At 43.7% G+C, this 144,179-nt stretch overlaps 3 protein-coding genes across 6 annotated transcripts; 1 reads left to right on the forward strand and 2 right to left on the reverse strand.

Moving 5' to 3' along the window:
* Positions 1–658: 658 nt before the first annotated feature.
* Positions 659–54,923, reverse strand: LOC102696132 (polycystin-1-like protein 1). Its single transcript, XM_069190823.1, has 59 exons — positions 54,725–54,923; positions 50,618–50,741; positions 46,911–47,036; positions 46,537–46,620; positions 46,027–46,208; positions 45,285–45,443; positions 44,768–45,075; positions 44,462–44,548; positions 43,000–44,185; positions 41,360–41,479; positions 40,761–40,929; positions 39,873–40,112; positions 38,804–38,936; positions 38,249–38,452; positions 37,228–37,409; positions 36,458–36,661; positions 36,008–36,355; positions 35,497–35,657; positions 34,280–34,732; positions 33,422–33,487; positions 32,618–32,779; positions 32,163–32,240; positions 31,815–31,957; positions 30,972–31,092; positions 30,238–30,361; positions 29,126–29,318; positions 27,722–27,778; positions 26,625–26,843; positions 23,600–23,824; positions 22,874–22,987; positions 22,612–22,763; positions 21,974–22,074; positions 21,673–21,868; positions 20,887–20,970; positions 20,218–20,425; positions 19,552–19,658; positions 18,697–18,913; positions 17,792–17,965; positions 16,672–16,848; positions 16,140–16,212; positions 15,899–16,002; positions 14,841–14,994; positions 13,524–13,659; positions 12,825–12,909; positions 12,211–12,396; positions 11,466–11,584; positions 10,469–10,579; positions 9,537–9,660; positions 9,033–9,116; positions 7,883–8,013; positions 7,378–7,612; positions 6,894–6,998; positions 6,022–6,162; positions 5,506–5,775; positions 4,850–5,080; positions 4,174–4,335; positions 3,033–3,230; positions 1,863–2,002; positions 659–1,319 (listed from the first exon to the last, which is right to left on the reverse strand). The coding sequence occupies exons 1-59, from the start codon at positions 54,807–54,809 to the stop codon at positions 848–850; spliced, it is 10,734 nt and encodes a 3,577-aa protein (XP_069046924.1). The 5' UTR covers positions 54,810–54,923; the 3' UTR covers positions 659–847.
* A 431-nt stretch (positions 54,924–55,354) lies between these two features.
* hus1 (HUS1 checkpoint clamp component) lies at positions 55,355–62,040 on the reverse strand. Of its 3 annotated transcripts, none has more exons than XM_069190867.1 (8): positions 61,882–62,040; positions 61,413–61,540; positions 60,679–60,855; positions 59,518–59,625; positions 59,175–59,249; positions 58,166–58,265; positions 57,713–57,841; positions 55,355–56,013 (listed from the first exon to the last, which is right to left on the reverse strand). In XM_069190867.1, exons 1-8 carry the CDS (start codon positions 61,931–61,933, stop codon positions 55,931–55,933), a joined length of 852 nt encoding a protein of 283 aa, XP_069046968.1. In that variant the 5' UTR covers positions 61,934–62,040; the 3' UTR covers positions 55,355–55,930. The 3 variants fall into 3 exon arrangements, with proteins under 3 accessions (XP_069046968.1, XP_069046970.1, XP_069046969.1); XM_069190869.1 differs by having other exon boundaries at positions 62,015–62,033; XM_069190868.1 differs by lacking the exon at positions 59,175–59,249.
* A 9,589-nt stretch (positions 62,041–71,629) lies between these two features.
* On the forward strand, positions 71,630–96,680 carry LOC102690947 (receptor activity-modifying protein 3). Of its 2 annotated transcripts, none has more exons than XM_006634476.3 (4): positions 71,630–72,271; positions 86,834–86,863; positions 87,785–87,944; positions 95,344–96,680. In XM_006634476.3, exons 1-4 carry the CDS (start codon positions 72,220–72,222, stop codon positions 95,597–95,599), a joined length of 498 nt encoding a protein of 165 aa, XP_006634539.3. In that variant the 5' UTR covers positions 71,630–72,219; the 3' UTR covers positions 95,600–96,680. The 2 variants fall into 2 exon arrangements, with proteins under 2 accessions (XP_006634539.3, XP_015210437.2); XM_015354951.2 differs by lacking the exon at positions 71,630–72,271 and adding an exon at positions 85,249–85,293.
* The last annotated feature ends 47,499 nt before the right edge of the window (positions 96,681–144,179 follow it).

A 144,179-nucleotide genomic window follows, 5' to 3' on the forward strand; every position in this document is an offset into this window, starting at 1 on the left:
AAACAACTTCCCACTTTCAGACTGGTTTAGAGCACGCTCAGAGAGTGCCGTCCGGGCACAGGCAGTCTGATGAGTGGGGTGAGCAGGGCCGGCCTTGAGCCTTTCCCGGGACTGAGGGTCCCTACAGCCCCCATTGGGCACTTTCAGATAAAAAATAATGGGCGACTCTTAATTTTGTGATAAAATATAGTTTAATTGTTATAAAACGTTTGTTTTCGGTGCTTTTACAATTATCTTGAAAGCAGAGGAGACATTTCTATCGTGTATTCCAGAACTGTTCAGTGTGGAATAGACCTCAGCACCTGCAGCACGTCCGCAGAGCAGTGCGTTCTGCACACGCAGCCTGATACTTGTACGTGAACACATACAGATCACGTGTTTTCAATAACAGGTACCTCCAGGACAGTTGCACAGTAGTAAATTCATCAACAATAGTAGCAGTCAGCTTAGGGGATGTGAAACTGAAACCTTTGGTGAATTACTGTATTTCCAACAATCAGTGGAATATCACAAAGCTGCTGATGCTTTGTAAAAGCATCATGACACATCGAGTTAAAATTTGTTCTAGTGTTCCTTAACGTAAAAGAATGAACGTACTCAGATATTATGGTTTATTACGTTGCCGTGGGGTACTTACTCAGCATATTTAAGCCACACATTCTATTGCCTTTTTATTCTGTATTTCTGTAACACACAGATTGTTTCGCAGTGCTTGTCCATTCCCAGTCCATTCCCTCTATTGCTCCAGTGCTCCCAGACTGCCTCTCCACTGGGACCTGGCCTGGTCGCCCTCTGACTCGTGAGCCTGCCCCTTCTTTCACTGCGCCCGCCTGCGTTCAGAAGCGGGTCACCAGCACTGTCTCGCCGGCCCGGCCCGCGGGTCGGGAGTCGGCCCGGAAGCGGGAGCGATTCTGGACCTGCCTTTGAGCCGGCGCCCTTTCCCGCTGCCCCCCGGCGGGGAGCGCGGTCCGGGCAGGCGGGCCGTCTGGATCACGGCGGAGCGGGACCGCGTCAGCACCCTGCGGTTCCGGGCGGGCAGGCCTGTCGGGGGGACCCCCGGACAGCCGGCCCCGCATTGGGACGCCCGTTTCTCGGGGCACCTGGTCCCGCACAGGACGTGGGGCAGGTCGTGTCCGAGGCTGGCCAGGCTGTAGTGGTCGGGGTCGGCCGCGGGGGGCCCTGCTCTGACCCCGGCGCGGGGGGGGCCCGCCCTGTCTGGGGAACAGCTGGGCTGCTCCGGATTCCCCCGGGAGCCCGTCGGAGCAATCCCCTCTCCCTTCCGCCGCAGGGGCCGGAGCGGCTCCCATTCGAGCTGCGATCTGGCGAGAACAGGAAGCAGACCGGGAGCTTCTGCTCAGTAATCAACAAGCACAGGAGGTGCAGATTCACCGCTCAGGATCAGGGTTGACCGTTCCGTACTAACTGTGCCAAAACGGCACGGCCCCAGTTTACACAGACGAGCCTTGTTCCGTGTGTGAATCTCCTGAAACGGGTGACTTTCACGCCAGCGCTAGAGGACACACACAAATGACACGAGACACTGTGCGTCCTCCTCATTAAGTGTCTGTAAAGGAGCAGGTGAGGGTTCATTTCTCGCTGAAAGGCAGATAAAAAAAACACAGTTTCAGCTGTGCAGCCTTCTTCAGGTGTGAGTGAGGAAGGCTCCGTAGCTGAAACCTTGTGTCACTTGTTTCTTCACCTTCCGGCAGGGAATAAACCCTCACCTGCTCCCTTGTGCCTGCACGTGCTGAGGCTGCCCCCTCCTCGATCGTGTCTGTAACGGTCTGGAGGACTATTCTCCCTGGAAGGAAACCTGAATGGACACTGAAGCTCTCTGCTGTGGAAGTCATGGAAAGTGCTACCTCAGCTGATTCTGTTCCTTCCTCACTGTGCCTTCCTCAAGGGGCAGGGACGCGTGGTACGTCTCTGGGCCGTCCTGGAACAGGAGTGCTTCGGTTTGCCCTCCCTTTCTCCTTGCTTGACCCTCGCTGTCACCTGCGTGCTGCACACCAGGAAGAAACGGCATTTACTCCCCAGGCGTAGGCTCAGTCTGCCCAGGCTTATCGTGGTCCAAACCCCACGGGAGAGAAACCTCCTCTATGAAGGAACCTTAAAGCCACATTTTAGAAGGGTGATTTTTGGAACGAATTTGCTTTTTTTTTTTCTTTTATGTCCATATACCTGGCCAGTGAAATTGCAGTTTAAGTGGTGGGTCTGGACTGTAGACACCGGTGTTTCACTGAGGGCCGTTAGTTAGTGCGTAGGTGGAGTGAAACAACCAGCCTAATAACCCGTCGGGCCCTGCAGTTCAGGCCCCTGTGTGAATGTTCAGAGCTTTCTCTTCAACCTGCCTTAGGAAAGCAATAGTCGCTCTGTCAAGAAAATAACTGTCTCTTTATTAGACATTAGTCTATTGAAGTTTTTTTCATTAACGTCTACTTGGGTGCAAGAGTTAAGGTAATTCTCACTGGGAGACCAGTGCCCTCTAGTGGGAGAGAATGCAATTACACCAGCACCCACTCTTCCACAGAATAGCAGGCAGGTGCACATTTATGTAACACTTCCTTTTAGCCGTGTGCATGCAAAAATGTTGAGTACTGTTAAAAAAAATAATTTTGGAGTAGAGTGTGTGTGCGCACAGCTCATTTAGTAAGAAACCTCTATATTAAACACGGCTGTTTGAATTTTGGAAGAAGAGGTTCTTGCAGGCTGTGTGGATCAAGTGCTTGCAGTGGCACACATTACAGTACTGCAGGAGCCATTTTAAAGGGCTTTAAAGGACCAACAAGTCCCTGGAGACAGTCATCCAAATCAAACCTCAATCTGCATTTGCTATCTTTCCCTTTTATTATAATGGGTAAAAAAAGCAACCTAGAAAAAGAAGGTAAACAATAAAGTCAAAGAATTTTGTTCACAGAACAAAAAAATGTGAATGGTATAACAATAGAGAAAGGGCCACTGAAATGACAGTACAGCTGGAAGGAGAAGTGATAGCAGGCTTAGGGAAACGGACGAAGGAGCAAATATTTCACCTGCTTCGTGCTCAAAGCCGGAGAGGTTACCTCCGAGTCCAGGCTGCAGTCACAGTCTGACTGACAGAGCCCAGAGCTCTCGCCCTCCTTGCAGGCCGGCTCTTTAGCAGGCAGAGTGTGGTGAAGACTGTCGGACAGGGCGTTGAGCCGGAACAAAAGTTCATCCATGAGGCTGTCGAATTCCTCCAAGTAGAAGTTCTGTCAATCAAACATGACAGCATCACTGTCTCCAGCTAAGCAAAATGTCCCCGATGTTTGTCCCCGAAATTCCTTCCCTCAAACGCCACATGATGGGCTTTTCAGTAAACGAGTCGGATGTAGTAAACTGTGAGCCTGAGATCTGGCCGTACTGCGAAAGGTTAATCTTTCTCTGCAAACAAAGCCACTGGGGTGTTATTCTTGCCCTCTGCTATGAAATCTCCTTGCTTCTGCACTTGGGGTCGTTGTTTTGACCAAGCGCCCTTGCGAGTTATCCGTCGTTCTGCTGAGCTGGGACAAGGGGCAGCTCCCGGCTGGGTCACCTCGGCAACGGAGCACGCGGAGCTGTGTTGCCGGGCGGGATGGAGGGTCACTGTGAAAGCGTCCATGTGTCCATGAGCGTTTTGATGGACTCGATGTGTAGAATTCACCTGATTTCAAAATGTGTTGGTGTTTGTCATATTGGAATGTGGAATACTGCGATGTGGAAATGGAAAAAAGTTTCTACTCACCTCAAAAGGTAAAGTATATTCTGCCATTAATGTGTTTATAGAACAGTTACAGTACTTTGTGTGACTGGGACAAAAGGAAAGGTGGCATAATGGGATAAGTACACAACACAAGGTACTGTACAATGTTAGATGAATCTGCTTACTGTCCCCTGGTTTCTTCCTTTTGAGTATGTGTGAATAAGCACAGAACACAGCCCATCTTGAAGAGTCCTCATCTGCACGATCTTCAGTCTACAGTAACATCTGCCTGGCCTGATTCACAACAGGACTGTGTTTCATGTGAGAGCCATCTCTGTCACAGTGAGCTCCACACAGGGGCCTAGCCATGTGAACTGTGTAAGCTAAGTGTCCTGTCCCCTCCATCAGAGTGGTCACTTACTGATCTTTCTAACTTCATGTAACACAGGAGTGCACGCATGGCATTTACTCACATGTCTCTGGATGGAGCTGTCTGTCCATCTGGGTCTCCTTCGACCCAGGAGCTCCAGGGCTTTATCCCGAAGGAAGTCCCACACTTCGGAGAAGGTCACCGATGACTTTTTCCTTGAGCACCTCTTGGCAGCTCTCGCCAGTGACGTGAGAATTCCAATGATCTGTTTGTTTGTTTTTAAAAGAGAGAGAATTCATGTTGCAATCACTGATCCAGTCATTCTCGGTAAGTGCTTCATCCAGAGAGGGTCACGGTGGGACCTGAGGTAGGACACACCCTGGATGGGACGTCAATCTGTCACTGGGCATGCACACGCGATGTACGCACACAGTACACACAGAAACCCATGCATGCAGGCACACATGTGCACACACACATACATGTATGTACACACAAGCACACCCGCAGCAGCGGCTGAACAACATCTTTGAATGCCTCTTAAATCCTACATTCCAAACCCCACTCCTCTGGGTCCAAGTGTTCCTTGGTTTTCTTCCAGCCCGTTTGATAATGTTTGTTTGAACAAAGTCCTTTAAAATGGATACACACGCACTTGACATAATTCTGCAACCGGGCTGTAAGAATGATATCTCTGCAGCTGAGAGATGATCACAACAATTAAGTAATGGAGTTTAAGATTCCCTTCATGAATGTGTCTCGAGAAAGCACAGACTTACCACTGCAGTCCAGATTGTGGTTATAATGAAGGAAAACGTCCCATAATACAAAGCCAGGAACAGCTGGTTGGCACTCTGTGGTGAGGACAATGTCTGTAGCTGTCTCTGTCCCATGTGGTGCGTGAGGAGAGTCTGGAGTGCCCTTGTGAAAGTGCTGAATGTCCTCGAGGTAGGCAGAAATATGAGATTTCCCAGGCAGGCATAGGCAGTTATGATTATAACACCTGCCACCTGGAGCAAAGAAAATAGTGAATCTTGCATTTTGGAAATATTTGCACGTCAAATGACAAAAAATATATTACAGGGTGAGTTTAACCGAATATTTTTTTCTGAGTTTTTGTTCTGGCCACACCACAAGCTACCTGAAAAATGAATACGTGAGCTTGTAAGTCTCATTGTGAGTGAAATACTATTTAATTTATTTGACACACATGTATGCAGCTGAGCGCTGTAGCAATCTGCGTGAGGCATCATTCTCAAGGGTACACAGCAGTGCCTCACCTGAGATTTGAACCCGCAACCAGGCCAGTATAAGGCAACAGCCCCAACTACTACCCGATCTTGCCAGTTTGAAAAAAAAAAGTGAAGTTATTAACTATGGGGAAAAAAAACGATGTAGCTAAAAGTGCTTTCTCTCTGGAGGTCGAAGTTCTTACCACAGGCCCTGTAAGACTAGAAAAGGACAGGCGCAGCGTTGTCACAGACAGGGCCATCAGTTTATTCACACGCAGCACGAAGACACTTTTCACAAGGAGGAGGGACACCATCAGGCCATGCAGACCGCGCCTCAGCTGGGAACACAGAATCAAACACATGTGGTTTCTACCGGGTTTCAGTGAGCAATCTGCCGAGAGCCAGGAAACAAAGCTCTCGAGGAGGAAATCGCAATCGAGACTAAGAAAGACTAAGATTAACTGGTAACATGGTTTTCACACAATTCTCATTTTTAAAAATAAGTTGAAAAAATAAAAAAGGAGAAAGAAAAAAAAGAACCAAGGTTTTTAGTGTTCCATAGAAGAGCTGAAAATGTAAATCCATGGAGTTTTGAATTTGGACACTGGGTGCATTTTTCACTTCCTTTAATAAAAGAGCTTCCATAACAGCACTCATCTTGTAGAATCACTTCAGGCAGTTCATCTGCAGTCACGGAGAACAGAGGTGTGTTTGCCAACCTGTTCCCAAGATGAAAGGAGACTAAGATCCACAAAAGCCTTGAAGTTTTCCCTCTGAAGGTGGTCTATTGACTCGACGGTCAGAATGTAGTTATACAAGGAGCAGGCGTAGTAGAGCAGACTGATGAGGATGGCAGTGACCTGTCAAAAAAGAATGAGAAAAAGGTTTTTATTTTTAAACAATACCAACCAAAGTCTTAATGGTTTTCATAGGAGCTCAGGGACCCTGAGGCTCCTTGAATAAACCTGGCCTTCCCGGGCAAGAAATGAAGTGCAAACCAATGAGAGTGTAAAGACCGGCACATGCATACAGTAGCCAAGATGTGTTTATTATTGATTGCATTTATGTACTGCTCTGCATCCCAAAGGATTCCACGTACAGGATTTTGTCCCACGTGGACAAAACAGAGAAGGTCCAGAAGGGGAGGCAAATTGAATGTGGCTTCACAAGGCACTTGAGCCCAAGAGAAGCACAATGCAAACAAGAGCACTGCCACTTAACAAGTACAGATAACCCCTTCTCCAAGACCTAGAGGCGTCTACGAGCACAGTTCCCACCCAACAAAATGATGGGCGGAGCAGTGGCTCTGTGGCTAAGGATCTGCGCCTGTGGCTGGAAGGTTGCTGGTTCAAATCCTGTGGCTGGCAGAGGAATCCTACTCCGTTGGACCCCTGAGCAAGGCCCTTAACCCTAACTGCTCCAGGGGCACCTTACAATGGCAGACCCTGCGCTTTGACCCCAAACTTCTCTCTCCCTGTCTGTGTGTCTGTGTCTCCATGGAGAAAAGCTGGGGTATGTGAAAAGACGAATTCCTAATGCAAGAAATTGTATAGGGCTAAACATTATTATTATTATTATTATTACAACTCGCCTGCAGCCAGTTCCAGGGGTCATGCCAGTAAGCCAGCAGCCCCTTCTGTGTCATGGCACAGGCTTGAAAGTACATCTGGAGCAGGATGAGCACCAGGAAGAGCATCTGTCCAGCGGAACAACAAAGCACAGCCATTAGAATTCCTCTGAACGTCACACAGACATGAAGGAACAAAGACTGGCACGTGAACATTAAAATACGCAAAATCAAATATTTTATCACTTAAATCTAATCATTTTTGCTTCTAATGCTACTAATAATTTTCTTAGCAGCCATTATCCACCTTTAACCACCATTATACAGTGTGTGTGTATGTGTGGGGGGGGGGGCGATGAGGGAGTCTGTGTGTGTGTGGGGGGGGCGATGAGGGAGTCTGTGTGTTTGGGGGGAGGAGGAGCAGGAGGAGGGCAAGGGGTTCATGAGCTCGGGGGGCCCTGCGGCCTGTGTGGCGGCCTGGACGCCCCCCGCGGTGTGGGAACTTCACCTCAGACGCCAGGACGGGGTACTCGAGGCCGGAGCTGAGCCGGTACACGCCGACCGACTCGACGGACGCGGAGGGCAGCAGCGGCCCCGCGGGCGGTTTCTCCACCAGCAGGGACACGGCGGCGAAGAGGTTCGCGGGCGCGTTGAAGAGGGTGAACTCCGCCAGCACGGCCCTGGTGTCTCTGCCCAGCCAGCCGCTGGCCCTCAGCTGCTGCAGCCTGAGCGAGGCCGCAGCCCTTAACCACACAAAACAAGTTTAGTGCTGAAAAGTGTAAAAACATGGAATGTGTATGTGCTCCAAATTTCCCTGCTCCATGGTTCCAACATCCTCGAAACATCAGGTTCTATTCATGTAGTTATCTGCATGTCTGTTACAATAAGTAGATGAATCAAAGCCATCGATGAGTAAAGAGGCTGATGTTACGCGTCGTACTAAATGCAAGGTTCAACACTCAGTTCGTTCTGGGCTGCACTGCACTGATTAGGTGCCAAAAACATCGCCTCACCTGGTTCCCCCCAGGCTGACCCGTGTCCCTCTTCCACCGTAGCAGGAAATCTGGCCACACGGCCCGTGTCTGCCCCACTCGGACCGACCGGGGCACCCCGCGGGCTCGCGGTCTGCCCCCGGGGCTTCGGCCTGGGAGGTGAGGAGTGAAGCTCAGTCAGCGACCCGTTCCTGTCTGCCCAGGCCGGGAAGCCCAGATCTTCCACAGATCTGTTCTTTTACGAACAGGACTGAGGGCCGTTCGATGACCAAGTCAGGCAGGACCTGTTCGATGTCTCTGAAGGAAAGTATCTCTCCTAAAGCACAGTGTCCTTGGTCACCACTGCTTCCTCGGTCGAATGTAAACCCGTCAAACCCAGGAACCGATGAAAAACTTTGCCCCACCTGTCAATCACAGAGCACCCCTCCCCTCCTCCCCGCTTGATCACAGAGTGCCTTACAGCAGCAGGAACAGGCCTCCCGCGCACAGGAAAGATCCCATCAAGCACTGGGTTTCACAAGTCTTACTGTGGCCCATCCCACGTTCCTATTCCTAAATTCCTGTCTGTAAATACTCACCAGTTAACACATACTAATTTCAGTACAATACAGTACCCACAAATTCTGAGAATACCAAATTTACCATTCAGCAGGAGAATGACCCAAAGCACAAGACCAAGGCCACTCCACAGTGGCTTAAGCCCTGACTTGGATCTGACAGGAAATCTGTGGCAAGACACGCAAACTGCTGCTCTTCAACAACCAGTGTAACAGAACTGAGACCCCTGGTGTGTAAAACAAACGTGTGTGAAACACGTTACTCTTTGATGTTTCTAAACTGCAGTTTTTAAAGACATTTATCTCATTACCACAAAAGTGTTCATTTTGAGCATTCAGGTTTTGATTAAAAACAATAAAATGTGTAAACGTCATTTGCTGTTCAATAAACTGAGACTGCAAGGGAATGAATACTCTTTTCAAGATGTGGAGCAGAAAACTATAATCGTCAGTCACAGCTACAGAGCCCCCGAGATGGGAAACCTCTTGTAAATCAACACGTCTCGTTAATGAAAAAACAAATGATTAAAAAAAAGAAAGCTCCCCTCAGCGTCTGGGCTCTGGAAAGCGCGTCAGGTGAAAGTCTGCGTGAGAACCGATGGCACTGTGCTCACCTCGCACGCGGCGTCGGCGGTGGCCTCTACTTTCTTAAGAGTCGGCTCTCCAATCAGGACACACGTTCCCCGGACAGCACCTGCCTGCCGACACAGAGGCACGGGATCACTAGGGTTACAGAGGACTGAAAGGACTTCGCTACTGGAGCAGGAGGGCTTCCCCATTCCGAACGGCCTGCTCTCTTTCCCTTGCCAAGCGCCTGGTGACTCTGGTGTGGATCTGTGCCGAGAGAGGGATGCCAGCTGTTGTGGGCATGTTGGTGGAGAAAATGCCTGTAAGTGATGCCCGGGCTTGTTTTGCCCAACTGAATTTATCATTAGCTTCATTGGGTTGAATTCATCCTCAAGACCAACAAAGCCTGCTGGACTGTCGTCCCCAGATGACCCCTGTTTACAGGGCTGCTCCTGCCTGCAGTGTATTTTATTTCCAGAAGAGAAGCTAAGCGGCTTAACGATTGCTTTGTGATTTAATTTAAACTAGCTTATCTTTTAGACGAGTTGTACCTTGTTTCTAGCTGAAGCGTTGTTGTACCATGTATCCCAGTAGAGACCATCCAGGAAAGTGGTTAGACACCAGTTCCACCAGTCCTTGTGTGTTTTCACCTCCAGAAATGGGTGCTTTGGACTCCTTCAAAAGTACAAAACAGAGCGTACATAGGTTCTGCTGCACTCACCGATGTATAATCGGTAAGAGAGCAGTGGGTGTATGGGCCATTCGGTTTCATAAATGTTTGGCACAAACCATCTCATTTTCAAACTCCGGTCTTTGCAGCTTCTCAGTCCACACTTTGTCACAAAGCCAGCTGAAATCTCATTTCAGTAGAAAAAGGAGAAATGAAAGCTGACATACTGTGCAGCAAAACTACATTGTATTCAGCGGACACACAAGTTAGAGATCTGACACACATTGAGCAAACTGAGACATCACTACAAGGGAGTGAATACCTTTTTAAATGACTATAATCATCACAGAGCTCCTGACATACCACCCAGACAGGGGAAATTTCTCATGAAAGTGCGCAGAATTGTGTATCATTCATCTAAATCACCCAGGAGAAATGCTTGAAGCAGGAATAACAATTCCAATAGTGTATCTAAGGGCTCTGGTAAAAACTGGATTGCTTTTAAAAATGTATTATTTATGATCCCTAACATAAATGTTCTTGAATTGGTTCATTAATGTGAGTTTTTACGTTTTTAGGAAACACTTGTGCCTTTACTTATACAAAAGGGCTATGGGAGTAAAGAACGGGCTTCCCAGCCATGTTGTTGAAGCTGATGCCTGACGTCTTTCAAGACATGGCTGTAGAAGACCCTGAGGTGAACTAGCTACTAAAAAGCAAGCGAACTACATGAGCCAAATGGGAACCTCTCTTCTGCAAATCACCGTGTGTTCTGCCCAACACCGATCACGGGGGACGGGTGTGGTCACTCACCGGGTGAACTCAGTCCGGACGGCATGATTCAGTCGATAATGGCTGCTGGAGAACTTCCCGTAAGTGACGAACAGAAGCAGGAGTAACATGAGCGTGCAAAGGGCGAGCTCCCTGTCAGGAAGGAAAACCGCAGTTTAGTGTGCTGCTGGAACAGGCCTCCTGGCACAAAAGCATGTGACTCCCGATGGAAACCTGTTGGGGGTACGCTCGGATCGGTGACTCATAAAATAGTTTGCCATGGAGTTTAAGGAAGGGCAGGAGAGTAGGGGAGTTATAAAGTGTGGGACCGAGAAAGGGGTCAGGTGCTGCCAGTCTCCCTTCCTCGATTTCTCAAGAGCAATCTCATGACCAGAGTCTTGGCTTCTGCTCCTTCTGCCAGGAGCCAAGGCCTGATGCTTTTCTGGGCTGCGCAGCACAGGAGATGAGCCTGGGTTCATGGCTCGAAAATGGGGTTCTGACTGCATAAGGTCATTTCATTTTTCTTTAAGACACGAAACTATCTCATTCACAAGTTAGCCATTGGAACCGGAGCAGAAGCAGCTCTTTTTTACTGCAGGAGAAAGAACAGTCATTACATAAACCTGTATTACTCTCAAACATTCTCAAACAGTGTAATTTGTATTCTCAAAGGAGAAATGGGCCAGTTGGAGATATGTCTACGCCTTCCAAGCTACCCTGGTCTAAAACAAGACATGAGACATCTGGATGGAGCCCTGAGGCACCTCTGGAATAATCTCAGGCTGTCAAACAGCACATTACTGAGAAGGTCAATGAATAGATGGACATCACCTGCTCTGGGTCAAAACCCTCTTGGTTGTGCTGTGTAAGAAAAGTACTTTAGCTTTACTTCACAAAATATTTAGAAAGAAATCCATGGCGTTCGTGGTATTTCATCCAAAATTTGCGCAACTGAATTACTGTGCTGGAGGTCTTCTGGAAATGGCCTGAATTGGTATGATCGTTTTACCAGTGAACATCACTGACATCCCCGCTGTACCTGAAATTATTTTGCAGCAGGGATTCCTTCTTCATCCTGTCTCGCAACTCCCTCAGCTGTGCAGGGGAGGGCGGTCTGACGAGGCGCAGGTACCGGGCTCTCTGCCGAGCCGCTACAATCTGTGGGTGAAGAAGCTTGTCAGGCAACAAACTGCAGCTCATCTAGGGTTTCCTGTTAATTAAAGGGGGGCATCTGAAGAGGGACACTATCAAATTTACTCCAACACCCCACAGAGAGCTATGGAGTTTCACACATGCTAATAAACAAAACAACGGGCGACCACTTTGCTCTCTCATGGCTGTGGGCTCTCATGCATCTCCTGGAGGAGCTACCTCATCCAAACATTACTTTGCAACAGTAAAAGCACTGACGTTGAGCTGAAACATACTGTATGCAGTTTGCTCGGGGCACGACAGCTTGCATTGGTCAGAACCTAAAAGAAGGAATCGATCAGTCTGTCGGTAGGTGCAGGTTGCCCTTGGCCTCAGGGGACTTCTATGGCTGTGCTGGGTTTGAAGAGCCTTCATGAGGAGCTGCATGAGGTCTCACAGCTGCCTTCATACAACCCAGGACCCCACACAGGAATCTGCACCATCAGAGCAATACAATACCACCAATGCAATACCCCACCTTCGATTTAGCTAGCTGCTGGCTGTCCCAGTGAGTTTCATGTTCACTACTTTGAAGCACCAAGTTCTCTGCTTATGTCCCCAGCTTGGTCTGCGGCACAGCAGGAGAGCGTTACCCTGTCGAAGTGAGTGTGCCCATGCTGCCGGTGATGGTATGGGCTGTACAGGTGGCTCTCAGGGGCGCAGCCTCCCCTCAGTCTCCAGTTCTCCACCATCTGAAGAGCAGGGCCCGTCTCATCGTGGCCTTTATAGTCGCAACGGTCTTTATTCTTCAGCGACACCACCACTGCCATGATGAAGATCTAGAAGGAAAAAACAAACAGACTCTCATGCGCTCCTGATTTTTATTACAGACAGCTGGAGAGAAGGTGGCATGAAAGACGTCGAGACCATCTACGTGTTGCGACACTACCAGGACGAGTAAGAACATGGCCTTCACCGGCTCCCTACTTGGCCGGGTTCAGGCCAGCCCAGCAAGGTGCCAGCTCATCTGGCGCTGGTCCAGAGGGTACCAGCTGACTCTCCCGCTCAAGGCCTTTGAGGTGCCTGAGTGTAATGACAGTTCCCTGCACCCCAGGAGTTGACAAAGCAAGCGGCCCCGAAGGAGTGTGGTTATCCTGGGGAGTCGGGAGCTGGGGGAGCCTGTATCAGAGGGTCAGGGGACCCTACATGCCTCAGACACAACACAAAGCACAGCAGGGGGAAGTCTGGATCCTTCACCAGGACTCACCGCGACGGGCTGCAGTACAGAAACACAGAAGAGCAAAGAGACGAAGACGGAGTGGATCCACAGCAGACACTGGCTACTGCTAAACCTAGCAAATGCCAAAGAAAGAGAAGCACAGTTAAAAGCAGCATAGATAATGCTCCTTGTTTTCCAGTGGCTAACCGTGTCTGCGGTTCGCTCCCCAGATGGACAATTTTCTGCCAGCTGTGCATAACATCTTCCGATTAAAAAAACATTCTACAACAGAAACTTCGCAACAAGAAAATGATGTATGGCATGATTTGCAAACCCATGATATGAGCAAGAGCCAAAACAGATTTGAACTTTTACCCTCAAAGCAGTGCACAACCTACTGTATTGTCTGGACAGATTTGTGATAGTTATGCCACATTGTACAGCTGCGATCATTCTTCCGTTACAATGGTTATATCACGCTAGAAATTGAGGAATTTGCAGACAAAAAAGTGAATAAGGTGTGAGTCTGAAGCTAAAATATTAACCACAGGTTTAGACATTTCTCTTTCTGTTGTTAATGGCCACAATATAACCTGTCCAGACACGCACCTAACTGGACATTAAATGACAATAACAAAGATAAGACATGCAAGATGAAAACAGTTTAGTTTTACAGCAGCTCAGAACTGGACTCAGATCCTGAAAATTAGAACATGTGGTACTGTCCTGGAATAAAGAGGCACCTACTTCATTCCCAGGACTCCAGTGACGATGGCGCAGGTGGCAGACAGGGACAAGCAGAGAGCCCACGCCACATGACGGCACCAGGGAGGCAGAGCTCTTCTGCCTCCAGAGGTGTGCTGTTGAAGAGCGCAGCCTTGCTCTGGAAATAACAGAAACACACAACAGGAGAGCATTGGAACACTGTGCAGAAAAAGACATTTCTGCTGCGGATTTGTGTCCTGAAATTCACAGGCTCTGTCTTATGAAACAGCTGTACATGAGTGCAAAGTAAAGAGGGAAGGGACTACGTGATGACATTGTCTCTCACGTCCAAACTCCTTGCTTTATTTTGCCGAACAGGGTCAGCGAAATGCAGTCCTCGGTCTGTCTTCCTTACACTGTGAAGCTGAAAACAATTGTTAACGGTCCTGAAAGAACTGGCGACCGCTGGCCAGCTCCTGCGCTCCTGCTGCCTCCTGGAGCTGCAGGAGAGGACACTACCTGAGGAGGGGGTGCAGGAGAGGTCGCTGCCTGAGGAGGGGGTGCAGGAGAGGTCGCTACCTGAGGAGGGGGGGCAGGAGAGGTCCCTACCTGAGGAGGGGGGGCAGGAGAGGTCACTACCTGAGGTGGGGGTGCAGGAGAGGTCACTACCTGAGGAGGGGGGGCAGGAGAGGTCACTACCTGAGGAGGGGGGGCAGGAGAGGTCGCTACCTGAGGAGGGGGGGCAGGAGAGGTCCCTACCTGAGGAGGGGGGGCAGGAGAGGTCACTACCTGAGGTGGGGGTGCAGGAGAGGTCACTACCTGAGGAGGGGGGGCAGGAGAGGTCACTACCTGAGGAGGGGGGGCAGGAGAGGTCGCTACCTGAGGAGGGGGGGCAGGAGAGGTCCCTACCTGAGGTGGGGGTGCAGGAGAGGTCGCTACCTGAGGAGGGGGTGCAGGAGAGGTCCCTACCTGAGGAGGGGGGGAAGGAGAGGTCGCTACCTGAGGAGGGGGGGCAGGAGAGGTCGCTGCCTGAGGAGGGGGTGCAGGAGAGGTCCCTACCTGAGGAGGGGGTGCAGGAGAGGTCACTACCTGAGGAGGAGGTGCAGGAGAGGTCACTACCTGAGGAGGGGGTGCAGGAGAGGTCACTACCTGAGGAGGAGGTGCAGGAGAGGTCACTACCTGAGGAGGGGGTGCAGGAGAGGTCCCTACCTGAGGAGGGGGTGCAGGAGAGGTCACTACCTGAGGAGGAGGTGCAGGAGAGGTCACTACCTGAGGAGGGGGTGCAGGAGAGGTCGCTACCTGAGGAGGGGGTGCAGGAGAGGTCACTACCTGAGGAGGGGGTGCAGGAGAGGTCCCTACCTGAGGAGGGGGTGCAGGAGAGGTCGCTGCTGGACCGGAGGGTTCTGGCCGCCGGACTGCCGTCCTCGAAGCCACTGGAGCTGCGCTCTGAGCCGCACTGGCCCCCCTGCCCCCCGGACACGACGCTGAGAGCGCGCCCGTCCGGACCGCCATGCTGCACAAACACAGAGGACAGAGGAAGGGTCACCATCAGGGCAGGGACGGGCTGGGGGGCCGTCGGGCCCACTGTGATGTCCCTGTTGCAGGTCAGCCCACAGGGAGGGGTGCAGCGTGGCACAGGGGCCAGGACTCTGCCCTTCCGACTGCAGGGCTGTGGGAAACACTGCTGTCGCCCCTGACCTGGTGCTTTACCCACACTGCTCCAGCCTGCCAAGATGGGTAAATGAGGCTCACAGCTAACAGGCAGATAGTTCACTGTAACCTTTGTAAGATGCTTTGGATGAGGGTGTCAGTCAAGTGCAATGACAATGAATAGTTATGGATATTAGCCACATAGGTGGGCAGTGGAACTCTGAGCTTTGTGGCCTTAGAATATTCTTAATTTCCCTTTGCGTCCTCAGTTCAAGTAGAGAAACTGGTCATATATCTTATTCTACTCCTTCTAGTGTTAAATGATACAATTCTTCATTTTTAGTTAAACAAAGCACTAAATTAATAACATTATTTTAAGGCACACTTTTCCACCACTGGGACTGATGCTGAGAATATTATTGTTACAGATGTTTATGACACCAGAGTGAAGTTTGGTGGGTTCCCATCTCTATGTCTGTCTGGATCCCTGGATGTTTCAGTTTGCTTCTTCATATCAATTAAATGTTATCCTGTTATGAGGTTCACACCAGAAATATAGAATCAAGCACTTGAAAGCCATTTACCTTATACTTCATACTGAGTGCTTTTTTGCCTCATACTTCATACTGTGTTATTTACCTTATACTCCATACTGTCTTCTGGAACTGTAAGATGCAGTCACTACCTGAGGTGCAGGAGAAATCACTGCTGGATCTGAGGTTTGTGGCCATGAGTTTGCCTCATACTTCATACTGTGTGCTATTTACCTCATACTTCTTCCTCCAGACCTCTTGAGCCCAATGCTGGAGGCTGTGCCAGGATTGGTAAGACTCAAAGAGACTGTCCTCTGCCAGCAGGCCATCCAGGTGAGCTGAAATGGACATGCAGGCTGTTTCAGCAGGTGACCGTGGGGCTGTGTGTGGATTTCTCTTTGAGTCTTGTTAAGGCACTGACAAACTCAGTCCTGACAGAAAAACCCCAGTGACGACAGATAGCCGGAGTCTGTACCTTCCACGGAGAAGATATCTGGTGCTCGTCCAGCGCTGTGGTCTCCAGTATTGGTATGTTTATGATCAGTCACCTGGCATTCGAAGCAGGGAATAATCAACACAGAACGGCAACACAACCCCAAATGACAACCCCAGTTTCTGCTGCAGACTCCTCCCCATCCCTCACACCATCCTCAAGAAACAGGACACCCCCAGTCTCCCCTGCCCGACTGCACTTGACCCCAGGAGAACGCAGAACCCAGGGATGGGCTCAGTGCTGTTTGGAGAGCATTTCTGATCTTGGACAGTCTATTCCCTCCCAGACCCACCTGGACCCAGCAAATGAACAGCAAGACCAGTAATTCAGGGATTCAGAAGCAAAGGAAAATGGGACTAAAGACCCAGTTACAGTACGTCCATCAGGATCTGCCTCAACTCTAACTGGGGATACCCAAAAAGAAAAGCCCACCGAAGCTTGTGGATTTTCAAAACAGAATTTCCCCTTTTGGAAACGCTGGGAAACCTACATATACTGATCACTCCCAGCTCACAGTGGCACAGTTCCTTGTAGAAAGGCCTTGTCTGCCAGTCCCTGTGACCAGACTTGCCTCACTGAACCGGAAGAGCAGGGACACCAGGACCACCAGTGGAAACACAGTCAGGGTGCTGCAGACTCCCATCACCAGGGAATCGCAGGAGACATCAATGAGGCCCAGCGCAGCGGAGAACTGCAAAGACAGACCAGCAAATAAACTCATCAGGCACAAAGACAAGCAAACACTGTTTAAAATTCGCACACAAACCAGTTCCACCAGGCACCACAGGAGGAGGGTTGGTAAACAGTAGGTATGACAGAGGAAATAAAATGCCCTGATGAATAATAAAACTGATAACTGATAAGACCCGCTCAAGGCTGAGCAGACATCTGGCAAATGAAATGAAGGCAGACAGAGGTACAGAGGACTGTACCACACGCAGGGGAGTAAAAATGGCCTCATGAGACACCAGAGGGAGCAGCTGATGAAAGGGGCAGAGCAGTCGATGTGTTGAGTCATCGCTGTCTTCCTGCCAGCGCAGAGAAACAATTAAAAACGTCAAATTTTAAAATGAAAGAAAATAAATAACATGTGGTTGAGATCTTCATATTAACAAGACACAAGCAGCCCGTGAAGCATGATGGTCAAATGGTCACCCTCTAGCTTATAACTAAAGCTTACAGTATTTAAGATCTTGCATTCTTTTTTACAGTGTGCTCATTATATTAACATTTTATTTCCCACATTTGCCATAAACCTGAATCGAAGCAAAGGGTTTTTCCGTGGTCTTCAGGGGGATACTGCACCGAAACAGCCTCTCATTTAAAATCGTCTGACTTCCACAATGTTACAGTTTGTCAATATCGTTTGTGGGTCCTCTCACTGGTTTGATATGCATCAGTCTCACTCCCTAAGACTAGTTTTAGGGGCACTCCTTTCATGGAGTTCGGACTGCCAAGGTGAGACAGCAGTATTCCAGAAGGAGGTCCCCAGTATTCCAGAAGGAGTTCCCAGTATTCCAGAAGGAGTTCCCAGTATTCCAGAAACTAGGCCTTTAAAACTGACTTTCCTACCTTCAATATCTCTTAACTACAATGCTGAGACGCGCCCGGAGGCAGGGGCGGCGGGGGCTGACCTGGTCGTCCCGGAGGTGCACCAGCAGGGCGTTGAGACCGGTGTAGCCCAGCAGCAGCAGCAGGCAGAGGGCGAGGCGCTGGGAGTGTGAGACGGGGCTGTGGGAAGGCCGCGTGCACACCGAGGCCCAGAGGTGGAAGTCCTCCAGGAGCTCCGTCAGCGTGGCGGACAGCAGCTGGGGGCACAGCGGCGAAGACAGGCAGCTCAGCACCTTTCCCCAGCCCCCGTCTGCGACCCAAGCTCCTCCAGAGCTGCCGCCCGCAAAATGGCTCAGGAACCAACTGACCGACACAGAAAGCTCATTCGCACAGTACTGACTAAACTCATGAAGTTCCACGAATCGACGAGGTAATCGTCTTTCAAAAGCACACGAGAGGGTCAGTCTTTCACTTGCCAACAGGCTTTCTTGCATTAACCAATCGTACAGATTTCCTGTCGTGAAGATTGATAGACGGTTTCGTTCAAATCGGGGAATCTTTGTCTGCAGATAAACAAGCAACTTGAAAAGGCTGCGTGCAACAACATGCACCTTAACAGACCGAATGGAAGCTGTTGCTTGTCTTTTGATGACCCACAGGTCTCAGATGGTACAGTATGTGGAAGGGAGCGCACATCTGACATGCTGTACGAAAAAGCTCGGCATGCAGGTACGCTCTAAAAATCGTGAAGACAGAACTTCCTTGCCTTTTACTTACTTATTATTTTTTTCTCAGGCCCAACAAAAAATAGTTTTGCACGGCTCACCTTACTGTGCAGCTAATTTTTCACTCCACTTTGCGAAATGAACCTCTATGGGTGACGTGAGCAAACAAATGAAAGCCCTCACGATGGGCCCGGCTGCCCAGAAGGTCTGATCCGCGTCCCGCGGGAGCGCGCCTGGGTCTGCACGGCGGGCAGCTCGCCTACCTTCCCGAAGCCGGGGCTCTGGGTCAGAGGGGTCAGCTCGCGCTCCACCTTCCCGTCGCCCTCGTCCGCCGCCAGCCAGCACTCCGCGGGGAAGAGCCAGCCGGTGCCGGACGCCACGTCCCGCACCGCCAGGTGGCTGATGAACCAGCTGGGAGAGGGGCCGCGGCCGTCGTGCCAGATGTGCACTTTCCAGATGGGGCCCAGGGAGTCTGGAGCGCTGAGACACAGAGTGCAGCTTCAGCCTTCGGCTCGGCCACACAGCACCTCTTAAAGCTGCTCACGTCACCGTACTCCAAGGCTTGACGTGCTCTTTTCAAGGCGTGTTAGTCTTTTAGTTCACCCTATTAAACTTATTCCACCAGTATCTGATCCTGGCCCAGGAAGGCTGCTGCGCCTCTTTCAAGCTCTAGCACTCGAAGAGCAGGGAGAAGTCTGTCCAATTAAGCCAATAAAGAGCCAATTTAGGTAATTTGCAGCTTGTTGTAAAGGAAACCTTCAGACACTGTGCGCCCCATTGGACACACCTCATGTAACATGTAGGGGGTATATATCACACAAGTGTTACTCACTGTCACTGCCAGATCCATAGAACATTATAGCCAAGACAGGTAAAAGACTTGGGTAATACATTGGCTGTCTGTTCTAACCAGCTGTCCTGCCTTTTTACAATTAAAGGGCAATGGCTTAAAGGGCTTCTCTCCTCTTGTTTCTGAAATTGTGGTCTTGCGAGTACTCAAATCCCATTTCATTCCTCCAGGACTTCAAAGCTGGAACCCTCTGTCAACTTTAAAGTTTCTGATACAATGGACAAACTTTGACACCAGACGAGCAGAGGCGCAGGAAGATGAGAGGTACCTCAAGATGAAGGTGTGTCTTGAATTTCTCCCGAAGAGCAGTTTGCCGGAGCAGCTCAGCTCTCTGGTCTCCGAAGTCCCATCCTCGCCGTGTAAAACGATGTGAACCTGCCCCAGAAACAAAGCCCACTGCAATCCCCCCGCCATCGCAAGCCAGGCCCGCGAAAGACATCAGCCCTGCGTCATCGCGGAGCACAACAGGTGAAAGTTCACATCCTAGCAGCAAAGGCTGCAGCTCTGGATTTCCTGAGCGGTCTAGTCTGGCCCTGAAGGAACCAATGCCTCTTATGAGTTAGAAGTTAAGACCTCAAGAACTTTGTTGCTGTTTTTTGTGCTTTCCCAGCCTCCCCAGGGTCTCTCGAGTGGAGGTGCAACTCATGTATCCTACGTGTGATTAGCAACATGAAAGCGAACAGGGGTCTCAACCGATTAGGGTCTTGATTAATTGCCCACGGCTGACCTAACTGCCCTTGCCCTTCTGACCTTGTTTACACCTTATAAGGTAACACACTGTTGCTGACCCATCATACGTGTATGTTTTTGTAGGAAAGTTTTGCTCATCTTCAAGAAGAGCGAGTGAGAGACGAGGTTAACCTCCTTCCTTTATTGCGGTGCAGAAATCAGCACCTGAACCATGCGTGGTTTCCTCCGAGGAGTCGAGCAGTACCTTGGCGGTCATTGTGGCTCTGGATCTAAAGCCTGTGTCGACGGTGATGGTGTAGAACTGCCGGTCCAGTGGGCTGTTGTCCTGCAGGAAGACCAGTCCGCTCCTCCTCTCACTGGCCAGATCAGCTCGCTTGCAGACAACAGCCAGGACAAGGTAGATCCCCAGAAAGACAAACGTCACGCTGCACAGAACCAGGTTATCGACTAGGCTGCAAGACAAACATGGGCTTCCAATGTGCAGCGTCTCCTGACTTCTACACTGGCTGCATTTCCACAGAGGGAAAAGAACACAGCGCCGCTGAAAAATATACCGAATGTTTTACAGGTTTTTATTTGATCCAAAGAGCAGGATCTTCAGATGTTTATTTTTTACATGGGTGCTTGCTCTCCTCTTTTAACAAAAGTATCAGAATAGAAGCAGAATTGAACCTGCCCTGGATGAATACAGCCCTGTATGCATCACCAGTGAGACTGTCGATGCCGTTAAAGGTGCTTGTGTACTGTGGTGCAAAGGAGTCTCTAGTGCGTTGTAAACCTGGAGTGAAATATGCGCCATATGGCATTAATCCCTGGTACATTCACGTCAGTATGTAGAATTCAGTAAAAAATACTGAGAACTGTTCATTAACTGTTCATTATCTCAACACTCAGTCAATCCATCCATACTTACCTAACAAACTGGGACACATCTGTGAAGTAATAATGGCTGCTGACTTCCTGGTATGCGATGGTAAACGTTGTCAGATGGTTACAACTAAAATAAAGAATTACATTTAAATCAGATACATTTTACCCCACAAACCCTACCAGAAAGAATTCATGAATATCTACTGTACCAGAGGGTGATTCATCTTATGTGCAACTTGTTTGTTTTTATTTTTATAAATCATGACAAGACCTAAGACCTTCATACCTGACTGCAAGAAGCAAGAGCAGTGTCAATGCAGCACCCAGAAGCAAATACTCTACAGGTAATCTGTGTTGCCATAAACATTTTTTTCTAGCCTGTTTTCCTAGAGATTAATAGTTATTTGTACACAGCCAACCAAAGATTTGGTTTTATTTTTCTTTCCTGAAGTACTAAAGAGTGAAGTGCCTCATACTATTCAATAAAAGTAACTATTGTTATTTAGCTGCATGAGGTCTTACCAGAAAACTAACACCTGGACAGGCACCAGGCCAGATAGAATGTACTGTTGAAGCTAATCCAAACAGTTAACAGAACAGAAAAGGTGATCCGTGAAATCAGAAATGTGAACTCAGAAAAAAAAGTTGAGTTTCACTGTTTACACAGAGTGTGAGCTTTAACTTTTATAGACCCAGAAGAAAGGTTACAAACGAGAGCAGGCCACACGGCCAGGCTAGCCCATCTGGTAGTGAGCAGTTAACGGACGAGAGGATCACAGCCAGCTGCTTCTTGAAAGCAGCCAGGATATCGGCTTCAACACGGCCTCACCTGCAGTTCACTTTACTGGCTGACCAGCTCTGCAGGGGAGAGCAGCCCTCTGACCTCCAGTCTTTACCGCCGTCCCAGTACAGACACTGCGTCCACTCAATGCTCAAGGTGTAGCTCACAGCACTGGCGATGTATTTGTTGGTGGGTGTCCTGTTGTAATCAGCGTTGAGCAGAGCCACATAGTAACTGCCAGGATCTGTCAGAAAATGGAAGAAGCCCAGTCCGCAGAAGACATGAATTTAGATGCTGCCATGTCATTCTTATACATTAAGCTAGGAAGATCAGGGAAGAAAAGACCAACCTTTCACAGACAAAGGAGGCATGAAAATGTGAACTGTATTTCCCTCCCAGCTGTGAGCCCTCTTCACATTGTAAGAGCTGGGAGTTGGTTTCTCAAACATTCTGCATGGGAAACGGAAACAAGGAAAATGTCACTTCACACACACTGGAGTCGAGCACATCACAGACTCGAGGCTTTGCTTTGAGATCAAACGCATTTTAAAGCAAACTATACAGCGGATAGATGTGGAAATGAATATGCTGTACAATGCAGGTTTTAAAAATGTATGGCCCGTTAGATGGACAATATGTTGCCAATTGTATGTTAATTAAAAAAATCAAAAGACAATAAAACACACGTGTTCAAAGACGCAGGGGCAATATTTTTAATACTGCGTACAGTATACTGGATTCTCACAGTGACATTTCCTTATTGAATTCTGTTACTTTAGAACCTGCTCAGTAACGTGGATTTTGAAGAGTGGTGAAGCCAGCGGAAAAGTACTCAAACTACGCGTGCCACGCAAGCTAAAAAACAACACGACTACACAACGTCATCAGGAGGTGGCGTGAGAAGAGCCCGTCTGGGAGACAGTATGAGCCTGCCCTGGCTGGCTCGGGTTTGAGGCAGAGGTGTGTCCCGGGAGCGTCCTAGCGCACCTGAACAAAAGCATGATGGGAAACGGTGGGCTGGAAGGCCGAGTGAGCTGCACTGTGATCTGCAGCGCCTCCTGCTGGTGTCCTGCTGTCACATTGAACTCGTGGACATTCATCTGACTGCGCAGCAGAGAATATTCTGGAGAGCCGCTTCCCTGTCGCAACAAGGACAGAGATTGACCTGGTGCATTCATTTCCCATGCAGTGGTGAATATTCCTGCTCTTGAAAGTGCCGACGATCGGATTTTCAGACTTTTTAACTCACGTTATTCCTCCTCTTCTCAAATTCAATATGGACCGGCGTGGACAGCGAGCGCACTTTTCTCTCTTTCCTGGTGGTGCAGTTATACAGACGTAGGTCAGCGACATCACCGTCGATCTGTAACAAGAGGACAAAACTGTGTGCCACGATTTCATGGGGAACAGACATAAAAAACCTTTGTACAAACGACTGCAATACAAAGATGTTTAAGACCGTTTCTAATAGAAGAACACAAGAAGAGTTGCAAAGTGGAAGAGGCTATTCCGCCTCTGTCTGTTCAGTAGCTAGGAGCTCACTGATCCCTCCTGAAAGGAGTCAGGTTATCGCCTTCAGTAACAAGGCTACGGTATGTTGTCCATTCATGACTTCCACACCCCTCTGTGTGAAGAAGTGCTCCTCGGTCTAGTTTCCATTTTTGACCCCTGGTTTGTGTTTCACTGGTGAGTCAACCTATTTGAGTTGCCTGTTTTTTTCTTTCAAGAAAGAGGCTCCCAGTAAATCTGCAGGTTCTACCACCCATTTGTTTGAACTCAGGAACTCTCCTGCGTCTTGCGTCCAACTGAACTAGGACCCCAGCACAGAGCTGTTAATTACAGATCAGAGGGGCAGCTGCTCCGAAGCAGGGAAAGCAGACGGCTCCGTTCTGTTTCCGAGCTGTGATTGTGCCAGCGGAGTGGCCAGCAGGGGGCCCCGGTGGGCCACGGAACTCTGCGCAGCCGGAGAGCTGACCTGAGCCGGCGGCCTGCTCCAGAGACGCAGGCCTCGCCGGAGGAGCACCAGCTGGGCGACCAGGCAGGGGCCGCCGCCGTGCCCGGACAGGGCGCCAGGGAGGCGGAAGCTGGCCGGGCCGGCGCCCAGGACAGTGCCCCCGGCGCGGGCCAGCCGGCGCGTCTTCACCTCCACCAGGCGGGTGCTCACGCTGTGCTCCGTGGCGTCGCTGGAAAGAACGAGCCTCTGGAATAGAGGACAACAGGGCCCGACTTGAGAGGAGCTGCCGAGGGCAAATCGCTGACCGCTCCCGCCGCCCGCAGAAATCACTCCCCAACTGGACCAGCTCTCTCTGTGTTCTTCGAGGCCTCAGGAGGATAATAAATGGAATGGAACGTACTGAACAGCAAAGGTACCGAACCAGGACGTTCGGTGAAATCATGGCACGTTCCTGTTTGCAGATCCACTCTGTTGCTCTGTGTGCAAGCATGTAAACAACTGTCCGCCGCTACTGCACAATCACCCCGATGAAAAAATGTGCCGTTGCATACGTACGTATGTGCTTGATTTCCCACAAGAAAACATTCTGCTCAGGGAGAACAGTTACCCACTTTGCCACACGACAAAGACATTTGTATGTTGTGAACAGAAAAGGAGTATTATTATTATTCATACTTATATATCAACATAAGGTGAAAACAGTTCAAAATAAACTTTTATATGGTTTATCCCATCTTGAAAGTTACCTGGAGTTTAGATGCGCTTTTATTTGCAGACAGTTTTTAGAAAAGGCAGAAGCTATTCTGCACACAGTGGAGCTCCTGGGCCTGGGCTGGGTCCGATTCTGACCCGGGATGCTGCTGTGTTGACTGACAAGCTACACTCTATGCTTCCAGGACAGGCTCCAGGCTGCCCCCCCCGCCTCGCCAGGAAGAAGCGGCTCCCTGATCACGGACGGAGGGATGACTGCAACATTCCTGGTATTTATTTTGTCAGCTTCAGAACTAAAATGCCTTTGAATGTACCATTTCATTCCTCTGCATTCTACACTGCAAAATACAGAAACTCCCATAACTAACAAGGCAGTGTACAGCGATGTGAAAAAAAGTACAACCCCTTACTATTCTAGGATTTTACACACTGAGACACATCTGACGTCCATCAACTAATCACAAGCACTTATTTAGCCACACCTGACTACTGAATAATGGCTGATATTTTGTTTACTATATAATGACAAAGTAACATTTGTGTGTGCTATGTGTCACGCGAGGTTAGAGTTATCTACTGTCAGGACGTGGTGAGGACCAGGTGAGGGTCAGAAACAGTTTGTCTAATACGTAAAACCCTGGAACTGTAAGAGGGTGTAGTTTCTTTTTCACACCATGTTACGACATGTGAACTGTTACACACAAGAGGAGGCCATTTGACCCATCTGGCCAGTTGGGAAGAAAGGATTTAATTGACCCAGGGATCTCACCCAGCTGTGTTGTGAAGGAAACCAGGGTATCGGCTTCAAAAACACGTTCGGGTAGCTTGTTCCACACTCCTACCACCCTTTGGATAAAGAAGTGCCTCCTGTCTTTGGTTAGAGTAGCCATGATTGTAAGTCAGGTCAGAGTTGTTTCCTAATAATGAATGTGTTTTCTGAGCCTCTATAACTAAAGGAAGGAGAGGGAATTGGTTTCTCTCTACAGTAATCCCAGCAGCTGTCAGACAGTCAGGAGGCAGGCGATAGTTTAACTGCACAGAAATTGCCCAGAAGAGGTGCTTGAGATAACCCCAAGAACGCATCAATAAACAGTCAAAAATAGATTTGTGCTCCATGAAGAACAAAGCATTGGTGAAGCTCCTTTTCTGGGTAGGTGCGTTTAAACAAGACAGTTGGCTAAATGAGCAAAAAGCAGCAAAATACTTCGCTTGCCAACAAGAACGTGTTCTTATCTCACTCCCCAGGAGCCTGTAACAGAGTCTTCCTTTCTGATTACCTCCTTGGCCAGGTGCCTGTGCACTGATGTCAGAGAAAGGTAACAGAGGCTGTGACCACAATATTGTTTTTAGCAACATGGTTTACAGTTTATGGGAGACTGCCAGTTTTTTTTTAATCCAAAAACAACATTAAAAAATCAATGATGCAAACCTAACTTTAACAAACTTTAACAGTTCTGGGAAAACAGAAATAGATTTATGCATAATATATAGAAACGATACTCTATTTTAATATGTGCTGTACATAGACGCATTCAGTTTATTTCAACATGGCCTTGGAAAATTAGCCGGAGTTAAAAGAAAAACGTGAACTGGAGCAGAAAACCTTAGAAAGGTGCCTTGTGAACACTAGTGTTGAGCTGACTTGAGGATTTAGAACTTGCTGGCTCTGACAACTTCAAAAGTGATCAAACACTAAGAAAAAAAAGTATTAATTTATGTTAAGAGCTTCAGCTAAGGTTGACCAGCCTGGTCAGTGGGTCGTAACTAATGGATGGAGGGGAGTATTAAACAGTGCATCCCACACAATTAGACCCCGACAATATAATTAAAATCTTCCAAGCTGGATCTTGAACAGGCAGGGACACATCACTGCCCTCCACCTGGGAATTAGTTATTTGTCAGAATACGCCTGCCAACGAATTAACCATCACCATCCTTCGGATGAGACGTAAAACCGAGGTCCTGACTCTCTGTAGTAATTAAAAACCCCAGGGTCTTTCTCAAAAAGATTAGGGGTGTAACCCTGGCATCCTGGCCAAATTTCCCCCCTGGTCTTTACCAATCATGGCCTCCTAATAATCCCCTTCTCTGAACTGGCTTCATCACTCTGCTCTCCTCCCCACTGAGAGCTGGTGTGTGGGGAGAGGACTGGCACTGCACACTGGTGCTGGTGGGGAGGACCCTCATTAACTGTGAAGCACTTTGAGTGGAGTGTCCAGAAAAGCGCCGTGTAAGTGTAAGCAACTATTACTATGAATTATCACATGGAACCTGAAGTCGAGAGGCCGGCCGAGCCGAGCTCCCGCTCGGGCAGACAAGCGAGGAGCGGCCTCACCAGCAGCAGGTCCGAGGCGGTCCTGAGGCTGTCCGTGGTCAGCCGGACCGCTTCCTCTCCGGGGTTGAGCGGCGCCTCCAGGACCCCGGCCAGCAGAGACACCAGCGCGTTCGCCGTCCACTCGTCCAGGGAGAGGGAGGTGTGGGCGCCGGGCTCGTGGAGCCGGGCGGCCATGGCTCGGATATGACTGGTGACACGTCGGGCGCTGTCCAGCGCGAGCTTGCAGGTGGATAAAGACAACAGCAAGTGAGCTTCGCTATCCACATGAATGAAACTCACTGGGTCACTGAAACTGGACAGCAAAAGGCATGTTTCACGGAGCATTTGTAACACGCTAACCAACTTTTATTTGCCCTTTGCTTTTAAAAAAAAAAGTCTGAGTTTTGTACTGTGTTATTCACGCTTGTCCATGTTTTCAGTAAAACCTGCTGAGCTCAAGTTCACAGGCTAGGAAGTCCCTTCTCTCCAGTCGTGTAATTGTTTGCACTCAGGGTCACGTTTCTCTGCTCAGCAACGATGGAAAAAAACCCCGAAAACAAAGAGATGCAGCAGAGTCCTGAACAGGAATGACGCACATATTCTCTTTGGAAAGCAAGAATCAGCACCGAAATAATCTACTGCAATGCAGGTCTGTCTCCTCACATCAGTTTAGAAGTCATGTGGCCAGCAAACCTACTGGGTGTCAGAAGGAAAACGGACTGAGGTGGTGTGACGCTGTCACAGTGTACAGAGCCCTGCCATCTTGGTCTTCGGTTCAATTTCTCACGAATCGGTCTTTACCACCATTCCACCATACTAGGGGGCTTTTCACAGGCATAACAAGGGCTATAGAAATACTTCAAATGATAATCTGCTCGCTGATGTTTGCATAAACAAATAACATTCAATAAACATTTTTCAAAAAGTCAAATATAACCTTTTACCAAACACTCTTTCCTGCACTGAATGTCTACACCTGGATGTATTTGACTTGCCAACGGGAAATTAGGTATTTTCACTCAGTAAGACCAACAGCAGGTTTTATGGCTGATATGTCAAACAGAGGAGCACTGATACAATCTGAAGAGGCACTTCGCCCTGACAGGGAAGGTACTTACTTGGTCAGTAACGTGAATGAGATCTTTAAGCATGGAGAGGTTATCAATCATTGATTCCTGCAAAAAGAGTAAAGGGTAGTCACTGTTCTAATCTAATAAGCTGCTTCTCGTGAAGGTCAGCAAGACAGGAAACCTGAGCGCTGATCTGGCTCGGCTTTAACCCACATATCTGATCCGTTCATGATGTCTCTTCACTCTGGAGGAAAGAGCTCAGCTCAAATGATATCTGCATGGCTTATGCTTGGACAGCACGGTAAGCAGACTCATCTGATCAGTAACACTGCTTGTTAACAATAAGAAAAAGCAAAACTGACGCTTTACACAAAATCCATTATTCTGAGGTATTTTCCTACACTTTTCCCCTCTCACGCTGCTTTATCTCTACTATACACACAATACTTTTTTACACTAAAACGCACATCTTTCTTTCTTATTAATCAGCCGATCAGAAAGTTTTCAGCTCTCTGAAAAAAGGAAATCTCAGGAATGCTGAGATCCCCTTGGGACTAATGAAACTTCTCTGCACAACGCCAGAGCTTCAGATGGGTTTCACACCACTGCAGCCCTCCGCCTGGGACACACCTCACTGCAGAGCTCTTTTGGACTCTTGCTGAAAACGCCATTAGCCCCCTGCGGCGTGCTGGCCTCAAGGAGCTGCTTTAACAGAGCACTGCTCCCTTCACCCGCGCCTCAATACTGAACAGATTTAAAAAGCCTGAGCAAAAATAGGGAAAATCATCAAATCCATCCACCAGTTCCGGACACAGGATTTCAAAAGCGTCCTCGGCGGGAATCTTGCGAGATATCCCAGCTCTCACAGCACACAGGACGCAACGTCTTCCTCAGATTCGGGAATTCCCTCGATTCGGAACAGAGGCTGAAGAAAGTCACGTGATTCAACGGAGAACGGTCGCCCATCCATTGTCTAACCACCTCGCCCAATTCAGGGTAACGGGGGAGCCAATCCCATCCCAGCATGCAACGGGTGTGGGGAAGCGTACATCCTTAGTATACATCGAGCCCATCGAAGGGCACACATAGACAGTGGACACAGACACGTCCTCACTGACATGTAGAGCCACCTTTCCCACAGGCCACCAGTATCTTTATGGAGAGTGGGAAGAAACCAGAGCACCCAGAGGAAACCCATGCAAACAAGGGAAGAGCTTACAAGCTCCCCGCAGACAGCACCCCAGGTCTGGCACTGATCCCAGGGCCCCAGTGCTGCAAGGCAGCCAAGGCTCACCCCTGTGCCACTGTGCCAGCCTGCACAAAGAGCCTTCGGACTAATGACATTCACATGGTTTTGAACAGAGGCCCCATTAACGTCGGACAGCTAGTCTGGAGCAGCAGAGAGAGAGGCTAAATGCCTGAACTGTGGGGACAACACACTCTTGTCTGTACCTGGTCATCCACAGGAAGCTGGCAGACTGCAGAGATCAAGGCCATCCTGATCTGTCTCTGCAGCTCCCTCACAGCAGCAGGGCCCGGGCTCAGCCGGTTCAGGACGCGGGTCAGCACAACGACATAGTTTCGAGTCTCAACGATGTTCCCCATTTGCAGGAGGGCTGTAAGGTTTCTCAAACCATCGACGTAGCTAGAAAGCCACAAAAATCAAGCAACGACAGAACTGAATGATAATGCATCCTGAAAGAATATTTCTAATACATTTTCACCTCGGAGACCAAGTCATGACCATTCTAATAGACCCTATTGACAGCAGCATTTCTGTGTTGAAGCCTGATCGTGTCAGATCTTAGACGTTAAGCAGTGTTGGGCTTGATCAGTATTTAGGACCTCTATTGTGGTGCTGCTGGGCACGTATGGGACATACAGTAGATGCAAAGTCTCAAGTCCATGCCCCTGCTGTTTGACTTAGTCATTAAAGCTGCCAGCACTCTGTTTGTGAGAGTGGGGTGGCTAATGTACGTAACCTGATTAAATTCCACTCTGGGCTTCTCCAGTTTGAGCTCCGGAACTTTCCAATTTAATTCAACTGGTGAAGTACTTTCTCTGCGCCCCCAGCTGCTCTGTGCACGAACAGAGAACAGCCCAGTCTTGAAATGAAAGTTATTCAAATCGAAATGGTCCATGCTTCAAACACCACAGCAACAGGCTCTTAAATAAACTGCTGACACAGTTTCACAGTCCGGTAGTGAAATAATTGGTGGCTAGATCTGTGTCTTTCTTAAAGGCCTCCCATAAACTCTGACGCCTGTTATTAACTTAAGAGAAGAGGGACACACAATGGGTTCCTCTCAAAGTCGGTGAAGAGCTTTTCCACCACCGAAGAGGTGACAGAAACCACTCAGCACTCACAATACACAATATGAATCAACAACACGTCGTCTGGTAAACGGCAGTTTTCGCTGGGTGCCACACGTGGGCCACCAACCCCTGCAGCACATTTAATATTCTTGGATTGGACCCTCCGGAGGCTATCAGAGCCTGAAACCCGTTATGGTTACTTTTTCTTAATTAAAAATTCAATTTACTTTAAAAACATGAATCCTTACAGCTCTTGGTCAGGACTGTAGATGGATGACAGGTTTCTCCGGAAACTGGGCAGGACAGTCACATTCACTGCGCACAGCTTGGTTGCAGAACCAAACCTGTTGCGTATTTCGGTGTAAATAGTAACTGAAAAAAAATATGAGTTACTCTAAACATTAAACAATGAAGGAGCAGAGCAACAAAAGCTATATTGTCAATTTATCTGCTGTAAAACAAAGTAATTTCTGATTCTGTATACTTTATTTAATCTCAGATCTTTCTCCGTGTTGATTTAATATTTCAGTGATTTACTGTACAATGCAGACACTGACACAGTCCTAATCATAATCGTTATTAACAAACAGGTTAGCCTATTTTACGAACAAACTAAAACAATATACACTATATATATATATTCTTTTCTGGAAACATAAATAGTGCACCATAGAAGATTGTTTAAGTAGAAAACATGATTAATCAAATTTTTAAAGCTGAGAGATTGTAAACACTAAATCTAATATTCACTGTAGGATTCATGTCTGCTCAATGATACACCTTAAAACAACCTATGATTCAGAAGCCCGTCCAAATGACATTTAATTGCCAGAAAATCTCCTATTTATTTTACTGCTTTTCAAAGACTTGCACCTGTGACATTTCGGAGACGGAGCCGCCTCTCTTTGCCGTCTTCGAAGACGAATCGAAGAGAAGAAATAAAATGCTTTTTCGATGTTTTTGTTTTTTTTTGTTTCAGTACCTTTATAGTTATCAGCTGGGTCTCCGGAAGGAAGCTTGAAGTAATACTGAAAGTCCCATCCACGATAAAGGACCGTCCTCGGAGAGGGGCCAGTGGAGAAGCTGTACTCATATAGGAGGTCCTTTAACATTTATAACACCATGGAGAGAGCAGAAGACAAGGGGCGCTCATATCACAACTCTGACCACAACTCCACATTCACACCGGTTGTCCAATAAAAAGACACACCGAAGTAAACTCTTTCTAGATTCTAATTACGATCCCCATGAATTCAAATGTTTGAGTTTCGTAATGATCACGAGTCCACCCCTTGCAAGGGAAAAGGTTTCATTAGAAGAACCATCACAATGGTTACAAATGGGAAGAGGCTATTAAGCCTGTCTAGCCCATGTGGTAGTTAGCAGCTGTTTGATCTAAGGATCTCCAGCATCTCTTTGGCTTTAATACATTTGACAAGGTAACAATAACTATGTGTGTGGTGAGATCAGGCCTAGAACAGGACATAGTGTCATCAGAAATCAAATGACAGATTATGATGTGTTTGTGTGTGATTCACACACTTCTTATCATTAATAGAACAACTGAAAACATGTCCAACATGATACAAAATCCTCCTTGTCATTGTTTTGTCTGTGTCAGTGAGGAGCACAGGAGCCTGACCTGAACAACCAAATCCATGTGCACTAATTTGGTTATAAAATACAGACAAATGAAGTGAGTCATGAGGTAACGCTGTGTTTCCAATCTGGCACTATCACTGCCTCAGTGTCACCAGAGACAGCAGTCAGATAAGAACATGGACACCAGGGAGGAAGCGGCACTGTCTCACACCCAGACTCCCACCTCTTTTCCTGAAGTGCAGAAAATGCTGAAGTCTGTGTGGACCTCATATCCCTTACTGGGCTGAACCTGGCAGGTCATACCATCAGGAACCTCATTAGTGGAGAAGAAGAACTGGGTTTTACCCAGGGAATTCTCCTTAGAAGCTGTGGAAGAACAAACACGTTAATTAACACGGCAGATTTCCTTCCTCCCACTTGCACAACAATCATGGGGTGACGAAACAGGACACTTTCAAACTCCTGTCCGGTTTCAGAGCAGCATCCCGGTGAACAAGGAGCCGGACAGTCAGCTCACACAATCCAACACCACAGTACTGGACAGTAAAAAGGTTAAAGACGTCTGGCTTACCCGCCGTCACCTCCAGCATGTAAAGACTCTTCGCCTTCAGCATGAAAGGTTTAAACGTTATCACAGGCGATGAAATCCCTGAAATAAACAGACCAGATATCCTTTAAAACACCTTTGCGAGGACGCTGAAAGAGGTACTGTTCTGGCGGTATTCTTAACACATACAGCACAATGCTAAAGTAGTCCTTAAACAGCAGCAGAATCTTGTGATAAAGATTCCCTATCATCCAGTTAAATGGTGAAAGTGACTATAAAAAAACAGAAATAAGCTTAATCTATGAAACCAATCCGTCTTCTTCCTGTGCAGTTACAGTATATACTTTGGTAAAATGAGGAAATCCATAAAAACTATTTTTTTGTGATTACAAGGTTCCAGTTTTGTCCTCGAACACGGATGAAACCGCTGGAGCGTGCTGGCAGAGTGGGCGCCCTGTCTGTGCGGAATGTGTCCTCACCACTCAGCGTGAGGGTCCGGAGGGCTGTCCTGTCCACCAGCTGCCGGTCCAGGTCCAGCAGGGTTTGAACGGGGGGCTTAACGAGGGCGCTGTGGGGGGCCACCAGGTCATTTCCTTCGGCTGGCTCAGGCCCCCAGGGCTCCTCTACGCTGATCCCAGACCCTGGAACAACGTGGAGATTATTCCGAGAGGATATCCACAGGGGAGCAAAATAAAAATGCTGCAGAAATCTGAACTGGACCATGCCAAGGTGCCTCGTGTGGCACATTTACAAAAAATAAAACAGTGTCAGAAAACATCTGGATCTTTCAACATCATGATCAAGCACTGGCAATACATTCAGCTTCATAGGCCTCAGTCTTAAATCCTGAATCATGCCACGGAACATCAGTGTAGATATTTTAAAATTGTGCTCAGGATATGAATTTGCACATTGAGACAAGGAAACACATGGGGGTGAATCTGACTGAACACACAACGGACGTGTAGTGGGATCATGACACAGTCTGACTGCATCGCTCTGTAGACACTACAACTTCCACTGTTCAACAAACTAACATAAAATAAAATATAATCACAGCATTCAATAAGTCATTAGTTCAAAGTATTTGTATACTTGCTTACTATAATAAAGAACACTTGTGTACAGTTGTGTAACCTGGGAATTTACAAATTTGCTGAGTGACACCTCGCCTATATTCATTAAAAATATTCTCAAGGGCTAGAATCTTGCTGGTTATTATTTTTAATTAACAATATGCTTTAAATGGTGCACACAACCCCCCTGTCAGGAAAATGTCCTACCTATAGGTCTTCCTTCATAGGTTCCTGAGTCTGCTTCTTCAATTTCATTGTAATATAATTCATAGTCTGGCAAAATATAGCACAAATATCACAATTACAGGAGGAAAAAAAAACAAACTAGCTTCTACTCTAAAGGTCTAAACAGGTGGGTAGGATATGATCAGCAGTCAAAACCATTATTTACATTCAAAAATTGTAAATTCAAAAGTGTAAGAGCCGAAATGGACAATACAGGATTTCATTATAATAATTATATTCCCCGTCGTGGTAATACAAACGTATGTCTCGGAATGACTGATCTGAATTTTACTGGGAATTATTAAGGACCGTCTGAATATCTGCATGAATCTGAAACAACTGAAAGGAGGGAGTGGCCTCCAAATAACCCATCTGAAAAAATAAAACTCGACGTTTTCTCGACTCAGCCTGTGTGAAAAGGGAGCTTTTACGTGTGTTTCCTCCTGTAGCCACAATATGTTCAATACTAAATTAGTGTGTGGGAATGGGTGAAGATAAAAAAAAGAAACAGAGTTTTCTGAGACAGAGCGTCATTTAGTTCTGCCTTCCAGTAGAGTTAAAGCTCTGCTTGTCTGAAGAGCTACCGCTCTCTGGCTGCTCTGCCTGCTATGCTGTCACTAGGAGGCGCTCTGCAGCTCAGTGGACACAAACACGGCTCTTCTCACTCATAAGAAATCAGGCTTTTGGGTTTTTTTTGAGTGGGGTGAGTGGGGATGGATTTCAGCGGGGGGTCGTGGTTAATTACTCAGTCAACGCATTTTTCCTAAAAAAAAAACAGGAAACTGAAAAAGAAACCGAACAAATAAAACAGGGATAATTCCGGGCCGGTCCTACCGGTACCTGGAGCCAGGCCCGAGGGAGTGGGGCTGTTGGTCCGGCGCTCCGGACCTGTGGGCGCCGGTGACCTTTCGCGGCGAGGTCGGCCACCAGGGGGCTCCCCCTCCTCGGGGAAAGGGAAGGGGAAGGGCAGGGGGTCCGCAGGGAAGAAGGTGACTGGAGTCAGGGAGGGGCCGGAAGTGGACAACGGGCCTGTGGACGGAGTGTCCGCCGTGAGGGGTGCGGCGGGGTGTTTTGGGGAGACTGAGGCACCCGTGGGAGCAGAAGACACCGCAGGGGAGGTCCGAGAGGGAGGAGAGGAGCGAGAGACGGGGGGAGAGCTGGAAGGAGGAGGTGCGCTGGAGGAGGAGGAGGAGGAGGAGGAGGAGGAGGAGGCCGGAGGGGTGTGTGCAGCCGACGGGGGCTCTTTGAGAAAGCCTGCAGGGACGCTGACGTCGAGAGTCTTGCAGAAAGGAACTGAGGAAGGAAATGGCAAAAAAAACAAGCTGAACTTTCAAAGAATATTTTTAGATCTTGTTCGGAACAGAACCCGCCCTTGGATGAAGATGAAGGAATCTGCTTCCAGATCCCTAAAATAAAAGCCCCGCCCCTCACACAGACATACACGTTCTTTCACCGTCTGTCTAAGGCTAAACCCGGCACATCCGTTACAGAAAAGTTCACACACGAAAAAGGATGGAGGCCCAGATAACCTCAGATCTGTTCTGCTCAGGGTACTGTGCTACACAGCAGTTATTAAAAATGCATCAAGAACGAAACTTTCTCGTGCCATACAGTCTTACAAAAAATCAATGGCTATTATGAAAAACAAGGTCAATCTATTTATTTAGTTTTCCTATTGAACATTTAAGCTCTAGCAAGCTTCTTCATAGAGCTGAATCCTTATTTCTAAATCCCTCTTCCTGAAAACATAATCCCCTTTTTCAGGAACAAGTACAGGTTTAATCCATGCTGAAAAGAGAAGAAAAGAAACACAACGTTTCGGCTGTGGAGCCTTCTTCGGGTGGGTTTCTTTCTCCTGTTTTCAGCAGGAATAAACCCTTATTTGTTCCTTTGCAACCTACACATGCTGACGCACCTCCCTACTTGAACAACTTCATCCTCTTCTTTATCTGTACAATTTCTCTCTTTCGTGTCTCCCTCCCCCCATTTGGTAACATTTCAACTTTGTCCATTCTGTATCTCTGAAAAGAAACTCTAAAGTAAAACAATTTTCTTACCTTCAAGAACGATCTTGCTAGATGCATTTACCAAATACAAATTCCAGGTAAATGTGACATTTTCACTCTCACCACAGTTTTCACAAAGAGCCTGAACAGAAAACTGCTCATTCCAATTAACAGTGCTGCCTCTGCACTTGGGGCAAGTCACTCTTATCTTTCTGAAAAGCATGTAAAGGATATCGTTTCAACAGAAGCTCAGATCTCTAACATCTGCCAAAAGATGCTGCAAAGGTGTACAAATGCCAACACATTCTTACTTACTGTAAGTAATAGAAAAATTAGGACAGAAGTCTTTCTTTATTTAACTCTTCATCTGAACATGTAATATCATGATAAAGCAAGGGTTCGAGTTCTAGAGAAGAGACTGTCCTGTAAGACTGCTTACATTCACAGGAGCCTGGGAAAATGGCTAGGGAGAACTGCAAACTTCATAACGGTAAAAATCCGACACTAGTATCCATTTCGTAAAAAAAGTGTCAACGGGCTCGCTCCTGGCGCTGGGACTAACCTGGACAGACCCTCTTTGACCGTGACAAACATTTCAGCGGCCGAAGAGCGGTCTCCCCCTCCTCGGGGAAAGGGAAGGGGAAGGGCAGGGGGTCCGCAGGGAAGAAGGTGACTGGAGTCAGGGAGGGGCCGGAAGTGGACAACGGGCCTGTGGACGGAGTGTCCGCCGTGAGGGGTGCGGCGGGGTGTTTTGGGGAGACTGAGGCACCCGTGGGAGCAGAAGGCACCGCAGGGGAGGTCCGAGAGGGAGGAGAGGAGCGAGAGACAGGGGGAGAGCTGGAAGGAGGAGGTGCGCTGGAGGAGGAGGAGGAGGAGGAGGCCGGAGGGGTGTGTGCACCCGACGGGGGCTCTTTGAGGGGGCTCTTCAAACTTCATAATGGTAAAAATCCGACACTAGTATCCATTTCGTAAAAAAAGTGTCAACGGGCTCGCTCCTGGCGCTGGGACTAACCTGGACAGACCCTCTTTGACCGTGACAAACATTTCAGCGGCCGAGGAGCGGTCTCCGCTCTGCGCCTTCAGCTCGAACCTGAACTGGTCGAAGGGGCGCTTGAGAACGCCAGCTGGAAACCGCACCACCGGCGAGGACAGAGGCACGGGGCTGTCGAAGCACGAGGACTTCACTCCACTGACCGGCTCGCAGTCCCAGCGGTACCTGCGACGTCAAGGACGGGCGTCACACCCTCAGCCGCGCTGCAGCCGCTGCTCGTTCCCTTGGCGGAAACACCCGCGGCGCGCGGCCCCGTAGCGGTCACTTCTAGCTAGTTACGCCCCTTTGCCTTTTGCTTTAGCCTCTTCAGACTTTCGGCTTGAAAACTACTGCAGGAGAGGCTTAAATTAATTTCATTAATGAAATTCGCAAACAAAACGGTCGTGATGCTTACTGATAGGTAGTGTTATCTAGACATATTTAAAATTTGTGCTCAGCGTACACCTACTGTACAAGAATGCAGAAAATTGATTCGTAAAATCACCTTCTGGTTAATGAGACCCCTCTGAAATGTAGCAGGCTTGTATTCACTGCAGCAGAGATTCTAATTAATCATGTTAAGAGACGGGGTGAGGAAGGTTCAGCTGGCAAATGTATTCATCTCTGCTGTCATGGACATTATAAACTGGAGATGCCCTGTGATTCCAATACATTATTAATTAAAAGTAAAAGCAGCACGAGTCGCGTTGTCCACTAAGTCCATTCCTGCGATCCGCGAACGTCTGCTGTACCTCATGGGGTTGTGAGGGTAGTCGGGGTCATAGGATCCCCTTCCATCCAGTGTTAGCAGAGACTCGTTCTTGCTGCTGATGAAGATGTTGGTGCCCCCGATAATGATGCTAACGGGTGGGGTCGGAACTACCTCGATGCGCACAGAGTAGTTACTGTAAACTACACTGCCTTTGATCTGGACCTGAAACACAGAAGGAAAAGAGACCTGTCATTTCTATCACCTAATTCTTCAGCAAGGTGAAGAATTCAATGTTCCTCAGCAATACATGATACTGCTGCAAAGCTGTCTCCTTGGGTTGCTGTTATCTACAGGCTATGTGCAGAATTGTGAGGCTCTTACAAAAAAGAAGAATTTATTTTAACACACGGGAATAGTAGGAAAATAAGAAAAAAATGAGCTGCTTGTGTTGTAACCTATAAACCATTCTTGGCTACAAAGCTTGAAAGCTCTTTCTGAGAAATCACTTTCTGACTTACTGGGTTGGAATTCACTGCAGGACAAAAAAAATTGTTGTGATTAAAAATGGGATTAAAAATAAATTCATCACCACGAAACAGTTAATGCAAGATCTTAACATGTTTAAAAGTATAAGGAGCCAGTGTGATTTGATTCTAATTGATTCTGCAGTTCAAGAATTAAATTCCCATGTTTTTACTGATCTAAGCACCTAATTCTGCAGCAGGAGAGTTGGACCACTGCTCATTGTTAGCTTCAGTCCAAACAGATGTGCCCAACTGAAACCTCTCAAAGTCAACAATAATGGAAAACGCAATACAACACCACCTAGCATACAAACTGATTCACGTGCCCCGAAGGATTAGGAGGATGAATGCAATCAAAATACTTTGATTTCAGATTGGGGTGACCGAAATAGCTCAGTGGATATTCTGCAACGTGTTCAGATCGAGAAACACAGCAGTCAGGAAAATGACCGAGAATTCCAGAGTCTTTCTTTTTTCCCCAAAACGAACGGCCTCAGACCTGTCAGCCCCGTGACTGGGTGGCGTCCCTTTGCTTACCCTGGCGACGGCGGTGTAGGTTCCGTAGTGCAGGGAATGTTTCGGGACTTTGATGACCTGCCGACTGCTCTCCACCGGAGGGAGCAGCACGGGCGCACCGCTGGCGTCGTACACGGCCCACCGGTAGAGCAGAGCCCGAGACTCGCCGCACTGGACATCGGCCTCAAACGTCACCCCCAGGCGCAGGGCCTCGTGTCGGCTGACCTGCACAACCGAGCGACGGGCAGCGTTTCCAGCGAGCGTCACGAAAGGCAGAGGGAGCCACGTTTCGCTCCGCTGTGCACACAACCTCAAAGCCCAGAGCTCCAGGCTCTCTCGGGCAGTCATCATCATCACCAGTAATTACTGCAGCTATTATTGAAGCTATCATGACGATATTAGAATCTACAGTCATCAGAAGCACTTATCACCATTTGGATTTGTTACAGGCGGCTAAACTCTGCTTCCTAGCTACAACCCCTGAGATGCACAAGGACCAGGAGGGTAGCTGGACAATTCTGCTGCATTCTATATTCATCTATTCCTCCGAAGGATCTGCATACGACAGCACGTCACCTTCACTTTGAAGGGGCCCATGTTTTTGACTGGAGGAGGCTGACAGGGCTCAGGAACGATGAAGATCTGTCTGGTCAGCGAGGCTGAGCTGACCAGGTTAAACATGGTCACTTCCACCGTGAACTCTCCCGTCCTGAAATCAGATGGAGACAGGCTGTCAGCGTCCCCTTTGCAATGGAACTGTCAGCCCACTCGCTGAAAAGATACTCATCGGAAGGGAGCAGGCCCTCCACCATGCATGTAACGCTGTTGTTTCCTCATTAAGGTCGGTGTTACACAAAAGTGAATTCTCTCCAGCGTCTGGGGTCTTCAGTGATTTCTCCTAACTTTCTCTACAGGGGAGGGCAAGTCCAGTAACTCGGAAGTGATTTACCCCAGATTTGACTGGTTCATAAAGATTTCAAGACAACCTGGTACAGAAACAGACCGATATACTTTGTGTCACGCAGGCCACAGACTTTTACCCTACACTGTGCACAATGAAGCACAGAGACACAAGCTTGGGGCAGCATGAATTGAATATGCACAGCGCACAGGAGAGGGCATCTGTGTCCGAGCCAGGGGTCATGGAGATTCCCAATGCAATATGTTTAAGAGGCCACCTAAATCATTCATTTTGAAATTCTGGGAACATTTGCAAACTGGTAGTAAATTATTTGTTTGAAGCAGGCATCACCAATCCTGGTCCTGGAGGGCTGGTGTGTCTACAGGGTTTTGTAACGATCAGGGCTTGTGACGATCTGAATCAGCTTGTTAGTGGCTTCACTGGAGCAGCAGGTACTGCTGTTTCAAGGAGACCCAGAAACCTTGCGCCAGCCCTCCAGGGGACCCCTGATTGAAGAGAAGCCATGTCTTTGAAGGCTGAGGAGGTCTGTGCAGCAGGACCTGTGAGTTGCTTCATTTAATGAAACACCAGCACCTTCTGCACATCTTTACGATGTGGTGATTTAATGTAAAACCCCGCTGGACTGGGGGCTCTTCAGGGCAGATACACGTGCTCCCTGACTGGCGCATTTTCACCCACGCTCGACACCGCAGACAGAACTCTCCCACGACGAAAGAGCGATACCTGTTAAATACATGATATTCAGAGCTCCTTCCCGTTCTCCGGTTTCCATCTCCGAAGTCCCAGCGGTACGAGACGCTGGTCCCGGCGTTGATCCTGCAGTCAAAGCGGACGTTTGCGCTCGGGAGCGCGGAGGCGTCCGAGAAGAGGCGATTGGGCTGGACCGCTCTCTGGACGGTCAGGGGGTAGATGCCCGAGGCGAAGGAGGAGAGCTCGTTGGAAGCTTCGACAATGACGTTGTACCTAGAGAAGCAGCAATGCGCACAGTACATTAACACAACCCAGGGTGCGAACGTTACCCCCAAGACACCCTTAGTGATCACAGTAAAACATGAATGTCCTTATTGGAAAATGCAAATCAAGCATTTTGTTACAGAAGCACAAAATAGATTGCTCGACGTCAATTCCCTTTTGCAGAAAATTCAACATTTACAGTTGTTCAACCAACAGCATACAGACTAAATAAATAGGTATTTCAAGTGCTTTTCTGTTTTCCGGTTCTTCAGGGACTTGGGAAAATACAAATGGCGTAAAAACACTTACCAAGGCATTCCTGAAATATTTAATGACATGCGTTAAAATAAATAACACGATGGATGTGTAAATTCCTATTTGCTGATTTTTATATTTTTATGTCTTTTATGAGGGAGCATTTATTTAGTTTATTCCACAGTTTTTTAAAAACTTTATAAGGGGAACATGTACATCTCCAGGCCTCCAGCGTTTTTGAAAAGATCACCTGGCCTTCCACAGTCTGCTTCATGCGTCAGCACTCCTCTAGGTGTTTTGTGCCACAGCCTCATTGTGTTTGACCTCTCTGTGCTGTGTGGCTGTCGTATACAGCCTTCAGAATGACAGAGCTGGCTTTTCCACCTGCTCCTCAAGCCTTACCGCCCGGGAGAAGGAAATCTCTTTGTTATCCTCCTGGAAACGGTTCTTTCGGGGGACTTGTCTCCGAAGTGCCAGAGGAACTCCAGGGGACCGGGCTCCTCTGTCACAGCGACAAAGACCACCTCGCTGTCGGTGGCATACGCTGACTTATCCGTGCGGATCTCCACCGCTGGCGCGGGAAAGAGGGGGACACATCATCGTAAGAGAGATTCGAACAGGAACAACACAGCCGATACAGTGAGAGGGATGAAAGGCTGTTTCCACTTCAGGTGAAACCACTTGAGACGGTTTGTTTCTCCAAGTAGGAGAGATTTTATGATACCTAATAAGCAACGATACTAAGATTGGCAGTGGCAAAACATCCATAAAACACTTAGTTATTGAATGTAGTCATAAAGTATCCGTTGAAAGAAGCAAAGGTGATAACAACCAATCCTTTCTGTAGAGTTTGTAACAAATATTTGTAATGGCCACTGAATACCCGAATCGAAAGCTTGGTTTTGCAGTGAAGCGAAGTGAAATAGCTGTGTGCTATAATGTGCGCACCCAAGACACAGAAACACAAGGGAGCTCAGAACAGGACAAGATGCAGAACTCACACGGCATTCTGTGGAGCACAGAGACTCCTGTGCTGGCCGTCACCCTCCCCATGTGGTTGTGGGCTTTCACTGTGACAGTGAAGCTTGCTGCAGTCAGGAACTGGTGGGATACAACGGGTTCTGGACAAAGACACAGGGATCCCAGTGCTGTTACTTTAGACACACAATAACCTTCAGAACATGTGTTTGTCATCACAGCAACACAACCAAGTTCCCTTCTCCTTCTCCCTTTTTGACTTCCTTTCATGTGACCCAAACACAAACAATATACAGACCCAAATAAGTGCGCAAATCACTTAATTCACAATGACAAATGGCACACGTGTCTGATTTTAATACCCCCCACCCCGCCGGACAAAACTCAACCTGCTTGTAAGAACTGTCCCAGTTTGAATCTATTTGCCATTTAGTCACTGAGGTTGACTCTTGGGTGGCCTCTAGTGGCCTTTTTATTGCAATTACAGGCTATCCGAGCGAAGTGCCAATTACAGTATATGAGCTAATACCTACATCCACACACACACATCAGGGTACAGTTCTGTTTTTTCCCCCACGCGAGACACATGATTACCTTTGTTAATATAGGATGTTTGATCCCCATGTCCCAGGTGAATGTCACATTAGTGCCCCGTGAAGTCAAATAAAAGGCATACACAGTACAAAATAGAAAGCTGGTTATATACTGTAGAAATCTGTTTATACATCATGCAGTTTCAAATGACATCCCTTGTCGTAAGTGAGTATTTAAAGATGTTGGGCGAAGCAGAAATCTGTTTTTTAATATAATCAAGACTGTGTGGGACCAGGGAATGCACATAATCATCTTGAATCTAATTGGGATCATTTTATCATGTTATCCCTTTTCTGCTGGTCTGTCAAGAATATTGGCTGAACCACCTCAGATATGGCTATATTTCTAAACCTATCCCTTGCGGAGCCTTTCTGATAACCCTCTGCATGTGAATTTCCGTTTAAAATATTTAACACTTTGCAAACTCTGGAATGAACGACAGTCACAGCCTGGGGTTTGTGAATGATCTGTTTTGAAGCCAGAAAACCGCTCAGCTGCCCAGCGTGACACTAGACGCACTAGAAGAAGTCAGCCAGCAGCTCCAAGAGCTGGGATCTTGTCTTGGTGCTTTGGTTTGTCTTATTTTTCCCTGCACTATAAATAAAGGGCATGATGATTGAACCTGACGGCTGTGTCTGTGTGTGTGTGTGCAGTGCAGGGCCTGCCAAGTTTGAAAGATCCTGCTGTGGCACACCCAGTATGCCAACCCCCGACCTTAACGACACGTATACTTCCAGGCTTGGCCCTCACTCTTAAACAAACCAGACATTCCTATGCAGTGATGATGATGACATCAGCAGTTTCACCAAACATAGTATCTGCTTTAAGAGCTTAGTTCATCCCAGTTCTGATAATCACACAGAATACTGTAAATTCACATACTAAACACACATGTTTAAAGGAGAGTCTATTGCAATGATTTAACCTAATGGCTCTCTGCCATGGGCTTACCAAGAGAATATGGTTCTCCTAATGGCTTACTAAATACCTGATGTACCAGAAATAGAGTTGTTACAGATACAAGTGTGTCCTGCTTACCATTAACCTTGGCAATAAGCGTCACACTCACCCACAACAGGCCGCTGGGTCAGTTCTATTTTGACCCCATGGATCTCTTTCACCACCAGTGTCGTGGCAGTGCTGCTGCTTGAAGAGACCAGGTTTGTGGCCCTGAGCACCAAGTCAACAGGCCCCAGCTGAGTGAAAGTGAAATTCAAGGTCACTAGATTTCCAGGCACGTAGCGGTCATCGTTGTACACAAGAGTCCCGTTGGCATGGATGGTGACGGTCATGTCAGTCCCTCCCCGGACGGCAAAAGACAGCCGTGCTTCCTGATTCACCGCCACAGTCCTTGGTAGATGCACTACAAAGTCCCCGACTGGATCTTGAACTGTGAATTCCAGGGCACTGCTAAAAGCACAGCTCACTTGATTCTCGGCTCTCAGGGCGACGATGTACACTCCCGGCTGGCTGTACAAATGCACAGCGGTCTCCGAGTCACTCACAAGACTTGAGTTTGCACCAAACTTCCAGCTGTAGGTCACATTTGTGCCGGTGACCACGGTTGCATTTAAGGTGACTAAGGTGCCAGTTCTGATGTGCTTTGGGCTTGAAGAAAAAATAGACAGCCCAGATATTGCATCCTGCACCAGCAGCTGGGTGGTGAAGGAGGCGTTACTGATGGGATTGAAGGCCACGACCTGCAGCTGGTAATGGCCTTCGTCCTGAAGACAGAGGGTGAGTGACCAGTCCGGCGTGGTTGTGCTGAGCAAGGCCGAGCTGCCCCTCGAGACGATCCACAGCACGGCCGAGCCCCGCCGGTCTGCAGAGCTCGCCACGGCGAGAGTCGCGTTCGCCCCAGAGCGCAGGGCGGTGTCCCACGGCGCGGAGGGCCGGACCTCCTGAATGGGCTCGTAGACGTGCACCGGCCGAGGCAACACGGCGCGGCCCGTGGCCTCCTGGGAGGACACCTCCGCCGAGGCCCGGAAGCTGCCCGCTGCGCCGTACCGGTGCACGACCTGGGCGTGGAGCTGGCAGCCGGGCCAGACGGGAGCCTCCGCCCACGGCGGACGCCTGGAGCTGTGCCCCAGCTGGCGCGCGTGGGAGACGCCGGCCCGCAGGCTGGCACGGAGACGCAGGAGTGGGCGGACTGTGGTGAAGAGCCCCACCTCCAGAGTGACCTCCTGACCCACTGCCACCGCGTAGCCGCTCCTGGACACCAGGGTGAGGTTAGAGAGGACCTGAGGAACAACGGCCTACGAGAAGAAACAGAGGCTGAGCACTTTGTTTGTCGTTCGAAGAGCTGGATTGCTGTCTTGTAAGAGGCACCTGTCACCCTGAATTCAGTTGTTAAAAGCAAAATGTTTATTTTTTAAAACGCAGTTTTTTGAACATGCAAATCAGCGTTCCAGTATCACTAAACTGATGTTAAAAGTGATTTGAATTTTCTACAGCTCTAGAGCCGTTTCAGCTTACTAATAGAAATCTCGAACAAATAGCTCAATAATGCTAAAGCTTTCGCCCAATCTTACCACGCTGATGACTCTCCGCATCCAGTTATAGGCATTTGAAACATTCACAATGATTTGGTAAATCCCTTCTTTTTCAAATGTATGGTTCTGAAAAAAAAAATCAGTCAGGTGTAATTGTGCAGAAGCATCAGGTGTACTGGATATGCTCTGAAGATGAGTCGCAGAATGTTTAATGTCCCGCATGATTTTAAACCTCCGAACTGGGTAATATGGAGGTCCAATTGTGAAATGCGGAGATAAAAAAAATCAACAAACTCGGGTCAGAGATGCTTCCACTATAAACTGCACATGACGCAGAGAACGTACCACAGTGCTAGTTAAGCAGTCAGAGGGAGTGTCACAATCACTGCCTGAATGGTGTGTGGAGTCGTCATCACTGAACTGCCAGGAAAATTCCAAATCCTCTCCCATTGCTACAAAGGCTTTAAAAGTAGAAGTGCGTCCCAGGAAGACCTTCTCCAGGAATTTGGTGCCTCTCACTGGGAACGGGACACAGGACGGGACGTCTTGAGGTCTCTGCACCACTGTCACTTCCAGAGCAGAAGGCTCAGGGACCAGGGTGAGGACGGAGACATTCCCAGACTCCTGCGAAACTGCGTTGCTGACAGTCACACCTGGGCGTGGAACAGACACAGCGACGGGAGAGAGCATGAGCCTTTATCTTTGGGAGTTAGAGAGCATGACAATTAATAGAAACCATGATTCTCATCTGGTTTATATGCAGTGTTGGAATGTGCAATTTAAACAACTTGTAAAATTAAAATGTGCCTGTTGTTCTCTCTGTATGTCTTATAATAAGTATGGAATCTTATAATTGACATACTTATGTTATAGATTCCAGGCTCTTGAAATGTCCAGACGGAGGAGCAGGAGAAAAAAACATTTTCCAGCACAGCGACACTCCGAGAGCTCTGAAAGTAAGGAGTCCATCTGATCACAAGCTGAACCGAAGAGAGGTTGTCAGGCCTCAGATCTGGGATACCTTAAAAACATGGAAAGGAACAGGATTAAATCAAACCTATCCCAACGTCATACCCAACACAAATGATATCAACAATAATATTATTCTGTGATGTTTAACCAAACAGGGAGACGGCATTTGCACAAAATTGAACCTGAAATTGATTCCATGCTTTTTTCAAATGATCTGAGATATGGTCGTGCCCTTTATAGAAGCTGTGCTTTCATATTTTTTCCTCTCAGCTCCAGTTACTTTGAAAACCTTCTCAATATCTTATTACTGCTTCCCACAGCAATAGCTGGGGTTACCAACGTAAAAATTAGAGTACTCCTGTGTGGCTCCAGAATTTATTGGAAGCTGTCAATCGCACCTACAGAGCGTCACAGCATGTCAGGTATGCTACACACAGCTCATCCGACAGGAGGAACACTCCATAGTTCAGTAATGCACTGCATCCCCCTGCAATCAATTACGGACAGAAAACTTCTTTGCTTTCCCCTTGTGTTTAGAGTTTCAGGACTGCTTTGCGAAAGGTTAATGAAGAATGTGCGGCATCTGGGAAATACAACTGCAGGGGAGTGAGAGACAGTAAATGTGATCTCACCTAGAGGCTGTCGCCAAGAATGAGCCAGATACCCAGACACCTCGAGCGTGAAAGGCCTTCCTGCCCACACACTCTCTCCTCCCAGCGTCAGGCTGACGTTCCGGATGTACGGTCCCAGGGTGCTGTAGACAGCATAGCTCTTCCCCTGGGTCCCAAAGGACAGACACAGCCGGCCATCACACCTGCATGTGAAGGTCATTGTGGAACGTCAAAGCGATGCCTGCTTTCAGTGTTTGAGAAAGCAGCAGCAGAATCTTCAATGGCGTCTTATCATGCGGAAGAGCCGCTCCTGTTGCGAGCTCAACCTCAGAAAGATCCTGAATTAGGAACCCGGGATCTTTGACTCGAGCAGGGTGCTGGTGTGAATTGCATCTACTTTTGTCCGAAAGACCTGAAAAGCGCTTGTTATGTAGAAAACGGCAGGGACGATAAAACAACAGGGTGCATATGAATGAATCTGAGTTTCTTACAAAGTCATTGATTAGCCTTATAAGAAACGGAGGTGACTACCTGTCAAGACAGGTTTCAGACGCTGGGGCGTTTTCCTGCTCAGGCAGGCTGGCATTCATGCAGGATTCGCTGGAGTGAGCCGAGCTTCGCGGAAAGAGGAGAAATTCATCACTTCAACGCCACCGCTTGAGTAAAATTCGTCCAGGAATAATACGGAAATTTACAGAACGCTCCCACAAAAGCCCCTTACAAGAATTTACTATGTTAAATTAAATTAACCATTGTCTGCTGGAGAACAGCACAAGTTGTAACGAGTCTATAGTGGTAAGATGCAGAAAGTAGATATCAGCAAATAACTAAGCAGACTCACAGGGTATACAGTATATCACTATGACAGGTGCATCTGGTCAGATACACAAAGTCAGAGCACTCACCAGCCCCTGGTGCTATTTCCAGGGGTGTCACTGAGACTAACTGTGCTGTTGAGTGGCTGATCGAGAGAGGCAGCACCAGTCCGGGGGCAGGAGCACATCTGCCCAGATAAGGCAGCCATCTGATATCTGAAAAAGCACACACAGCTTGTGACTATTCACTGACTTTTAACACCGAGCACTCCAGAGTACTAGCCAATATTTAATTAAAAATTCCCCAATCTCAGGCATCTATAAAAAAAGACAAAACAGTGACATTTTCAGAAACAAGGAGGTTTACAGTTGTTTGGACCAAGCTTTATAGACTGGAAAGGTCAAGCGGAAAAAAAAGTATTTTATTGGAAACAGGACTACAAGGCTCAGCCTTCAGCACATTTTTCTTGATATTTCCATGTTATTTTCTCTGCATTTACCACACAGTCAAATCCTAGAAAACGTGAGCTGTGTATCATTTTAATTGGACTGCTCATTTTAGCAAACAGGAATTGGGAATCCCTGTTTATGAAGTGAAGCTGAAAGCATGTGGAACTGCAGCAGAGAGCAAAACAACACAATAGACACATTTTACATAACATAACATATGTCTATATATATATATTTGTTGTTTATACAACATGATCATGTCAGGGCAGTTCTATCTTATGCGCCACCATAGGATTAAGGAATATACCTGCCTCACATCACTTGTCTTAACCAGCTCTCTGCAGGGTCCACTGACAGACCCCTCTGTGATGTGTGCAGTGACTCCGACTAGCCAAGCTGCTCTTCTTGAACACAGCCTTAATGCATGAGACCTGTGTCTAGTTGAGCTCAGGATCAATTGTACGAGGAGACACACCTGAGCCATTGGATTATGCAAGTTTCACTGATGGCTTTATTTGTTGCTTTGCCCCATATTGTACTGTATATCATTTGTTTTCAATCTACTTTCAGTTTTTGTTTGTATAAGGCTAGTTTTTGATTGTGAGTATTTTTTTTATTTTTGTTTCAAGTGCATTTATAATAATTTAAAATAGAAATTTGTTGTTTTCCCATATAATTTTTTGTACAGAAAATGCGGAAACAACATATTGGTCTTAACTGTTATAAAATAGCCTTTAAAATGTTTCAGTACTAATAGCATCTTCTATCAGGTCTCACCTAATATTACATCATTTGAGCCATGACCGTGTTCATTTTGGGGGCATCATAAAGAATGTGAAGGAGGTTTTAATTAAAATACCTAAAAATAAAGTGTTATCAAATGCTTTATCTGAAGAAGATCTATCAGAAAACTAATGTAGTGACTTTCCTTGTCATGGTTTTGAGTAATGCAGAACATTAAAGGGTAGGTTTATAATATCCATCCCACAGACTTGCTGAAACCTGCCTGTGCTCACTGGAGTGAATCAGCCATGCTTATAGATGGCTCAGGCTGTCTGCGATGGGTCATGTCTTGAACATTCACAGCAGAAAAGGAGATGTTTTCTGTGTTAATAATTTATGTTTCTATGGTATTTGTATTAAATTGTCAATAAATAAAAAGCAACACATCATTAGTTCAAGGGGATGTACTTACTTTTATCTTGACAGTATTACAATATACACACTTACCATAATGAAAGTGCAATAAATGAAAAATTAATTAATGGGAACATGTTTTAGATAATAAGGCTGGGTGCACATTGGTGTGTTATAGTGAATCCGTTTTCTAAAGTTTCTGTTGAGTAATTTTTAAATCACACCACATTTCTGCACTTACAGTACAACGGGCTGATATTAGCCTACCGCCTGATGTTATTGTAATAGATTTTGATATTGTCTGTTTTAAGAAGCATTAGACAATGTAAGATGGGGCACACGAGTTCCAAGTGAATAAAACACCATACAATCGGATACAATATTGTAAATAATGTATCAACATAGTATATCTTAGTAAAAGATCGACAATCGCACAATGAGAACAGTCTTATATTAGCCCGTTATTATCTTTCTTTAAAGTTTACATTGTTGACTTTGTAGCACTTCTTAGAACAACGTCTATAGTACATGTTTGATTGATTATAACTAATGGGTGATTGGGTTTTGTTTTGGTCAGTGGTGTGATGCTAGAGGAAGATCAGTCTGTCGATCAATGGGGTTTTTTTCCTCTCTGCTACCCCTGTACAGATGCTTCTGGTGATTCACTCCTCCCCTCTTTGAACAGTTTGCTCCACGTTGGACAAATGCCGCGTCTCAGAATGTCACCCCCTGGCCTTCTGGGGAGTATCTTGAACAGGTGGGTCATTAGCTTGTAAAACTAGGGTAAAACTTTTAGTTAAAACATATCTAAGGGATCATGTGTTATGTGTAAAACAGCCCCTGGAGGGTTTGGAATGCCCAGTGACCTAAGGACACAATTCCGGGAGAGTAAAAATGTTTTGTGCAGTCAGAGCCATGCCTCCAGTGCCTCTCTGTGTTCATTAGGAGAATCTCAACACGTTCAGGCCCTGGCTTCTGGAGCTGACTGCTTTTCCTTCTGTGTCCTTCTCTGCGGCCTAGACAAGCCCGCAGTGTCTCTACAAGTCTGTCATAAGAACACACTGACGTCAGACCTTGTGCTCTGATGATGTGACTCTGTTTGACCTTTAGGGGTATTCGCGGCCTGGGACAAATTCAGCATATAGGCAACTGACATAGGGCTGTGGAGACTGGAGACCATGTACCAGAAGGAGGAGCTATAACTGTGGAGATCATGTACCAGAAGGAAGAGATATAAGTAACAGCAAGTGCTTTAAAATCAGACAAAAAAACCCAATATTAATTTGCATTAGTAAGGATGTTTTAATATTACTTCACAATTTTCCTCATACAGTTCTGGTTTTTGTGATTGGTCCTAATGATTAACTAAATGATTTGCTGTAAACATCCAGAATTAAAAAGTGTTTTTGAGTCTAACTTGAGCTTTTCCAAGCTATCGGTGAGAGTTGAGCAGTTCGCTGTGCTCTTTTCTTGAAAGGCACTTTGTTGTTTTGGAATGTGCAGCTGGGATTAGATTACAGAATTTGAATTTGCTATAAACCCTCTTTGTTGGTCCCTCCTTACATGTTTGTGCCACTTCCAAGAAATAAATATCCCAGTTCAGATAGCCTTTTAAAAATTGTGTCTCTTCACCTTGACATCTAAAATACATATCTAACTACTCATCTTTAAATTTGCTAAATATCTAGACGGTATTAAAAATTGAAGAATTGTAGCTGACATGACAGGGCTGAAAAATAATCTCATATTATTGATTGTTTCTATGTTTTTGCACCGAGATGCGAGATCAAGCTCCTTTAACATGCAACTTAATTCGCAAATAAAGTGATTCTGATTGAGAAACAATGAGAGGCATTTTACATTGTAAGTCCTACTATAAAGTCATTCCACATGCTTTAGTATTCATCATCTATTTGTTTTCTGGAGAAGCTCCCACCAGCAGGTATGAACAAGGGACTCTAGAGTCCCTTGGCCTTGTAATAAGGTCTGAGACCCACTGCTGACTGGGGAGATATCTGTATCTCCTGAATACCTTCCATGCTTAGAAGCAGCAAGAAAATAACAACACTGCTGCTACTACTATGACTACTACTACTGCTACTAAATGAGAGACAGAAAAGTCTTAAGGAAAAAAAAAGGCAGAAGGAGAAAACTGAATCAGTGTCTTTGCTTAAGTCAAAAGAAGAAACATTTCAATAGATTTCGCTTACCCCCTGTCAAAACATAGCTTTGAGCAAAAGGCAGGGTCTGGCTCTCTGTCAGTGAGCGTCTGATGCCATCCATCAGGGAATCCAAGAGAACTGCCTTCGTAGCAGCCCAGATAGCACCTCGGGCCTGCGTGGATAAAAACACAGAGCACAACGACGCCAAGTCGTTCCTCAGGAGACGGAGGCTTCCAGGGACACTTAGATCAGTTCAGAAATCCGCTTGTCAGACTGCCAGCCGGAAAAAACTAACCCCGTTTGCTCACTAAACACAGACACTCATCCCCCGATACAATTAGCACTTTACCTCCAAGTACTCGGTCAAAGTTTTGACACCAATATATAATAATTTTGTTATAAGAGTTCATTTCCAAGCACGCAGCTTGTTCTTCCATTTTTATTTTTCGCTGCTCTCGGCTGTTGTCCTCTGATCTTTCCTAAGAGACGTTATAAGGGTCTTATATGAGTTAAGGTGTGGAATAAGATATCGAATGCATGATTTGAAAAAAGTACTATTCATCCACGAATGTTATCGTTTTCTACTATGAAATGTTTTATTTTGATTATGCACCACATGAATGCACAGTATCAATATCACCTGAGAGCTTGATGCTCTATCTTCACTTACAGTTATGGGGTTTTTATTCTCTTTGACTGAATGTAACGTTGATATTACGAGCTTTAACCTATGAGCAGAAAGTTTGTGCTCATGTAGCAAGGGATGAGCGTACTTCATTAAAATACTGGCGCCCCTTTCACAGTGTCACAGCTAAGTGATTCATTGTTATTCTCCCCAAGCATGTACTCTTGCTTGTGCCAGTTTCTTTACTTTGTTAAATTCAGTCTTCATCTATCTGCGACCTGGTTCTGCTAGTTCATTTCAGTTTCCAGCAGATGCTGTTTGCTGCTCAGCTTATTGTATTGTTATTATGGAACAGCTTCCACCTCCGGGCAATAAGACTGCTAAATAGCCAACCTGCAGCTCCTTCAGCTGGACACACTGTTTTCATTGTATTCGGCACACTGCACTACTTGGACATAATGTATCGCATACACCCTGGACACACAGCTGCTCTATTTATATTGAGTTTTGTCCGAGTTTATTTTATTCCATTTCTATTGCATTATTATCGATTATTATGTCATCTTATTTTGTAACCCTAATTTGGTGAGCGCGTAGAAAAGACATTTCATTGCCAGGAACCACTGCTACATGCTGTATTGCTGTGGATTTGATCAACAAACTTTGATTGATTGATCGATTGATTGATTGTACCTGCTCTTGGAACATGAGAACATGTGAGAAGTTACAAAGGAGAGGAGCGCCTTGGGCCCATCTAGTTCCCCAGGGTGCTCACAGCTGAGTAGCGACCCACAACCCATGGGTCAAGAAGTGCCTCCTGTTCTCCGTTTTAAAAAACGCTTCCACACAGTTTCAACTTGTATGCTCTGGTTTGCATTTCACCGATGAATTGAACATCTGAAATGGGGCTTTAAAACTGTAGCGTTGTCAGGGTGTGAAACGAGTGACACAGCTGCAACAGCCATGTTGTTGAAGCCAGTACCCTGGCCTCCAACAGACCTCTGCCATCCTATAGCTCATAGGCCTTTGCACACAAGAGTTGCAGCTTTGTTGCCGAGGTATGACTAAATTCACAGCTCCTTCACTCCTTTAAACCTGAGTGATGATATCAACATCCAGATATGACTGTCTTACCATAACGGATTTTCAAAGAATTATACAAAGACAAATATCTTCATGGAGTGGGAAGAAAGAAGAAATAAACACCACTTCTCATTTTAGGCCATTTTAGGAAGGTTTAGACTCAGCTGTGCTTAGGAACAGAGAGGACAGATTCCACTCAGGTTTGAACTCTGTTCAGCAATGTGAAACGAGATTATTAAAGACAGTCACATTCACTTATCTGCTCGCTTTAGGCTGTTATTTGTATGTCAGCTCATTTTGACAAGTTTACGGCACATCACTGATATGTCACCAAAAATCAACGGTAACTGAGGATAGTTTCCTGAAAAAGAGCTGTCAGAACAAAACTCTCTCTTCACTCAGGCACTCTCCCTTTACAACGTTAAGCAGGATTAATGAACACTACGCACTGAAGCCTTAGACTTATTCTCCCCATAAAGAACGGGTTTACAGTTTTTAGCACTTTATATCCCAAACGACATTAGCGGCATCGCATGTAAGAGGAGACCCATTTCATCATGCGCCTGGAAACTTTAAAGGAATTGCCAAATGTAACTGTTCCATTTCGCCTTGTCATAGCGAGCTTGATTGTGATATACAGTATCAGTTGTGAGATGGAGCTAAACCTTTCTAAGGAATAAACAGTATATCCCTCAAGTTGAGAGGTTACTGACGATATCAGAAATATAAAAGGCTTGTGAGAACTGCATTCTTTTAAAGGCTACAGACCAAACCTAAACTTGAATAATCCAAACGTTTCTTATACTTAAGGGTTAATTGTTCCTTTTTGCATTTTTCAATGTAGAATTGTTTTTGACCTCTTAACATCAGCTCATAAAAAGAATCAGTTGCATGTAAAAAGGTTGGGAATCTGGTTTTCAGCTCGCCCAGCGCTGAAAAGTCAGCACGACGTCCTACGCTGTCTCTCTATTTATTGAGGAGTCGAAGCAGACCCTCACTTCACAGCTCACATAGCCGTCTCACAGCTCGCTGGACCGTCCCCTCAGCACACAGGCCTCCAGTCCAACATATCTGTGTCAGCCAAGCAGAAAACTAATTCTTGGAGATGACTGAGAGCCCTGTAGAAATTAATTGGCAACCCTGCCTGCTGAAGTATACCCTCAGTCTGCAGAATAATAAGCTTTGTCCTGTCATTCACTCTCCCCTTACTGTCGTGACCATCATGTAACGTTACACCTCCACTCTAATAGACTATTTGCTTTCAGTGCTGCTTTTCTGTTGAAATGACGTAATGGAAATGAAAATAGATATTTTTATTTCTGTGTTTACTGTTGAGAACTCTTTAGGCCGTATGGTTATGTGGGCCTATTGATTACAAGACGGCAGCCAAAGGGAAATTCGTATTTATTGTACAAAGTTCCGATGAGAAGAACAGGTGAAAGACAGCCTCCTGTGTTAAAATGTTTGAGAAAACAAACAGAAGCACAGTCATACTGTACTTGGTCTGAAGGTAGTCTTTCTCAGCCAGCACAGCACTTGTATAGAGACTAATGTACATAATACTGTGATAAGATTTACAATTCTTCTTTGGCATTTTCTCCCAGACGACCCTAAGCTACAGTAAACCCATGATCTCCTTGCTGAGAAATGTTAAGTACCCTTTACAACTGTTTTCTTTTGAGACAACACTCAAAGGCCAGTAGAAACTTCATGAGGTCATATGCTCAGTTAATAATGGTGTTAGACTGGATACGAAGACCTCTTTACTCAAAAGAACTAGTGTCAGAAATGGACAAATTTCTACTTCCTGAATGAACAGTAAAGTCTCTGTAGAGAGGCGCACCAATTCTTTTCTACATTTCCGCTCTCGGAATTAAACAAAATGTTTAATTGCGCTGCATTAACGTACATGACCACGTATCTCAATATTTAAGCGTCGTGTCATAAAAACTACGCTTTGATAATGTGCAACCTGAGGCTGATGTAATTGCTTAGCGATTGCTAAACCGCTAGAGAAAGTTAATCCCAAACTTCTTGCAATTTAAATGTAATTTTGATGTAAGAAGTTTTTCATGATGAAATACACACAATGCGGTCGTTTTTTTAGACGGTTAAACGAATGAGTTGACTCATGAGCGCTAGAAAATGGAAAACATAACATTTAATTAACCAATAACTCGCCACACGCTACGACTGTCATTACAATTTCATTGCTGACCTTTAAATTTCATCACCAGGATGGAAGAAGACATTCCTGAAAAGCGTTTGGAAAGACACAAAATGAAACAGACAGAATTTGAACGTTCTCCAATTTATTATGGGTTTCCATATTTTAATTCTTAAATTCCCGTTGAATTAAACAGCTAACTTTTGGCTAAAACGGTAAATACCGGAAAGCAAGGTTGCATTACATGGGCGTAATGCTAAAACACTTGTACAGTACTCACCTTTACTCTCACTGTTAAGCGAAGCTTGCAGTATCAGAAGAATTAAAACAGAGACGCGAGCTGTGTCCAGGAAAACAAACCTCATTCTTTTTCTAACACGAATCTTCAGTCGAGACTTCGCATCTGCTTGTAGAGGGCGCGTCGCGCTCTGTAATACCTGAGCATATCTCCACACCTGCCGGACAGACTCACGGAGAGGAGGAGGAGGCGTGTTCGTCTTGGACTATGCGAGAAGGGCTTGAAGAATGATTGCACCGTAATCGCCACGACCCCGTGCCGTGACTTCCTTGCTTATTGTACTTGGCACATTACAAGGGCGGCTTCTCTTGGGAAACAAATTGTAATCACGGATAATAAATGTGAAACGCTATGTGGCATTACACAGGGATCGAGTTGAGGATGGAATTAAAAAGGTAAACTATACACAATGTAGTTGTGCTGGGGTTTTCCCCCCCGCAAAGAAATACTACGTAGTAACTAATAAAAAATAAAAGTGCGGTCAGAAACAAAAACTTCATACAACCACCTTGCACGTTATCAACGTTATCACAGGTGTAGGTTTTAAAAACTTCAAAAAAGCACTTGAATCATACAGATCATTTCCATATTAAAATAACGAAACAGACACGCTGAAGTAAAATCTTTTTTATTTACAAAAGATAAATATTGTACAGAGAACTGTGAAATAAAAAAAAACAAGTCAGTTCCAACCTGCTCACTCCTTGATATATATAATTCACAGGAAATCTAGTGGATTTAGTTAACTGCAGTTAAATAAATATTGGGTTTATGCAATCAAATGCATTTATCCGTGAAAGGAGTATTAATTATAAAAAAGAATCAAAATATGTTTGACTGTTCCAAGTCGTAGTCAATGATTTCTAAAGACTGACGGATAAATTAAAACTGAATGTGATCATGAATTAAATCAGGGATACAGTGCCTAGATTTTGCTATTGGAGGAGTAGGTAATAATGAATAAAAGCCTTCTTCCTTTTTGTTCTGATGATGTTATTAATAACTTTTCCAAGCATTGCAGTCTACAGTCCAGGTTTCCAGACACTGTGTGAAATGCTGAAAGAGATGCCTGCTGGATTCTCCACTCTGTCTTTTAGAAACAAACCCCTTATTCCTTCTGAAACCTACCCAGATGGTTCTGAGGAGAAAAACCTCCCTTAGAGCCACGCCAGCTCAGAAAGCCTCCTCTCAGGCCACAGCTGGTATAAAGTACTGCAGGGACACGTCCTCGTGAAGCAAAATGAAGTGCACAATCCTTCCGCTGACAATATCTGAGCGAGAAGGAGGGGAAAAACAGAGTGAGTAATTCGTAGAAATGGTTTGGCTGCAGCTCGTTGTCTGACTAGAAGGCATTACAGGGGTAATCATCTCGACCCAGTCTGTCATTGGAGTACAGCTCCCCTCTACTGTGGACATTTGTGCAACTCAAGCAGGTAGCTTTGCCAGCTTGCGTAGGCTGCAATGGAACAACAGGTTTATTCTGCTAATAAACTCTCTATATGCTGAAAAGAGAAGAAAAGAAACGCAAAGTTTCCGCTGTGGAGCCTTCTCTGGGTGTGAGCCCACAAACCTTTACTTCATTTCTACAACTCACTGTCTCAGGAAGGCTGGGAGTATCGCTGAGGACACGAGTCATCCTGGTTTCGCCCTTTTATCTCACACTGCTTGTCTGACATCTTATTAAGCTGTGTGTTATTTAACATGTTGCTGCTGCTGATCTGCTTTTATGTTTTTGGGGATTCCTTTAATGTCTTTGTACTGGAGCATACAGTACATGCAAATAAGCATTTCATCGCACTTGTGCATATGACAGTAAACTGAACTGAACTGTCTTTCCTGTCAAGTTACACAGTTACACATTTGTTTAAAGGGTTTTGCTTGCATCCTCCACAAACATTCTTGCTGCCCGACTTCAGGAGTTAAAAGTTCAATTGTTATTTATGTGTGATTTCTGAGAACGCAGCTACTTTTCCCGAGGCAAAGAAGAAATGCAGCCTTCACCTCAACTGTATAGCATGCAAGTGTAACCATTAACACCTGCCTCTGCAGCAGGTTTCCATGTGAAAGGAAGTGAAATGCAGATAGCAGCCACACCACTGATCCTTCGCACTTCCAGGTAACGACGCTGGACGTGAGAACCAGCCCTTGTTTCCAGTGTGAAGGGCTGGGACAGCTCTGATCTTTGCAGGAAGGAACACCTGTCTGCACACACTTACAGACTCGCAGTCATGGGCAACCAGCGGAAAGACAATGCAAGTCTTCTTAGGCCAAGGAAACAATCTAAATGCCTAACCATGTAAAAAAATACTGTTATCTTGCTTTTGATACCTACACACTACACTATTGTTTGGAGGAAAACGGTTTTCTTCAGTTTTGTCTTTGCACCTGTGAGCAAATAGTTTTACTGGCTGAAAAAGACAGCGGCACTCTACTGCTTTATTTACAGTTCATTGGGCATGCAGGCTTGTGCAAAACTATTTTTCACAATAACTTTCTCTCACATACAAATGACCAGACGGTACACTGGAGAAAGAGAACTGAACTGCTGATCATGAACCCTGTGGTATTTTTCTATATACAGTATATAGGACATAAAAACCACGCTTCCCTTTGTTCTCTGGGAAAGATACAGAATGCTGATGTAGTAACATTAGCACCCCCCAACACACTTTAGATTTATTTTACCACTGTATATTCATACCAGTGTCACGAATGTTACCATTAGGCATGGTCAACGATGGCACACTCTGCAGAGTACATGACACGCAGTGCCAGGCCTTCCAAATAGGTGCTATCTGCTGTACTGTGTCCCAGCCTTTTAGTAAGAGTTGTATTATCTACATGTGAAAGTGCAGGTGATTGTCTTCCCTTCCAAATAGTTTAGAGCCAAGCCTGTAGCCAAACAACTCTGGACTTGCCAGGAGTGTTTTCATACCACTCCAGACATGTAGCCAGCCAAAACACACTTACTGCACACCGCTTTGCAAGGATTGACCTGCTGCCCGGCGAGGAACTGCTGAAGCTTCCTAATGTCGATCCGGGCCTCTGCCATGGTCTCGGGGTGTCGGTCCTGACTGGGGCCCTGGGATTCGTCGCCGTCTGGCTCAGGCAGGCAGAGACAAGCCAGAGTAAGAACAGAAGGGCTCTACCCTCAGCCAGCAAGGTTGCATTGCAAAATGAATACTAAAATAAAAGCTGCCTTCTAGCAGCTAGCTCCAGTTGCTGATTAAAACACGGGCGGAGGTGTGACGCGAGAGTGCTGCCATGGCAATGAACTGCATTGGGCAGAATGGTGGGAAATCACTAGTTCGCTTCATACAATCCAACATTAACAAGCGCCTTTGATTCAGGTTTTTTGCTCAGCAACATATATGAACACAACCCCCCCCCCGTATTCATGATTTCCACCACTAAAGTCTTTACCCCAGGGAGGATTTTCAAGGTTTTTGAAGTGTGTGGCCACGGACACGAGATCGGTTTCGATCTTCAGATTCATCTCGCCGTTCCGGTTTGCTTCCAGCACCTGTGAAAGAGAGGAGCAGTATGTGCTCTTCAGCAGCTGGTACAGAGCGCACACGGGCAGAACCCAACCCAGTGTTGAAAACGCCACGGTGTCGATATTGATATTCCTGTTTTAGTAATGGCACCATTAAAAGTGGTGTAGGTTGCTTTTGCCTCGTTAAATTACAGCATGAATATGCATTAATCCACATTCTGGAAGAACAAGCAGAAGCAAAGCGGGACTATTTTAAAACGAGGAACTTTGTCTGATGTTTTGTTTAGACGCAAGGCGGGTCCATGGCTTTATGAGGGGAGTGGGGTGACCCTTGAATACACTCCACTGACAATCACAGTGTTGAGTGCCTCGGCTCCTTACCTCTCTCTACACCACTTGACCTAGAGATGTGGAACTTTTAATTCCTCGATAAAATCAAACAACAAGAAATCATCTTTTTTGACAATTTCCCAGCATTTTAAGTTAAGATTTTTTTTTTAATTTTACACGTACGACTTAGTAACAATAAAAACGTAATGAGATGCTACAATAAAGAAGACAAGGGCACTTTGGTATGAATGCTGTGTTCAGGAACTTGCCTTTGAATTTAATTTTACGTATGCCGTTCTTAAATTGCAAACTCCGTGATGACTGACATGATTAACTTTCCATTTCAGTGAACAAACATGATTTCAGTTTGTTTGCTGAAATGGCAAACTGTACCTTTAGCATATTTCTCTAGGATATCTCAGCTACACTTTTAACACTATTTTTAATGAGGAAGATGATGATGTTTTTTATATTTGATATATATAAACCTTTTCACATGAGTTAACATACTCATTAAAATGCTATTTTAGACAAGAAAAATGTTCTTGACCTTGAATAATGTTACAATGAAAAAGCATTTTGGAAATGATCCCCAATGTCACTTACAATAAAATTGGAAATATTCTTCATTCTGTCTACAAGATTCTTCATTATCTTCAGTGAAGGCAGGTTGATACTAACCTGTCGAATTCAGAACACACAGGTACAACTTTCCATGTGACAGAGACAAAATCCCAGCAATGAACAACAGCCACAAATTGAAAACAAAAAGACAAAATATGCACAACATAAGGTCTGTGAATGTATAAACTATATTCTCAAAACATACACTTAAAATACAATATCCTTGGAATATCTACCACTGTTGAAAATATATACTTCTACTGCCTAAACTATTTTTCAATATTAAAATCTGGCATTTGGAAGGAAGTGAAGGCTTATCACTCACATCAAAATCTGGCACTGCTGGCTCCTGGAAGTCGTTCCAGAATTTCCTGGGGATGACGTCGACAGGGATATCGTGCGTGACGACGCGGCTGGAGGTGGTTAAGGATGGCTTTTGGAGGACAAGAAGGCTTTGGGTTACTGACGGGTGTCTTTAGCTTCAATCTCATCACAAGTCTCAATAACACGGTTCAAGTTCAAGTTTATTGTCATTACACTCATATACATGGTATATGGTATAACGAAATGCTATTGAGCTAGCTCTCGGACATAAGTAGTACAAAGAGAAAAATAACAACAACAATACAATTGTGTAGCAAAAGAAAGACAGAGACAACAGGCAGTGTGCAAAAAAACAACAACAGGCAATGTGCAAAAAAACAACAACAGGCAATGTGCAAAAAAACAAACACAGGCATTGTGCAAAACAACAAAAAGGTAACAGGTTATGTGCAAAAATATGCATCAACAGAATGAAATAAAGGGATAGAAATTATGGGGAGTGAGCTTTTGACATGTATGGTAGAGGTAGATTTTCGATGTGTGTTTGGGTTTTTGGTGAGAAAGAAAGAAAGGAAGAAGGCACTGTGAGGTTCAGATCATAGGTGAGAGTGAGAGTGAGAGAGGCTGGGAGTTTAACAGTTTGATAGTGCGGGGGTAAAAACGGTGTGCTTCTGCTTCAAACCAGAAAGTACTGAAAGTACATCTGACTGTGCGGTAAGGGAACGCAGAAGCGATTTACTTTGAAGACCTCTTTTCATCCTGAACACAGAAGATTACTAGGGGTCTTGATACAATTATTCTAAATCCTAGAAAAAGCACAAAAGGTCGGTCCAGCAAACATCATAGGAAAGAGCTGTGAAATGTGAGCCTAGTAAAAAGTAGATTGAAGCGCATTTAAAACCGAGGCACTTCTGTGGAACAAGCTGCACAGCTATGTTGTTGAAGCCCATACCCCAACTTCTTCGAGAAAACGGCCGGACAAGAATTTTTGATCCATCAAGAGGGCCTAATGATCAGCACTCAATGACAAGATACCCTAAGATCCAATTCAAAGCTGCTATGTATCTGGGATTTAAAAAAAAATGACCGTTTACATTTATCCATTGCAAACAGAGAAATTAAAGAAACACCATTGGCTATTTAGAGGATGTGCGGATCTTACCAGTTCCACTGCCAAAGTGATGCAAGGACAGTGCTTTTTTGTCAGTTTGATCTTGAGGGATTTGGCATTATTCGCCGTTTTCAGAGCCCTCGAGAGATTCTCGGGAGCAAGCTTTAGATAAATCTCGTTGGCATCTGGCGACACACCCTCCAGCTGAAACTCATCGAAAAAGTTGCCCTGGTGACACATTGAAACGTATCAGTATTTTTCAGTAATGAAGAACTACATCAACTAGAGCACATTGCTTGAAAAACTTGTGTACGAAATGACTTCGTTTTTTCTTTACCGTGACATTAGTTAACATACTCTATATTGTCTAGATTATAGTAGGAAGAAATAAAAAGGCATTACGAATATGAAAATAGATAGTTATAAGTGTAGAAATTAAATCTACAGGGATGATGTTAAAATTGTACAATGCCGTACAAAGATCTCATATGAAATATTGTTTACACTGTTACTGTTTTGGTTAACACATTACAAAATAAGATGTTGCTGTGCATGAATCAGTCCAGAAAAGAGCACCCAGGCACATTCCTGGACTTAAAGGAAAGTTCTTCGTTGACAGACATAAAGAACAGAATCTTGTCTCGAACAGACAATCCTGAAAGAAGACCCAGTTCAATTTTTCAAACATCCTCAAGGCCACGGACAAAGTCAACTCAGTGAAGATCTTCAGAAGGAACAGCGAAACAAAACCCAGAGGACAAAACTGATGACATAGGACAGCTTACCTGAGACAGCTCACACCACATGCTGACTCCCCCATTGGCAACTTTATCACACAGTATGAAATACAGGTTGCTGGTAGTGAGCCGCAGTGTGCAGGTCTTTGTCAATTTCGAGATGGTACTCACCACACCTACCCCGGTGGAGAAAAAAAGCTGAACAAACAGCAATAGACTAATATTTACTTAGCTGAGCAGTAATGTTTCTCTTTACTACATATTGTCCTAGAATATTGCATCACATTAGAATGTTGTTAAAATGTTTCATTAAATTGTTCACAGTAAAAGCTGTACTTGCTGTCCAGGGGAAAAATAAAAAAGTAATGTTTCAGAATTACGATCCCCTGGTAATTATTCAAGGGGTTATTACTAAGAAACTGCAGTATTTCAGATGAACCATAACGTAGATTAGTATCTACCAATAATAAGTCAACTACATAGCTGACTGCTGTCTAACATTTACAATCGTACTCACGTGTAAAATGCTGGAGACAGACCACATCAACAATTTTTGACCGAAATTTCATGTTTGAGAGCTGATTTATCAGAATATTAGCAGACAAAAGACATATATACAAGCGTATATCTGCTCTTTCCCACAAACTTACTGCATAGGAGGACAATTCAAACTGAGGCGCCACTGGTCCTACCTTGATTATCATCCCAACAGCTCCACAGCCGGACAAACAGGCAAAATCAGTTCCGGGGGCAACTATATCCGAGAACCACTTTGTAAATACATATTTATCCATGATCAAAACTGTGAAAAGATATTTTTATATTTTAATCTATTTGAAATATGCCACCGTAACAAATACTGAGTAAAGTCTAATTATCATCCTCTAACTATCAACTTTGAGAAGCCACCTTTAAAGGCGCTATATAAAATAAAGTTTATTATTATTATTATTATTATTATTATTATTATTATTATTATTATTATTATTATTATTATTATTAGGTGGGTAGCTGCGTCAGCATGCGTAGGCTGCAAAGGAACAAGTAATAGGTTTATTCCCTGAAGAAAAAAAGAAGAAAGAGAACACAACGTTTCGGCCGTGGAGCCTTCTTCAGGTGTGAGAGAGACAGGGCAGTGGGGCCAGCAGGGTACTGACCAGGCTCACCCCTGCTTAGCTTCAGTGGGTTGCCAGTTGTGAGTTGCAGGGTGATATTATTATTATTATTATTATTATTATTATTATTATTATTATTATTATTATTATTAATTGTCAAGCGCCACTGAGCACCATAATAATAATAATAATAATAATAATAATAATAATATACGTTATATTAATAACGTAAATAAAAAAACTGATTTATCATCATCATTACGTTACAGTTAGATGGAGGTATTAAACATTTGCCCTGCTGAGCTAAATAAAACTAAACTTTTATGATTCGACCATCTGTCCACAAGAGGGAGCTCATTCAACATTTCAGGACATTACAGTTCCGCTGACTGACCGACAGAGATTTGAAATGAAGATAGTCGAGGTAAAATCGTATGTTAAAAGTGTTATTCTGTTCTGAGGGCAGAGGTACCCTGTGGTTTTTCACGTGGTTGGTCTCAGGGTCACACATCGTTATCTGTCAGACTGATCTGGTCCTCAGAGACACTGTTTAATCGGCTCGTTTCGCTCTGCAGTTGCTGTCAGTTCTCCTCTTGCCACATGTCTCTCTTGTGAGACTCAAGGCTCGCACGCTTTCTTCCTGAGTGTTTCAGACTGCAGTCTCAGCATAGAAATCCTAGAAATTTCACACTTAGAAATCTCAGACTAATAAAATCCTTCTCTAGTTTGTACATTGCATCAACCCAACCACCCTGTGGCCTGATGTCACCCGATCTCACAGGCTAAGCAAGGCTAGTCATGACAAACCTGATGCTGTGATCAACAGGCCTGGTTTGGGGTGGGAGATGTCCAGGGAAATCCAGGTTGCTGCAGTAAGTGGTGCTGGTAGACCAGTACTGGTGCACTGTGCTGGAGGCAGTGGTGGATGTAATGAATCTCCTCCTATGTGTAGGAGAGCCACTTCAGGATCCTTTGAGATCTCTGCTGTGAAATGAGATATATCAATGCAAGGAAATATAATTATAATTGTGGTTTCCCACTTCTGTAACTGAGTCTGACATTACTCTTTATACAGAGCTACAATGAAGTAAGAAACTTTTTTTTTACGCAGTAGGGCGTAACCGTGTTGATTGAAGTGGAAGAAGTGTTCTGGGCCAGCTTTTTTGCAGGCTGCTTTGCTTCTGCAAAGGATGTGACAGCCTCCTGACTGTGCCAAATAGGAGACTGTGTGTACAGTACTTGCACAGGTTAGCTTGAAAAACATCTTACAGGGCATCACATACGAGATAACCATGTATATCCCCGAGTCCAAGGTATTGGTATTCTTTTTGTGTACATACAGTATCTGGTGGCTATTATGAACTGTAGGGACTCTATTCTCCAAGTGAGCAGAACGCTGACCACAAATTCCAAAGACATCCTGGATATCACCATCTCAGATATCAGAGGTCTGATGCTTCCAGCTGCTGAAAGTTGCAAAGGACAGGATCTCAAGTCTCCAGTTTTCTGTGAAAACCCTTGTGACTCCCCACACTTTCACACGAGGCTCTTGTTGAAAATGAATGTGACCACACCCATTAAAGAAACTGATGGAAGACGAACTGTCTGAGAGCTTTCATTTCGTCTTGCTCCTTTCTGACGTTTCTCTTTTAGAGACGTCCAAAACGTCTGTTGTCTGTTTATTAAACCTTAGGTCAATGTTGTCAGGTTTCCTGAGGAGTTGGGAGCGTTTATATTTGATGTCAGTATTTCCAGTTGATTATCTATTTTTCATTTTTTAATATTTTTTTAATATAACAACCACTATGGCTACACATAAGTTCAATGGAGAGTTTCCAATTTTCTCTGCTACATTAGGATCAGATGAATTTTCTGAGTATATAACGTTTCTATTATGTTTGCAGATGGTACAAATAGTTAATTGTTAAATGCTCAAATCAGCTACAACATTTTAGACTAGAAAAACACTTCAGATTAAAAGGCCGATGGTTTATTATGGTAATTTATGGCATATAAAATATAAATGTCAAAACTAAGTAAATCTGATTATACAATCATGAGTATCGTCTTCAAAAATGTAACCACTAGATGAACAAGTCAAGTACAATTAACATTAACATCATGTCATAGATAAACAAGTCTGTGTCTTTTGTTATGAGTTTCAAGTGGTTGTAATAAATAAAGACTCCTGGGGTGCGCATGAAGGCAGTGTATAACCCATACAAATGAGATCAGAAGACTCAGACTGGGGATTTCTGAATATTTTGTGATTTTTGTATGCATGGCATGGCAGTCTTCCTTTTGCAATTACATTCAATTAGGAAAAAATCCCCATCGAGTAAAGTTGTCTTTCACTGGGGGGGACATGCTAAATGTTTTTTAGTTTGTAGAATCTATTGTATGAATTAGATGGACAGAGATACAAATCCATATAACCATAAGCTGACACCTCTACCTACTTGACCTTCTACAAATCCACATTACTACTAATAAATCTCTTAATGACCACAATTGTCAATTGTTGACTCCTGTCTTGTTTGTGCTCTTCGGACACTGGCCTTTTTGCAATATCGATTTGTTTATAGTGTCTTGAGACTATGTTCCATGAAAGGGGTTATATAAAATCAAGGGTGTTTGTATTGTAATACAATGAATACAGTTTTATATGTGAGCACTTCACAAGACGTTCAGGTGCTTTACAATAGCACATGAGTAAAAAGAAATAGAAGCATAAACACATCAACCCTGGAAAACCAGGTCGCTAAACTAAATGACAGTATATTTTAAAAGTGACAGTTCTGAAGATGTGCGCAGTCGCCGAGTCTCTAAAGGATATGAGCGGTGAGCTCCTCAGGCACGATGCTGCTCACAGGAAGGCTCTGGTGCCGATTGTGGGAACCCAGTCTTGGGCAGAGTAAGAAGGCACAGATCAACTGGGCTCGGATTAAGACCTCGGTTGTACTTCCTTCCTCCCATTTTCTAACCCCTCTATCCATTTCAGGGTCACGGGGGAGCAGGAGCCTATCCCAGCAAGCCACAGGCGCAGGCCAGGGTGCGCCAGGGATGGGCCTCCAGCCCAGCTAAGGGCAGACACACACACACTCACACACACACACACACACACACACACACACACACACTCACACCAGGGTTTCAGGAAACTGGAGGAAACACGGGGAGAACATACAAACTCCACACGGACAGCAGCCCCAGTCTGGGATTGAGAACAGGGCCCCAGTGCTGTGAGGCAGTAACTCTGACATCTGCACCTCCATGCCTCCCTTGGGCTATACTTAATAAATCCTTTTTTATTAGCTATAGTGTCCAACACGTAAGAGGAGAACCTAGTGGGGCGGAGTGGTGGCTCTGTGGCTCAGGATCTGCGCCTGTGGCTGGAAGGTTGCTGGTTCAAATCCCACAGCCGGCAGAGGAATCCTACTCCATTGGGCCCCTGAGCAAGGCCCTTCACCCCAACTGCTCCAGGGGCGCCATACAATGGCAGACCCTGCACTCTGACCCCAAGCTTCTCTCTCCGTGTCTGTGTCTCCATGGAGAAAAGCTGGGGTATTGCGAAAAGACAAATTCCTAATGCAAGAAATTGTATAGGGCTAATAAAGAAACATTAAAACATTACGTTAGTCTATTTGTAAATTTTATCGGAAGCCAGAGCAATTTACAGCAGCCGTGAGTTAAATACTAAAGTAGAGTAATTTTAGTCAGCACCTTAACCACAGAATTCTGGATTCCATCTAGTACTTTAGTAGGCAACTCAGTAAAAAAAGGTTTTAAAGCCGTGTAACTTTAATTAAATAAAAGTGCATATCAATTTTTCAGCTTGATGTTGGCAGAGCAAGGGTTTTAACTGAAGAAACACACCCTTCTGACATTCCTGCCATGCACGTTTAATGACAATACCCACTAAAAATAGCACCGGCTCTTAAATTCTGTCAAGGGTTTAACGTCAGCACTACCACCAGCATCACGTTTGTGTAGCCGAAGTTGGGAGCCCATGATGCTTTTGGGGCGGTGCGATGGGTCTGTGGCTCAGGATCTGCGCCTGTGGCTGGAAGGTTGCCGGTTTGTATCCCGCGGCTGGCAGAGGAATCCTACTCCACTGGGCCCCTGAGCAAGGCCCTTCACCCCAACTGCTCCAGGGGTGCCGTATGAATGGCTGACCCTGCGCTCTGCGGTCTGTGAAAAGACAAATTCCTAATGCAAGAGATTGCATATGGCCAATAAAGTGATCTCTCTCATGATCAGTACTTCTGATTTGTCACTGTTAAGCTCAAGAAAGTTGTGTTGCGTCTAACAAGTATGTCTACAGATAGTATCGGACAGGCGGCGGTGAAGCAGACTGCAGCGGTCATATCTGATTTAGTTTGCACATAAATCTGAGTGTAGTCAGCAGAGAAACCCCAGTCCATGGTGTGAAATAATATAACTGACTCCTGGTCGCCAAGTAGGATCTGAACCAAAGAGGAGAAGAGCCAGTCATTCCTACTTACATTTCGGTGTGATCCAGAAGAATGCTGTACTTTGTCAAAAACAGCACTTAAGTGGAGAAGGAGAAGACTATTCAGTGATGCCGAGTCAGATGCTATGAGCACATCATTAACTGACTTAATTTGGGCTTTTTCACTGCTGTGTCTCTGTCTACAGTTCAGCTGAAAAGATTCCAAGGGCTCATTAAGTGGACATTAAGACTGTAATTCAATTGCTACTGGCTGTTCCAGAAGGCATGCGGATGGTGGTTTTGCACTGTTTTATCCCCTGTTTCCATCACCCAGCTTTCTGTTCCCTTGTTTTGAATGGTGTGTCAGGTTGGTGTAACGAGTCCCCGTCTTGCACAGCTCTCGCTTGACTGGTTACATCTTCTTCCCCCATTGCACTGACATGACGCACTCCTATGCCTGTTGTGAGGCGACGAGCTCAGCAGTTTAGTACAGAGGGCGTTAGGAACAGCGAGTAATCACCCAGAGCAGGCTAATCCCTGTCTAGAAGGTACTGGGTCTGTGTGCACAGAGGGATCTCTATTTACTACAGTGGTTCTAGAAAGTTTGTGAAGCCTTTAGAATTTTCTGAATTTCTGCATGAATGTGACTTAAAAAATGTGATCAGATCTTCACCTAAGTCATAAAAATAGACAAAGAGAACCCAATTAAACAAATAACACACAAAAGGATTTACTTTTTCATGCATTCATTGAATAAAACGATCCAACATTAAATGTCTAATTAATGTCTAAATTCATATATCAGGCCACACAGGCCATTGAGTGTCTGTTTAGAACAACTTTTTCATGAAGCACAAGTTAATTGTAGCCCGCTTTCACTGTGACTCACAGATTCTATAGTTCTGATTTTTGTTTCCTATGATTCAAACAAACGTCTACTCCTCAGAATAGCAGATTATTTCCCAATCATATTGGGTGTGTTTAGTACATCATATGTGTGATCTTTTAAAATGGTCCGAGAAAAGAATACACATTACTTACAATAAAGTTCACTGAACATTTCAGAGATTTGGTCATCATCACAAAATACTGTACACTGAATCATATATCTGTATAATAATGACAGTGCTCATAAAATATATATACAGTATTTACACCTGATTTACACCTTCGAGATGACCTCTTTATTTCATTCTCCGTAGTATTCCAGAGATTAAATGTTTCATCCAGAAATTGCTATCTTTGTTGTTCGACAATTCAGGAATGAAAATGCCCCAACACACATTTACAAGAACTGCTCTGACCTTTGAGCAGCTTTCTTGCAAAGTAAGTCTGTAAAAGGTCACAACAAATTCCTCTATGAGATGTTTTGTGTGTGTACAAATGTAACAAAAGGGGAAGAGAAAGTTGTGTTTTTCCAGTCTAGTTTTTTCCTGTCTCCCCTAAGATGTAACTATATCACTTTTCATCCAGCCATTTGGTAATTTACAGTACCTGCTGCACCCTTAATCAACATTTATGTGACCCTTTGGATGAAATGTAGTGAAAAGGCATCACTCTGTGACAAACAGGGAGCTCTTTCACTGCTCAGGAACTGATTGCAAGTTCAATCAAAACAGTCAAGCATGTTATTGACTGCAGTTATTTCCCTGTGCTGGCAATATGCATAGTGGCCTGCTGAAATTGAGTTAACTCGTTTACGTATTTGCAAAGGAAAATAAAAAAAATAAACAGTAGTTTCATTGGAGGAGTGTTGAAAACTGAAATTTGATCTTGTCTGTATGACTGTGGCCTTCATGAATGAGTCCCAAGGAAAAATCCTTTTCTGAGGGCAAGCCAGAAAAAGAGGCAGTTTGCACCTGAAAAACTATCGCAACCATGTATCATGGGCAGATGAAAGAAAAATCAAGCTTTTAGGACATGCTCATCAGAGATATGTTTGGCATAAAAAAGATGAAGTTCATGTTGAGAAAACCCTAACAAACAAAAAATATAAAAGACTAAATATGGGAGTGTGAAAAAATATGACCCTCATGTTTTCTGGACAAAAAATAATATGACTTTGCTCTATGAAGATACAGTATGACATACGTCTATTTTTTTCTGTAATGCCTTCTGTTTTATGATGTTCTTGTTCCTGTTTCATCGGGGGTATGAATAAATCTGGAAGGTGTGCATCTACTGTACAGAATATTATGTAAATCCACTCAGCATAGTCTTTTCTGTCTGGTCCTTAGGGCAGGCTGAGTAATTTGTGACTTTGGTGTAAACTAAAGTAATTAAATTATCTAGAAAAATAAAAGGAAGTGAATGTGTCTTAATATATAAAGTGTTGTTCAAAGATAAAGGGAATTATGCATTTTCACCTCACACCATGATCTCAGTGTCTTGTTTTTTATATTTTACCCACAACATTATACAGTATATAGTTTTTATATAGTCTCCCGCATAATCTACTTGCTGTAGGCATGGAAACCCTTCAAAGAGCACCTGGATGTGATCACTTGCAGCAATATTTGCTGTACTAGCACTTTTTTCATCCAAAAGTATTCCTTAGACACAAGTAATAATATGCACACCCACTCACCAACAGATGCTGAGTCGTACTTAAAAAGATGTTTAGATTGATGTTTGCTATTTTAATAGTAAAGAGGAGAAAATTATAAATAAGCAAGTAATGGTAATAATAAAAAGTAATAATAGCAGCTGAAAAATGAATTAAATTCCAATATGGTGAGAATGTAAAAACCTAATAAACAGTTATTTCTGGTGCAACTCTCTATTATATATATATATTCTGAGAGGTATTAAAAATACAATAAATATTACTCATTCTAGTATAAACAGTACACATAACAGGTATTACAGAGCAAAACGCTTAGACACAACAAAAAAATCTACATTATAAAACTTAGCTTACAAATATTTAGGGTTCTCAGCACATATGAGAGTTTTCTTTCCAAAATGACTGATGAAAATGTTGTTTGATGAACAGAACATGAAATGAACCAAACAAATAAAACAAGATCCCAAGGAGATGATCTTTAAAGATCCCTTGGCACTTTTTAAAGGAGCTGGGGTTTTTAAGTCCAGTGTCCTAGACAAATTCCCCTCTGGTCTTATACAGTCTCAGCTCCATAAAGCTCCTCTAAATCCAACTAGTAAAGTACTGTACTATCTCACTTCTCCACCTGAGGCACTGTGCAGTGGGGTTTCTGGTGCAGAATGGCCGCTGTGTGTCTCCCAGTGGGGCTGCTGGTGCAGAATAGCTACTGTGTGTCTCCCAGGTGGGGCTGCTGTGTGTCTCCCAGTGGGGCTGCTGGTGCAGAATGGCCACTGTGTGTCTCCCAGTGGGGCTGCTGGTGCAGAATGGCCACTGTGTGTCTCCCAGGTGGGACTGCTGTGTGTCTCCCAGTGGGGCTGCTGGTGCAGAATGGCCGCTGTGTGTCTCCCAGGTGGGGCTGAACTTCAGCGGCAGATATAGCGGATCCCCTCCTATGTGTACGAGATCTCCCCTGGGATCCTTTGAGATGAAATGCATTGTATCAATGCAAGGAATCCTCATCGTTACACCTGATGGTGCCCTGAGGCGTACCGTTTTCCTTGTTCAGCGTAAACCCGTGCAGAGAGGAACTTCATCTGTTTCTGAGACAGAAGGTGAAACAGAGGAAACTGAAGGCCCCAGCGTCCATCCCCTTAGCCATTATTGGTTAATAAAATCAGAGTGTTGGGGGGGTGTATGATAGATCACACTGATCAGGACGGCCGGGACTGGGACAGTATCCTACTGAGGCAGGAGGGGGCAGCTGGTGTTAGAGAACAGAGATGCTGGAGAGCAGGACACATGGAGGTTGGAGAGTGTGCGCCCCGGGACCGTGGGAATAATTGGTCTCATATTTTCTGTGTGACAGGTGGGCAGCTGTAGGTCAGTCCCCTACGAGGGGGTGCCTGGTCCCCCACTTCAACCCTTCAGCTCTGTTTCCCGACTTGAGTCGAATGTGGAACTTTCACCACATACTGCGACTCTCGACTACAGTCCATGGCTTTCAGTGCTGAATCTACCCTCCTTTAGGAGTTTCACAATGCCCGCCTTAATCTTCCCATCACGCCAGTCTTTACATTAAAACATGTTTTACCCCTCTTCCCAAACAAGGAGGGGGCCTCACCTGAGCTCCGGAGGGCCTGATAGAAATGTTTGTGTTATGGGTATATTGACAGACTGTACAGGCATAAACATGTAGCATAGCTGTCCTGTTTGGCCTGTGGGTACACTGGTAGTTGCAGGAGTTATGAAGGACCTATGGCAGATGGGAGAAAGGTCCCAGCGCCCTTATAATTGCTAGGTGGCGTGGCTGGCTGCAAAACCTAAAATAATCCTGCATTCAGGACGCAAAGAAAAATCCTTTTCTTAAAACTTCTAACTGCAAGCTAAAATGCCAAGCCTTGCCCTTTTCCAGGCAGCTGAATATCATTCGTTCATCAAGCGATTAATGGTAATGGTCAAGGATAAACCGGTTGGGCACACGTCTTCATCGAAAGGAAGCGTGCAGTCGAATGTGTCTGTTTTTATATATATATATGTCGCTCATTCAGATGTTTTGTTTACTCCTCAACATGTAAGGGGTCCGACGAAGAGAAACCTCGTCAGAGATACCGAAACTTCGTCACGGGCGAGGTTTACAAAGCGGTCAGCTCGTTCACCAGTTAGGGTGTTCCCACTCGGCGGAGACTCGCCGCACGAAGTTCTCGTCTCTGCTGAGGGCAGAGGAAGGGGACGTAACACAAGCCCAGGAGCGGCGAGACGTCGCGTTGGTGAGGAAAGGCTGGTGTTTATTTTGGCCGCCATGTGATTTCCTCTCTCTGTTGTGCGCCAGTGACCTGCCTGTGCGGACCTCACGCTGTCATCCCGGGAGGTGGGCAGGCGAGCGCTGTCAGACACGCCGGTGGAGAACCCCCTGGTACCGCTGCTTTCACTGCACAGTCTCAAGGATTACTGTACCTCCCCGTGTCGGCTGGAGACTTCCCAAAGCGTCAAAATGGGCACATCAACACCCTGAACTACTCAGTGGAACTGACTGCTGTGCGCGACCCTAATTAGGAGGGGGGGAAAAACCGAAACAAATCTGGAATAAAAAACGAGGACGGAAATCGATCACGCAAACGAAAAACTTCCCGTGCTCTCGCGTTGACCATTCGGGTGAATTATGTTTTGCTACAGGCATTTACTGGCAAGTTGAAATTGTGTCGAACGCATCCTTTTCGAAGCAGGATCCTCATTTTGATCGGAATGGATAAAAATGCTCTCTTTGTGTTAAAACTTTTAATTGTTGGGATTGTAGGTAAGTACTGTCTTTTTTTTGTTTGTTGCTGTTGCATGGACCACATTGCAGAAGGAACACACAGGCGTGAGTTTCATTTAAGATCATTATCTCCCTAAGAGGGATGAAATCCTCACCATCAGGTTGATTTACTTAACCTGTCTAGTATTTAATAAACTGGAGCGTGAAAAAGGTACGACGCCTAGTTCTGTAAGTAATCTGAACAATTCTCGTTAATGAAAGGATAACCTCGGTATCGACACAAGCCGCGATACTTCAGAAGGCATTTTCTTGAGCGCACCCTGTATCTGCCGCTCAGATTATACAGCAATCCCCGTAACAGCATATAGGATTTGCTGTAAAATAATGTGGTCGGGGTCCGACGATGAAACGTTTAAACACGCGTTAATTGCGAACCCCTTCCTTCTAGAATCTGGTTACTGGGGTTATGAAATTAATCGGCAACTGATGCTCTCAACTTTCAGATAGGCGATGCGACTTTCTTATCGGTTTTATTGACCGTAAATATGGGATACATACCATCACACAGCTCACAGTGCTACTTGTTATCCGTACTATCTGTGTGATGTTATACATGTTAATATTTCATTAAGCCGAGCTCGGCAATGGGAGTGTATCTGCAGTTTGTGCTAGCCTTGTCATTTTAATTGAGTACATGAGCACGATATATACCATTTACATTAGGTAACTGTGTTTTGTACAGTCACGCCTCATAGGCAAATAAAATGATAGTAACGATACATGTAATGTTTCTGTAAGGATATAATAATTGGTTATCATTATAATCGATACAGCCTGACTTTTACCATGTACAGTAGTTGATGCTACAGAACCGAGTCTTGCTTCAGTTTTTGAATGACACGCTGAGCTCGCATCCGTGTTTTGTTACTCTGCGCTTGTGTGAAGGCGGCTGCCGCCAGTGTCGAGGTTATCTCGGTATTCTTATTTTCGTTAGTGTAGCTCATAGGAAAAAATGTTTACAGCAGGGCTGAAGTATAAAGATTTGTCATACCTTAATCTTATTCTCTCCAGCCCGCAGTTGATTGCGAGTTAAACGCAAAAACACTCGTGATTCCTGCGCCGAGAGCTGCTTAGTCGCTCGTATCAATCATTGTGGAGCTCTGCGCGCTACGATGAATGCGAGAAACTGTAAAAATACGACATATCATAATGATGCTTTAATTATTTATCAATGCTGTAATTCCTTAATAAGTTTAAAACACGTCACCGATGCTTGGTATCTATTTCTCTGTGTCTGCAATCAGCCGTTGTCAGATTCCTGATCAGACTTGTGCGTCGCTCCGTGCCCTGTAGTTAATGAAGGAGGACATTGAACGTTCATTCCTTTGAAAGAAATAAAAAAAAAACTTAATTTTTAACATTAGGTACCCGTGTAACATAAAGGTATCATGCTTTGAAATGAAGTGTTTACGTTGTTGTCCCTGGATTCTGAAGAACTGGGGGGAAAACTGCTGTTGTGTGTTACATCTCACTGCAAAAGAAGGCATGTCCGTCTGGGGGAACTGCGGTTTACATCTGTGCATTGCACAGAAATGAAATGGAAATCAGGTGAAGAGACACCGAAAGTCGATATCAGAGTTCAGGTTTCAAGGTCACCCCCAGAACAAACACACATACGCGGGAGTTTAGGACCTTCGCTCGGTAAGGAAGCCTGCCTTGGCTTCTGCTGGCCGGCGACTGCGCTTGGCGTGCCGGGATCACGCAGTCGGCAGGGATGTGGATGGGGATGCTCAGAGGCTCAGAGGAACATACTTAGCTCTTTGGCAGAAAGTTGGGGAAGAGTATTGCTGGATTGAAGCCCAGGATAAGATAAATAAGTCTTGGGGAAAGTTAAAATGAAAAGCTTACAACTTACACATTCCGTTTTAGCACTCCAGAACTGCCCTGTGCTGTTTTACTCGCGGTAATGTGATGTCCTTAAGGAGCGTGTTTCTGAATATCACGTTTTTACACACAGCCTGAGCGCCTCACACACTTTTGAATGGCTTTGGAAAGCGGTCGGTGAGATATGCAGTCAAAGCTGTTGAACGAACTGCAGGCAAGACCTCAGAAACCGAGGGGATTGTTATTCTGCACGAACTCCCTGTGCTGATTCTCCCCTTCTGATGTGGGCATGAATTAGGATTCCGGACCGACCCTGATAAAGCTTGATCTAGTTTCTCTAAGGTGACGCTCATGAAGAAGTTCGCGATGTGCTCCAATTACCTATTAAGCAAGGGGTGCGCAAACGCCAGTACGTCTTTAAACGAACAGGGAACAGCTCAGAACATTTTGCTTTAATCAAATAAAACATCGCCCCAGTTTTCGGCCACAATGTAAATGCGTGTACGCGCAGCGGTGTGGAAATGACTGCGTCTAAGGAAAAAATGACTTTTTTTGTTACACGGTTTTACCTTTTTCCTCATTACTCCTTAATAGTGAATGCCACATTGGTTGAAAAATACGAATGCTTTTAACTACAAAAACTGAATACTGTCCGTATTAATCTGACTGACTAGTCTCCTGAGGCAGTATCAAATTCGCTTTCTTACATTTAACAACTGCAAAGCAGCTACGCTACCACACAGAGGATTCGTGTGTCTGATTTGCCTTTCGATTGTTTTAAAACACTTTGAAGGTTATGCGCTTAATCATTGTGACAGACGAAAGCCCTGAATTGCCGAGCAACATTAAGGCTTACAAATGGAGATGTCTAAAGTTCTTACTAGGTATTAGTCATTATACTCCTTATCAATTGGTAATATGTGGTTTTCTATATGTTCTGAACAAACGTGGTCTTGATCATTTGGTCAGATCTTCAGAGAGGAGAATCTGCATCTATTTTGTGATAGGAATTATATGTATAGATTTATATTTGATATGTAGCGGTTGGGAAGAGATTAAATTAATACAATCTCTGCTGTTGATGCCGTCATCATGAAGCAAGTAATAGCACTGAAGTTTTTACAGCGCAACTGCATTTTCAGGGCATGTAAAACGTATTTCAGGTGGACCCGAGGGGCTTGGTTTTTCTTTGAGACACAAGCCAGTGGAGAAATGACTCGGAGAGGTCAGGGTGCGGGGAGTGGGGAGCGAGGGCTGCATCTGTTGGCTTCGAAGGAGCAAACTGAGGTTCCGAAGAGAGAGAGCGAGAGAGAGAACAATAAATCAGAGCCACTTCTTCCCGTCACAGCGAGAGGGCAGAAGGCACCAGCGCTGGAGAAAGCCCTTTGATTCGTATGGCGGTTTGCTCAGCAGAGACAGCCCAGGAGGCCTGCTGCTCTGTGCAAGCCGCGGGCTATCCGAACAGTTGTTTCCTGTCGGAGGCAGCGGCAGAAAAGGCTTCAGTAAACAGTCCAGAAAGAAGAAAAAAAGATCATACTCCTGGTCCCCTTTTGTGATCGTGCTCGTACTCCATAGTGATCATGCTCATACTTGCGATCCCTTCCTTAGTTCTAGATAGTTTGAAATGCAGCGGGCACCTGCTACATCAGTGTGAAAGTGTACGTATTCTTTCGGGAGGTGACACCAAGAAGCCCAAAACGTTGCCGACCCAACTCCTACTACAACCCCATGTTCTGCTCACTTTCTGTATCTCCGCAATGCGTAAGGAGATAAGAGAGCGAAACACAGGTCAGAGGACACAAGTGTGGAAGAGGCTGCCCAGCCGTCGTGATGACCTCCACTGGCTTCGTTCAAGAACCAGCTGAGAGAGACGCTTGGACAAAGTAGCCACTAACTACCAAAGGGGCAAGACGAGCCCATGGGTGTCCCCCGTTTTGTAGCCCTTCTTATGCATATTGAGGATGCTTGCCATGCCTGGCTTCCCCGTTTTGCCGCCGTTGCGGATTTCTTGTGGCAAGCCCTTCCTGTTACTCCAGAGCTCCCAGTCGCCAGGGGACCGATCGCAATCGCCCGCCCGGCGCCACCCGGACCCGGTATGGCCATCTCTCCCGGTCGCCTGCTGCCGAGCGATGACCCAGGCAGTGAGCCCCCACGCGCCACGGCCCCGGAGCGCGGTTATTCAGACACCCTTGTTCGGGTAGCGCTCGCCGGATCGAGAGGTTCTGGGCGTCCGAAAACAAAGCTTATTCCGTGATCTGTACAAGCCGGTGCCTGTTCCCAGTCCGAGAATATTCCCTCCTTGTCCTGATCCCACCAGACCTGCTCTTTTCCGAGATCTGCGGCGGTTCTCGGTTTTCTCCGCCAGCCCCCCGTGGATCTCCGTGGCCGGCCAGGCTGTCTACCCCCCGCAGATGGGTCGCTTTCTCCCTCTGACGGCTGTGAATTGTCCAACTTCTCTTTTGGCTTCCAGCCACAGTCGTGCAACAGGCTGCTGTCCTGGTTCTTCAGTAGACCAAAGGCAAAGGCCGAAGGACGCGATTAACAGCCCTGAGCGGCCAGAGCCCTAAGGACAGGCTGCAGTTTGTCCCCTGTGTGAAAGTATTAGGATTTTCCAAGACCTGTTTTTACCCAGAACAGTCAGAAATGGTTTTCATGGGAACCAACCAGATATAGCACCTGAGTGAGTGTTTACAATGAGTGTGATATCATGAGTGAATGAGAGTTTTTATACATCGTTTTAGCAAGAAGATGTAATTATGTTTTTGGCAAGAGAATTAACGCTGCCATTTTAGCATTGGCACTTGACTCAAACCCAATCAACTCATGATCTAATCATAGACCTGTGACAGGTCCTGTGGTGTTTTATTAAACCCCGTGCATGTGAGCTGTCGGTCTGAGTGACAGATCTCCTGTGCCTATATGGCAGTAAATCTTGTGGACAGCTAGTCTGTTTGAAACCATTTAATTCCTGATTATTTTATTGCTTCGTACACAGACCCTACAACAGGGTACAGGGATCAGTCTGGATTAGGATTCCAGGACATCACATCAGAGTGATGTAGTGTTTTGTTAGATAACATTTAATGGTGCTGTTAAATATAAATATTTCAAAGACTAGTCAGTTTCAATTAAACAATTAAGAGATGAAATTCTTTGTGTCTGCATGGTAGTCTTATTATTTAGTGTACTTAGTGTAAAATAATTTCACATCTTCTGTGGCTGGCAGTGAAGCTCAGATACAGTATAATGGTCTTTTCATTATGTCTTTCTTTCGTGAAGCAACTGTGCTTGTGTTGACCTGCGTGCTTCAGCGCCCCTAGTAAATTGTTCTAAACATGCACATCTAGGTGATGGCCAAATCAGCACAAACACCGACTTATTGTCACCAGTCTACATTTAAATTCTGTATTCCTCTAAAATTAGGACATTAACTATTCCTGCACATCTGTTTGAAACTTTCACTAGTCTAGTGAGTGATGTAGTGTAATGAAATGAGTGATAAAGTCTGTATCTTTCTTTAACACTGAGCAGGGAATATATCCTTTCTGCAGGCTGTGATTTGACACCCTGCAGGAATCTTACAATGTGGCCAAGGAAGTAAGACTCCTCACACAGACAGACAGGCATCCTCAGAAAGCACTGCTCTCCAAGAGGAGAGAGTGTGGATCATGGAGATCGCTGTCTTTACTTAAATGGTTGGAGTCTTCTGCTTTCAGTCAAGAGGAGCCTGATGTGTGTCTCAATGCATTTTAAAAGGTTTCAGTTTTATTGAGGGGAATTAAGCGCCCTGGCTATTTAAAACCTGGTGAGTCCTAGTTTTCCCTTTCTTGGCCACGTCTTGCTGGCCTGGCATTCCCAGGGATATAGAGCAGGTCTCACTGGTGAAGATGCTCCGTGGATCAGCCAGGACTCGTTGTGTCTCTTTCGGTCCCTGAGCGCGCGTGAACACCCTGTCCCGGCTCGCCTTTGTCCAGCCAGAGCGCGGCGCTTCGTGAGGCCGGGGACGTTTTCCCTGTGTCTGCTTTTACCTCGGCCGGCCTCAGGACCCCTGCCCGCGGCTCAGGTGCAGGCTTTCCGCGAGGAGAGGGGGGGTCTCGGACAGGGGGCCCTCTGCCAGCCCGGCCTTCAGGAACCGAATCGGTCGTTATGGGACAATGGCAGAGGACGAACGTTTCCAAAACACAGCTCACAGCTACTGGCCGAGCACACAGGTCTCCCCAGGGCTCTGAGAGTCGTCACCGTTAAAGATGCTCGTCTGGAGCTCAGACGAAGCCCTAAAGCACACCTGAAGAAGCCTCCACAGTGGAAAAGTTGTGCCTGTTTTCATTTCTTTTTCAGCACGGAATAAACTGTCACTTGCTCCTAACGCACAGATGTCAGCCGTGTGATCGTGGGCCGGTGCAGTGGCTCTCTGTGAGTCAGGGCACAGGTGGCTGAGCTCCGGCGGGGCTGGATGTCAGAGGCTGACCCCCGGGACCTGTGAGGCCCTGTGAGCTGGCAGTGCTTTACAGACAGTGCTGCACCGCTCCTCCAGGCGGGGCCAACTCTCCCGGGAGACGCTGGGGAGCACAGAGCCGTGCAGATAAGGAATAACCCTGACCGGTAACAAGTCCTCATTCGCACCATGCGGTAGAAGTGTCTTGCTTATCAAGGTGAATTAATCAACTGCTACCGCTACTGAATTGGGAGGGCATATCCATGGAAAAACGACTCAACATTTTAAAAAATAGCGAGACCATGATCACATCATTTTTTTGTCTGGTTGGGTTGTGTTGTCTGGTTGAGATAAATTACTTTGAAAGCTTTGTTTTTCTTGATTTTTGTTTTAGAAAGAACTAGACGCTGTATGATCATGTGCAGTAGGAGGTGGTGGTTCTGTCCCCAGGAGGTGTTTCAGCCGGGTTGTGATGGTGCCCATGTGAGCTCTTCACGGCTGTGCTCAGTCTGGAGCTGAGGGAGCCGTGAGGGATGTGGTGTCATGAGACTCCCAGGTACTGCAGTCAGTAAACACACACAGGTGCTTTAGTGTCACGCTAGAAGGGGTAGACTAAACGGGTGGAAGGGATTTTTGTTTGCATTTTTGCCCTTCTAGAAATTTAGAGATGACAGCTTTCGGACTCAAATATACACCGTGTCATGGTTAACTTAGATGCCTCACAGTTCCTGGATCCTGTATTTTGAAAGTTTCCCTTTTGTTTCTTTGGAGGACTTTTTCAGACTTTCTTTGCAGATAAAAAACACGATGTTTCCTTGTTCACATGTGAGACCCAACAGTTAGGCGACATTCCTGCCCTCTATATTCTTATTCTTATACTTAACAGGTGGCCCAGTGACACAGTGGTCAGTGTAGCTGCCTTGCAGCACTGTGGCCCTGTGTTTAGTTCAGGACCTGAGGTGCTATCTGTGTTCCTGTGTTCTCCTCGTGTTTGTATGAGTTTCCTCTGGCTGCTCTGGTTTCATCCCACAGTCTGAAAACATAGGTTAGATGACTTCTGGGAAGATTGGGCCTGGTGTCTGTGTCTTTGTGTGTAAAATTATTTTACTTAACTGATGCTCTTTCACAGTAAGTGGATTTGACATTTCAGTTTTACGGGACAACCAAAAAAAAAAAGATTTACTGATCTTCCTGATTGAAAATAAAACCATTAGTCGCTCATGGCAATGGAACATTGCGCTTTTTGCTTTGGAATTTTAAACACTTCCAGGAAAAACATGATTCCTTTTCTTGCTTAAAATGTATCTTTGCTAATTTTTGAAAATATCAGACCTTATAAATGCTTGTCAGCTGATGGGAAACTAAAGTGGAAAAAGACAGCCTTCCATCAGAGTCTTGTGTTAGTGTGGATACTATTTTCCTTTTGCTTTGTGCTTGTAGTTTGCATCTGTGCTTGTACTCTGTCAGATGCCAGCTTAAAGTGATATCATTTAAGGGCTCAAGGGAGTGTTGGTTCTGTCAGGGCTGCAAGGGGAGACAGTAGATCTGTCAGTGATCCACTGGAACATTGTCAGAGCACGTGATTATCTTTCACCAGTACCACTTCAAAAGCACAAGATTTTGTTCTGCTCCTCCTCCTGCTGTAATCTCTGTGCTTAATCTTCGTTAACCATGGATGTTAATTCCCTTCAAGGTGCTTTGATTACAAATGCTAGATCTCTCAGATGAAATAGAGGCTTTCCTTCCTTATGGTAATTCTGCTAGCTGAGGTGATAAACAATGATAGATATCTACCAGCAACGTACAGGATTATGGTTTGCCTGCAGATTTAAAACTGGAAACATTCATATGTTATTCCGACAAAAAAAAGTCAGAATTCTTGGTGAAAATAAAATAAAATGTTTTTGGGAACCCTTTCTTAACATCTAAATTAATTTTTAATGTCTCATTTTCAACAGCCACACATTTGAATGCCATCCAAATAAGGTATAAAAGCAAAGATATGATATGATTGGATTACCACATGATACGCAGGAAAATGTAGGTGAAAAGGCATAATAATAACAACAACATTTTACTTCATGCCTTAATCTCAGGTCAATTGTAATTTGTGTTCATCAGGAAATTATGCTAAAATGAAATTCAAGAAAAAAGCTTAATTCGCTGTTCTCTGAAGGGAAATATATTAATCTTTGGGGCTTAATTTCTGAGTTGGTTGTTTAACTTCTTTAAAACAATTACCATTATCATGAAAAAAAGAGGACTGAAAAGGTACCACTGTGCTTAGGATTGTAAGGCTTTGAGCACTAGCTGATCAGCAGTAATATCTGTCAAACTTGTATTGTAAGAGACATCTCATATTTTCATTAAAAATCTTAGTTTTGTTTTGGAATGTGTCATTTTGACCCCATACTGTGTGTCATCACTGCCTGCCGTGAGCACAGGAAGGACTGCGCGCTGAGCATTTATCTTGACATGCAGAACCATTCTGTCTGCTGATTCTGCAGGGGGATTCACCTGCAGCGCGTGGCGTTTGGCACCAGAGCAGCCCCATAGCGTTGCCCCTTCCTGGCGGCCGTGACGATGGGTGTGCTGGGAGCCCGCTGGCGGCTTCGGATGAGTGAATGTGGAGGGATTGTGTTTTGGCAGCACTGACAGGTTTTGCACTTCAAGGCAGACATCGGTCTTTCACGTGGGAGCCCCCGAGAGCTGATCGTCTGGTTTCTTTCTTCGATAGGATGTTCCCAGAGAAAACTTGTACCTTGCTTTTCCGTGAGGAACTGTTCCAAACCGAATGCTTCCTGTGAGAGTAAAAAAAAAAGGAAAAAAAGAGAGAGATTCACTTATTTTTAAAGATGAAGATAATCTGCAGATGATAAATTACTTTTTAAACTAAAATAGTTCTGAAGGCTCCAACGAACGCTTGATTATACATAACCCATATACAGCTGTACTTCATTATATACGACAACACCCAGTGCCAAAAAGTCTTTCAGCTACTGCCAAAGAGCTGGGAACCCCCACTGTGAGGACGCAGTGAAATCAATGGGAAAGCTTTAACCTTGCATTTCTCCACGCAGGGAGTACGGCCCATTCTACTGTGCCTTCATTATTCTGATAAAAAAAAACCCTGCAAGATACATTTGATGAAAGTTAACAAACAAATCAAATCAAAGCAGAACTGAAGCGAAGTAATTGATTTCTGCTTTATTCTCCTCCGGCGATTAACCAGTTTACTTTTCCGCAGGCTGCAGCGATATCCGTACGGAGTTCGTTTCGCTCTTCCTTTTCTAAAGCGAAAAGGTGAACAGTGCCTCCTGGGAAGCGGCCTCTGTCGCTTGCCTTCATTGCGAATATGAATGACGGACCTTAGCTGTCAAGTCTGGGACTGGGGAAGGTCCAGTCTTCGTTGCACACGGCATGGGAAAATCATGTGCTCTTTGTGTTCTTCCCGCCGGAGAGCGGAGCCAGCAGCAGGAAAGCCAGACGTTCTCGCCACATTCGGTTCCCACTGCCAATCAGTCTGCCAGCAGGAAGGCCTAGTTGCTAAATCATTTTAAAGGGGTAATTCCAGCACCCGGAAGAACTGGAGCGGGGAAACACACGGACCTGTCTTGTCTGGCAGTAATAGCTGTGGTGTCACAATGCTGAGCAAATCAACACGGTGTAACCAGAAAGCAGGGCACTGGCTTGAAGAGAATGTCTGGTCGGCTAGATCCATATTCCTATGATCGTAAACAGGTAAACAAAGGGTAAACAGAGGAGATGTTTTATTTGAATCCGGGTCTTGTCCTTCTCTCAGACTTTTACAATTTCTTATTATTACGTCCCTAGATATAAAAAGCTGTTTCTAACTGTGTGCTAGCATTTTGCTCTTTGCCTTTTTAATTAGTTTCCCACGTTGCCTTGAAAATAAGGCAAGCTGGGGTACGCCAAAAGATAAATTCCTAATGCAAGAAATCGTATATGGCTAATAAAGTGATCTTATCTTAAAATGTTAATGATGTGTCGACATCAATGCCCCAGTCTTCTTCATAAGCAGCCTCTTTTAGCTCAGTTTTTCCCATTTTGCATTTGCTTGTAGACTGTTTTTACAGCCCGCATGCAAAACCCTGCACTTGTCTATATTCATCTATATGTCATCTGCCAGACATTAGCTCAGTTGTGATTTTTTTCTATATCTTTTTGAATGTCTTTTTCTTTTATTAATGTTTGCCAATCATCCTAATTTGGCATTATCTGCAAACGTGAGTAGCAGATTACCATCCGGAAACTTGATCAGCGATATAAATGAAGAACAGTGATGCTAGTAATGACCCCTGTGGCACTCCTCAGCGAGTATTACTCCCTGGAGAATAACTGCACACATAATAGTAATTCCCAATTTAGTTGTCACCTCCTTTAAATTAAAAATGGCAAAAGTGGTGAAACTACAAAAAACAAAGTATCAGAGGAGATCTAACAGGGGTGTTGGTCAGTTCTCACCACAGCTGTTCACTAACAGGCCATGGAGGCTTACTGAAGGACCACAAGATCTTATGTGAGTTACGAAGACAGTGGCCGTGGTGTCTATTTTTGTTTCCATTGACATATTCTAATGGGAAACCCCTTGTACTGGACAATTACAAGCCTGATACCCTCCCCCCACCAGTAGGATACACCCCCTCAGACTGCTTGGGCCAGGTGTTTCATGAGTATAGTGTGATTCAAGAATTTAAGTTTGAGATATGCCATTCCATTTGATGGAAAGTGGAAGAAAGGACTATGCAGAGACAGTGAACCACACTGCAAGCAGACAGTGAATTCATGGTAAAACATGAAGTCAGTTATTTTAATTTTGAAAGCATATTTGTGGCGAATAGCATTTTCATCTATGCATAATATCAACAAAGCTATACGAAATAAATTCAGTCATATTAAAGTAAGGAAGAAGTAATTCAATGCGATTCTTTGTTTTCTGATCTGAAGTAAGAAAACTTGATTTCACTTTGTTTCGAACAAAACAAGGTTTTTCATTCACATTGAGTTTTTTCCACATCAATCCTTTTGTTTTGCTTTCAGCAGTCAGTTTGTTGAACATTCATAAATTGTTACCAAAATCGACTTTTTAGTTTTTGCTCTGTACAATTAAAAGGCGCGCTGCTTTTGACGTGACTGTTACAACACCAAATAAATACAGGTTGACTTGTAAGTGACCCTGCATTCCAGAAGAATGTGACTGGAATTCTTGAATTTCTCGGTAGAGTTACTTCAATGGTTATAGAGTGAGAATTCACTGACTACACTCCAGCAAGAGAACGGACTATAGTTGACCTGAAAAGGTGTTCAAAATATTAAATATAGGTGTGATGGTTAGCTTATAGGCTGTACCAGATAAGACAGCTACCAGGCTATTTTAGTGCTAGGACACTCTGGGCTCTTCAGCAGGCACGCAGGAGGGAATAAAGAAAGAGTCAGCAGATCGTTAGGTTGTTGGGAAAATGAAAGACGAGGGCTGTTTGGGCTGGGTGTTTCATGAGACCTGGGAGGCAGGGTTTTAAGTGTCAGCAGTTCAGAGACAAGGGCAGTGGGTTTGTTTGCTGTGAACCCCTGGATAAAGGGAGTAAAACTGCCCTGTTTTAACCTGGGAAAAGTAAAAGCATCTTCTTCAGCCTTTCTACATCTACTGTGGGAGATTGTGCCACAGATTTGATCAAAGCTGCGATAATAGAACTGCGATGCATGTTCCATTAGTAGAATGATACCTTTCTTGCCACTAGAACTGAGCCCAGGTTCTCTGCATGGCCTGCTTCTTTGTGCTTTTCATGGGGTATAGATTTTTTTACACTTTCTGAACAGGTTTAAGACTTTCCAATGAGTGTTTTCACCATGTTATTATCAATAAAGATTCCAGGAAAACAGCTTCACCAGGCTGCAGTGGAAGGCATTCAATTAGTGGAACAGTAGATGACAGTCATCTGTGGTTGGGTGTGGTACACAGACATTTACATAACAGAAAATCATTGATTTTTTTACTTTAATTTGCTGTATCTGAGAAATGTGTCTCACCCAACACAAGAGTGACACATCAATTACTCAGAATGCTTCAAAAGTCTGTTTTTAGCAATTGAGAAGTTTTCTGTAAGTTTGAGTTTAACTGCAGCTACCACAGTCTGAAAACACAGCACGGATCTCACATGGTGAAGTATTATTTTGGTGACTACCCCACCCATTTTAAGGAGCCCTGTTTGAAGTTATCACACTGAACAATCAAAGGGTTTCAGCTTTGAAATTTGCCATGTCCTGTGACAGGAAATTGCTATATTTAGTGTTGCACAATAAGGTTTTTGCAGTATATTAACCTTCAATAATAATCTCCACGGAATGACACACTTATTTTCTACACTCATTAATTCATCTTGTCATTTTACAAATTTATTTGCAGTATTCAGCATTTTCATGCTCGCTTGGTATTTTTGAAGTATCATTAATGAAAAATAAATATTTCAACTGGGAAGAAATGACAAGATTTCTTTAAAATAGTAGATAAAATCAATTTGATAAAATATAATTACAATCACTGATCGACTTTGAAGGTGTGTATTATAGAGATAGTATCTCCACTGCACTGTAGAAATGTGGGCTATTTAAAGATTTCCTCCCGTAGAGAAACTGTCACGAATGACCCGCTGAGCAAACGGGAGGACGGACCCTGTGCGGTACCTCAGGTGGTCAGGAGACAAGCAGGTAGCTTCCAGAGCAGGTGAGGGCTAGGCTTCGAATCGGGAAGGGCGATGAGCCGGTTTCGATAACAAAGGCAAGGTAGGAGCCCCTAAGAACGACCAATACTGGGCAAAGAGTGGAGGGTTTAAGTAATGTGAGAGGAGGAACTGATGATTCATGGAGTGAATTCATGGAGCGCTGATTGGTGGGGGGCCGTGGTTGGCTGATTGGCAGGAGCGGTGTCGTTTGGCAGAAGTGCGCCGGGCTGGACTGGGATTAACGCGGGTGCGCTTCCGTGTGGGAATGCGTTGGGATGAGGGCCTGACAGAAACCCGCCGCTGTCCGTTGAAACAATCAGGTGTCAGAGAGGGATGTCAGGTGTCATGGTGGACATGTTCACCTGAGGTCAGTGTAGATAGTGAAGGACTCTGTAGAGGACACAGACAAAGACTGGCTTCCTAATCGCCTTGCATCTGGAGGGACAGATCCTTATGGAGAAAAATGCAGCATGGGGGAATCAAATCTGTGGTTAGTGTGGTAAGCCTTCTACCGCCGGGGAGTAAGTTTGGTGTTTGTGGAAAGGCCACTGTGTGGCTGTGTCCTAAAGCTAGGCTGCTTGTGACCGTCCATCAAACACAAGTTTCTAATATTAATTCCAGTCTGGAGAGAGAGGAGATGATGTGCTTCAAAAAACTTTAAAGAAAGAAAGTTCACTCACTGAGATCTTTTGGGGATGTTAAGGGACCTTTTTACTTCTGCAAATTATTGCACACAATTATTAGGTATAAAACTCCAGCTTTGTGAAGATGGATGAAATTCAAAGACATTTTTTAAAAGAACTATCCCATCACAGTCTATTGCAGTCTTTTAAAATCGAATTATAGTTGGCAATTTACATGTCAAACACTTTAATGGCTAATCTGTATCCTTTTCCGCAGGCTGCTTTTTATAGCAATAGTTTATTTTTCTTGAGTTTTCACACATAAAGGTGATCTTAGAAAAAAGAAGCTAATCTTGGAAAAAAAATCTCATTTAAAAAGTGTGCTCATTTCATTGTAGTTGTTTTTTCTTCGGTGGCATATTGAACAGACATCAGCCCGCATTTTTTCAGCTTCAGACATTTTGCTCTTTTAGACACAAGTTAATATGTTTAAAGTGTTTTAATATTCAAAAACATACATTATAAATGTAATTACAGAACCTTGCCGACAGTAGACTGGTTTTCCCTGATATCACAAGGCCAAATTTCTAGGACGACTGTCGCTCCTCCATCTTCTCAGAAAACAAAGATATAACATGTTCAGTGTGAGAGTGCTGCACAATTGTGTGTATCTGTAGCATGTGTTAGATAAAAGTTCATTCATTAAATTTAACAGAATGTTACTTGCTACAGGCTCTTTGCAAAATACTGTAGCATGATGAGATGCTGGAGTTCTTCAGCCTGCTTGTACAGTATGAGTCACACATGATATAGCACTGTGGGAAGAAACCTTGACTGTAGCGATCAGGACACTAGTACTGCCTGCCCATCCTGTTGGCGTGATTGTGCTTTAACCTGATGGTGTGTTTTTATTTTTCAGTGAACACCCTGCTGACAAGTGGGCTGTCAGGTAAGCATCCACAATAGTGCCGTGTCATCAACAGGATTCTCAGGATCCTGGGAGTGACACTAAACCTAGTCAAAGGCCCACCCACCCATCCACGATCAGAAAGCCATTTATTCCCAGTAAGGATTCCGGAAACCTGGAACCTGTCCCGGGTCCCAGGGTGTGCCCTCATCCCCCAGGACAGGTTCCAGGTTTGCCACAGTCCATCCAAAAGAGTGAATTTTATATTGAGTTTAATGTTTCAAAGTCTAGTGTTTCTGTGGCACGTCTCCTGTTCCATGGAATTTCTCTGGATAGCTGTTCAGCAAGCGAGGTGTCTAACATAAGGCACACCACACGAAATCCACCGCTTTCAAAACTACTCATCTGTTACCCTGTCGTGACCTCGGTTTTCTAGGACCTTTTCTCAAAAGGAAAGATAAAACGTAACTAAAACTAGGATGAAACACCATCAAGAGACTCTCTCTGTCGAGAAGCAGAATCTCTCAGAATAATTTATTTACTGACCTTTGCTTCTGAGACCAATACATCACCAGAGCTGGAACGTTTGAGCCGATAGCGTGCCATCAGCAATCCATCATCGATTTCTGTTTCTGTTCTATGTAAAACTGGGTATTTGCATATTTTTCCATATTGTACTGAAGCTTGCAATATTTTAACATCACCATGACAGATAGCATATTAGCTTGTTGTCTTTCCTTGTCATTCTGACTGTTTAAGTTTCAAACAGTGTGGTTACACGTTATTGCCATGACCCTGCAGAAGAAACAGAGTGATGCGGCAACGTTTTGTGTAGAATTATTAACTTATTAAGGAATTATTAACTTAGAGAGTATTTCTCTGTCACTGCTTTCTTTTTAGCTGAATCTCTAGCCCACATTTAGGTATCTGCAACATTAATGCGATTTACTTGATGTGTTCCAGCAACAGAAAACACACGTGTGAAGACAGCCCAGCTACCCCACTCAAAGCTCTGCAACGAAACAGCCCTGCTGCTTGTGATGGAGGACTGTGGCGAGCAATTTAAGAATCAGATGATGCATGTGGATCCGAAGAACTGGTGTAACTTGACGCATTTTATCTGGTAAGAATATTATTATTATTATAAACACATTATTATACAGCATTCATATTTAATATTTAGTCACTGTTGTGACCAAAGTGAAGTCCTTTAATCCAGTCAAACGTAACAGCAGCTACATTGCCAGCAGCTGTATCACCCTGCAGCTCACAGCTGGCAGCCCACTGGAGCTCAGCAGGTGTGAGCCTGGCCAGTACCTGGATGGGAGACTCCTGGGAAAAACTAAGGTTGCTGCTGGAAGAGGTGTTAGTGGGACCAGTAGGGGGCGCTCACCCTGCGTGGGTCCTAATGCCCCAGCATATCATATTATTATAAATTATTAACACTTGCACGTCAGATGTTGGGCGCTGAATCACAAGTGCCCTGCAGCAGAATAAGTGAGTCGTCAGTTGTCATACTTCTCCCACCTATTAAATTATTATTATTTGCTCCAAAAACACAATGTTCCTTGTTACAAAGAAACCTGACATTCTTAAGTCTAAAATAGTTAAGTAATACACCTAGATAAAAGTAAAATAAGAAAAGATAAGATTTTTTTTATTGTCCCCTGAGGGAAAGTTTTGATGGACACACAGTACTCCTGTACATTTAAATAGAATGCAAAAAAAAAAGAAGAAAAGAAAAACATTGCACATTATTCTATTACAAAACAAATAAGAAAAACATTGCACATCACTCTATTCATTAGAAAGACATTGCACATCACTCTATTAGTACTGTAAAAAAAAGTAAAGTAGCTTCCCCTACCTATCAGTGGAGAAAAGTGGGCGGCACCTACTGCAATATCTGAAGAGTATGAGTGTGTGTTGTGTGCGTTGGCAGAAGTTTGACTGCTTCACAGAATTAACAGACAGCTTCAGTCTGAACCCTTTATACTCATAACCTGCCCAGGATAGCCAGGGGTTTCAGAAACTTGTCTATGTGATGTGTAACCCAACCTAGAGTCTTCCAGCACAGTCCCTGCAGAGTGTCAGACCTTCAAAACAGAACAGACTTAAGCATTCGAGGTGTACAATTCTGTGTTTCTGCAAAGGAAAAAAATGTTCAGATTCTCTGTTGCAGTGCAATACAGGTTCTGTATTTTATCTGCAATTTTAAACTCTGTGATGTTACAGCCACATCACTGGCACCCTAACTAAATTACACACACATTGTGCCTGTGTATAGTATAATGAAATAATGTAGCTTTAGCTTGACAGAAGAATAAACTTCCATCTTCTGAGCTGTGCAATTATTAAATACAGGTTTACCTGGAGATGTGGTTCAATTATTGTTTATGGTTTTATGGTTCTTTTAATACGAGACAAATTTCAAACAGTGTGTAAAATCACGGAAGACGAAAATGATCTTGAATAACCTATTCCTAGAGCATTAGAAAAACAAATCATACTGTAAAATCGTGTGTTTGATTCTTCATCTGGAAACAGACAAGGATAAATGACATTTAATTTAATGCGAGAATGTTTCCAAATGAGCATAGGAGAGTATGAAGTGTGATTATAACACAAAGTGTGGGCTGAGTCGACTGTGGCTGCTCGCCTGAAGCAAATGAAAACATGGAGATTTTTCATTAGGAAAAGGAACTTCTGAATTTATGCGATTGAATTATATGCAAACTACTATTTCCACAAATTGTTTCTAGTTTGAAACTAGCACAGCCTGCACTGTAAAATCATAAGACTTCCTATCTAATTTTTCATTACTTTCTGGTTTAACCCCCTTGTAACAAACAATGCACAAGCCTTTACTTTGATAAAATGTGAGATACAGTAGTTGGCTCATCCCTATCAGTTCTGTGCCTACAGTACTGCACTGCATGCAGTCACATGTTGTTTTTTTGTGAACCAGTTTTCCATTCATTTCCCATTTTTCTACACAACAAAATGAGAACAGACCAACAACACTACTTGCAGGGGTGGTGGTCCCTAGGTCCAGCTCTGATAGAGGCAGGGTGCGCTGGCTCTGACAGGCTCCCTATAAACTATGTCAAGACAGGACAGGGATGCCAGCGGAGGGCAGACAAGTGCACCCAGTGCAGTGCGCTGACGTTCGTCTTTCTAGCTATTGTGAAACCAAGCAGACAAACCCTCTTCTGCTGCCCCGAGAGGCCAAGCTCCCAATCATCATCTTGCAGGACTGGGCGTTCCCTGGATAGCGAGTATTTGACGAGAGCAAGGAATTTCCTTGTTTGACAGTGGATAAGGACACCTGCTTCCAAAACTAAAAAGCTGCCCACCGTGGCCCCTGGAGAATGTCATTTGCCAGCAGTACAGTCATTTGTTGCTGATGTACTTGTTCTTGGACGTGAGGAGCATGCTGACACGAGTCACCACCAAATCCCGGAGACTCTTCGATTTTTACTGGTGAACGTTTCCCTCTTTAAAAGCTTTTCCACCGAACCATCGTGAGAATAAATTACAGGGCAGGAAGTTCATTGATAATATTGGGTTAATGTGAAAGCCATACAACGCAGGGGACTGACAAGTGGCTTTGTCCTCGGCACATCTGCTGGTGGAGCAGAACAACACATTATAGCTGATGTTAAACTAGGAATAAACTTATTGCAAGTGATTAAATGCCTTGAACTTTTTTAAATGTCTGATATTTGTCATATTCAATCGAAGTCACATCACGCATGTTTACGCTCTTTTTAATTTACTGCTTGGAGACAACATTAACAGCCATTTATAATAAATTAGGGACATAAGCCGCTAATCATTACTTATCTACGAGCTCTCAACAAAAGGACTGGAGGACAGATTAAAACTGTAAGCCCTCACTTTGAAACAGCAGAGTGAAATCACCGGAGGATAAATGAGGAATAAAAGAAGATGATTAAAAATATTAATAGAACATTCAATACTCTAGGCAATTATTGACAGAGTCTGTTACAGCTCCTTTGATATATTAAAATGTCACTGTGGGAACATAACATTAGCAGTCATTGTCAAACATCACAGTCTACTAATGTCACCCATTTTCATCAACATCCTAGCTTTTATTGCGGCTAAATCGCAGAATTTGAAAAAGAAATTATAGAAATATTCCTACTCAAGCTTGTGCTGATTTTCTATACATTGAACAGTATTACCCAAAGGTCTTGTGGAAAGATGGGTTGCATTTGTCTTCTGCATCTACTGATTCAGTATTCGACTGTAGTATTTAACTAGTCCTAGGATGTGAGAGACAAGCTGCTAATGTCACACGTTTTTGATTTTATGAAAGAAATAAGATGATGATTTTTTTCCTGTGACTTGACACTTGAGTGTTATGAAATGCCAAAGAGAAATAATATAAATTCAGCAAATACTAATATAGATTTATTTTGCTCCCACAGATATAGAGAAAAGGCAATTAATATTTAATCCTGAGCAAATATTTAATATTTATCTTCTATTGTTTGGGGAAATGTTTCCCCATTTATGACATAAATAATAACAAACCTGATGTTTAAACTTCAGTGAACTCTTAAAAAGTAACTACTGTTTTAGTTTTATGTTGTATTGCTTTTTTATTTTACAATAAGAATAAAATTTAAATAAAAAGGGCACATTCATATGACACAATAATTTTATTTTATATTCGTGTGGTTTATTTTTAAAGGGGAGAAATGAGGAAAAATGAAAGACTGAGCTCCCCTGCACTGATGGAAAAAGTAATTGTCTGTATCTGTAAGTAATTGCACAGTAATCTGTGCCATTAAGAGAGCTCAGGTCCTTGATGCTGAAGGTTACATGGACTTGAGAGTAATCTGAAAATTATTTAGTTTGATCATTCACCTGTTTATTTTCTTGTGATAAAATGCTTCCAGATGTTTTAGCATCAGTGATAAAATTGTGATCTACAAGCCCTGCTGAACTGGGGCCGTCTAGGAGACCCGTGATCTAGGAGGAAAAGTTGCAGTGCAAAAGCCTTTGCCTAGATGAGAAAACCAAATGTACACACCGAGGAGTGTGCGCGAGATTATACTGGGTACAGGAGCAATTAGGAAGAGTGTCGCGGTCAGATAAAACAATGGTTCATGATTTCAGCCCCAGAAGGAAATATTACACAAGAAGAGGTATCGTGCGAGAGAGAGTACGGACGCTGTTTAATATGTTGTCAGGGTTTGGGGTGGTTTTTCCTGTACAGAAGCAGGAAACAAAGCCAAGGCATGTATAAATATGATACCTTTCAATTAGCCTGAATCATTGCATTACGCAATACTTTGTGGAAGGCGACGCCCGAATGAAGGTTTGATTATTTTCACCGTGGTACGGACCCGACACACGGGGCAACCAAAAATGACTTAAATTCGGAAAGAAGCCCAGGTTTGAAATCGATGTCCTGGTCTCCTTCCTGAGCCCTCCCTGCTTTAAACCCATCTTAAGGTCACATACTGTTGCTCAGACGAATGAAAAACAAAAGTGCAGCAGGCGGAATGAAATTCATCCATCCAGTCCGGACTAAACGGGAAGAATCTAGAGCATGTGGGATAGGTAAGGAGAGGGATGATGTACAATGCTTCCAGTAAAGTTAGTAAACGTCGATTTTTCTGAATGAGAGGGGGAAGAGTGACACTGACTGGCAGGACAATAGTTTCAGCACAGTAATTGAGGTGAAATGTCAGACGATCAAATCCATTGTTGCTTTTTGCTTGAAAATGGATGATGTGATTTGCCATATGCCAGAGGGTTATGTGTAGTTCTCCAGTCTTAAAAGGATTTCAGTAAACTGTGTGGTTATTTTAAATGTCAGTTCCTACATTACATTTGTCTTTGTAATTAAATATGGACCACGTCCACCATCATTAAGCTCAAAGATAAATGAGAAGCTACACGCATTTTGGGGGATGTATTCTGTTAGTATTTTGGGAAACTCACCCATTCTGACCGAATTAATTACTGTATGAATCCTGAGATTTCCTCAATGGAGTCTAAAAAAAAACAATGACTGCAAGACCCAAAGTAAAATGAATGTTTGAGTAGTTCCAAAAAAAGTTAAACCTTCTGACACTTAATACAAATTAACAGTGTTGAAGGAGAATTACTGGGTAGGATCAAGCTTACAGTATATCACAGACTTCAAATTAATGTTGCCTTTCTTTTAAATTTACATTTATTTCTGTTAAGCTGTAACTTTGGTTTTCAAGTTCATGGAGAAGAGCTTTTTAAAGTCAAATATTGAATTTCCTTTATCAGATTGTTTTACTATCATTTCTGTTAGTTTTATTATTCTGGGACTTAATGGGTCAGTCTCTGCTTCATCAATATTTTCACTTTGGCTTATGCTACGGTTTGGTCTGAGGCATATTTGTGTAGTTCTTTTTATTTTTAAGTTGGGACAGTTTTGGGATGGAGGGGTTGGGGGGGGTGGTCACTGTTAGACAGACTCATTTAGCTGACTTCTAGTGTAAGATGTAGAAACAGCCACAGCAATGGTTTCCTCTAAGTAACAGTCTGCCATTTCTACCAGGACTTTCAGTGCAAAAAGCCAGGGTCTATAATACCAGAATCCCCTCCTAGAAAAAAACTAGCTCTAGCTACACATGCAGATTTTCACATTTTCTCACATGCAGACAGGCGCTAAGCTGCACAACCTTCCTTTGACCTTTAATCAGTGGCTAAAGAGCACCGCTGTTCTTCCACACATTCTCACTCTCAGTCTCTCTTTTTTCATTAATCAGGCAACCAAAACACCACTGTTCCAGAGCGAGCAGGAGACCTAGAGCTGTGCGCACCCTTTCAGACAAGCAAGCCGACTGCTTGGAAAGGGGAAGGTTCAGAAAGGAAATTACAGTTCAACCCAAAATCCAAAGCAAACGCCATGGATGTAGTAACATTTAGCCTTCACATAAAAAAACATGATGAATCACAGGATGAAACTTCACTTGAATGTGTGTGACCGCAGGCTTTAAGTCAGACTAGAGTACTGGCCTTATGGAAACACGAACATCAAATTACACTGTGCCCGCTGTGGAGCATTTTGGGCTGAGATCATTATGATGCTAATAGTGGTTGGACAAGATTGAGCCGAGCTGCTAGAGCTACTTAAGAGCAGAGAATTAAATTAAGACCATTTGCCAACATCATTTTCTATACTAACCGATTGAGGTTAATGATGATGGATAAGCAGAGCGAATCAGGCGACTGCAGTCGATGAGGTTCTGCAGCGTGGCGAGGGTTAACAGCACAGTCTCCCTGTTGGCTCTCCCTGCTAATGGCCACTTTAGGCTTACAACACAACGCATTGAGAAGAATATTTTTCAGGACCGAATGAAGACATTTAGAAGGCAGACAGCGGATCACTTCTACTGGGTTCTATGAGCATTAAAAGCCTCACTTGATTGCTTTCTGTGGTGTTTAAAAGAAGAGCCCAGAGCTGTCCCAGATGAAAGGGTTTGTGAACCCAGCCTACCCACATGCTCTGCTGCACTCCTGTCAATAAACAGGCCATTAGCCATTGAATTGAAACTTTCCGGACACGTTGCAGAGGCCAGTGACAGAGGCCAGAGATGGCAGCCTGCTCTCTGAAGGGTGGAGGAGATCAATTTCTTGTGCTTCCAGGGCTCATAGACCATGTGCTACCCTTGCTGCCCTTGGGTTTTGTAACTTCACTTCCGAGCTCAGAGCTCAGAAGAGCGTGTCGGTGATTTTCTTTCTTATTTTTAAAATCTGATTCTGATGGGATGAAAATTAAAACGGAATGAGACCTAATGCTGATTTTTCTATGTTTATGTCTGTGGACAGAAAATTGTATTCATGCCTGAAATGAAATTTTGTTCCTTTTCCTCATTGGGGAATCATATCAAGAAATCATCTTCATTAGTAGTAGTAGAAGTAGTAGTAGTAGTAGTAGTAGTATTACTACAGGAACAGAGAACAGAGTTATTTTAAGAGAGAGTGATTTCTCTCCATGGTTAGCCCTCAATGTGGATTCTTACCACCACATTTTTCAGGCAAAACAGAAATCAGTTTATCTTGCCACAATGCAGCTACTAATTTAGTTGCATCAAGAATACTAAGCTTTCAGGTATACCCGGGCCAGTGAAATGTCGGTTAATTTATCAAGACACTTTCTTATATCTTATTCATTGGAGGTTTTTTTGGTACCTTTACTTTTTTTGTGCTTGTCTCACATTGTAAAATAATGTTTTAAAGACACACCATTGTATGGATTTCTCATTTTTAAACTACTGAATTTCTTTAAGAGATGATAACTGCCAGCAGAGGTGTCTGTTTTTAATCGAGCACCTGCAGACTATCGGGAAGCATGTTCATGCCTGTGTTTGTGTTGCAACTGCTTTCAAACTGCTTGCCTTCCAGTGAGAGGGGAATTACACTGCCCAAACGTCTGCGCCAGCTGTCCTGGCCTCTGAGGGCTCTGCCCCCATGCTCACGCGCTGTTCCTCTCTCGCCTGCAGGGAGTACTACTCGTTTTCCACCTGCACCGAGCAAGAAGCGGAGGTGATAGGCTGCTACTGGCCGAATCCCCAGGTGGAGAGCTACATCATCACCATCCACAAACACTTCTTCTCGAACTGCACCCTGGACCACATGGTGCTGCTCGACCCCCCCGACACCACGCTCACGGTCCTGGTGCTTGTCCCTGTCATGCTCACGCTGGCCATGGTGGCCCTGGTGGTCTGGTGTAGCAAGCGCAGCGACATCCTGGTGTAGGTCGTGACCCCACGCCCCCCCCCCCTTCCTCCCCTCCCCCTGCCCCACCCCCCCTGTCTCCAAGGGAACACACTTCTCCGGGCCCAGGAACTCGGAAGCTTCAAGCCCAGAAGCTGCTCAACGATGGACGACAACAACCCTCCAGGTGTTCCGCGATGTGTTGGAGCTGAAGCAGAAGCCTGAAGCAGAGCCTCTAGATCGCCTCAGTGGGGGTTAATGACAGTAACTCACCCAAGGTTAATGGAAGTGGATTGGGGCTGTCTTCAACGAGAGGGCCAGAGCACAGCTGGAACAGGGCCGAAGTCGTACAGGCTAGCCTTTGTTAAATGGAGTGAGATACTCTTCACAGGAGAAAACACAGAGACTGACAGGGCTACCTAAGAGCTGCAGTCTTTCTTCCGAGCTGCATCCCGACACCCTGAGCCTGCAGGGGGAGCCCCGGACACGATGCTTTTGTTGAGGAGCTTTGTTCCGAAAGGTCTACCTGCAGCTCCTCGCGGGTGGAACAGCAGTGCGTTCCTGCTCTTCCTGAGGGAACTGCGATACATGTGGATATGGCCAAGCTGCAGACACGATCTGCTTGGATTTCCTATTATGAATCTCTTGCTTGTTGTTTTTACGATTCAGTGGAACGTCGGTGAACAATAGCCGACAGCAACACTCAGCGTTTCTGAAAAACTCGGCAGGACTTCCACTGAAGGCTGTCTGTAATGTTTCTGTTTCATCACTCTGGGGTAAAATTGCAGACAATGACACTGTAAATCGTTTGTAAGTGTTGATAATTTTTAAGAGTATGGTATGCTACCAGTATGTGATTTCTGTCAAGAAAGAATGATGAAATCCTGTACTGTATTACTATTTAATGTTTTAATTAATTTGCTTAGAAGTAATCACTTCAACATTTACTATTCATCAGAGACAACACCACTGGATTTTTAGATCCAGACTTAAGCACTCTCTGTTCTAACGCAATATGTATTGTATAATTGTTTCTCAAAGAAATGTTCGCAGGCGAGTGTTTAGTTAGCACATCTGATGCCGTACACTGAGTAAGGGCCTCATTAAAGTGAGAAAAACCGAATGCACAATTCGCTATGATTTTTATTGCTGTCATCTAATGTCCTGGTTCTTTCTTTCAAAGATTTAGAAATTCGCGCTGACACACAAGGCCTGGCAACACAAGTAAGGTGTGACGACAGTGGCTGAACCGCAGAGCTCCTCTTGACTCGTGGTGTGAATACTATACAAATCGCCAGCAGGGAGACCCGAGCGAGGGCACGGTGGTGACAGCTGCTCATATCCATGCCTTACTGCACGCCATGCTGAGGGGCATTTTGAGTACAAAATGATTACTTGTGAGTCAAATGAATAAAAAAAGAATACAGATAGCAGCCTGGCACAGCACTCTCGGGAACAGGTTCACCTGATGTTGCTGTTCCCGCTGTGCTGAAGCCACAGTTTGGCCAGAGTGGAGTGTTCAAGCCCAGTGGCTGTCTACAGCTTACTGGCTGGGGCTGCAAGGCCGTGGGCTCAGAGGACACGGCCCTGTCGGGGGCAGGCGACTCAAGCTGTCACCTCTCCAGTCCAACCAGTGGACACGGTAATGCTGCACCAGGGTCCTCCATTGGAAAAAAGAAGAACGAAGGCAGCAACTTCGGGACACACACCGCACGGTACAGTTTGTCAGCTTGCGAGGAAGGGGGCCGAGGAATGGCTTGACACGGTAAGTGTGGTCGAGAAACAAACAGGAGACAATGGCGCCTTCTAAAGCGCCGTCTTCGTCTGTGCCCTTAAGGATGACTTCTTGGAGCCGATCGGGTAAAGAGCTGGACGGCAGGAAGGATATAAGGCTCTTTCCCAGAGCAGGCGAAGAATTACAGGAAATGGGCTGGCTACGCTTTTACCAAGAGTGGTACAGGAACCGTCGACAGCACCTTGCTTCCCCGCTCCTCATTGTTATGGCTGGGCCGGCCTCGTCGCCGCCCCCCCCGCCCCCCCACGCCAGGGGTGTGTTTGGTGCTCCAAGGGACATGCAATGAAAGACAAAAGGATGCGAGCGTCTTCGAGAATTTATGGCACATGGAGCTGGGGTGGGGGGGGCTTGCGGGGCTGCGGGTGTTAAAAACAGATGTGTTTTTCAGTGGCGGCGCTCTCTCCTCCTCCTCCTCCTCCTCCTCCTCCTCCTCCACCCCCCCCCGAACAAAAACCCAACAATGGCCGGAACAACGTGTGTTCGGCCCCCTCCCTGCCACAGGACAGGAGAGGGAGGCGTCTGCTCCTGCCTGGCGAGAAGCAGAACGGTTAAATTCAGATCGGCGCTCACAAAGTCCAGGGGTCATCCCTCTTCCCACAGAACCTCGCTGCTGGAGACGCGCCCTCGGCCTGACCTCCTTTTCCTCTCCTCCAGTGCGCCGCGAAGGTTACTTTGCCTCAGCTCCTCGCTGCGCGCTGTGACGGTTATGACCATCTGCGGGGACCCTGTCCAGTCTGGTCGTTCTTCTTTTAAATAAAAACATTCACTCAGGAATTCATAACAAAATTAATTTGTTGTATCCCTTTGACATACATGAACAAACTTACTCGGGGATAATTGCATGGGAACCTGAACCCGCTTAGGTGCCGAGATTTCACCCCTTTATGAACAACAGAAAACATAGGAAGTCCACACTGATCACTGGGGTTCAGTGTATGTACTGTATGCCTTTTGTGTTGGAAACGGCCTTGAGTTTCTACTGTGCGTTCTGCACACGCACAATGGTTGGTGTAAGTTATTGTTTTGCTGAGAAGCCACTGAAGAATCAACACTATGCATGGTAACTTAAGTCCTAGGAAAAGCTTGCCATCACAGTGCACAGCCTGATACGCTGAGGGGTTCAAATAACTGGTACACAGAGACACGTGCATGCTGAAAAAAAATAGAAGGGTACTTTAATGTTGCTTTTGAGACATGAAATCATATCATCATTGTACCATCACTGTGCCAGATTTATTATGATGTCGAAAGGCAGTCAGAGATGGCTATCTGAGTACCAGTTATGTGAACCCCCGTGTGTGCTTATTTTATTTTCTGACAGCTAGTAAAACTGCACGTCCATGCTGATCTTAACAGCATCAGTTATTATCAATCCCCTTGCACAAACTTCCGTCTTCTGTTAATCCTCACCCAGCTGGCTCTTTCAAACACACTAATACCATTTTGTCATCTCTGAAGAGATCTTCATGGTGCGTTTCTGTCCCCCTGGCTGCCTGTCAGTGGGTCAGTTTTTCTTGTGTCCAGCCCTGACCCTTTCTTTTTGATGTAAGTCTGAACCATCTCCAGCTTAGTCTCTCTTGCTCATTCTGTTCTATTATGCCAGGCATACAGCTCTCCTTGCTACACTGAGCTGTTTGAAGTTTCAGATGAGTTTAACTTCACCAGCCAAACCAAGGCAGAAGGCAAAGGTCAAAAAGACTAAAAGTTCAAAGTCTCTTTTCCCCTTGGACTGGGGATCACTGAGCTCTGCTGCTTGTACAGTAACAAGGGAATCAGTAAGCTATGCCGCTTGTAATAAGGAGTTGGTTAACACGGTTCAGGACCTAACTGTGTGGTTATGTCATTGCTGCTTGATTTAATGCCCTTGGCGTCTAGCAAACAGGAGAGCACAGTGGACAAGTTATGTTATTGACAATGGAATTGACCACAGTTTCAAGACAATTCATACCCTGTGCAAATTGTCAGTTTGCCTGTGATTCTGAAGCCAGGCAGTGCAGAAGAAAATTCAGTTCACTTTTCCTCCCCCTACTAATCTTACTAAAAATATTTGTTATGTAAAACAAAGATTAATATCAACCCAATGATTGAGAATCTTAACCAATGTGTATGCTTTTTACTGGCAAAAGTAAATTAAAATGTTTTCTTTCAGCATCAAACTTTTTAGTTTCACTTTTCAACATTCAGACGTTAAATGACCTCTAAGGTCTGCAGTACTGAATATGTTCCTTAAGCAAGTATTGGGGTTTTCTCAGGCTCATCAGGGTGGTGCATCCTGATATACACATACAAAAGGGAATTAAAATCAAAGGGACTTTTTTTCCTGCAAAATGCTTCTGGCAAGTTTTATTTCCTGTTTACTTAATGAATCATGGTCCGACGATGTGAATTTAAAGGCAAAGGATCTGCGCTAATCTCGAAGATTGTCCTTTAAATTCAATTTTATTATCAGTTAAAGTAGCACGTTTTATTTCAATAATAAAACAATGTAGCCAATAAAAGTATAATTAAATGCGCATAGTGCACATTAAATGCACATTGATAGTAACTGACAGTCCTTGTTGGGAACAGCAAAGTGTAACTCATTAGTCATGAGAAATATAAAGTATTTTCTGTCTTCCCAGGCACAATTTGTGTTCAGATAACCTGTGGAATTGCATAGAGCTTCCTTAGTGGTTTTGATTGTTTCCACAGGATAACCTACAGTATATTCAATAATTATATTATGAAAGAAACCTTTTTTTCTGACATGGGTTGATCCCCAGTAATAGAAATCTGAAATCTGTTATCCAGACCAGTCATGCACTGCTGACATTTCTGGATAAACTCAAACAATTAACTTTGTTTTCCTCACAATGCACTAGCGTAGAAATAGCAAGAGTTAAAGACTTGCTTTCCATGACCTCTTGCTTCACAGTGTGCAATTCTCAGCAATAAAAACCATCCAATTACAGCAGTTTGTTGAGCAACTGAAACTATCACTTCCCAAGGAATGATTTTCCCATCTTACAATAGACAAACATGATGCCAGATCCCTAAACTGTGACCATTCAACAATACCAGAGCTTATATGAGAGTTTAAACGTTTTTTTGGTGCTTTGGACAAGGGAAAAGGGAATGAAGTACCTGAACATCATGCAGGTACAAGTGAATAGTGTGTAACTCTTTAAAAATCATTTCAGAAAACAACTGTGGAGCGTGATCACATGCCAAGCAGCCTGTATCGTTCCAGCCTGCGACTGCAGCAGATTGAGGGCTTACTTATAAATAAGTGTGCAGCTGGGCATTTAACCAGAGCGGTCGGAGTAAAGCAGCTTACAAAAAGGTACAAGAGCAGTATCCCAGCAGGGACTAAACTTCTCCCAGTTCGCCTTTCAGGAAGTTCGTCGTTACAGAAGATGGCTTGAGTAAATATTGGCATTTTTGTAAAGGGCCTCTGGTCTTTATGCCCAATTCATTCTGCAGCACTGCAAGGCCGGCAGCACAAAGCAAGAGCACACATCTGCTCTGGAGGCATGCCAAGCCAGCTACAACGTTGCCTATTGACCTACATTGTGTTCAGAAAAAAATGCTGTCGTCTGCTAGATTTAATGGAATGAGCATTCTGCCGCTGATGGTTGTCTCACATTTCTTAGCCCGTGTCACTAGGAAGAAAACAGACTTTCCCACAAGATAATATTGAAGTATAAAAGGGTAAATTAAAAGTACTTAAATATAAGATGTACTTGGATACACACTGTTCATATACAGTACCATCTCCCTGAGCTGATGGTCCAAGCTAAACAGTTAAAGCAGAGATAAAAAAAGTTAAAGCATGCTGAAAATTAAATTAGAACTATGTTGGGAATCCTTTTGTGACATTTTTGGAAGGTCAGTGAATGGTTTAACGTTGATGCATGTTCCTGTGATTCAGTCCTGCCAGAATGAGTACGAAGTGCGAGGTGAGGGCACAAGCAGTGAACCCTTGCCGTCCTGTGAGATTAGGATGGGATAATCTGTCTGGGGCGGCCGGGCTGCTAGACGAGACAGCCGCTGACTGCCCGTCCCTGAAGAGCCTCCGGTGAGTGAGAGGAAGGAGGGCTTCCCAGGGCTGGGACACCCCAGCCTGCTTCAAATTCACTGGCAGCACCAAGGTTATCTGAAGAGGTTGAACTGATCTCCAGAAAGTGCTTTCAAGGGAAGGGTCCCCCAGGCGAAAGACTTTTTCGTGGTCCTGAACTGAGCAGCCTCGTCCCGCACGTAACTGTACCTGTGTTCAGCCTTCAGAGCAGACTATCACTTTCTGCTCTGCAAAACAGTTTCCAGACTGGCTGTATAAAACCACGCTAGCAGTACAATTAAAACACACGCAGTTACTGTAGATTAAGTTAGACTGCTCGCATACTTTATCACACCGAAATGTATTTTGTAACGAGCATCAGTTTACCATGACCTGAAGGGGGGGCTCTTATTAACTTTCTAAACTGTTTATGACCCTGAGGTACTACTAGGAGAATCTCTCCGATGCTCTCGAAGTCTTTTGAAACAGTGACGCAAAGGCAATTACCCCCTTCAGGTGTGTATTTCCAGTCAATTTGCATGGAAAAGCAGAAGCCAGTCTGGTGAACTGGTTTGCCTCACCAAGTTCTGGGCACGCATTACCAACAGCTCTTGTGATTCAAACTTGAGCTTGTGGCTACGTGTGAGAGCATACCAAAGAAACTAGATGATTTATTCCGCTGCCAGATGGGGTGAAACCAGTTTGGGGGCTTGGGAAAGATGAAGGCATGCTACAGGACTCGGACAGCAGGTAAGGCAGTAAGCTGCCAGTACTGGGGCGCTAGCACATGGTGTGGAAAGTTCCTTTGCCAGAGAGTGTTTTGCTTTTCTCAGGTGCTCTGCCCTGTAGACATACAAAGATGTGTTCCACACACATGGCTTGCTGAAATGAAAGCCAACTCGAGGAGTGAGGTTTCTGCAAACCATGAGGCTGTACGGACCGGTCTGACCTTGATGGAAAAGAAGTGGCTGGATCAATAATGAGAGAGGAAGCAGCTGTGAGATCTCTAGATATACTGGAGCTTGTTGTTTCTGAGGGAAGATAAACTTATCTCATGAGCTCTGGTATACAACATTTTAAACACAAGCACGCTACTTAAAATTTAATTAAGATTAAGAACGAAAAAAATGCTGTTTATTGGACATTTTCTAGGAACATAATCTAGCAAAGAATTACATAACAATATAGCTGTAAGTAGTAATTTATGATTTAACAGGCCATCCAAAATTCAGAGCTGGGTGCCATTTGCCTAATTATAAGATCACGACCCCATGAAGTGGGCAGACCAAGGTCATCGCTTCTTGTAGGTATTTGACATAAGACTGAGGATTATTACATATTCACTTCCTTGGTATTTAATGTCTTTTTTTAGACGTACTGGGAGGTATTAATCTTTTGCAAAACAATCGGATTGCCCATGAGCCAGGTGCAGCTCTGCTCTGCTGCGGTTCTGATTCCACCACGGCTTCCTGTGGGCTCAGAGAGCACACTCCCCTGGCCAACGTTCCTCCACCTGAGCGTGCTGCAGTTCTGCTATCTGGGATGGAAAAGGTTGAGAAACACTGACCTTAACAGTGATGAACACCACCAGAAGACCAGTCCTCCTGCTGAGGGAGAACGTCTGCACTGCCAAGGTTTCAAGGGAGGTGAAGTCACTCAGGTAACCCGCTCAGTGCCACTGAGCCCTGCCACACTAGATACATGCCTTTGTCTAGATGCCACAACAACTCGATATACTGTAGCTTCAGAAAACGTACTTCTGAGCTGATAGCCAGGAAGCATGCAGGAAAAGTTACACCTTTTTAACTGCAGGAAAATGTCTAATGAAGGGAGCTGTATAACTAATGTTAACGTCTCCAAGCCTATTTCCTGTCATTTAATTCTGTAAAAGTAGTGCAGGTTCGGACATGAGGACAGCCTTTTCTGAACTACATTTCCCAGGAGGCTTTGGGGGGGAATGAACTGTGGCTCCCAGTCACATGACGAGAGGCTGGAAGACAATTGGTCAGGACTGAGAGCAGCAGCTCATTCCCCGGATGCTTCCTGAGAAATGTAATTCAGACAGGCCTGCCAGCTTGTCTGAACATGCAATGCTCTTACAACTATGAGAAGAGTTCGACTCATTTTTACATTAATTAAGTACAGAAATACAACTTCAAATCAGAATGAAAGTACACAAAGGAGAAAGCTCAACAATGAAGAAAAGATATATACTGTATAGGAAGATGCAGGTGGCACTCAAACTTCACCTTGCATAGCATCTTGTGTTTTGTTCAGATAAAAAATACTTTTTTGTGATATACCTGAAATTGTTTTTTTTTTTTTTTTTTTACTGCTGTGAGTTCATTTTTTTCCAACAAGAAAGAAACAATATATTTAAGGGAATATTTAGACCTCGGCTACGGGCAACTGTCATGTTGTGGAAGAAGAAATGACTCTTGCACTCCCAGTTCACTGACAGGAAGGTGCTCTTCTAGAAGGATGAAGAAGTTCTGTGAAACAAGATTGAGTTGAGGGCTGGCCACTCCCCAGACAAGAGTCTCATCAAGCAGTTGTGGATTGACTCAAAGGCTGCTGTTGCACAGGGGAAACAGAAGCTTTCATGAGCTCCATGTATCAAAAATGGTGAAAAATATCTTCGAAGAGGTGCCAGTATTATAGACAAAAATTATCTTGTGCAAATAATTCTGCCATCAGGGTTAGGGTTCAAGCTTCATTAGGATTAGGGTTTTGTTATGATGTTTCTTTAAGGACGCAACAAGTTTATCATCACATTCACATTCTAACACTTGTCTAACACTCCAACTCGGAAATCAGTGTCATTTCTGGCTTCAGCTCAAGACTTGGATGATCGCTTTTAAAAATCATTATTGTGTCTCTGAGCACCAGCTTTCATGCTTCAGGCTGGGAAATAACTCTGGATAATAAGCCTTCACTGAATTCAAAGACTCTGAGAAATGAGAGTGAAATTATGAACAAAGTAGTCTCTGTAAATTAAGTCTGGCTGCCATCTGCTCAACTCTGCAACCTCTTCCTTCACAGTTTAATTGCCAAGATGTTCTGCTCGCCGTGAACATTAATCCATAATCTCGGCTAGAATTTAAGAAATTAAATTAATTCTTCTTGCAAGCTACACAAAAGCTCAAAAATGGACCTTGCAGAGATATTGAATTGTGCTCAAAAGGAATAACTCAAGAGAGAGAAAAAAAAATGAAATATGAAAATGGGCCACGATGAAAGATTGCTGACCAAATTCCCACCCCATGAATGTATTGAGCTGCTGCCAAAACAACATTCCAAACCTCCATTCTTATTTTTTTGTCTGTTAAACAAACAGCAGCGGCGTGTTCAGCAGCATACTGAGGAGTGCCTTCACCATAAAGGAAACACAAGCAATTGTTTTAGTTCTTTGAGTCGCGCAAAGCCTTGAATAACACAGTATATTTATCAGCCAAAGCTTCCCTCAAAGATGGTGCTCCCTAGTACAAGCATACAGCTCATGGCTGCAAAGTAGAATTACTCACAATAATCTGTTACTTATACTAATTTCTGGTGCGGGATGGTACTGCAGTGTGATAAAATATTTCAATATCTATAGTAAAGAATTATATTAAATGAACATGAAAATGTCATATTCTTCGATTTTACAAAAAGAAACCCTCCAAAAATCATCAACATGCCCTTTTCAATGCAGCTGTATTCATACAAATGTGTAAAAGAAATGTAACATTGAGGCCTAATGGATTTAGTTAAATCCACTTAAACAGATAACATGACAGGCAAAAGTGTACAAAAATCCTGCCATCCTGGCAGCACTGATGCTCGGACCTGATCAGCCTCTGGACAGATCGCTGTGAAGTCTTCTGTCACTCTTCCTGAGCAGCTCTGTGCAAACGTTCTTTGACAACCTTGGACCAGCTCGTTTGTGGTGGCCTCTCTGTCTGTAGCTCTAATGATCTGGGGCGCACACCTCAGGGGATGTGGGATTTGTCATTTCTCATAGTGCTCAGCCAGGAGCTGGATTCTATGGCAGCACTTGTGTGCAGGAAAATAATAGAATCCTATGATGAATTGTCTTCAGACAATGACTTTCGCTGCACATTGTGTAAAAAATAGTTTTCTCTCCAGAATTTAGCAAAAAAACAAATGCAGACACTGTGTTCCTGCTGTGAAAGAACAATTCACTTTGTTTTTGATGAATAAACAGTGTGTCATCATAACATGATCATTTTCTAATGTTTTTTTTATTCCAAAAGAAGAGTTTATATCTAATTGAAACAGAGGAAGCACCTTATCCTTTTCTTAGTGACTAGAATTGTGTGACACAGGAGGCGTTGCTTTAAGATTTATTTTCCCAGATGACTAAATATTAATACAAATTCTATGGTGGACTGACACTTTACGTTGCTGTGCCTGCGTCAGTCATGATCGCTGAGGGACTGAGTACCAAGCTATATGGGCAAAAATCAAGAATCAATAATACTTTACAGTGACTTGATGTTTATCTCAGGAAACAGCTTAAATAGAGTACGCCTAATCAATGACAAATAAAAAATCAGGCACAGACTGCAAGGTAGACACTTTAGTATCATACTCCAGCTCAATACACTCCAGTTGCTAGTACCTTTATTCTCGTTAATCTATTTTTCCTCCTCTTAAGCCCAACCATATGTTTTGTTTCAAAGGCTTTGAAATAGCCTAATTTCTTACAATGTGTCCTTTACTATGTATCCATTCATCCATCCATCCATTTCCTAACCTCTTTATCCAATAAAAGAGCCTATCCCAGCAAGCAACAGGAGCTAGGTGGGATGCACCCTGGACAGGACATCAGTCCATCACAGGGAACACGCAGACATAGACTTGCGCCTTCTAACACGCTCACAGCATATCCAGTTTTCTCCGAAGCCAGTTAACCTGTCAGCATGTCTTTGGACTGTGTGAGGAAACCAGAGCACCCAGAGGAAACCCATGCAAACACGGGGAGAACATGCAAACTCCACACAGACAGCAGCTCAGGTCTGGGACTGAGCCCAGGGCCCCAGTGCAGCAAGGCAGCAATGCTCACCACTGCGCCACTGTGCCTCCTATGTACGTTGTACTAAAACCTTATTCCTTTTTTTGCTTTATTTTGCTAACTTGCAAATTGTATACCGTATATACAGTATGTACTTCTTTTTACAATTACAATCATTACTTTTTTTAATAATATTCTAATACTGTGTCCTATCATCTATCTCCAATTGACTATCAGCATAACACCTTCTCTTTGATACATTGATGACATTAACATTTAAATTCAAGACTAACGAGAATGTGTGATATACCGTTGCTTGGTCAGAGCGGGTACTATGCATGGATTTCACTTTTAGTATTCATTTACTCTTTTACTCACTGATTTGGAATCTAGAGCAATATCTTTTTACAAAGTTTAAATCTTTTTTCAGCTGTGGCGTGTACAGGTACGTATATGTTTTTAAATACAGTATGCCTTATTCTTCTTCACTCATTTATTTACAACAGTATGCATCTTGAAGGTGGAAAGAGAGAAGCCACAGAGATCCGAAACACTTTGAGCCAGAACCAAACAGCGACCAAACAACGGTGAAGTTGAACACATTTAAATGCACCATATCACAAGCAGTGTTCACTGTACAACCTAGATTGCCCGTAAAGAGCTAGAAAGGGCAGCCTAGGAAAAAGACTCATTTGCAGGTGTTGACTGATAGATGACTTCAACAAGACAATGCGGGGAAGCAATTTAAAAAAGGCAAAAATGTTCTTGCTTATATCATAACAATTGTTGGATTCAGATCAAGGGAAACAGGGTCAATAATAGTGGGACCAGCAGGCATCGCTTATCCTTACAGAGAGCGTTATTGAAGAGGAGAGAGTCTGGTGAGCTTTGATTTAATATAGGATATGCCTGAACTGCTGCTCCTGAACGGGGCGGACCTCCTCCCCATGTCATCGCTCAGATGTCGCAGGACGCAGGACGAGCCTGACCTCATGAAGCAGGACTGATCTCAGGGTCTGCAGGCAGTGTGTGTGGAGTAATGGTTGGAGCTCCAGAGACTCAACCCGTTGGGTCACAGGCCCAGTCCGTGTTACAGACATTGCAGCTACAGGATATCCTACAGCCAAGAGTTTTCCCCAATTGCTCGAATCAGCCCAGCTGTATTCGTACCAGCATTGCTGAGCTCTCAGCCCACCTGAGAGCCATCGGCAAGCAAGTCGTGGTGAAACGGCCTCAGGTGCAGACCTCCTACAGTACTTTTAACTTCACATTCAGAATGAAATAGAAAGTCCAGTCTCTTCTCCACAGAAGAATGGTTGCGTGGAAACAAAAAATTGAAAAAAGATCGGATTACATCATGGATGTCATATGATATTACAGGAAAGGGCTTATTTACATTTCCTAAACAATCGGCCACGGAACAAAAACAGAACAAACAGGATGGATCGAGTGGCTTCCTCCTGCTGGTTATCTTCCATTAAGCTCCTTTGTTTGACGTAATTCAGACATCTCTTAGTTTGTGAATGCAGTGTTTGACAAGTTTCATCCAGAGGTGCAGATCTTAACAGAGCTGTGTAATTTCAAAACAGCGCAGTGAAGAGTAAAGTGCAATATTCTGGGAGCTTCATGTGGAGCACAGAGAACTGATCGTCTGTGTATCTCTTCTGTACATGAGCTCAGACTCAGAGGTGTGAGAGGGTGGACAAGCTTCGGCATTTTAAAGATAAAGAACATTCAGAAGGGAGAATCTAATTATAGAGTTTCCAACAACAACTGAGGGTGGGTGGGAGCAAAGGGTGACCTCGTGACATCCAGAAAACAAACACAGGAAGAGCAGCCCCAAACCTTGGGTTTTAAATAACTCTGCAACCATTTGTTAAATGGAAATGGAAGGTGTTTTTTTTTTCAGAAGTAAAAATAAAATATTCATATACATTTTTGTGTTTTTTGCCAACAGGAAAATCCAAACGGGGTAAACAGAGGTAGAAAACAGAAGAACTCCTTCTTACTTTAGAGTTGTATGATGTTATAAGAAGGATATAATAATGAAATAATCCAAAATGCACTTGTGCCAAATCTCTTATATGTTGTCTATTTAATAAGATAGATAATTAAATTTCAGTTAGATACCATTATCTGTTTCATTTCTCTTCCTTTTTGTTTGTCACTGTTTTCACAGATTCACTGGGCTTTTCGTCGTCCTGGTAAAAAGAAAAAGAACTTAATAAACAAAATGAATGGCTTTGTTCAAATCAAAGAAAAAAACATTAAAAGAAACAATGTCTCAAATACAGTCTATATCAGTCTTAAAAACCACAAATCATTGTTCTCCTTCTTGTTATTTTGTTAAATTGTGGTCTGAGATAATACATAGTAGCATGTTTATTCAAGACACTTTTGAAAAAGTGTTATTCAAGTGTTATTTGTCAGTCCATTACAGTTCTTTCATGTAGCAAAAGAATGATACAGGGTTACACTTTGTAGCTGTAAACCGGCCTGTGGCTGTATTATAGACTGTGCCTGACTGGGGAAAACTATACAGGTGAGATATTAGTGATGCTGCAAAGAGCGGGACTCTGCCTCTTAGAAAGAAATATGTCTGCCAATTTCTCCCAAGGAAACAGTGGCTCTCCAACAGCAGTATAACAGGTCTTTCACATCAAAACTGCTGCTGGACTGTAATTAGAATTTAAATGTATTTTATTTAGATTTCAGAGATGTTCAACGTATTATTTTTAATTATTATTTTATTATTATATATACAATAATAATGATAACAGCTGCCATTGTACCATTTCCGTTGTGATTTAAAATTGAGCGGAGCTTGAAACTGGACTGAAATGTTCACTCACTGAGAAGAGAACTCGATCACTTTCAGTAAATGCTGAAGATCTCAGCTGCAGTCATATTCTGCCAAAACCGTGCTGTAAGAAAACTTTGAATGATCTAGACCTTGTGATGCTGCTTTGCTATCTCATATGCATGCAACAACAACTGTTATTTACAGTCTGTACTGTATGTAACTTAAACCCTCTATGCCTCCATATCAGGGTAACCGAGCAGGCAGTACTTCCAGTCTACTCTGTTTCACTGCTCTAGCATATTCGTCAGCTTAATTATTATACAGACCTCTACTACTGTCCTATATTAGATCCTGCTTATAGCCAATTCAAGTACAAGGCTGTGGCCTCTTGCAAAATTCTCCAATGAAGCACAGCTGCACAGCATGGTGTGTTCCAAGTGATTCCTCCTCCATCAAGCTAACACTGAAAGACACCTTTGATTGTGAGAATCGTAACTTAATAATAACAAAAGACCTGCAACAGCAGCATGACTGCCCTGTGTCTCAAAACAGTTTAATTTTGAGGTTCTCTACTGAACTTTCCCAATACAGCTACAAATGAAAGATACCTTTCCCACAAACATCTGTTGCCACATTATTACCAAATGTTGCAGAAATGTGGCATTTGCTCATATATGTCAAAAAGTTCATATTGAGCTAAAATTCTTACAGAATGTAATCATCTCCAAGAAATGAACCCCCTGCTAATGCACTGGAAATCCTAAATGCAGGATCGTGTCCTTAGGATTTGCTCACAGGTAGAACAATGTCGACATCTTAATGAAGTATAGCCTGCTAATGAGGGACAGCAGTGGCTCAGTTCATGGATTAAAGGAAGAACACTGCTACAGATGTGTTCAAGACGAAAAAATGGCCAGGAAGAGCTACACTCCTGTTTAGGATCCACATGCCCAAGAGTGAGACCATTAACATCAATGAATATATGAATAAAATCTTAAAGCTGAACAAATTCACAACAGGACAAATTACTACAGTAATTACTACCGGTGTAGCATCCAGGGTGTACCCTGCTTTGTGCTCATTGCTTGCTGGGATAGGCAATGGGCACATGATCCTGGATTGCATGAAGTGGTTTGAAAATGGATGAATTGATAACTTACTATATTATTCTATTTTCAAATTGCACCTCAAGGCATTCTTTATATCTCCTGGAAATGTAAAAGAAACATGAACTGAAATAATGAGCAATTTCTACAAGTTCAGCTGTATTCAATAGCATGCACAGAGGTATGAATTACTTACTGATAGTAATACTTTATTTATGCATCTGCATACAGTTCTCATATTTGATAATGTTTTGCCACACGAGTGAATATTGCTACAAATAAATGAGTCCATACAGTTTTAGCAATATGATCTCTACTGGATAGAGCCCCCTTTACAAATGAACATGTATTTTAATACTTTCTCAAATATCAAATTAATGGATTATTATATATTGTGTTGTGTAGGACAGAGTCCTTACAATGCATGTACATTTCATTAATCATCTTATAGATGTTATGCTGTTTTTAAGTATTTTCTTAGCAATGTGTTGTAATTTCTGAGAAATGTTTCTTACCAGTTTTATTTGGATTGTGTTGTGTGTTGAACTTCTTGATGCTTAAATTGTCCCCCTTGGGGATGAATCAACAATTTTGAATTGAATTACAGTGGCTTGCCAATTCTGAATCATAAAAACGGTGATATTAATCATTATGTGGCAAGCGTGGTTAAATAATGGTACAATCTGCTTACAGCTCTGTTGTTTCAGCTCTGGGTTCAGCTCACCACATCACTGGCGTGCACAGTTGTCACTGCCTGGTAACTATATCACTTACCCCTACAGTGAGCAGCGTTTGTCAGGTGTGCCTAACTGAACAGAAGACACAAAGAGCCTCTGCAACAATGCAAAATTAAATCTAAGAGCATGCTGTAATGCTTGATGAGCCACTTGCCCTTTTTCTCGGGACCCACTTGTTTTTTCTCTGTCAAAGTGTATCTTGAACTATTGGCAAGACATTCTAGAGCATACGCAATAGGATTTCGATAGTGTTTCGACCAACGCGGTTTCATTCTCATCACCTTAATGAAAATAAAGTCAGCAGCTGTTCCATGTAGTCTGCCAAATCTCAGTTCCTCTGGGACATTTTGTCTGAATTTCTGTATTGAATTGTCAAGTGAGGAAAGGGGATCTTTTCTTGCTGTGACTTGAGCAACACATTTTCTGAGCTCTCTGTGCCACCTTGCATTACAGTTCCAAAGAGTTGCAAAATACAAGCACTTTATATCTACAGATTTTAAATGGATTACTAAATTCAGTATCTCAAGATATTGCACATTAGAAACAAGCACAGAATATAATGTCCTTCAAAAAATCGAATTTAACGTTCTACAATGTAAAAGCCTTTCTCACATGAAACATTCTCTAAGATAAAAGCATTAATACTAGAACAAATCCATGCCAAATGTTTACAAACATGTTATCAAATCTTTTATTCTTTCATTTTAAAATCCCTCCAACTTTGATTGCATTTTTCTTAAAATATGAAAATGTCACTCTTTCACTTCCTATGAATTTAATCTGACAAGTTACATCCTATTAAGGTGCCAACAGTGTACTGATTTCTGAAGTGTACTGCACAAAACATTTCAAGAACGAAATGTGAATTGGGAGAAAAAAGAGGTCTGTTTTATACTTAGTTCTAACTTTCTTCTGGGATTAAATACCCCTAAACGTATCTGTAGTCCGTGAAACATGCTTTAATGTTTGTAAAGAAAGCAGTATCTGCTGGGCGGTACATCTATAATATTAACGTTCCAGCTTCTCTAACCTGTACAATTACTGAAGATACACATTTTCAGGACTGCTAAGACAGTGATACTCCTCTTTCTTTTTGAGTCAAAAATGCATTTATTGTTTAATTTTTCTTTTATTCACATTTTAACCATCACTGTTAAAAACAGAATTTTGTCTAATTACGCAATTATTGACCCGACTTCCCTATTCCCTGGACGAGCATGAGCATGTGAGAATGTGAACGTGTGTTGTGGCTGATTGTTGTAACTGTGTTAAAATAAAAAAATAATAAATAAATGTTTAATAATGAATAAATGGAATAAACATTCCAAATAAATGAATGCAGGTTTCCAGACGTGTTATTTTCGTGTTTGTCCCTGAGCCTTGAATGAAGTTTCTACATGATGAGATCTGAGATTCCACTGATGTACCATCTGTCAATTTTGCTGGACCTCTGATGAGTTTATGGCCACGACACCCTTCTCATGCCTGAAAACCAAAGTCTTCCTAACCACCCTGCTTCAAATCTGCACATGTTCTGTCCTGAGCCTCTTGCATACGTTTCAGCTCGGCAAGCCTGGGAAGGATGTGCTGATCCTGTCCAGTGTTTGTGCTGGGAGTCTTCTGAGATTTGCTATGTATACAAAAAGATAAAAAATGTTTAGGTTAACTCTCTGACTAGTATCCTGCTTCTGTTTTGCTGTGCTAAGCCGCAGCTCTTCTTTTTAAGAGCCTTTGTCACTTTGTGAAAGCTTCACTGAAAATAAATACAAACCACTTTGAATTGTGAAGGTGTTTTTCATTCTGTAAATAAAAGTAGGAGAAAACCTACTGGTCCTTGTGTCCTGTGAAGGTACATTAAAGGAATTGTGTTAGCTCTGCTATTACAAGAAAATGTTTACATTTAATATTACGATATTTCTGGATTTAAAAGACGGTCATTCACATTTGCAGGTTAAATGCTTTAAAAAAGTGCCACAGCAGAAACTCAATGGCATAGTGGCCATTTATGCCAGTATGATGAAGGAGTTACAGTCACAGAAACCTCAGGAGAAACAAAAATGCTCCATTACAAATCAATTAATGTTGAATCTGATCTCCCTTTAAAAGAAGCTGCTGCCTTGTTCCAGGACTTCACATGACTGCTCTGTACTCATTAGATTGACAGGGGAGCAGGATCCTCAGAACAGTTACAAATGAGAGCAGTCCGTTCTGACTGTTCTGCCTGCTTGACTTGACTCAGTGTTTCTCCTGCGGGGGTGAGGAAGGTCAGTCGATGAGCAAACCCATTTCCTTGCTCTGCATGTTTGAAAAACTTTAACGTTTCCAGTCTGATAGAAGGCTACAGCTGTGCAGTAATAAGCAGACTCAAAGACACTGACATCGATAGGGCGAGCGCCCCAAGGACACCGCAGAGGCCAGGCCTCGATAAGACGGAGGAGCTGGATTTCCACTGATAGTCCCTTGGTGACTATTCGTTTGTTGTCTTAGAATTTTCGTCGGCCATCGCCCTTCTCACACAGATGTGTCTCTTTATACTGTGTCTCCCAGGCATCAGGGCCCCGATTCATAATGAGATAGGGGCATTTGCAGAATATCTTAAAGAACACAAGACTAATATGTCATTGCCTGGGGTTTCCAGCATCTGGAAATTAGTCCAGCCATCGTGCTAGCCCAGATCCTCCTACACTGTGTGTCCGAGGCACGGGAAACTTAATTAGCTGACTTTGCTTGTAAATCATCCTTCAGTGTGAGAGACACTTAGGCATCGGTGTAAAAAGATAGTTTTCCTTTTCCCTTCCTCACTCACCAGCACATCCTCTCTTTGGTTTCCTAACAATGCTTGTTTTGGCCTGATCATTCACTGTCCATTCAGCCCAGTTACTAATTTACTGCATAACAGGCCTTTGGTGATGAATGATTTAACTTAGAGCTGTTTAAATGATCAGATGTTATGCACTTATTTTTTGACACTTTTATGCATAGTATCCCTGATGTTTTACACTCACATAAAATGCATGGAAGTGCTTTTAGAGTCTGCATAGACGTACATTACAGGGACAAACTACTATCCCTTTGTTTCCTGCTGTTCCTTTTTAACTGTGCTTTAATGAACCTGTAAATATGCAATGACAGCAATATGTGTTGCCACATTTCATTCACATAACCGGGCAGATTATAGAACCCCCAAAAAAAGTCTGCAATGTATTAAAATCGGTTATGTGGGCATGTTCACAATTTAAATATGTAAATAAAAAAACAGTATTTCCCAGTTTATCACAAAACTTTGCCTTCTGTTGCCTTCTATGTGCTCATGGTCTGCAGGTTCTTTGAGAAATTATGCAAAACAATGTTAAAGAATGCCTCATGTAAAACATACTGTCACAAAGTGTTAATGACTAAAAAGTTAGCAGTACTGTCCTTTCCCATTTGATTCAATGTACTTTTTCCCAAGGTGGAGAGTAAGTAATTAAACATGACAAAGTTTTCAAAACAGAAAAATAATATGGAAACGAATGAAGATTAAACAAATATCCACTTCTGATCTTTACTCCTCTGTTTCTTCCTTACGGAGAACACTGATGTTTTAATCATAGCCTGTTCTCGTGGGACCTGGTCTTCTCTTCCGAGATGTTAAAGTGTCAGGAAGTTATAATGCAGCTTAAATTAAGAAGTAATCAGATATTTATTTTTTTCTTCATACATTTCAATTAACCAACATTTTTGGGTCAGCTGTACATGAAATGAAGATTTTGATTTCTAGGTTAAAGATCAGATATTCATCTTGTACGACACCCTGCACATGACCAGAAAAAAAGAAGTTTCTAATCTGACAGAGCGGACCTGCATGGCCAGACGGATAGATATACTGTGCACACACAGACACGATGGTGTTTCATACAAGAGGGACCGGGCCAAAAATGACTTTCAAATACCATCCTTAAAACATCCCTGTCGAAAACCTTTGCCCCTGATTGCCATGGCCCCCCACTGCTGTAATGTGTGAGGCTTGTCCCCCACGGCACTGCACTGCCCTCTTTCAGACACCTTCCTCACCAGCGCTCTGCCACACGGCGGTGAATTCCACTATGCCAAAGGGGCAGCCATCCTGTCATGGGACGCTTCAATGCTGGAACAAAAACCAGAAGGTCCACCAAGGCCAGGATTAGAAAACTCTCCTAGCTGGTTAAGACACAGGCTAACACATCAGTCAAGACCTCAGGGGGATAGTTAGATCCTTATAAACCACTCATTTCAAACAGGGTGAAGCACAAAGAGTGGAAGCTGTGTTATGCACTTTGTCTGTTTCGTTATCGTGCAGATATTCCCTCTGCAGAGATGGCTTCGTCTATCCTGAGATCTGGTCTATTTGTTTTAGACGAACAAAAGAAATGTAAAGCTCTAATTCATTTTTTCACAGAAGACCATCGTTTAGAAACAGAAATACTTATTCTGATATCATTTTGAGCTCGTATCAGAGTACATTCACCTTAGTGACCTTAGTCACCTTAGTCATCAAAGTAAATTATTCCGCATTCAGTTTCCATATTAATGAAAGTGGACAGGCAAGGTCAACCCTCTTCAGAGGCCGGGAAAGAAAGTGAATCTTGGCTACAGAGGAGAAGCGATCAGCGAGTATTTATTTCAGCGTTGAAACCAAGATCTCTGCTGGTTCTCCTGGTGAGTTTGTCTCTACAGCATGTAACAAACAAGCAGTGCAAGACTGTGTCTTAGTAGCCACTTCCTCATCCTGCGGCTGGGGATGAACTTTCACCATCTGTCTGATACTTCAAGTTCATTGAGCAATCAATAATGATCTGCTCCTCCTATTTTATCAAGTGGTGCATAGTTTGTTTATTGAACAATTTGCCACTGTCAGCTGTCTGCATTTTATTTTTTATCAAATGTCATAAAGACGTGTCTAACGAAACTTGTTAGGCATAAGCAACGTTTTGTAGGCAACAGGTTAACAGTGCTCTGGTTACAGTTGTGTTATACAAATAACATCAGCGAATCACACAGAATGATTAGAAAAGGATAGGAAGCATCTAAAAAAAAAGGAAAATGCAGACATAAGCTATTGCTTTATATGGCCAGATTTACATCACCTAATTATCCTAAGTGAAATCATGGAGCATTTAACACATATTGTGTTATTGACAGAGATTATAAAAATGAATAATATTGATAATCATCATAAACCAGGCAGATTTTAAGAAACGAACAGAAAGATGTCTGTAACGATATATAATCTTCATAATACATCTGGTTAATGTCAGTAAAACTAAAACAGAAAAATGTAACTTAATTTTTCTTGATGCAGTTGAAAAGTGAGACAGATAAAAGAAGTGTTTTCAACTACTCTCAGTGGTTGAAACCGAAGTCTTAGCTTTGAATCCACTCATGACTAAGTTTCTAAAGCGTAGGTTTGAAGTTCGATCACATTCAAAAATCTCTGTGAATAAAAACAGATTCAACGAAGAATAGGGGCTTTACTGCAATAAAGCAGAACAATATCTGTGAAGAATGAAAAGTGAAATGTGTATTCCAGGCTCTGCAGTGTGGTTTGGGTAAATGTTATCAAAAACACGGTGATGGCTCTGGACCTGTCACTGCATTATGGGACTCTCCCCTGCACACTTGCATCTATCTGGGCAAGAAAGTGCGCCAGGACTAAGCACCGCGTCACTGTGCTGCCCTCAGTATTTCAGATTTTACTGTAGCGACAAATCCCGGTATAGAACCACAAATATATTTTAAATCGTGACCATAAAGGCTTTGCCGTTTGGGAGAAACTAATGAGCATGTAAGAAGACAGTCGGAAACTTCCCATTTTAACATGAGAAAAAAGTAGCCGAAGATGGTATTCAAGTCCACAGGCAACCTAAGAGACCTAAGATAAAATAAGACCTTTATTGCTTACAATCAGCATTCCTCTGCAAGCCACAGGAACACAATGAGGCAGCTCTGAGTGAACAGATGGTACAGTATATGAACTTCTCATACATACAAATGAGTGTCAGACAGGGAAGAAGCTCAATTGATATCCGAGATTGCCAAGAGTAAGAATATGATATTATTCACCGTTTAAAACACCTACCCATCTTTGTGCAAGATTACAGTTGTCATGTCTAGGAAACTCTAAGAGTTTTTTTCTTACATTTTAATGAGTAGGCTTGTTTTCTAGAGAGTCGGAATTGGGTTTTGTGTGCGTGAAAATGAAAGTGTTGCATTTTTGCTGTGCGTTTAGAATGGGAACATATAAAAAGCATTGTATATTTTTCATTGTATAAAAATGTTTTATCTAGATATGCAGGAGCTTGGTCTAAAATGCTAAATCTAGGCGCAGGACAATGCCAAAGGAGAGCTGCCCACACTGAAGTAATGTAGAACTGTAGTCATGTTTCAGGTCAGAGGAAGACTGACCCACTTTTCATGAAGCGGTTTCAACAGAAGGGAGTACGGCTCAACTGTGCATTCCCAGTCTTCCCACACCATCCCGGAAATGTACCAACGGACTGAGATAAGACTACAGTCCAGTATCACCTGCCTGATGCTCTGAACTGTACGAAGGCCTTGAAATAATCTGAGCCCCATTCGTCATGAAGCAAAGCACTTCAAGCTGTGTTATGAGGTGGGCTATTCTGTTGCTCGTGAGAAGGTTGTCTCAAATTAAAAATCCCTAACATCTGGCAACAACATTCCCAGGATGTGCTGCTGATTAAGATGCTCCACACACAAGTCAGAGGCCCTCGTCACAAGGTCCGTGTCCTTTATAAATCATTCAAAACTTAAAGGTCTACTGTCTAAAACTTTCCGTGAAGTGAAACTAAAACAAGAACTGGATAATTACAGCAATAAATTATTCCAGACTAACATACAAGTGAAGGCCTGGAAATTTTACAACCTTCTCCATGCAAAGGTCAGATAAGTCTTTTGATAGCTGTGCATCTCAGTGGACAGCTGATCTCTGTGTAGGGTCAGAGGACATAGAACTGGGATACTGTGTGGCACAATGTTAGTTATCCGTTTAGAGCTACTGTATACATAACAAACTGCTTCAGTACAAAATTTTAAACAGACTCTATTATACCCCAGAAAAATTGAAAATGATAAAGTGGCATAAAACAGGAATGTGTTCAAAATGTAACACACATAAAGGATCACTATTGCACTTATTGTGTATTGTCAGCACACACAGTCATTCTGGACCTCCACAGTGGGGAAAGCTCTCAGGTATCTATCTATTACAATTCCACTCACTCCTATTACATGTTTCCTTGGTGATTTATCAAAGGTTAAAGTAGCAATTCAATATAAAAATACTTTCTTGACTCTCTTTATTGCTAAAAAAATAATATAGCGAAAATGGGTGGACAGCACAGGACTGTCGTACAAAGAATGGATTAAAGAAGCTATATCACAAGTTAAATTTGAAAAGATTTCATATAAATTACAAGGGAAACTTAATGAGTTTAGGAATGTTTGGGTCCCATTAGAGACATACTTGAATGGCACTGAATGTTAAGAATATTAGTAGGACGTTTTTTTGTCAGGCCCTCTTTTAGTTGGTGCTCTTCAAACGTACCAAAGATCTGCAACGAAATAACATGCAGAAACACAAGGTATTGAGGGTAACAGGTTTTTGTCTCTTTTAGCTGATGAACATTTAAAAAGTGTGCATTGTATTGGATTATCCCTAATTGTGAACTACTGTACTGCTATTGTTTCTAAGTTCAAGAGATGTAGATACTTTGAAGCTCGGTAATAAAACCCTAAATTCTTTGTAGCAATATTGTTAGCAGTCTGTGAACTTGTTACCGACAGCCTTTGACACAAGCATGCATTTAATTAACTGGAATGCTCATACAGTTCAGGGCATTTGTTCCTAATGATGTGAAATTAAGCACAAGTCCTGTATGAGCACTACGTCCCATATGAACCCTGAGGTTACAAAGGATTAATTAAAACTGGCATTGTTGAAGGAATACCTAGGGAAAACTGTAATTATAATCCTGTACTGAAAAGTTCATTTTATCTGTTGTGCCAGAAAAGAAATGGAGCAACATGATGCTTTTCTTTAAAAAAAAAAACACTGAAAGCCTTTTTTGATGCATTAATTGTTTCAAGGGAGCACACTTATTTTAAAGAGGACATCAGAAAGTAAGAGAGCAACAAGGCAGTCCCTGGAGGAGGTAAGCACACAGTAGAAGTCTGACGTCTGTATTAAGAATAGAAGACACAGTCTTGTACAGTTGTGCAATATAACACCATGATTAAACACAAATTGTACTGCATCACGGACTCTTAGTATAAAACTTTGCCCTATACAGTATATATTTCATACTTATAATACTTATTATATGATTATAGGGGACATCAGGTGCAAAACAAAAAAATATGATCGAACTATCCCAGAGTGTAATTCAGGATATAAGGAGTGACTGTATAATATCTGTTATATGTTCTAAACCATCTCTCTAGGGTCATGCTCCAGGTTCAACGCAGCTCGAATGCAACACTTTGTGATGCACGGCACAACGTCCGAGGACACTGGACTGTGAGCAACACCGCGCAAAATCATAGGAACATCTGGATTGGGCAGCTGTGTCTTGAGGCGAGCTAAGGAAAGCCGATACAGTACCAGATGCACTGCAGACAAAGGAAAAATCAACTTATTTGGGAGTGGTGCTTGCTTGAATTTGGCGAGGCTTACAATCCAAACGTGTTCTCAGTTGATTTATTAGGTTCAACAAAGCTTTGGCTTGCTTAAGTCAGGAGTCTGCATTCCTGATCCAAGGGAGCTGCAGAACAAAAGTGTGTCTTCATTCCGGCTCAGCCCTTGACGTCCAGTCCAACATCTTATCCCAGCTCGTCTGGCGCTTGTACTTCAAAAAGACCTACAGTAGAAAACCTGCAGAGATGCAGCTCATCCAGGACCAGGACTGGACACCCTTGGTTTAAGGTACTGATGTTAAGCTGGAGACACATTATATTTCAGTTAGAGCGGTACTTCCAAGGCAGACATCCTTGCCTTTATTTTACACAGATCTACTGTAAGAGAGAAATAGATTCTGTAGGTTTCAGTTTCTCCATCTATCCTAAGAACACTTAGTGGTACACACCTAATGTTCCTACATTGGGAACTCAAGTTTAAACATCATTGCTCATGTCACACATACAGTATTTTACATTGCCTCCACATGCCCATAGCCACTACCAGTACATTACAGTACAATTACATTACAAAATCACAGCAGAATTCAGCGCAGATTATTCATTATTACCAGAACTTGTTTCCTAAAAAGATTGGTTTATATCAACTAGTAGAACTTTGAAACAATTACAAATAATAATGCTATGTGTTCTCATAGACCTTTAATTGTTTCCTTGATGTAGAAAAAAATACTGTTTTTGTTTTCATATCTCGTTAGTTTTTCCTAAAGTGCTATTTGTTTGACATTGCTGCTGCTTATTCTTAAGAAACGGCAATTTAGTGTGATGGAACTGTAAAGGGGTTAAAAGAAAAACAGCATATGTTGGTTCACAGCATAAATTTCAAAACTATTTGGCAGCAAATGAGACATTTTGATATCATTACAGTACATAAAGCATTCTAAAGATACAGTTTATGATGGGCCTTGAGGTTATTCAATTGCCTAACGTGCTGGCTGGTAACAGTCTGGTAGCTGGACTGTTGCGCAGTGTTGATGGGGGAATGGTGTGAAGCAAAGTGCTATCAGATTCATCATCTCTCTGCAGAGGAGCTGCTGCCCAGTGCCTACTGCGAAGCAACACGGTGAGGTGAATTCCACTCTGAACAGCAGACAACAAAAAAAGGATAAAACAGCATTTTTTAGCTGTTCAGTGGTCTTCAGGCATAATCATTCTTCTGGTATCTCATCACACTGCAGCAGAAGGGGTGAAATCAAGTATGGACGCAGGAGTTATTCAAACGCCTACTACACAGTGTCTAAACAGTGGTTTTAGCTCCACGTGACTATGGAAAAAACCTTTAAGGAGAACACCAAGCCCGCTTGGTAGTTAGTGCCTAAGTGATGTGAGGATCTCATCCAGCCGTTTCTTCAAGGAAACCAAGGTATCAGCTGGGACGACATGGCTGGGCAGCTGGTTCTGTACTCCCACAATCCTCTGGGTAAAGAAGAGTCTGCAGTTCTCAGTTTTCAACGTGTTCTCCTGTTTGTGTTTCACTGTTGATTCGGAAGAAGCCCACCAGGGTGACTTAGTCAGTGCTGTATCTTTGAGGATTTTGAATATTTGTATCCGGTTCCCCTCATTGTCTTCTCTGTTGAAGATGAAAAAGGTTCAGGTCCTTTTGGCTACCAGTGCAGTATATTCCCATAAACCCTGGAAACGTATCTGGGCGCTCTTCTCAGGACTGGTTCCAAAGCAGATGTCAGTGTCCAGACACCCGTCAGGTGGGCTCATAACTCGGTTTTAAACGAAGCAAGTCAAAACAGTCATCTCTTTCAAGTAAAGCACTTCCGCCATACAGAAGCCTGCCGGAAAAGGATTTGTACATTTTTAAAAAACAATTTCTAATATTTGAAACGCTGAACAGATTCAAAGGGAGCATCCTGAGAAAGTCTTTGCGAGATGATATTTTATGCAGTATGTATACATCTGATGATAGCTTATTGCCATCAGACAGAATGAACAAGCAAATAAAGTCACAGAACTGCCAAACAACAGGTGGCCAGTAATGTATTGCTGTGGTTTGTTGAATTCAATAGCACTTTTCAATAGAATTTACTACAGCTGAGAATTCCCTGAAGAGTAAGTAAAACATTTTTTTTCTTCTAAACATAGAAACAATTTATCATGTTTAAGCCATAGCGACTTTAAATAGTTTTTTTTTTGTTTCTCAGAAGTGAAGTATTGAATTCCATTTCCATTTCTGAATGACTCATGGCTTTGCGGCTAGCAAACACAGAAAACAGATGTTTTTATGGACACTGCTATTGTACAACATTCTTTATGGGAATAAACACTGCTCAAAATTTCACATGGCACTCATGCTGTATGTATACGTAACCCTTAAATAAAGATTGTAGATACTCAAGCTCCCTCAAGTTTATAAGCTTTTCGCCATGTTTTTGCTTATTTCAATAAACATTTGTAAGTGATACTGCACAGGATGGGTGTTAAAAATAATTAAACAGGCACCTGAAATTTTAAATAAATTTTAAAAAAAGGTTGCTTTAATATGATTTAAGTCTGAGTCTAAAGTAATGACTACCCTTCTGTACCCCTTCTGTACCCCTTCTGCTTAGAATTCTATAAAAAGTTGCCACATTATATACAGTATGGAACGTATTTATACCTCAAAATCCATAAATATAAAGAAGACAAAAATTGGACCAATTTTCCTTAACTATCTGCTTTTTAAAACTTGTTCTATAGATCTTAAAAAAGAAACAAAACATCATTTTCTCTTGTTTGGGAAAGCTATATAATGTTTTTCTTGCTCTACAAAAGCACAATGTAGCATTTTGTAACTTTGAACAATCATTTCTGGAACTATATTAACCCCTCAGTATAAGGGCTGCAAATTCACATGTAAAGCCCTTGTAACCTGTAATACATGAAGATAATATTAACGCAGTATCAAATCTGATGTAAGTCGCCCTTACTACTGATTAATTGCATGGCTATTAACCAAAGTCAGATACTGTAGCTGCCATTTACAGTCTAACTGCTTTATTAGTGCAAAGGGACAGGTAATGGGTTTATTTCCTGCTGAAAAGAGAAGAAAGGAACGTTTCGGCTGTGGAGCCTTCTTCCCCCACGCCTGAAGAAGGCTCCAAGTGGAATCGTTGTGTTTACTTTCTTCTCCTTTCAGCAGGAAATAAACCCATTACCTGCTCCTCTGCAGCCTCCGCATGCTGACGCAGCTCCCTACTTGAACTGGTTTATTAGCGGTGAGCTCTGTGTGAAATATCGTTTTCCTTCTGCACTAAAAGGGCTGATTTGTGCCCTGTAAAGTGACGTGATACGAGACGTTATCAGAAGTTGTCAAGTTTCTCCCAGCGCGCTCTGGCAGGAGGTGCCTTTGATGTTGTGGCAGGGAGAACACATTCTGCGGAGGTGTGGAATAAATCGAAGAGCCGCCCCCGGGGCTCCAGATATCAAGATCTGATGATGCAGTTAGTAACTTTCAGGTCTTGTTTCTACCCACCATTAGCTACTAGGTTGTTTCATTTGGACTGGAAGGTGGATTCAAGTTTTAATCTGCGCAGGAGTTTAGTCAGAAAGGAACTAGTGCTACAGTGGCTGTTTTAAATTTACACTGCAAGTTGGGAACCTTTGACTTTTATTGAAATATGTAGTTAACCCAAATACATTGTCTACCAATGTATACAGCTGGACAGAGTATTTTACTAGGGCAGTCTGAGAGGAACACATTGCTCAAGGGTACAACAGCAGGACTCCACCTGGGATTTGAACCCACAATCTTCCAGTGTAAAGTTCGGAGACCTAACTACCCCCCACCCTGTACTGACTGACAGACACCTTGCTGAAAGGGTGCTGAAAGGGGAGTTTTAAAAAAAATCCTGGAAAAGAGTCAAGATTAAAATATTTTAATGCTACAGAAGAGTAGTGGTGTTCATTTACGATGCTAGCTTCTTACAAAGCACAACTCTGTTAAGATCAGAGACACCAGGACAGAGGCACGAACTTTTACTCGCTCTTTTCTTCTGATTTTAAAATGAAAGGGCGGCACCGTGCTCCTGCTGTTACTGCTCAACAGATACAGCTGGAGGTCGCTGGCCTCAGTCCAGGGAGACTGCAGCTTCAGAGCTCCCAGCAGTTGTGACGGAGCCAAGCAGAGTTCCCACGAGGAGCTCTGTTCCCCCGGTCAGCAGCGGGCCCCACGCCCACTCTTTCAGCACGATGGGTATTGTAAAAGCAGCTCGGTCAGCTCCTGGAATTTAAATGGCCTTGCCTAAATTATCTCTAATTAATGGAAACAATACACAGGGATTGTGTGCATTGAATGGCACTCTGTGCGGTCTTTGACAAAGACCACGGACAGGTCAGGAAGACCGGTTCAGTGTGAGTTTGGCTTGTTTACTTTGATTTAACTGCCCACAGACTGTCCATGTGGTCCCAGTGGTGGAAGAAAAAGTAGATTTGAGAAATATCTTAGAAAACTACCCAAATAAACCAGCAGTTCTGTCCTGCGGTTACTGCAAGTGATTCACTCAGCTGCTGGTTAATTATCAGCTACCACCTGATGGCAACAACAACAAAATAAAACTCATACTATAATCTTAGGATGTTGCCTTACAGTAAAAGGCTTTACAGGACTTTCCTGTTGGCTGGATATGTATTTTTAATGCCTCGTCTTCAGATACTTAGATATGGCCCAGCTAGTCTATATTTCATTGTCAAGAGGATACAAGGGCATGAGACAGATACATTCAAATTGGAACATCTTAGTCTGTTGCTCTGGCACATTAAGATGCTGTGGACACACAACAGAAACAGAAACCCAACATCAATACAGGAGGATGGGGACGTCAGAAAACTTGCCACCATAAGTGAGTTATATTGTGAAGGAAATGCGTATCATCATCATGACACATATTGCTGTTTTTTTAAAGTCATGGCATTTGCTGTGACCTTTGTTCTGGGGTTGCAGCACTACAGAACTGATGTGATATGGAAGACTGTTATGGGTAGTTCTGAGATTTGTTGGTTGTTGAGAAAAGACACTTTCCCACGTCTGTCCCTCAAAAGCAGACAATTCTCAACGACACCCCAGGTATCACACTATACTCTCCATCTCTTTATTCTGGGAAACACACAAAGGCGCGAACCCCTCCAAACTCAATGGCTAAGCAGCTACACAATAACCTCCATGAACAATTTTGCAGTGTTATGGTGAGTGAAAATGATACTTTGAAAGTGTATTGCTTTTTAGGGTTTATGCGATCAGTGGTGGCAGATCACCCAACTTCCTTTATGAAGCCCAGTGTGGCACAGAGGTAGCACTGTCACTGTTACAATTCCTCAGCTTAACCAGCTCTGTCACACGTGACATCACTGCAGCACTAGTGATTATACCACTCTCTGTGCTTCCAAAAATAAACCTTCAAGCCAAGACTTTCCCTCACAGCGACCCTTTAGATCACACAGAAATCAGGTTCAAAATGGAAAATAAGTGCCAGCAGATTAGGAGGTAAAAAGAGACACTAACTCAAACAAAGAGTTGTAAGTGTTTCCAGTAAACAATCAAGGTGATGATATCCTTTAAGAAATTCCTGATGACAATCTCCGAACCCTAAAAGGATATCGTTATCAAGATACCATCAGGAATATCACTCTTGTTTGTGAGCTTTTCATTTGAACATGAGTTAAAATATAACCATATTTAAGCAAATGTTCTGCCTCAATCAATTTGTGCTTTCTTAAGTATCCTGTACAGCCCCGCATGATCTGTGCTGCATCGCAATGATGTATTCATTGATAGGTCTAAGCTCATTCGAGTCAGGTTTAGAGGGAATCAGCGTTTTCAATATCGAGCCGCCAGTATCACATGGTGTGGGCGGCTGATAAACAAGGCCTGAGTTCCTTTCATTCCCTGTCTCCATTCAGCGTCCTGCTGCCGAAAGGTAACCTTAAAGGTCTCCGTTCCCATCTGCTTCCCACGTACTCAGCTCTTGCGAAGCCATGTGAATAGTGTCCACATTAAAGAAAGGAAAACAGGTTTCAAACAGGCGTGCTAGAGGTTAATTCCCTGTTTAAGGAAAGACTACCACGGGGGTATGAAAGAAGAATGCATTCTTCTGGGGCATGTGGTTTTACTGTTCGTCAAAGAATGGAAGTGTGTTTTAAGAAGCAGGAGAAGTCATGTGTAAACAGCTGTTCCTTCCTCACATATTAAGTAAAAAAGTGTATCTCAGCAGATAAAGTCAACACAGAATACAATCCTAGGCTTTTGATTTGTTCTCCAAAATCTCTGTCCTCCCATATTCCATATACTTTTGTTATTTTTGCTGTGCACATGAACAATCCTTTTTAACACGGTTTAACATGGTGAATTTCACATGTCAATTTGCTAGAAACATACTGATTAAATCAGAGCGGAGAAAGTCAACAAATTCTTATTGAGGTTTATTTTTAAGCTGCCTGAAAGGAAATGGTGATTACTGTTATTAATATTGACCTCATCAATATCTGCTTAGCAAAACCGGGACTTCAGACTCAGCAACACAATACAGTATAACTAACTGTGTCGTCAACTTTTTGGTGAATTCAGTCACAATGATGCAGTTCATTGGAGATGCAGTATATGAATAAAAGATGCATTTAAAATAACTTGTCAGTGAAAAGGTCAACAATTAAAAAGATACAAAATACATTCGCACTGGTAACTCAGACTTCAGTGAAAAAGAACATGATTCCAGCCTAGGCCCATAACAAGCCATCTTGGGTCACAGCTGCCATAAACATATCAGGATGAGTTTCCCCTCAGGGGATCTCTGTCATCCATCAAACATGTTTAAATTCACACAGTTGACAAACACACTGCTTTTTCCTTGACTCCCATTGCTTCTCTCTTATCTAGGTCATTGCTTTATGGAAGACTCCTGTTTAAACTGTAGAATTCCCACAAAACAGACAGTCCTCCACTTACAGTAAGTAAGATTTAAAGATCCAGTGTCGTATCGAATTCAGTGCCTTCCTGGAAATCTGTCTATTCCTCCTTTCCAAAATCCTCAATCTGGGCAAACTGACTGATTCTTGAGATGTGCTACTATTTTATACTGTATCCGACTGTGGTAGATTCCTATTGCAGGCATCACTGTGCTCACGCTCACTCCTAATAGAATGAATACATTGTTTTACGCAAGCAAAGATGGAAAACACTCCTGGATTAAACAGACTCTGTGTCTTGAGAACTGGCTGCATTTCAAGATTTCAATATTGGGTTTCAACCAAAACAGAAAGCTGTGTTTTTAGTGTCACCCCTTTTTCCTGCATTGCCTAGAACTTCCTCTGTCTTGTCCAGTATATGTGACTTCACCCTTGACACATCTTATGCTGTTGCAGTGTATTCTCAGCCACACCTCAAACAATGAAGCTGTGATCATCCTGTATGGAAGCCCTGAACACACCTGCAGGGGGCAGAGGCCTGTGTTGGAAGAAGGGTCCCACTGCATGAGAAGAGTGGTGCTGAGCCCAGGGGCGGCGACAGGAGACGGCAGGGCAGGTGGAGACTCAGGCAGCCACGTGGCCACGCCGCGGTCGCAGATTTGCAGGGGTGCCGGGGTCGCAGATTAAGGCAAAGGTGCAAAGTGGGAAATCCAAAGGGAAGGCAAGAGGTCAGCAGTCCAGGTCACGCAAGGAAAACTACACAGAGCCAGAGGGAGAATCGGGGTTCAGGGTCAGGAAGCTCATGCTGGAGTAGAGAGTCATGCCGGAATGGGAATACAAGCACCTGGGAAATCCACACAAGCACAGGAGAAACCATCCCTGAGCTGCAGCTAAGCCCGAGCGCTGCAATGTGTGCAAAGAAGCAAGAGATACCCTCCTGAATGGAGGGCTTTCTAACGACAAAGTGAGTGCTGCTTAATTACGGGCTGGTGGTATTGACAACCCGCCTGATCGCGTTGTTAGGGGACGTGCAGACTGGGCTTTCGACTGGGGGTCACAGACCACTGGCCACAATGTTCAAGGAGTTGGAAATGGCTCTCCCCCGGGTGCCATCATCACACGCCCTCCGCCATCTTCCCCAATAGCCTGGCTGTGTTGCGTAGTGTCAGGCACCAGACCGCCAGGAAAGGGTCTCTTCTCCTGGCTCTTATCTGACCCACACTATCCCACACGGAAGAAGAAGAAGAAGAAGAGTTCAGGAGACCCACACCTCCGATGTCTGAACAAGGAAGCAGTGTGAGATAGTCGAAGAGGGCTGCACAACACAGGCAACGCTGCTAGCCTGAATGATTAGCACTCCACAAATGATGGACAATCTTTTCATAAAGGTTGGAGAGGTTGCTTACTACGTTTCGTCACCAATAAGTACTTAAAACTGTATCTACCCTCGTGTTTTAGTAGGAGGGCTCGTGTGCAGCACGCAGTAACCATGTTCCCCTAGCAATCAGTGAGATTTTTATTTTGGAAGCAGTCACACGCAATTTGCAAGTGACCCCTGAAGTAAAGTCTAAAATAAAAATTCACATCCTCAACCGCAATTCATATCTGTGCTCATGCTGTGAGTTCCACATATTGCGGAAAATGATTAGCTGAAAAAGTGCCAGCTAAAAAAATTCTATCCTGCCTACAGTAGATGGAGAATTTCACTTGCAGTGTGGCCTTAAGTTAATGTTATTTGCTGTCTTGGGAGTTCATTCCTGTTTTTGAATAACCTTCAATCGAGCTATAGTAAATTACTATTATAAGAGAAATCTAGTTGAGTATACATTCCTAGAGAATGTATACTTGTATAAATTTCAGTGTTTTAGAAGCTATTTTTCTATACTTCAATTTATAGCAAAAATTGGGAGTCATATGGTAGATCGAATGTAGTGAAAATACTGCATACCTGAAGGCTTCTGCTTTTAATTACAGTAATTTAATCTATAATCAGAGAATTTCCCAAATGCTCATTTGAAATTTCTGAGGTATTTTGTTTTTAAATTAATACTGCTCTATTTTAATATAAAGTATATATTTTTTTACAGTAGTAAGAGTGTATTGCCATCTGTTACTTGTGCAGTCAAAAAACATCTGATCTTTCACAAAATGTGGTTCAATTTTACAGGGTAAAAGGGCACAGCTAGAAAAGCACTCTCCACTCACAAGAAAGGCAGCTCAGGCAATGTCTGACCCTTGAACAAGTATTGGTCTCTAAGCAGAAAAAATGGCTTAGTAATAACAATTTACTGACTGAAAGTTTTATCAATCGTATGATACATGTACTGTACTGATACATGTACTGTACTCGTCCATTGAAAGAATTTTTGCTCAATTGTATATTTTAAATCCCTTTAGCTATAGTGCAATGGGCCTTCAAAACAAGACTCCAGCTTTATTTTATTGCTTCACTCCAGCATTGTCCATATTGTCTGCTATCCAGTGCAAAAGACACAGATCAGAAGATTATTTATTAGTCTCATCCTTGCTCATACTGGCTCTTCATATTGTGCCTGGAAACAGTGCTTTCCCTCTGTTCTTCGCATTGTTGTTATCAGTACTATGAAGCATTACAGTTCAGCAGCGCTGACAAACCCACATGCATCATCGTCTGCTCCTGCCTGATTAAGTGATGCTCACCGCAGTGAGTATGAAAGGTGAAAGGTGCCATACTCCTTTGACAAATGCACGGCTTCGGAAAGTCTCAATAACCAAGCAGCATGAGAAACCCTGACACAGCATTACGGTAGTTTAAGCTGTCACCAGATACGTAACCTTTACCTACGTAATGTGAGTTGAAGGCTATTGTCCCTTTTTTTTCTGTGAACTAAAAGCTAAGGAAACGTCAGAAACACACTTGCTTGTTTCAAGAGGGCACGCTCTTTAAAAGTGGAAAGCAGATGGAGAATGTGATGACTTTGTGGTATTTTAAGCTTGGTAGCACTTCTGCTCAAGTATAGCACACATGCCCCTCGGATCCAACCTTTGCCTTGCTTAGGCAGCAGAGTAAATAAATCCCTAGGGATGTGAATCCACCGTCTTCCAGAATTTATAGCTCTGGGAGGGAAGAACACAAGACTCAACAGTTCAGCATCCGGAAGGTCTCTTTTTCAAAAGGAAACAGAAATAGAAAATCTTCAGTTTACTTTCCTTAATGCCCAGAATCTTCTACAGTGCAAGTTAAGATGAGCTCAATCAAAGCTCAAAAATAGGATTAGCCAATCTGCAAACCAGTTTCAAGAGATAATCAAATTTAGGATTTTTCTAATTCCAATATTAATAAACAATAAAAAAAAAATTTAAACACCTCTGGACTCCTATCCCAATCTCCTGTGAGAGATACAGGTACTGTATTTACTCAGCTAACACGCAATATCGTCATACATTTCCAAACATTGCTGGAAGGTTTTGGTTTGATTAATAGACAAGGTTTTCACAATGCAATGGGAAGGGTGCAGATTGATTATGTCAGATTTGCAGACATAACCTTTCTGGCCACCTTGCTAAAATTTGACAACCTTTCATCCCAAACAAAATGCACAAAAATAAGCAGGAGTGAGAAACTCTTGCCTGGTGAGTTAAAAATAAAACCCCATGAATCAGCCCCATGAGTGCAAAACACACATCTCCTGCTCCTTTCCCTTGAGCTGAATGTGTCCCCTCAGAGCCCAGCACCAGGGAACAATCCTGTGCTGAGCAAGAGGTCCTGCCGTCTCTCTTTTAGAGACAGTGTGGTCGCCCCCAGGTGATGACGGAATGGACTCGCAGGGGAGTTTCCTGTGAAATGTCAGACGGCAAAGTTCCAGCCATCTGGTTTCCACTCGGCTGTGGCTGCGATCTCTGCTGCGGATTTGTGGTCTGTGGACTCGGGCAGATGGCTGGGCTGCCTACACGTACTTCGGCAGACGTACACACTCCCCCTCAACAGGAAGACCACAGCCAATACAAAATAGTGCACCCAGCACACAAGAAAATATCATTTTGAAGAAATTCTCCTCTCCCGTCCTCTGAACTGAGGGCCTTGCTGCTCGGTCGTTAAAGTTCCTATGACACTGTCCAGGCTAAATTCCACTTTGAGCTTTAACGCCACACCCTTCCTAATGGCCCTGCTTGCTTTAATGAGGGAAACAATTTCTCCCTTCTCCCCCGATCTGCTGTGTCACCCCGGTGGTGGACGAAGTACGTCCCTTCCTCTTCTTCTAGATCCATTGAGACGAAAATTGCTGTTCAAATGTGAGCCATTGTTATTGTTCTAATAGAAATCTTCTATACACATTTTGTAGATGTCAGAGAGTTATGAATTCCCAAGCTGACAAGTTAGTGAAGTTAGTGATGCTGCACAATGGTGCCAACATCATGTTTTGGCTGGGAAAGCAATGTAAAGAATGTTTTGACAATATTCCCTGGAGCCTACAAATTTGCACTGTCACAGTGTTTCTGTAGTAGGTTGCTGCCTTTATATAACATTGCCATGATTATATTTGGTTAGCCAAGTAAAAAACAATATTTCAGTTTCAGTGGCTAACCCCAGTTTCATGGCTAAATACCACTTTGGGTTTGCAAAGTCTGGCCTCCAAAAAAGAGATGAATTTACTTATATTTGTACTTAATGTACAAATATGTTATTTTCAAATCCAAAACAAAATATATATACAGTATATAAATTAACTGAAAAAACAAATAGGTTTTAATTGTACATTGAGTGGCTTTAAATTGATGTTGTTTTATTTTTACACAAAACTAATAGCACTGTGTTTGAAGATCTGCTTTTGTTGTTCTGTAAAAATGGAAATTATGGAAGGTTATATGCAAAGCTGTTTTCTCTTAACATTACTAATGAATTTCTAACAGTCTATTTGACTTCAAAAGAACAGGCCGTTGGATACATTCCTGAACCAGAATTGTATATTAAAGTGAACTAAATACACACAAATACAATGTCTCTAGCAAAATAAAAAAATTACAGTATATAAAATTAATATGACGACCACCCTGAGGCTTTATGAAGACACATACTGTGGGAGCAGTGGGGTTAATTTTGCATGTTTCCTGCGATTTCCAAAAGGGTGAGAGATTCCAATGTCTCCCGCGAGCTACTCGGGGGAAAAGGCTAATTTTAGAACATCAATGAACATCCTCTGTGGTGTTTCTGCAAGTGGACCTTCATTGTTATGGGAAGAGCTCAAGGCATCTTGGTCAGGCTCTCTGTGTGGAGGGGAAAATTTGGCTATTGTGCTGTTTTTAGAGGAAACATGCATATTAAATCACACGCTGTGAGCATCACTAGGAAGATCATGAGCAGAAGCATGGGGAACTCATCCATCAAGAACAGCCTCTAATCTGATTTTAGCTCCAAAACAACATTGACATTATTGTGATGGCACTAAATAACTCCAGGACATTGTTTAGACACTTTTCCAGCCGTGCAAGAGTTCTCTGAATCCGATTTCCAAATCTGGCCGTCTGATTTCTCAAAAATGCGTGAGTCCTTTGAATAACAATTAAGTTTTCATCTCATCCGTTCTTCACTCGATACTCTTTCATTGTGTCTTGCTAGAATTGCACTGTGGAACTTCCACAGATATTTTTTTTTTAATTATTTCACCCTGACTTCAAACCAGCCCAAATTTTAGGAATGCAAACACCAGCAGACTTGAAGCATTTTAAAGACATTTAAATTGAAATCTTTTCTGGGATTCAGTTACTAGTTTGCCTCATATTCCCTCTCATAATAGAGTTACTAGTACAGTGATGAAAATGGTAATATTAAGTCAGGCAATACATTTTCTTTTGATTGATCACACGACACACCAATCATATTACCCATAATTCTCATTGTGAACAGTATATTGGTTCTACAATGTAGTCCCAGCACACAAATTAGTTGGATTTCCAACAACTTCTGATGAGCAGGGAATATGAAGACATGCAGGTTTAAAAATGTTTCAAAAACGTTTAATGAAGTTTTCTAAATAACTTAGAAAATGTGTTATGTTGAGACAGAAAATTCCCATTGAAATGCATCTGTAATACTCATGCAAATTATGTATAGATTAAAACTGTCTTTGTAAGTAGTTGCATTAGAGACCAAAGTCACTTTAAATTTCTTAGCAAACACATTAAGAGGAAATTAGGGGAGGTGGAGAAGAAAAAATAAGGACAGGACAGAGACTAAAGCAGCAAGTTATATTTAAAAAATAACATGTATAAACCAAACTCAAACCTCTTAAAACTCTACACGCCATGAAAACTGTAATGAGAAAATCAGCCTCCTAGCTAGGGTAACTGGTCTCTGTTTTGGCATCCATGAGTATTATTCTTTAATAATGATCCCCTCACATTTCAGTGTTTATAACCGAACTGCCATTATCGTGTCGTCATGTGTTGTCATTAATACTGAGTGACAAAAAAATCTGCATCAAGCTTAATATTTTTCAAATGGAAATGCAATATCGTTGGCAGTGGGTGGCTGATGCTCAGTCTGTGTTCGGAGCTCACTGACAGGAAAGCGCACCCACCTGTCTGCGTGGCCGGGGCCTCAGGGACTGTGCCTTCAAGGGGATCTGGCTTCAAGACACATGGGACATTAATTAGCCATTGAGACACAGCAGCTGCTCTCTCTCAGGGGTCCCGCATACTCGTCCTGTGCCAGTCCCAGATTCCCTCGTTGCCCTTGAGGTGGTGGTATGACGTTACGTTATGAAGATCGCGGAATGACTGGTGTCAGGTGGCCTCAAAGATGTTCTGGCAGAACCATCCGACGACTCAGGAGGGGAATGCGGGATATTGCCCAGGTTGTTCTCAGCAAGAGCAGGGAGACACTGACCTCGACTGGATGTGCTGCTGACAGGTGGAAGGAGCACCCTGCGGAACTGCTGATTCCAGTGGACGAGCCCTGCTTTCAGAGTCGGTGCTCCTCCAGATCTAGAGGAGCCACTTGAGGTGGCCTGGGGCAGATGAGGATACTGTTACGATCCCTGCCTCTCGGCAACGGAGGAGGCAGAAGTAGGTGTAGCCCCTATCCATCAGTTCACCTATCAGATTTCCCATTCACCACCACACCCCCGTCTCATCCTACTTAAACACCTGTCCTTCCCTACCTCGTTGCTCAGTATTGGTTTTCCCTTTCGAGCTTCCTGGTTGCGCTTCATCTACTCTGTGTTTGTCTTGGATTTCGGTTTGCGGTTTTTCCCTTTTGACTTCGGCTTTTCGGATCTCGGCTTGGATTGGTACTTTCGCTCTATTTTGGATCACTGGCTACCTCTGGATTCTCGGATTGCTCTACGGACTACGACTTCGGATCACGCTTCGGCTTCGGTACTCGTTCCCTTTCGGATATCCTGCTTCCCCTGGACTCTCGGCTCATTCCTACGACTACGGTTTGCTTTCGGATTACGACTTGGCTTTGTTCGCTCCTGCAAGTGGGTTCACTCACTGGTTCGGTCCCTATTACCGAACCCATAACAGATACACTCTGGACCTGTACGGGACGCTCCTGCTGGCCTGGGAGCTCCTGGATTCCCCCAGGAGGAGCCGGACACTGTTGCTGGGGAAGAGGAAGTCTGGTCTGCTCTGCTCAGCCTCTTGTCGCCATGACGATGTTATCAGAAAAATGAGGATGAAGATGACGGATGATGAATGGTGATGATGAAATAACAGTGCACTCTTTTAGCGCGGCAGCCATCTTCACAGCATATATCTGTACAGCACAACTCCCAGCTCCACACGTAGGGCTCTGAGGGAACGTGATCGTCTTGCTGCAGCCAGACGCGAAGAGCTCTCAGACGCAGAGAGCACAGTTCAGGGTGCAGCCAGATGCTGAGGCCTTTATGGTCAAATTGCACAGCTGGGCTTGTGGGGTTGTTTTTTTTTTGCCATAAGGAAAAGGAGAGCGAAGAAACTCCCTGACAGCTGAGGAAAACTCGCTATATTGGCTCATCAGTCACTTGGCTGACAGTGCTCTAAACACTTCTGCCCTGGGACGCGAGAACGCAGATCAGATTCCCACTCTCTACCTTCAGCTTAAATCTGAAGAGGCTGTGGACCCATCCTGCCGGTTTCTTTTATCACATTTGACCCATTTTATATTGCTATCATTATTCATGGAGGCTCAACCAAACAGGAAACTAGGAAGGTAGGCTTTGGGGAGCATTGCACTCTAAACCAATGTTATTTTGATTAAATGCACAAAACAGCAAAGTAGGATATCACCGTAGTTCCTTCAAGTCAAGGCCATGGCCCAGAACGTGTGATAGAGAGGAAGCGCGCAGGTCTTCAGCACTGAATTCTGCCTGTGTTTCTGTTGTTATTGTTTTTAAAGGATTTAATAATACTATTGAAAAAGTACATTTTCCTCTGCCCATCTTTTTAAATTTTTTTTAATGAGGATTACTTGCAGGATTAACTGTTATTTAAGATTTCCCCTCACTGTCACTGGAGAGAGCTAAAAGTTTTTTTTAGAAAGACATGCTATTATTCTATGGGAATTTAAATTATGCCAGACTGACATCTTATTCCAGAAGTATCTGTCTCCCTTCAGTACAGTTAAACTGAACAAACAAAATATAGGTCGGTCTGACTGCACAAGGTTCAGGCCAAGTCAAACACAGCTCAAAATGTTCTTAAGGGCTGTTTTCTCTAATGCTTGTCTAAATATGATGCACAGATTCCTGGCCATATCTACAGTACATTCCCCAGGGTGTCTAATGATCCTACTCAGGCTTTGCTTATTGTTCTAAATGAGTATGGACTTCACTCTGCTTATTTACCAAGATAAAATGACCGGGTACAAACCTTTCTTACTTTTTTTTTCTGAAACCTCTGGAAGTTGTAATTGTGAAAAGTCAGACTTCTATGCGGCTGCTTTAATCTTGCAAGGAGCAGACATGGGCTCCGTAGACCACTTCCAGCCTGCTCCTGCCTCCTGCTTCCTGCTCCACAATCATTCTGCCCAAGCACGTCCACCCTGATGTCCCTTCCCCAGGCCGACCATCTGGTCCTACACAGTCATCTTCCACTGCGTGGTGAGCTACTGCACTCACTGTCCTCATTACACACTTTCCACTTGCTAGCACTTACGAGGCAAACTGTAATACACCAAACACGCAAGGAAACATCGCTTGTTAAACGCAACAGATTCATTACTTGTTATTATCAGGAATACGACAATCTTTTTGTGACAGGTGTATAGGCATTTTATCAAACAGCTATAACACAGGTCAAGTCATTCTGCTGATTAACACCTCATCAACACAACACATCATCAGGGGCTCAGGAGAGGGAGAACAGACAGGGATGCCAAATGCAGTGCTAGGACTCCAAGGGTCACAGCAAAAAGCCATTTGTGTGGAGGAAGGAAAGTTCACATACTCACGGATTTACACCTTATCAATAGGGGCTCAGCTGTGAAAGTCACGGTCTAGTGCTGGAAACAACAGTAGTGGTACAGTACATCTTTGACTCGTGCTTTGCACTCGGGTGCAGATGCCATCTTGTGGGATTCAATTCTCTCTTAGGGCCTGGACAAGCTTGTCCCTGTTGTCTGGTCTCTGAGCCCTGAATGAACCTCATCATCCCAGCTCCTCCCACAGATATTGAACGGGGCTCAGGTCTGGTGAGTAGGGTATCTTCTGCAAAATCGCCACATGTTCATCTCACACGAAAGAGCACCCTGGGCCACACCAGGCGCATGAGGACATGTGCTGTCCTGCTGGAAGGTGGTCACAGCAGGATGAGCCTAACACCAGTGCAGCAAGTGAAGGTCCCAGGACATGATCAAAAATTGGGATTCTGTAGCAGTTTGACTCTCCTGCCCAGACCGTCTCATGCGGTCCAATCTGTATCCCCAATTGTCGTCGATTGTCTTTTAGTGTACAGTTCCACATGTCTGCTCCACACTCACTGCACTCAGGCTGGCCGATGCATAACTTTGATCCATCACTCAAGAGGACATATCTTCACTGCTGGCTCACTAATGAGGTGATTCAGTATGTACTGTATGCTGCAAAGTTACTCAACCATGAAATTGAGCTAGTCATGTTGAATGGACACATAATGCTGCTTTCATATCGCAGATCCCTCTTTTACTGTTTACTAGGGTCTTTTGTTCTGCTGACATAAAGTGTTTTTGTTAATGCTTTATCTGCCACTTATTGAAATTTAAATCCACACAATAATAATAATTCTCTCTAGCTTGTATTTTTTGTATTTCCACAGATCTACTAATAATAATAATAATAATAATAAACTTTATTTTATATAGCGCCTTTAAAGGTGGCTTCTCAAAGCGCTTTACAGGATGACAATAACAATAAATAAGAAGACTTATTTGATTGTACTTAATTAATTTAATTACAGTACACATTGTATGCGTGTTTTGTGTTTAATGGTGGAAAAAGGTGAGAATGATGAACAGTCTGGCCTGCTTGTGTCACGATCGGAATCCCTGCTCTTAAGGGTGCGCCGGCCCTTTCCTATTTTAGTCGATTTCATGCACCTGCCCCCTGTTTTTTCCAGTCACTTCCGGACTATACCGTCTGCACAGCGTCCTAAACTACGCATTGTGATAGTTTGTGCCTTTTTTATAATTGTTTTGCTTAAATTAATGTTTGATCTTACCGAAGCGTAAGTTAACTGTAAGGATACAACTACTGTTTCACTAGGAGCTTCTGGATTTATTTTTTCCACGTTCCAGGAATCCAGATCCACTCAATTTCCTGACCAAATATGACCAGACATCCCTTGCTTCACATTATCATAACTGAAACACCTTGAGCGCTATGAAGATTCAGAGTAACACGGAAATATGCGTCACAGAAACACAGCTGCTAAATGCATGTGCTGTGGCTCGTTTTTTTATTTTTATATTGATTGACTTTTCAAGGTCCTGGCTCAGTAAAAAGCTATTGAAAACATCCGGCAGGCAAGAAAGCTTTCTATCACTTAAGAGAGATGCTATATCAGAAAAGGAGAGACTGCCCGGGAGCAAAGCCAATTTTAATTTAACATCAGTATTGCAAAACAGTAGGTTGAAATATATTCTTTAGATACTGTATGCAGCCTACAGATTTTGAAAAACTGAAGCAGGTGTTTTTTTTCTCTACTAACCATTTTTGGGCTATTACATTTTTGCAATGTATGATGGGTATTATTTTCAATTGAGAATTCAACTAAAGTATATTTTTATAATTACATTTTTATTTTTAAAAAAGCAGAGACCCTGCAGTACTTGAATGAAGCTCATAAGCACAGTTAAAGGTCTTTCATAAAAATTACACAACTCGATAAACCAACAGGCATAAAAAACATACAGCAGACCAAAACCTTACAGGACTGCTGTTGCTAGGCTGCATCTTGTCAGCTCTCAAGTCCTTAATGGTGTTTAATTAGTGCTCCAGCATTTTTACCTGACTTCTCTCCACCTGGAGTTCTGCTCTTAGCTTTTGGCTTGAAAGTAAAATTATGAGACACTACACAGATTACAGATAATTGTGCACCTGCAATGCACAGGATTAGTTCAGGTGGGGAGCTGCGTCAGCATGCGTAGGCTGCAAAGGAACAAGTAATAGGTTTATTCCATGCTGAAAAAAAGAAGAAAGAAAACACAAAGTTTCTTTAGGTGTGAAGGCTCCACGGCCGAAATGTTGTGTTTTCTTTCTTCTTTTTGAGCATGGAATAAACCTATTAGCTGTTCCTTTGCATGCACAGGATTATGCATGTTGTGATGTTGAGTTGTATAGTTTTTGTGAAGGTGTGTGCTAGCCCTAGACGTCCAGCCATCCAGGGGGTTCTCATTCACCTTTCAGCTGTAAAAGTCACGACAGCTCACTGACTACAGGAAGAGAGAACGCAACGTCACATCGGTACTCAAGCAGTCATGAATGTGACTGGAAGCTGCGCTCTGTTCAGAATTGGCTCCCGGTGACTGCTGTTAAGAAGTCTGGAGGCTCACCCAGCTCAGAGAGGGCCTGCTGACAGGTAGCACCGAGAAATCTGCCAAAACCCCCCGAAGAAAGCGTTATTCAGCAGGGAGAAATTTGCTGAGTGCATTAAAACCCGCGAAGCTTTTGTTTTCCAAAACAATACAAATGTCCCGAGAAGCATTTCAAGAGCCTAGCTCATCAAACACAGTGACCTGCCCCCGTAATCATTTCAAGTGTTTTTGTGTTGTTCTTGATCTAAGACAGGATGATTTATGGTGCAGTACCCCTGTTCTGAAACACTGCAGTAAAAACATCGTAATTTGCGATTAAAGAGCTTTACCCTGTTTGTTGCCTCAGTGAGCGGTTTATTGTTTCTTCGAGATGTATGTTTATAGCTAGTGAAAGTGATGGGCATCACTCATGTAGAGTATAGTAAAGTACAACAGTACCCGGGGGGGTGAAGGGGAAACACTATGATAGACTTTCTGTAGTCGATACTGTTCTGCACTCTGACAAACTGTCTCTGTTGACATCTTAGTGTTTTACAGCATCATCATTCAGAATAATAGTTTCTTCTGGGGTTTGAAATGGTAGCCTGACATTCTTTATGTGCACAGGAACAAACCATACAGTAGCAGCTTCCGTGATCTGCTGAACAAACAGGCTGTTCAATGGGAAATGGAAATGTACAGTAGAAATGTACTTCACACGTCCTACTGAATTAAGTATGCTTCATGTGTAACGCACTGGAAATAAATGTCGAAGAAAACCCTTTCACCAAAGGGAGAAGAGGGTAGAGGATGTTAATTACATGGTGCAGATTAAATTTTTTTGCAGGAAATGAAATGTTACTCAATGCAGGATTAATATGTTTACAAAAAGTTACATCTATATTATACTCACATATTTATGTATGAATGATATTTATAACATATATATGTAAAATACTGTAAATGCACAAATATGTATACTGATTATGGTATACATTTTATAATTACATAAATATGAGTATAAATATTCAAAGCACCTCTTTACTTTATGGCACATGGGTGGTCGAAATAATTTTTAAGGACTTTACAATTTTCCCGTTGCTCAAAGAAGAATCAATCAGCAAAAAAACAAATCAGGTCTGGCGACTTGACAGCTCTTCAAAGCTGAGCGCTTACCCATTGATAGGAGATCAATGTACCGGATCCCATTCTGGTTTTAAACCTTGTTTGTCTCGGATGGATCCCCTGGTTTCTGGACCCTGGACTGCACCCCGGGTCTGGATCAGTTTGCCTCCGCCATGCCCCCAGAGCACCGGATCACCGTCGTCACGCCCCCCTGTCTGTCAACCCATCCTGATCTTCTACGCCGTTCCCTGTTGTCCTTCTCCACTTACTTCCGGATTATACCGTCTGCACAGGGTCCTGAACTACACTTCACAGGAGCCTGGACCAGCTCCCATTACAGAAACCTGCAAGCCTAAATAGCAGGGTCATGACTATTTATAACCCAAATGCTCATCACACCTACGATATAAACTAACATGGCTTCCTACTCCTTACCTCCTCCAGTGTGGGACCTCATATGAATAATAACTGGTCCAATTATTAAATCCATTCAGTTTTTAAATTACAAATATTTTCTAGTCTCAATTAAAAAAAAAAACTTTGAAGAAATGTTTAAAGGAAAGACAAACAGCATTTCATTTTTTTGCAGCTTTCTGTCTCAATCTCAATGTCACTACAGTACAATTCCATTTCAAAGATGTAACCGTTTGCATCAGTTAGAAGCCTCAACAATACAATTTTCTTTGAATTTTTTTACTGCTTGATTACATAGAAGCCTTTTTTGTTAAAGCCGTAATCACAGCTCAATATCAATAAATTGATTCTCAGTTTTTTTAGCTCACTCAGCTCGACCACCACGGTCAGGAAGATCTGGTCTTCACACACGGTTTCCCGTGAAGCCTGCCTGGCACAGCTGTCCTCTTGTCCACTCAGCCAGCTGCAGGTACAGTATCACCCAGAGGAGGCACGACTCTCGCTGACAGATGTGTGGGTTCACAGGTACCTTGGCTGACCTGAGCCCATTGGCTGCCAATTCCTCGCGATCACGGGGGGAAACTGCTCACAGATGGGTGATGACACAGCCTGGACTCAAACCCATCACGCCCGTACTGTGGGGCTCGACCAGAACTCTGAGGCAGAAACGTTACTGGTTCAGCCACTTCGTAGCCCACAAGAAGGTTTTTTTTAAAAAAAAACAACAACACCAGACAGCATTTAAAATGTTGAGTATTTTAAATCATTGAGTATTCATTTTTGTGTCTGTTCTATTTTAACTGTGCAGAGAACTCGCTCTCCTCATGAACTGCAGAGTGAATATCAGCTTGTTTAAATGAAAAGTGTTACATTGGCTGGTTAATTCATCATGGACGCAGTAGATAATATTGGTTTATTAACTGTTCTCGGGGAATGCAAATATCCTCTTGGCCGTCAAAGTTGATATGGATAATGAAGAAGTAACCTTTTCTGTTCATTTGTTCGGGGACGACATTTTTCTCCCTGTTGTGGTATAGGAATTTGAGGATTTCCTGTATTTGTTCATTTCTCTCCAAAGACATGGGTATCCAAATCACCAGAAGTGACAGGGTGGGTCACACACTCTCCACTTTCACTTGGCCCAGCTTTTGACATGTGTGTGACTGTATCAAACCTCAGGACAAGGTTACGATGCATTCCATCCTACAGTCACCTTCAGTCTGAGAAGACTGACAAGCCAAGTGTTGATTAAAGTCACTTAGTAAGGTGCTTCCTTTCTGTTTGGCATTGAGGACCAACTGCCCTGAAATAGAAGCATTATGAAACTTGGCACCTAAAGCTACAGTGTTCCAGAGAGCTTGCTGAAAAAGCAGTGGCACCTCATGATTCACAGCGTTCCTGACTGTGGAACGTATTCCAGGCTCTGCATACTTGACAGCACTGAATATCCTGTGTCATGCACCATGGGGCTCTGCCATTCTGGAGCACAAAGCAGAGGATGCTGCCAGTTTATCTTCACTCTAAAGTTCTGGGTCAAATTCAAGTATTGCACCTCCCTTCTAGTCAAATCCATATGTGTCTGGTAAAGATAACCAGTTTCTCACCACAGCAAATCAGATCAAGGTGATTTTTGTATTTTACGGCAGTGTGAATGGACATATTGAATGATCTCTCACGTCAGGCATTCTCAGTCTCTTTTGCGAAGTGTTTACTAACTTGGTTAGACCACTTACTGTGGTCTGATTACTGTTCAAACACAATAGGTGCCTTAATAACAATGTCAGATTTGGTTGAAGTTGGAGATGCGTTGACTTTGGTTAATGCCTTTGAGGTCTCTTGGATCAGGTCACTGATCAGGACAAAATACATTTAGTCCCTTTAGCCTGTTGGTGTGGGACATTCTTTAAAGCCCAGTATCTGGTTGATGTTTTGTGGGTTGACTTCAGGGCAGCAATAACTTTTTCTGTAATGCAGGGAGTATATTTGCTCACAATATTCTGAATAAGGCCTTACTAGAGTATTGTCATATTTGTGCACAATCCTCCTGCAAGTGTTTATTGTTAAAGAAGCCACCCACATCGTTTGTGGTAGTTAATCAGAAAAAGACTGACCATTCCTCACCCCCTCACCTCAGCCCCCAGGGGAGTTTGGGAAAATCTGAGGCTGGACCATGGAGGGAGGGTTTTGGAAATAAAATGGCACTTGATTTTAATCTTGTTCTAAATTCCTTTTGATGAATACAGTGTGCAAAAAGATTTATGCAGGAAATTGGCGTGTCTTCAAAAAGTGAAAAGGGGAAAATATATTAATAACTTAAATTAATAAATGCATTCCAAAAAAAGATCTTGCATACTGAAAGTATTTAAAACTATTTTCCTAATTGATATGTAAAAGTGAGATTAAAGTTTATCATTATTTAGAACGAACAAGTGTCCTTTTCTGCTACAGCTCATAATGTTGTTATACTGGTTAACAGTAAAGACGCATCAAAGGCTTCTTGAGCAACATCCAGTTAATGTCCAAAGGCTTAAAAACAACAAACATTTACTTCAAAACATACATACAGTGAAGCCAGGAATAAGCGAGTTTCTTTATCACAGCAATTCACAGTAGTTAATTCTGAATAATTTAATTTTTTGCCACAAGCCACAAATTCGTCGTCGTTTTTTTCTAACCAATTAAGAAATATTTATATAAACGGAAATGCATTCCAAGACTATCACGAAAAATATTCAAATATGTATTGTTAAAAACATTAAAAAATACATCGACAATATCATGGTAATTTGTGTACATCACAATGAGGATCTTTTATAATACTTCCAGAAGCACATAGTTAGATTATGAGAAAAATAATGAACATATGGGATCCCTGCCTTGAGAAATGGGCTGTTTCTGCCAACAAGGCTGCTAATTTAATTGTCTTATTCAGGTCACTGTTCAGCTGTCCAACAACCCAGCTCCCAATACAGCACATAAGCTAAACAGCTGCACTGGATGACACTTTTAATAATATATATATGCTTTTAAATGTCGCAAGGGAAATAGGACTTTCATATTTTAACTTTTTTTCAAGCCACAAACAAACATAGGAAGCATTTTATTTGGCTCCACATTCTGTGAAAGCCGTGTAATTTCTCAGTGATTTTAACGGTCATGCGCTGAGCCACAGGGAATATTTCTGAAAGAATGCCATGAACGTTTCTAAGGGCAGTGTTAACAATAGTATTAAGAGACGTTTTTTCTTCTTGCGTGAGTGTGATCCATCAAAGATAATGAAAGCGGGGAAGTTTCTACATTGTTTTCATGATTAAGATTATTGGAATGGTATCTGATACACCCAGGGCGAGATTCACTGACGTGAGGTGGATGTTGAAATCGAGATTTCCGATCTCTCAGTTGAATACAGTTTGCAGCTGGGGGAGGTCGACCGGTCTAAAGACTCCCTCAACACTCCTCAGCCAGTACCCAGCCGCACGGAGCTGGTGTTCAGCCAGAGGTGGGAGGTGATTGGGAGAAGTGGGTTTGGGCACTTGGACTGTCGAATTGCAAGCTCCATTGCTGTGTTCCTTTTAAAATAGAAAAGCCTTCATGTGCTGTCAGACAAGGTCTGTTGCTGAAAAGTAACGCACAATGCTCAAGACAGCTCGAGACAGCTCAGTGCTCGTACCCTGGCAACGTGCGTCAGTGCCACACCATAAATAAAATATAAATATGAAATATTGCATTCATTTTTTTTTTCATCTTGAATGATAAAATACTGAAATCCAGTTTCACATAGCTTTTGTATATATATATAAAAAACCATGTATAAGTGGCATTTTATAAAGAAGGTATGTATCATACAAAAGCTGTTTTGTTAAGTCTAGTTTGTTTTCATGCACTAAAATACAGAAATACAGAGCAGCATGCATAATTAACCTGAACAGCCCCAGTTAACTCAACTTTCCTGTCTTTGGCAGCTCCTCTGAGATATTATTTCATATACAGTATACACATATACTATTACACTATTAAA

This window comes from Lepisosteus oculatus, chromosome 6 (genome assembly GCF_040954835.1).
Source record: "Lepisosteus oculatus isolate fLepOcu1 chromosome 6, fLepOcu1.hap2, whole genome shotgun sequence".
Taxonomy (NCBI): Eukaryota; Metazoa; Chordata; class Actinopteri; order Semionotiformes; family Lepisosteidae; genus Lepisosteus; species Lepisosteus oculatus.

Coding starts and splice junctions, on each gene's coding strand:
- LOC102696132 (XM_069190823.1), bottom strand. CDS start 54,809: ATGAGGTTTGTTTTCCTGGACACAGCTCGCGTCTCTGTTTTAATTCTT. Junction 12,910..13,523: donor ACTGGAGTCCTGGGAATGAA/GTAGGTGCCTCT, acceptor GGCATTTGCTAG/GTTTAGCAGTAGCCAGTGTC. Junction 4,336..4,849: donor CCACAATCTGGACTGCAGTG/GTAAGTCTGTGC, acceptor ACAAACAAACAG/ATCATTGGAATTCTCACGTC.
- hus1 (XM_069190867.1), bottom strand. CDS start 61,933: ATGAAATTTCGGTCAAAAATTGTTGATGTGGTCTGTCTCCAGCATTTT. Junction 59,250..59,517: donor CAGCAGTGCCAGATTTTGAT/GTGAGTGATAAG, acceptor TGAATTCGACAG/GTTAGTATCAACCTGCCTTC. Junction 56,014..57,712: donor TCCTTGCAAAGCGGTGTGCA/GTAAGTGTGTTT, acceptor CTTCTCGCTCAG/ATATTGTCAGCGGAAGGATT.
- LOC102690947 (XM_006634476.3), top strand. CDS start 72,220: ATGGATAAAAATGCTCTCTTTGTGTTAAAACTTTTAATTGTTGGGATT. Junction 86,864..87,784: donor GCTGACAAGTGGGCTGTCAG/GTAAGCATCCAC, acceptor GATGTGTTCCAG/CAACAGAAAACACACGTGTG. Junction 87,945..95,343: donor AACTTGACGCATTTTATCTG/GTAAGAATATTA, acceptor TCTCGCCTGCAG/GGAGTACTACTCGTTTTCCA.